Raw genomic sequence first — 121,896 nt, forward strand, 5'->3', positions numbered from 1 at the left:
CTGCGCTACAGCCTCCCTTCAGGTAGTTGTAGACTGCAACTGTGGCAGAGAATGTGGCAGAGCCCCCGTGCCCCCTCGCAGCCCCCCGCTCCTTGCCTGCGACACAGCCATCCAAGTGACTGAACATCCCCTACACGCTTCAGGCACAGCGAGGCTGGTGTCCGAGTACGCGGAGGCCAAGCACAGATCTCAGGATACCTGCACGCCTGCTCACCGCTCGCCCTTAGGATGGTGTTTCTGAGCTGTGACGGGAGGGAAACTGGGTACTGTGAGGGAAGAGCAACAAGCCGCTGAGCATTGCATCCTTCCCCGACAGAGATGGGTGCTGTCGGCTTCATCATAGAATCACAGACTGGTTTGGGTTGGAAGGAACCTTAAAGACCATCCAGTTCCAACCCCCCTGCCACGGGCAGGGACACCTTCCACCAGACCAGGTTGCCCCAAGCCCCATCCAACCTGGCCTTGAACACTGCCAGGGAGGGGGCAGCCACAGCTTCTCTAGGCAACCTGGGCCAGGGTCTCACCACCCTCACAGCAAAGAATTTCTTCCCAATATCTCATCTAAATCTCCCCTCTTTCAGTTTAAAACTGTTCCCCCTCGTCCCATCACTCCTTGCCCTTGTAAAAAGCCCCTCTCCAGCTTTCCTGTAGCCCCTTCAGGTACTGGAAAGTGCTAGAAGGTCTCCCCGGAGCCTTCTCTCCTCCAGGCTGAACAGCCCCAACTCTCTCAGCCTGTCTCCATAGCAGAGGTGCTCCAGCCCTCGGATCATCTTCGTGGCCTCCTCTGGACTCGCTCCAACAGCTCCGTGTCCTTCTTACATCGGGGCCCCCAGAGCTGGACGCAGCACTGCAGGGGGTGTCTTCATCCCCCACTGCACACCCGTGGCCACACAGGCTGGGCTTGCCCGCAGACCCAGCCCAGCCAGGAGAGCTCTGCTGCCTGCGGGGCTTTTGGATCCCACCCAGCCAGGCTGAAGTCAAAACACAGTGCAAGTTAAGTGCCACACATACCCTGTGACACAAGACCTCCACCCCAGGAGCCCAGAGCCCCTAGAAAAGGCAACAGAGGGGCAGCTCTTAGCGCAGGCAGCACAACACCTACCACGGTGCCCATCAGCTCTACCAGCATCACAAGTGATGTCCCACACCAGTGCGGGATGCTGTGGGTGCTGGCGGGGTGCCGTGGATCAAGCACAGGGACAGTGAGGAGCGTCACCCTCCACAGGGACCCCACAGGCTGCAACTCACCACGGCAAAGGCATCCGAGCGCAGGAGAGGCGGCAGCACTGCCAGACGGGGCGAAGAGCCTGAAGGATCTCCAGGATGAGCTGGTGCCTCCCCTTGACCCTTTAAAAAATAAATTAAAGAAATCACTCCGTTAAACCAACCAAAAAACATAAAACCCCCTGAATTGATACCATTTAAAACCAGCAGCCCCCTCTCCTAAGCACAGTCCTCATTGCAGGGAGGGAGAAGTGCCAGAAATCAACTCGAAATTGCAGTCGATTCTCCGTGGAAGGAATTCAGCTGCTCTGCTGATAAGCAGCAGTATAAATCTCTAAGCTGGAGAGGTAGATCATTAAGGGGAAATGTTTAGAGAAATTAAATCCTTTTTTCCTGCTTCTTATGCTAACAGGGAAAAGCAAGCTGATTTGCAGAAGGACAACATTTAGCAATATCTAATTCATCAAAGCCCCCATCTGTTCTCATCCTCATGCTGCGTTTGTCAAAAATCAGCTTTCCTTCAACCGACACCTGCGCCACTTTGAAACCATAAGAGGCCAGTTCTGGAGAGGTTTGGAAATAAACCACTTCTGCAACTCCAGCCAGAAAAAAAAACAGACAAGGGAAGGGCCTGATTAATAGAAATACAAGTTGGGATTGAAGGGAGGGGCGGCGAAGCAAATCACAGAATCAATGAGGTTGGAAGAGCCCTCTGGGATCATCGAGTCCAACCATTGCCCTGACACCACCATGGCAACTAGACCAGGGCACTAAGTGCCATGTCCAGTCTTTTCTTAAACACCTCCAGAGATGGTGACTCCACCACCTCCCTGGGCAGCCCCTTCCAATGGCTAATGACCCTTGCTGAGAAGAAATGCTTCCTAATGTCCTACCTGAACCTCCCCTGGCGAAGCTTGAGGCTGTGTCCTCTTGTCCTATCGCTAGTTGCCTGGGAGAAGAGGCCAACTCCCAGTGTGCTACAACCTCCCTTCAGGTAGTTGTAGACTGCACTAAGGTCACCTCGGAGCCTCCTCTTCTCCAGGCTAAACACCCCCAGCTCCCTCAGCCGTTCCTCGTAGGTCAGACCCTCCAGACCCTTCCCCAGCTTGGTCGCCCTCCTCTGGACTTGCTCCAACACCTCAACATCTTTCTTGAAATACGGGGACAGGGGACTGACCAATGAGTGCAGCTGGCAAAACGACCCGGAGCAGAGGCCAGTGGAGGGTTAACGATGCCAGAATGGGGAAAGCTCCAAACCAGGATCGTGCATCAGTGCCTCTGCTGCAGTTGTTGCTCCTGGATGAAGCAGGATCTGGAAAGAGTTCCATGCCGGAGCCACCCTGGTTGCAAGGAGCAGCAAGATCCTCCTGCAGCCCGTGAGGCTCTAGAAAAGTCTCCCAAAAAAGGTCTTTCCGGTCCTTATGGGAAGTGATGCTGAACTGGTTTGTTACACTGTTCTACCTGTTCACAGTTATCGAAGCAAACAGATCATCAATGTATTTAATTCAAGCAAAATACACCATGGAGCAGATCTTATCTCAAAACTTGGAAATTAGGGATTGAAGTAACAAGGCTACGTTCCCATATTCTTCTTTAGGGGCAGCACTAAGAAGAAATTAGGAAGCATTTCTTCTCAGCAAGGGTCATTAGCCATTGGAAGGGGCTGCCCAGGGAGGTGGTGGAGTCACCATCTCTGGAGGTATTTAAGAAAAGCCTGGACATGGCACTTAGTGTCATGGTCTAGTTGACATGGTGGTGTCAGGGCAATGGTTGGACTCGCTGATCCCAGAGGGCTCTTCCAACCTGATTGATTCTGTGATTCTTCTCCATGCTCCTGTATTCAATCTACACAGCCCCATGGCTCGTACCTGGCGTTTGGCACCAGCCAGGCCAGGCGTGACGAAGTTGCTGAGTTCCCCAGGACCTCTGGCAGCAGAACCCTGCCTTGCCGGGACACGCACACCACGTGTAGCCACAGAGCCCATTTGGCTTACGGCATCGCAGCAAGCAGAGGGGAAAAAACCCTGACATTTGCTGCCCTGAAGACAAAACATTTTCTTTTTTTTTTTATCCTCTTTTATCTTCCCCTCCGAGCCCTGCGCAGCCCCGGCGAGGAGCACGCACAGACGAGCCCAGCTCTCAGAATCACACAGAATCAACCAGGTTGGAAGAGACCTCAGGGATCATCTCAGCAGCAGTGGAGTGTTTAAGGTGTTTAAATACCTGCGCTGGAGCAGAGTCGCAGGCTCAACAGTTAATATAGTCTTACCTAAATGATAAAATACAGTTAATTCAAGACTAAAAAGCTGCCACTCAGCAGCGTGCTAATGTTTCAATTGCTTCGTGGCCCAAAGGGACTTGGGAACTTCTTGCATTGGGGAGGACCACGGTGGGGCTTTGCAGGCAGCCCCTTGCTCTGGCAAGCACCCGAGGCACAGATGCTCCATCACGTCCAGAGCGCCTTTCTTCCAACACCAACAGGCACGAAACGCTGCTCCTGCCCTGCAGTTCCCCCTTCCCTGCCTCGTGGAGCCAGCAGGCAGCTGTGGCACCAGCCGCCTTCGCTGATCCCAGCTGCCTTCCCAGGCTCCCTTCTCCACCTCCCTGCACTCCTTCTTCTTGGCCAAGCATGATACGCAGCGGAGAAGGGAGCGAGGACCACAGGAAAGCTGGAAAGGGCAAACGGCAACAGCTTTTGAGGACACGCTTGCTTATGTACCACCTGCTAATGAAGATGGTGTGCTCTGGCCAGCTGAGACGTGTCGCAGCGCTGGGGACGTGTTCCCAAGGGTGCTGTGACCCATCTGCCTATGGAGATGGGAGGAGATGATCTCCTAATGTCCTTTCATTCAGAAAGCTCTCACTGATCCATAACCTGCTTTTTCCATTTGTTTGGTCCATGCCATGTAGCTGCACTACAGGCACCCCCAGCGTAAGGTGACACAGCTTACTCACAGGTACATATTGCTCCCACACCTATTGCCTCCTTCAGAACAACCCAAAATATTTCCACTTCATGCTTTTACCATCCTCTTTTAAGCTATGAAATTACTTCAGGTCCCTCTGTAGAAGTAACATTTCCTCCAGGGCAACACAGGTCCAAGCAATCTTTCTGTAGCATCCCCGTGTTGCCACCACGTGGTCAGCTGGCTCCTTCTGCTTGCTCTCCTTTTGGCCACACAACTTCTTCCACAATTTTCTGGAGTAAAGTTAGAGCAACCCTTTGGGAGACGTGCTCCAAAGACCTTTAAAAAACATAATAAAAAAATATATATACTTACCCAGAATAGAGCAGATCTCTTTTTGGAGCCTTCGAGGTTCTTAGAGCAGCATGAGGAGCATTAGGTCTTGGTCAACTACATAATTAGAGATGACAAAGCAAAGAGCGATGCCCTTGAGCTCCTCCCGAGGCAGGGGAACCCCACCTGCACACTCCCCATACAGCCAGGTCAGGCCCTGATCTCACCAGGAGCCAAAACCCCTGGAGCAGGTTACAGCCGGTTCTCGATTTCCTGGGCATGGAGGAGACAAAGTGTTTTCAAAAGTGACCATAGGACATCAGGATACCACAGAGAAGCTGAGGGACTTCAGTCAGCATGTCTTGCAAAAGTAATAATTAAAAAAAGAGCTCTTTATTCTGCCTCTGAGGGGTGCTGCGCTGGCAGCCTCCTCCAGCCCAGCGAGGTCTCGCTACACCACCCCATGGTGGTTTGAGTTTTAGTCATCGCTGCAGAACTTCAGCAGAGCATCAAGACAAGTAACTCTTCCCCCAGAGGAGGCCGACAGCTCCTGGCAGGGTTTGTTCTTGCTGTCTCTCATGCTTAAGAAAACATACAGAAACTTCCCCAAAAAAACTTAGATCCCACTTGGAGGGAGTGGGGGGGACCTGGCCAGCTTCAGGGATCACTGCCCGCTCCCGGCTGGGCAGACAACTGGCTGCAGCCTCAACAGATCTGGAAGGGGCTGGATCATCCTTGTCTAGGGCTCTGACAACTGATGCATCAAGCCAGACAGTTCCTTTAGAAACCTGTCACGACGATGCCTACCACGCACATCAAACTGACTACAAACTACTGCGTTTAAAAATAACCCACAGCAGAGACTACACACAGATTATTCTCCCTGAACAAGAGACATTTCGGAAACATTTTGCTTTTATTCATCTTCACACGGGATTTCATTGATCAGCTCTTGTGTTCTTGTGCCACCTCTCACAACAGATCCTTCAGCAACTCAAAACCTTTGGGGAGTCGGGCACAAGCTCTAGCCTAAGGGGGACACATCAGATGTAACTGCTATTTCTGATCAGCATATGCAGAGCCACATCAAACCCTGCTCAATACTATTTAATCTCAAGTTATTGTTAACAAAGTCCTGTTGAAATAAAATAATAATAATTTTAAAAGCTCTGTGTAAGACCACACTTCGTGTGCTTTCCAAACACTTGACAAGGGGATGGAGAGAGGAGGAGGATATGGCTACTTACCCTTGGAGAACCACTTTCTAGTCATCTAAGAAATCAGCTCTGCAGCCCAGTGAACAGCCAGGAAGATTCAATAGGGTAAATGTGTGATATTTTCCTGGGAGTCCCAAGGACTGAGACAGCCTACATGAAGAAAGCAGCCAGGCTCAGCAGGCACAATGGCTTTGCTCATTGTTCATCATCAGGAGTAACAGCGTCACACCCCCCAAGAGCCAAACAGGTCCTCGCACCCCTCTGACTCCATCAGCACAGCTGTGGATCACATCTTGCCCATTTCTTGGTGCCCAACATCTCTGGCGGCTCCAGGCTCTCCAGATTGATTCAACACAGAACACGGAGGGAATTAAGACATCCAAAACCAGCACTTGGCCTCTTGGAGTTCTTTTTTTGACAGATCAAACTGCAATTCCAAGACAAATCCATGCTGTGGTCTGTCAGTGAAAAAGATCTTGGCTAATCCGAGGAGTCAGGTGGGAGAGATGACAGCAACAGTGCTAATAGAAGGTCTGAGCTTCACTCAAACAGAACAAACCTTGTGTGGTGACACTAACAGGGCAAGCAGCCGTTCCTTGTCACTGGGGTGCCTACTCTTGTGCAGGGAACACCGCGGGGAAGGGACACACCAACTGAATCTGACCAGTGGAAATGGCATCTTGTATCCCTGTGATTTCAGTCACAGGCAAGAAGAAATCTGTACTTTGGACACCCCTTTCCCTTCAGTCAAGTCTTGGTACAGCAAGCATTGAGGGGAGTAACCACCCCACATGCCAAGGAGTTTAAAGGAAGATTCAGAGCCATGATCCTTCTGAGAAATTACCAGTCACATGAGGGGGGAAAAAGGACATCGAGGTCCAGGCTTAAAGCATAAAGATTCTGGAAGGAAAAGCACAGCTAACAAAAGTATTATCTTTAATGATGATCTTGCATTAATGTTTTCTCATCTAGCATTTTTAAAACTTCTTGATAGAGGAAACATCATTTAACTTATAAATTAACCTTTTAAAAAAAGACACCCAGATTTAACTGGTGTCTTTCCCCCTCTGATGTTCCCAGGTATTTTAGAATCTGCTGTCACTTCAAGGACATTTTTGCTCTTTTTTCCTTTGGACCAGCTATTATTTTCTGTTACATATATTGAGTGGAAGAGTTGGGAAGTTAGGCTCACACGAGCATCCACTTAACTCCTCAGATAATCCATATTCCTTATTCCTCTTGGGAAGGAACTGCAAGAGTATTACTGCACCTTCCTGGAAAACTCCACGTGTTCAGACTGAGAGCTAACACACTAGAGCTACCACCTACTCATTACTCACTCCTAAGAGAAGAGATGGAGGAAAGAGCAAGGGAACAGGCAAGAGAGACTCTCCAATGGCAAGTCTGGTTACTCAGTAGTGCTTTGAGCATACCTTGTCTGGGTGCTTTTCCTCCTCAAGAAGCCTCTTTCACTTCAGAACTCATACAATGCTGAATTAAGCTGCCCACTCCAAGATAAACTCACCAATGTTGACCCCTTCAGCTGTTAAGATGTGATATACAGTGTGTAGGTAGAAGAGGGGAGGAGTCCATCTGTAGCTGAAATATGATTTGCATGTGTTTTACACAAATACAGAAAAAAAGGTACAAAGAACCGAATTTTAAACATCATTTGTCAACTCCAGCCTACATTTTTTTTTCAACACAAGAACCCACTTTATTACCAGCGCTGTCTAAGCCTGGTATGTGTGAAAGCTCCTTCCCAAACCACACCAACCATCTAACCAAACCATAAGTGATCAGCTCACACTACCAGGAGACACCTAAGCCAGTCTCAACTGAAAAACACAAGTACCTCAGTGCAGCTTTAGGTTGAAGGATTACTTGAACTTGTCTTTTCAAAGACACTTACCACAAATGGTTTGTTAGCTATGGTGTTACGACAATTTTTTTCCATGGAAATAGTTTTGTTTCATTGCTAAACAGCAAGATAAAGTCTAAAAAAAAAGAGACACAAACACAGGAATCCAAAGCTGATGGTTATTTTTTACTTGAAGACTCTCTGAAATAGTAAAAAAAAAAAAGTATTGTAACAATTAATTCCTTCTGGAATGAAACTGGACATGTTCAGTCAAGGTGATGACACGGAAAGGGCAGTCTGACTTTTACAAAACTGATATTCAAGCATCAATACACACGAAGGACAGGCTCTTACACACGTTTGCAACCTTCACTCAGCCCCAGTAAACATCTTTGGAATATAGATTTAAAAAACAAATCAAGAAACTTAAATATTCACAGGACAAAACCATAACATTATTAAAACTATGAACAGTAACACTTACAGAGCTCAGCAAACACAGGCTGCCTATGGATAATCTAAACAGAACTGGCTGAAGATCTGCTAAGCACAAGCACAGGTCTGTCACAGAGGCTGGATTCCAGCAACTCTAAGGACTAAGAGGCAGGTTTGGAATTTGGTTACTTGCCTAAGGCAGGTAAGAGAAGGTAGGAGTGCAGAAGGCAAAGGCAAGGTAAATTAGTGCTAGAAGTTCTTGTTAAACCAGGAGGCTGGAAGTACAGCAAGAAAAAAAAAAAAAAAAAAGGTTGTTCGTTCTTTTAAAATTAAGTTAGCCCAAAGTTATCAGTATATACTTCCTATATTGCACAAACAGTTTTAAAGTAACTGAAAAATTAGAAAACCCTGCATTTATAACAGCTACATTTAAATATATTCCAAGGGGAGTTAGCCCACATAGTTCAGCTTTGAAAACAATTCAACAGGTTCCCCTAACAACAGCATTTGTGTCCCCTGTCTTCTCAAGTCCTCCCCAAACTAATGAAATACACCATTTATCAAAGGCAGCGCTACTACTTCTCCTTAGTACATCACGGATTTATTGCTTTATTTTACTAGTGACAAAGGCTAAGATCTAAACTTTTGAGAATTTAAGGCAATCCCACAAGACCAACACCTTAAGGGCATTTAGGGCGCACAGTGGTCTTCATTCAAACACCAGGAGACGTCTGATATTTAAAAATGACAAGAACACTCAGATTTCAACTAAAAGAACCCTTTCAAGCATCAGTTATTCTCTTCCTAACACATAACCCAGCACTGAAGTCACAAGTCATTCCAGAGCACCAATGTTCAGAAAAAGAAAAAAAGAAAGAAAAAGTCAAAGGAGGAAGTTCCAGGACATCTTACATAATTCATTCCTACTCAGCTAAGAACTTGGTGGAAGATTCAGTCCAATATTTGGAGAGCTGAATCATTTTTCGCAGTCATAACATGGAGGATGAAGTACGATCTATCAGATACACCTAAAACACAGCCTGACAAAAAACATGGCATATTCTCAACAGCTTTACAAGCTGGTTCACCTGCACAAACTCTGAACACTGTTTTTCCCAGTATTTGTTTCAGAGTTCATCACAAGCTCCTTGTCTGATGCTCTGTCTTCTTCATAATCACTCAGAGAGTGATTCACTGCAGTGAAAATTATCAAGAGCATTTCCACATTTGCAGTCTTAATTATTCACGGCCAAGTTTACTACTGACACAGATCTATCAGCTGTCAGTCCTGCAAACCCACTCAGAAAAAAAAAAACCACAACAACAAAAAAACGAAACCTTTTGAATGTTTTAACAGCAAACATTTGCCTTCCTAATGTTCCCTAATGCAACAAGTACACTGGTTTACATTCTGTTAAAAAAAAAAATTCCTATGGAACAAGTCATTCAAGAAGCCCCATAAACTATTTCTTGGCACTCCTCTGCTGAGCTGGTGACTCAAACGCTAATCCTGCATGTAAATAAGCCTAAGATTTATCCACTGCAGCAGCAGGGTTCACTGGGCGCTGCCTTAGAGCATTTGGTGACGGGTTGCTGCTGGCCACCTCTTCACCCTCCATTTCATCATCTGAGATATCTTCCTCGTCTGCTTCTTGCTCTTCATCCAGCTTCTTCAGTAGCTGAGCTGACTCTGGAGCTAGCTTTCCTTAAGGAGAAAACATGCATAAACCAAGAAATACCATTACTATGCAAAATACACTTTAACATCACAGGCTAGCACAGAATTTTAGTGAATTTAATCCAGGTAGCACTTCCCAGTATCAGTCTCAAGTTGCTACCTTAGGTAGAATTGTTGCTAGCATGAACTTGAACCACAGCTCAGGTATTAACAGATCACAGACTACCTGAACAAGTTAACATAAAACTTCCTCCAGCTTTGAAAAAATGAGTCAGATTCCTACAACCACAAACCAGCATTCAAATGTTCTTCCATGACTTTTTAAGATTACCTTGAAAAATTCCACAGACTAACCCCAAACTGAATCACTTGCTATCCACAGAAATGCAAATTCACTTTTAATCCTCGTTTTACCCGTAAAACTTATGCAGACCCCCAACTTAGCAACACCAAGAGCTCCGCTCAAAACTTGTACATATCTCCCTGCACACATGGAGTTTCATATCTTGCAGGTATGAAAATGCTGTAAAAACATTTTTCTATCTCCTAAAAAAAAGAATTTTAAAATAGTTTAGCTTTAGCTAAATACAAATCCACTCTGAACCCTAAGGGCAAACAGCTGCAGGTAAAGCACAGCATCAATCACAAGTGTAAACTCCTACACTACATCTCATGTCCTGCAGACACAAGTTACATACAGATATTTATTAAATAAGATTCACCAAACAGCTTCACAGAATTAGAAGCAAACAGTGGGCTTACTTGAATGTGGGTACTGCGGCGGTCTGTGCCTTTTCCACGGACAGATACAGTCTGCTAAGAACACCATGATCTGAAACCAAAGACAGACAAGTTTAAACCTCCAAACATCCTGCACGTTAGAACCAGAGAATCTTTTGGGTTGGAAAAGACCTTTAAGATTGAGTCCAACCATTAACCCAGCACTGCCAAGGCCACCACTAACCCATGTCCCTCAGCACCACATCTACACGGCTTCTAAATCACCCCAGGGATGGGGACTCCACCACTGCCCTGGGCAGCCTGTTCCAACGCTTGACAACCCTTTCAGGGAAGAAATTTTCCCTGATCTCCAGCCTAAACCTCCCCTGGTGCAAATTGAGGCTGTTTCCTCTCATCCCATCACTTGTTACTTGGAAGAAGAGACCGACCCCCACCTTGCTACACCCTCCTTTCAGGCAGTTGTAGAGAGTGATCAGGTCTCCCCTCAGCCTCCTGTTCTCCAGACTAAACACCCCCAGGTCCCTCAGCCGCTCCTCATCACACTTGTGCTCCAGACCCTTCACCAGCTCCGTTGCCCTTCTCTGGACTCACTCCAGCACCTGAGTGTCTTTCTTGTAGTGAGGGACCCAAAAGTGAACACAGGACTCCAGGTGCAGCCTCACCAGTGCCGAGTACAGGGGGACGATCCCTGCCCTAGACCTGCTGGCCAGACTGTTGCTGGTACAAGCCAGGATGCTGGTGGCATTCTTGGCCACCTGGGCACACTGCTGGCTCATATTCAGCCGGCCATCGACCAACACCCCCAGGTCTTTTTCCACCACGCAGCTTTCCAGCCACTCTTCCCCAAACCTGTAGCGGTGCGTGGGGTTGTTGTACCCCAAGTGCAGGACCCAACACTTGGCCTTGTTGAACCTCATACAGTGGCCTCGGCCCATTGATCCAGCCTCTTCAGATCCCTCTCCAGATCAACACTCCCACCCAACTTGCTGTCGTCTGTGAACTTACTGACGGTGCACTTGATCCCCTCGTCCAGACTGTTGATAAAGATATTAAAGAGAACTGACCCCAATACTGAGCCCAGGGGAACACCACTTGTACCCAGTATGCTTGGGTGGATCCCATCTGGCCCCAGAGACTTGTGTGTGTCTCAGTGGTGTAGCAGGTCACTAACCATTTCCCCTTGGATTATGGGGGCTCCACTCTGCTCCCGTCCCTGTCTTCCAGCTCAGGGGGCTGCGTACTCAAAGAACAACTGGTCTTACTACTAAAGACTGAGGCAAAGAAGGCATTAGTATAATACACAGTAGCCACAAGCCAATCTGTTTGAAGTGCTTCACTTACTAGTCCCAGTATCAGTCCCATGAAGAGAGTTGCCAACGCAAAAAGAGCATATGAGCCCCAGACTGGTATTCCAACATTTTCTGTTAAATAACTGTGGCAGTGCTGGGAAAAAAAAAGAAGAGAATCATTTCAAGAACAGCTGACTATCACATCTGTTAAGATAAAATAGAGATCTAAGCACATACCCTGATCCACATTGACAACTGAAACAAAGCTGACATACTGCTCATCCTGAAACAAAGCAGAAAAAAGTAACTGAAAACATCTTTTAAGCCAGTACCTGTATCTTCTGATCTGCCTGACTGGTCATTTAGTCCCATGTTGAACAACTTTCTGCTCATGTCTCGTCTCCCTTCTAACTACTTTGATTTTTATCTTCTGGTTTGTCTTTTACTTCAATAACCACTCGCTCCCATGAAGCTCCCTTCAGTACCAGCATCAGCTTCTATAATGTTCCACATATGGATAACTACAAATTCACAAACTTCCTTGACTTGCACCTGCTGACATAGGAATTGCAGTTACTTTTGTTTATGTTCTAAGTTATATTTGCACCAACAGTCTATGAGAAGCCAGCTGGAACTCTATTCAAGATATTAACAATTAAGCATCAGGACATTGTATTAAAACAAAAAAAATCAACCTATTAAAAAAAAAAATCAGGTTATACAAGAACTGAGAGATCTTCAGACACTTTTAGCCGTATTTTACACACAAGTGAAAAAGACCAGGCTATCTGCCATGTATGTCCTGCTGATTCCCTGTTACTGTGAGATGTCAGCATTAAACTGAATACTGCTACAGCACTGTTGGCACAGAGGTGTTTCAGCCATCATTGCTCTAACAGAAAAAAGGACATGAATTGGGCTCATTTGCCTCAACCAACAGTGTCCCCAACACACTTTATCACTCACAGTTACTCAGCTACTCTGAAACCACCACACAGCACACGCAGCAACAACTAAAAGCACTTCAAAGCCACAAAACTACAAAGTATTCCAAGACTACAGTCTCCCCACTTCTCCTTCAGTGAAGGAACCTTCACCCTTCCACTCTGCTTTTAACTTTGCTACAGATACGTCTTCTTAAACAGCCAGTCCCTATCTTACAACTATGTTGCCACATTATTTTCCGGTTTTTATTGCTAATTTCCTAGAATTTAGCCAGGCAAAACATCTTTCTCCTGTATAATCAAAAGAACTTCAAGCATCAGTTACCTACAAGAGTTTAGTAAAACAATACACCCACCTATAACTGTTTGAAGCCTTAAAGTAAGCCTTGCTGAGGACATCTTTGCTATGCTTGTGCACACAATCCTCCCACAGCAGGTGAAGGTGTGACTGACCACCCACCCAGCACCTTCACATGCTTCTTACCAGCACAGAGCTGCTGCATGAGCTGTTAACCAGGAGGACACACCTAAGGACCTGTCCCAGCACGTCCTTAAGGTGTGCATGTTGGACCACAAACTATTATAAAACCCATACCAAAACTTACAGGAAAGAGGAAGGACCAAACCATGATGAAACTGGTTCAATAGATTTCCATTCCTGGTCACTGATGAAATTTATGAAATCAGTTTTAGTTCTTGCACCCTGGTATCTCCTGAACTCTCCATCTTTACAGCTGTAAAACAAACAAAAATAAAGTATTTTATTAGACAGTCCGACCACGCAACATTTGCTTTCACTCAACATCTTTCCTCCCATCACCTTGCCTAACTTTTTTTAGCTTTACTTTAGATTATATTGGCTCTAAAATGTTTTCCAAGAATCTTGACTACAAGTATTTCTAGAATCTTGACTCCACATGTATCTTGGCTAGCTTTAGGCTGCCATTCCTTAAAAAGATAATGATCTTCCTAATGCACTTGCCACACAACTGCATTAAGCTCAACCTATGGAGAAAAGATTGCAACACAGAAACACCCATGAAAAGATACAATAAATAAGGCCTGAAGGGAAAAGAAAAAAATCAACTGGCAGTACTGTAAGGTCACAGCAGGTAAGATAGTGGTTGTCTCTGTGTAAAGTAACTCACGTTCTTGAAGAGCATAGTAAATCTCATTCATTTGCTCCCCAAAAAAGGAAAAAAAAAAGTCCTCTCCTCCAAAAAATCCTGCTCCATTGCATACTTACTGATAGATGGTAGGAAGAGCTGTTATAATAAATCGTCCACTTAATCCTGTAAGAAAACACTTATTTTCAGAACAGTAGAGCACTCTTATGGAAGAAAAGGCAAGACATGCTATTATAAGCCGAAATAAAAACACTTGCTTCCAGCTATCAATCTTTAATAGTGATCAAACACAAACCCGTGCACATCAAAATATTGTAAACAGTCTAAAACAAGAGTTCCTAGACAAAGGGCAAGAAAATTTCTCCGTGGGGTAAAAAATAGATGGCTGGGGACAACTGTTCTACTTGACTATTTTGGCTGTAGCTCTTCCGAGAGAGAGACACTCTCCTCTTCCCACATGATCTGCAACCTCCAGTGCTTGCAGAAAACAACCCAAGTGAGGCAAGTCTCAAAAGTTCTTATGTGACTGCAGAGAAGTACTAGCGTGGGGAAGGTCATTTTTACAAACCCCACGCAGACCTGAGGGCAATTCAGTGAGCTCCAGCTGAGGGACACCAGACTGCTTGCACTCCCTTTTGCCAACAACGGGAGGTACTACTACAGGGAAGGCTGAAACCACATTTTTTTGCTCTATATGATGCTTAAGTATAACCAAAAGCCTCCTTGAAATCCTCCAAATCACCCTCTAGAGAAGCCCTCTTGTTCCCTTTATCTATTAAGACTATTTAGCCTACATATAGCAATCTGCCTTTGGCAGAGATCAGTAAAAGATGTTTATCACTCCCTATTAATTCTGTTTATTTTCTAAAAGCTCGCACCGGGCCCTCCCCCGCCGCGCTGAGAAGCCCGAGGCCGCGGGGAGGGCCGGGCCCACCCCACCGCACTCTCACCCGGCTGCTCCGTCACGTCCACTTTGGCAATGCTCACTTCCAGGTCCTCGCCCCACTCGGCGAACTTCTCCCACTCGGGCTGCAGGTCCCGGCAGGCGGGGCACCACGGGGCGTAGCTGCGGGCGGCACGAGCCTGTCACTGACGGGCACCGCTCGCTGCCCCGCGGCCTCGGAGCGGGCCGCTGAGACACCCGCCCCCGGCAGCCCGAGCAACCCCCCTCCCGACTCACAACTCCACCATCCACTCGCCCTGCAGCAGCTCCCGCCACATGCCGTCCGACAGCACCTTCACGGGGCTCCGCTTCCCCAGCGCGGCCGCGCCGGCCGGCAGCGACAAGAAGAGCAGGACCCGCAGCAGGGCCCGCGGCCGCCCGCCCGCCGCCATCTTGACGCGCGCGCTTCCGCCTCCCCACGGCGCCGGGGCGAGGCCGCGCGTCCCCGCGTACGTCACCGCTGGCACCGCCCCACCGCCCTCGCGCATGCGCCGCTCGCGCCTCCCGCCACACCAGAAAGGAGGGTTCGGCGGCCGCTTGTTTGGGCGGGGCTCCACCTGGGGGCGGGCCCAGGGTGCGCGGCAGCCTATAGAGTCGAGTTGTGGGGGTTGTGGACAGCGGGCTCGGCCAATGGGAGGCGCCAGCCGCTGCCTCACAGGGCGCTGCGCCGCCGCCATGTCCCTCAGGACCGTGAGGGGCGGCCGGGCGCTGCCCGGGGGCGGAGGGTCCTTTCTGTGGCGGGCCCGCTTCCAGCGTCACCTGGGAACATGGAGGGGAGCCGCTGCTTCACAGAATCACACAGAATCACGGAATCACAGAATGTTAGGGATTCGAAGGGACCTCGAAAGATCATCTAGTCCAACCCCCTGCTGGAGCAGGATTACCCAGATCATGTCACACAGGAACGCGTCCAGGCGGGTTTTGAACGTCTCCAGAGAAGGAGACTCCACACCCTCTCTGGGCAGCCTGTTCCAGTGTTCGGTCACCCTCACTGTAAAGAAGTTTTTCCTCATATTTATGTGGAACCTCCTGTGTTCCAGCTTGCACCCGTTGCCCCTTGTCTTGTCAAGGGATGTCACTGAGAAGAGCCTGGCTCCATCCTCATGACACTTGCCCTTTACATATTTACATATTTCACTGCAGTCTGTCAACACCTCAAGCTTTCCAAGAGAAGGAACCTCTTCTTTCCGTATGCACGTAGTTTCTCTGCCACAAAGTTTTCTCCAGCTCTTGGTCAGGAGCGGCAATGATAATGTCACCTTTCCACTTCTGCCTGGATCATTTCTTTCCCTGCATCTTTCAAAGGGGCCTTTACCATAATTTCATATCCCACAATTTAGGGCCTTGGCAGGTGGAGCAGCCATTAGAGCAGTGCAGGAAAACGAATAAATCAGCGTTTGGTGTTTTTTTTTTCAATTTTGGCAGCTTTTCTATAGTACAATGTATGTTCCTTTCTGTAGAAGAACACTAGGGCATTACTAAGGACTTGATGAAGCTTATTATGCATTGATTCAGGGTTCAGTAATAAATCACTGCTCGCAGCACTCTCCCTGCTCACTGCCACTCCACTTTAGTCATAATTAAGTTTTTGAAATTTGTTATTGATAATCCAAGAATACCTCCGTTCTGCATCAGTAATGAGACGAGATGCGAAGAGCTGTCTTCGGTTCTTCAGGGCAGCAGACACATCGTGATAATTTAAGATGCGTTGAAGAATAAATGCATAAACAAATGTGTTGCATTACCATGTGGAGCGGAGGTTGGGTGACTACTTGCTTTGATCCACATCCTGGGGAAAGCAGCTAGAAGCGTGATCCCACCTTTTATTCATGCTGAATAAAAGGATAATTAAACTTTCCTTTCTTTGGTGCGTCCAAACAGATGCCTGCATGGAGGTTGAATTTGATTTAATCCATGTGCATGTTAACAAAAGAGGAAAAACATGAGGGTGTACAGGCAACAACAGAAGCAATTGCAACGCAGCCTTTTGATGACACCACAGGAGAGCTCTCCTGGGACCGAGTCCCACCTGGAAGGGCACATGTGGAACTGTGAGGCAGGAAGAATGGTTTTGCCATTGAATGCTCCCAGGCTCAAGGAGAAAGAAGCTGACAGGAATTCACTGCAAATAAAGAGTAGCTTCAAAGGAACACCAAGCTCCCTGTGGAAACAGCTTGAAAGACCTTGAAAAATATGACTTCATTCCTCCTTCGCTTGGTTCCAGTAATTATTTTAAGGGTAATAACTGCTGTGAATTACTTTTTGTCTCCATTATTATTATGTTGACATTGTCTTGTTTCTTTGTAAATTTTGAGGCATGTAAGAACAAGAAAGCCTTGACCGTATCTTATGCATTCTTCCTCTAGCCTATTCACCTCAGCCCTCCCAAGCTGAATGGAGACGTGTCTGCCACATCTTTCAAGCTTCACAGTAGAATAAAGAGATTTAATAACCAAACAAACTCAAGATGGCTCTGAGTGACCTTAAGAAATGAACACAGCTCCTGATCATAGAATCATAGAATGGTTTGGGTTGGAAGAGACCTTTGAAGATCATCTGGTCCACCCCTCCTGCAATGACCAGGGACATCTTCAACCAGATCAGGTTGCTCAGAGTCCCGTCCAACCTGACCCTGAATGTTTCCAGGGATGGGGCATCTACCACCTCTCTGCGCAACCTGTGCCAATGATGCTACCCCTTTTCACTTCCTTTGTGCTTGCTCTGTTATTGTTGACATGAGATTTGCAAAAAAATGTTGCTTTATGACTTACTTTCAGAAATGTGCAGAGGGTGGAGGGGCAGCACTGGCTTAATCCATTAGTCACCACAGCCCAATCCCCTTCTTACCCTGTCCTGGTTTTGCAGGGATAAAATTTATAGAAGCAATTTTCTGTTACATTTTGTTTCAGTTTGTGGCTAGCTGTGGGCTGGTGATCAAGGCCATGAGCAGTTAAATCCAAGGCAGCTGCCCCAGGCTGGCCCACAGGTGTGTTCTATAACATTAATGTCAAGTTCACTATAAATGGGAAAGCTGGTGGGGATGGGAGGGGATGGATCTTTCTCCAACCTGGCTGCTCTCCCTAGAGGGACTTGCTATCACTCTATGAGCTAAGTATAATTTTGTGTCTTTTGTATTAGCACTGATATTGGTTTTCTTATTTTATTCCATCTGTTTAAATTTCAGCCCATGAGTCTCCCTCGTTTTCCCAATTCCCTTTCTCAGTTGGGGAGGGGAGACTGAGTGATAGAACAACTGGTTATTGTTTAGCCCTGGGTGTGGGCTAAATGGAGGCATACCCTTATGTTTCTTTAGAGATTTGATACTCCTCCACCACTCAATGCCAGATACTTTTATGTTCATGAGTATGCAGAGCCCTGTGACTTTGATCTTGACCAACTTGAGGTGTCTCCAAGACCATCCTGCCCTCCTCTGTTTAGTCCGGAATCTAAAGAGGGATCCTCAGGCTTCTAGGCATGGCTCTTTTGCTGTGCAGGTGACAGGAGTTAAATTGTGGGCTGACACACATTTAAATAAGTTTTACTACAGGTCCTTAACATTCTCTCTTGTTGCAGAGTTTGTCCACACCTCCTTGTGTACAGAAGTGAGAACAATGCATGGTCCTGCCTGATGGAGGTGCTGTGCTAGTGCTAAAATTCAGTGCTGGTGTTTGCAGGAAGGAAGAAGCTTGCTGAGAGCAGTGTATCTTGCCTTTGCAACCAAGGCTGGCCTCCAATTGCACCACTGCTCAAAGGGGACAGGAGGATCACTGGTGAAAACCCTACCAAGCCCCAGGGACTGCTGTCAGACTGCCCAGAGCCTGCCTTTTGCAAACCCTAATAACTGTCCACATTCTCTGAGAAAGGTGCTGGAGTGAGTCCAGAGAAGGGCAATGAAGCTGGTTAAGGGTCTGGAGAACAAGTCTGATGAGGAGCAGCTGAGGGAGCTGGGGGTGTTTAGGTTGGAGAAAAGGAGGCTGAGAGGAGACCTTCTTGCTTTCTACAACTACCTGAAAGGAGGGTGTAGCGAGGTGGCTGTTGGTCTCTTCTCCCAAGTAACAAGTGATGGGATGAGAGGAAACGGCCTCAAGTTGTGCCAGGGGAGGTTTAGATTGGATATCAGGGGAAATTTCTTCACTGAAAGGGTTGTCAAGCGTTGGAACAGGCTGCCCAGGGCAGTAGTGGAGTCACCATCCCTGGAGGGATTTAAAAGCCGTGTAGATGTGGTGCTGAGGGACATGGGTTAGTGGTGGGCTTGGCAGTGCTGGGTTAACGGTAGGACTCAATGATCTTAAAAGTCCTTTCCAGCCAAAATGATTCTATAAATCTATGATTCTAAAGCCCCAAGCAGTTCTGCAAAACACCATCTCCCCTGGTGGGACGAAGTTCTGGTGATGGAGGTTAGAAGGGGCAAATGCCTGTTTGTAAAACTGACCTCCCAGTGTGGAGCAGGGCCTTTCCAACGCGGTGGAGTGAGCTCCGCACTGAGGAGTTGATTTTTTTCAATGATTAGTGATTTTTTTTTTTCATGTTCTTTTTCAGCGCTGCCACACAGAGGCAGAGTTGAGGTTGCTTCTAAATGGGAAGAGACTGAAGGTTCAGAAGAAAATCTCCTTCAGTTAGAAATTCCCTGGCTCTAGGGACACCCTGTCATCTTTCAAGGTTCTTTCCTTGTCCAGTAATACTGTAACTTGTGTCTTTTGGTGTTTTTTCTAAGGAGCTGAGGTAAATGGGATTTTGTGGTCAGTCTACAGTCCTTCCCCTCAGCACACAACCGCGATGCTGCTCATTGTTTTGACCAAGGTTGGGGTTACAAGAATATCAAGTCTTGATAAATCTCATGAAAAGAGCTGTCTGGTTAGGGAGAGTGAGTACTACTGACGCACAGAAAGAGGCTGAAGCGCAAGCCCAGGTTATTGCTTGACAGAGGGAGAAGGAATTATGAGTATCTTAACCACAGGGAAAGCTTCAGTAGGCAAGAACACTAGTCAGACAAGGGGATGTCCAGCATAGAGCCCAGAAAACAAGGCTGATACATTCTCCTGCCCACAGAGCTGTTTGGTTTTGATACAGGATGAAAGGTGATAAAGCAGAAAATGCCTGTGTGATCAAGAAATCACCCTTTCTTGATGACATCTGTACCTCGGAAAATAAAATCCCACAGGTAGGAGTGAGAGTAGAAAGACTCTGCTTCCTTTGGGTTTTTTTTTTTCCTGGTGAGGCCACATCTGGAGTAACTGTGTGTAGTTCTGGGCCCCCCAGTTCAAGAAAGATAAGCAATTACTGGAAAGAGTACAGTGAAGGGCTACAAAAATGGTCAGACAACTGGAGCATCTCTCTTATGAGGAGAGGCTGAGGGAGCTGGAGAAGAGAAGACTGAGAGGGGATCTTATCAACAGTTACAAATACCTCAGGGGTGGGTGTCAAGAGGAGGGGGCCAGACTCTTCTCAGTGGTGCCCAGTGACAGGACAAGGGGCAATGGGCACAAGCTGAAACATGGGAAGTTCCATCTGAATGAGGAGGAACTTCTTTACTTTGAGGGTGCCAGAGCCCTGGCACAGGCTGCCCAGGGAGGGTGGGGAGTCTCCTTCTCTGGAGATATTCAAAACCCACCTGGATGTGACCCTGTGCAACGTGCTCTGGGTGACCCTGCTGTGGCAGGGGGTTGGACTGGATGATCTCCAGAGGTCCCTTCCAAGCCTTAACCATTCTGTGATTCTTTTGAGCTGAAAACAAAACAAAAAGACCAAAATGCTTGAATGTCTCAACATTTTCCCCAAAGTTAAAGCCACAGAGATGAACAAACTTTCCGAATTCAGCCAGTTCTGTAAGTGGTCAAATTATTCTACACAAACTTACTCACTCCTTTCCTTTTTTCAGAATGTTAATTCATCCACATTTGACATGTGGACAAATTGAACCAGGTCTATTTTTACTTTTTTTTTTTAAGTACCCTTACGTGTCCTGCTGATGAGCTGAACACTAAACCAGACGAACAAGCAGTAGGAGCGCAGAGGCTGCCCACCCCGGGCTGACCTTCTGAAGGACCACTTGGAGACAGCAGAGTGCTGGCCAGGTAATTATTCCCAAACACGGACCGAGCTCTGCAGTCCCTGGATGAGGTACAGCATCAGAGCCCTGACCTCGTTTCCAGAACCTGCATTTATGAAATGCCAAGAGATTATGCAGAGAGCTTCCCTGCATGTAATCGTATGAGGCAGGAGACATGAAGTCATTGTCCTAAAGCCCAAGGTGAAATCAGGCTGACCCTGAACATCCCAGGCAGGCTGTGGGCTGCATTTTGTACTGCTGTAGGAAGAAAAACTCATCCTGCCTAATTTATTTGGTTGGTTTCTTACTTTGGTCTTTTGGGAAAGTTGGCATTTAGAATGCCCCTCAGAACAGTTTTCTGGGCTTCAGCGTTACAAGAATTGAAGTCAAGAGCTAATTATTTTTCTGTAGCTCTGGATTTCATTCCAGGAAGACAATCCATGCGTCAATGCTTCCTCCTACAGAAAAATCCTCCACATCAGGAGAATTAATTCAACCCTACCTGCCTAAACTGAAGCCCACAGGAGGTTCCACTCACTTCCCAGAAGCCAGACTGGCCTTGGTGCCTGTGATTACGGCTTTCACACTGACCACAGTTGGGGAGGATTAGCAGAACCACCCCTCCATGGGGGACTGTGCTCAGAGAAGCCCCATTGGAAAGCACGTTCCCATCTGACAGCCTAGTCCTTCTGCTCCCCAGTACCAGAGCTGACCCAGCGCAGTCTCACAGGGTCCAGAAGATGCTGCGTTAGGGATTCGGGTTCTGGAGAGCTTCAGAGTGAGCAAAGAGTTTCACAGACTCGGCTTCTGCTGTTACACAATCCGTGCCTGACTGCAGTTTGTGTCAGCTGGTGAAAACGCTACGTGCAGCAAGGTTTGCTGCTTCTTGCTCTGGAAAACTACTTGGAAGACCTCAGTATTACCACAGTCCTTCTCACCACCGCTATCCATCAGCCTTTCTTCTATGTGCTAAGAAACTCCAGTAACTGCTAATTATTCAGTAATTAAGTGTCTCTCTAGGGTCATAATTGTAAATCTGGCCTCTCCCAGTCACTGTTTGCTCCTTAGGTAGCAGTTTTCTCAATGCAAAACCAAATTATCTTCTTTACATCTGATTGGATTACAAAATTGCTTTAAACACAGGAAAACTGTGGTTTTGCGCAATAGTTACCATGGGAACTAAAGTGAGGAGATCTTTATAAACCAAAAGTCAAACAGATTGTGTTTCAGACAATTAATATTGTCTCACTTGTTTATTCATTTGCTTTAACTCTTCCGTGCACTATTCTGAAATAGTTTTTATCTCTTTTTTTTGGTATCAAATGCTGTGTCAAAGAGATTCCGCTCCCTTGAGGCCACCTTGCAGTCCTGGTTAGCTTCATCTTCCTCTTCTGCTTCCTCTCTTTGGTCTGGGACATCTCTGGGGCCTTCCAGGTGGGATTTGGTTTGGGATTGGGACACACCTGTGTGGAGAAGTGTCGAAGCTCCTGTCCTGTTTGTGGAGCCCAGAGAGCTCTGGCAGACCAGGGTGCACTGATGGGTGAGCTGAGCTGCTCTCATTGCTTCTCCTGTGCAAACATCTCTGCTGTCTTTCTAACACCCAGGACTCCTCAAACCTTAATTTCTTCTAGTTCCATGTTTGACACTGTAGGGAAGAGCAGCTGATAAACTGACCAAGTGCCAGTAGCTGTCCCTCTGTCCTCCTCTCTTTCCAAACCCTCCTCTTTCTCCAGCAACCTGACCCCATCCCATCTCTTGATTTCTCTCTCACCTGCCCCTGGCTGTCTCCCCAGCATCTTGCCATCCTCTGGCTCTCCCTTCACAGCACAGTCTATCACATCTTGAAAATAATTAGCATTATGCCAGAGACCCGTTTCCCACTCCAGCAGTTTCCATTTATCTTTCTCCACATCCAAGATGTCAAGAGGCCGTCACTATACTCAGCTGCCACCACACTAACAGCATTGCCCTTCGCTCTCTCTGCCGTTGCCTTTGTGCTCCTGTCCCTTGTCCTGTGTTAGTACGTGCCTCCAAGAATTAATAAGCAGGAAAACAATGTCCTTGTTTCTTCCAGACCCTGACTGTGTGCAGGAGGAATTCCCCTACCAAGGGAAGTCAATATTCCTGTGTTTAAAAACCAGGCGCTCCTCAGCACCCCTCCCCTGTGTACTGCTGACCTCCTTCCCCTGCTCTGGGTACGGGATTACTCATTTCCTCAGGGGCTGATCTATCACACTCTTGGTTCTGTTCCTCACAAACAAATAGTCTTTCTGTCACCTGTCAGAGGTACAGCAAGGAAAGCTGCGTTCAGCATAGAAGCCAGTTCCTTTTCAGACTGTTCAGATCACCGGGCTGTGCTGTAACAGCTGGATTAGATCCTGCTTCTTCCACCATCAGACCTATTTTCAGAAGAGCATCATGCAGCCACAGTTTGGCAAGCTTTGACAGGACCAGCAAAAGGCATATTCCCGAGGCAAGGGTGGCTAAAATACCAAATTTCCAGTTTCTGATCAAAATGAGAGAACCTCAGAGAAACATGGGTGAGAATTAACGTTGCGGGAGGCAAGCCTTCTGTTTTCCCTAGCTTCAGTCTCAGGCTGCTGAACTGATTTTAGCAGAAACCTTCCAGAATATTTGTTCCAAGGCAGCTAGGTGGCCTGGAATACGTCAGCGGGCAAGATTTCAGCTCGGGAAAATGAGAAGAGACTGAAAGCAGGGGCTTGCAATAGGGAAATAGGCAGTGCAGGAGTGTGCCTAAGGGGGTCTAAAGACATACAGGGGAAAATATTAAAACCATTTTCTTGTAAAATGTCACTTTTGCAAGAGGAGGGTCTGTGCAAGTGTTCTTGTACTGAGTTGGGAGCTCCAGCAGATGCTACGTGCACAGGGCTGGTTCAGGCAAGACAGAAAACAAGCCATATTTAACTCGTTGCGCTCAGTCAATGAAAACATTCCAGTTGGGGCCCAGTTTCTCTATTTAAAACTTTGTGAGGCAGGGGAGATGTCAGTATAGTGTCCATTTTCCCTGTCACTGTGGGAAATGAAGCCTGTGTAATGTGAGAAGCTGGAACCAGGCAACAAGAACCAGAAAGTGTTTATTGTGGCCAGTGCTGCACGTGGACCTGTTCCCATTCACCAGCCCGCGCGGCAGAGCAGACCAGTCCCACCCTTGTGCAGGCTGGGAAGGTCCAACCTCTATTTTCACTGCAGTCTCTGAGGCTAGAAGAGTTTTCCTGCGTAGCTGGTGTGGAAGTAATGTTGCTTTTGAAATGAGTCTTTCAGGTAGACAACATACACAGAATCACAGAATCAACCAGGTTGGAAGAGACCTCTGGGATCATCGAGTCCAACCATTGCCCTGACACCACCATGGCAACTAGACCAGGGCACTAAGTGCCATGTCCAGTCTTGTCTTAAACCCCTCCAGAGGTGGTGACTCCACCATCTCCCTGGGCAGCCCCTTCCAATGTCTAATGACCCTTGCTGAGAAGAAATGCTTCCTAATGTCCAACCTGACCCTCCCCTGGCCAAGCTTGAGGCTGTGTCCTCTTGTCCTATCGCTAGTTGCCTGGGAGAAGAGGCCGACTCCCACTGCGCTACAACCTCCCTTCAGGTAGTTGTAGACTGCACTAAGGTCACCTCGGAGCCTCCTCTTCTCCAGGCTAAACACCCCCAGCTCCCTCAGCCGTTCCTCATAGGTCAGACCCTCCAGACCCTTCACCAGCTTGGTCGCCCTCCTCTGCACTCGCTCCAACACCTCAACATCTTTCTTGAAGTGCAGGGCCCAGAACTGGACACAGGATTCAACATAATCTGTAAGAGGCCCAGCACTTCACTGCTATCAGATAATGCTGGCGAGATGCAGTTCATGACACTCTAGAAGATTATGTTGGATTATTAGATCAGATTATATTAGATTATCTTCCTGGATATTGAGGTCAGAAGGGCCATAGGGAGAGGGGGAGATGATAGTCTGATTTCCTGCATATCCCCAGGCATGCAGGTATTCTTCACATGGGATCACACCACACCTCCTTCTCATTACATCCCTTTTTCATTTACTTCAGCCTGCCCTGCGAGGGTGTTGATGCCAACCTCTTTCTAGTGATGTCCTTGCTATTGAGATCAAACCACACTCTGCCAGACAGTGCCACAAGTAGCATTGTAGCATCTTGAAAGTGGGACACATTTCTGTGTTCAGAAGGAGAGAGGCTGGCTGGCTGTTGGCAGAAAGCCCGCTGCTGCTTAATTGGAAAAAGAGTTTTAAACCAAGTTGGTATTTTTTCTTTAAACAAGACATCTCAAATGGAGTGCTTAGCATCAAAGAATCAAGCAGGACGGCACAGAGAGAGCAGCAAGAGCATCTAACGAGGCAGAGAACAAGACTCCTGACCCTGGGGAGGCTAGCAAGGGAGACAGCACTTCCAAAGTCGTTGTCTTTGAGCACAGGGGAACATTTCTTCATACAACTTTTCTATTTTCCAGCAAAAGGAGAAGCACAGTGGTAGTATGGTAACAGAACAAAAACTGTTCTTCCAGAAGGAACCATCCTTATCTAGCCAAATATCTTCTCGTTGGCACTGATGGGCTCTGAATCAGGCTCACAAGAGTATGAACAGCACATCACGATTTTGCATTTAACACCACCTCTCCTCCACTTCTCTCCCTGGAAAGCCCTTCTGCGAGTGCCCCGTTGCTGGCTGGTGCTGATGGGTATTTGCTCTCCTGGGGTGGGATTACGATGGCAGGAACTTGCATGGAGCCCAAAACCACAGAATCAATCAGGTTGGAAGAGCCCTCTGGGATCATCGAGTCCAACCATTGCCCTGACACCACCATGGCAACTAGACCATGGCACTAAGTGCCATGTCCAGGCTTTTCTTAAACACCTCCACAGATGGGGACTCCACCACCTCCCTGGGCAGCCCCTTCCAATGGCTAATGACCCCTTTCTGAGAAGAAATGCTTCCTAATGTCCAACCTGAACCTCCCCTGGCGAAGCTTGAGGCTGTGTCCTCTTGTCCTATTGCTAGTTGCCTGGGAGAAGAGGCCGACTCCCACTCCACCACAACCTCCCTTCAGGTAGTTGTAGACTGCAATAAGGTCACCTCTGAGCCTCCTCTTCTCCAGGCTAAACACCCCCAGCTCCCTCAGCCGTTCCTCGTAGGTCAGACCCTCCAGACCCTTCACCATCTTGGTCACTCAAAATAAAGTTCGAGATGCAAAATCCCTGATATTGGAAGAGTTTGGATCTCACTCTGGGCTTTATTATTTACACTGTCTTTTCAGGGCCACAAGAAGCCCAGATTTAGCATACAGAGTCAGTCTCTGATTGCAAACTCAATCAACAAGGACCCTCTCTGACTTGTCCTCCTTTCCAGCTGACCATGGCAGTACAAATTCTTCTCTCCTCTGCTGACATCAAGAATCCCAATGTTGAGCTACTGAGCAGTTGTAGGTGGCGGTGAGGGACGTGGTGGTAGCAATGTAATTCATGCCCTACACTTACCCTGTAGGTTGTGTAAATATTACAATCATATTTGTGCTTGCTGATGATGCCTTTACACAGCGGATATGCACTTGCCACACTCGTTCTAATGTATCTTGCAAGGTTTTCTGAAAACTTCTCATACTATTTTTATAATTCTTTTACCTTTTGCTCTGGGGATTGCAATCCCAGATGCAGGGCTCCCAACATAATCACCAGGTACGTGCACAGCCAAGCTGTGATGGACAGGCTATGATAAGGATGGACCTGCTGGGTCCCTCTCAGGATGTCTTTTTTTGTCACATTATACTTTCCTCCACTGATGGCCTGAGGGGTGACGCTGAGCTACCCGCAGAGCAAGAGCTGGCTGATCTAGCATGCCCGCTGTAAATTCAAATGGAAACCTATTTGCACTAACAAAATATAGATTTATTCCTCCCTTTGTGATAAAAAAACAGAGTCATTTTAATATGCTTTCAGGGAATAACTGTGTCAACGATTCTGTAATAAAAGCTCTGCCCTGTTCCTCGGAGGGTGTTCTCTCTGGCACATATATCTGCACTTCTGTTGTGAAGAGCCCTGTACGACGTGCCCACACACTGCTTACCGAGGGTGCTGTAACTGCTGTGTAGGCTGCTGCAAAATGTTCCTTCACCCACAGATCCCTGCCTGCCTCTGCCTTAAAATGTCATTGAGAAACCAACCGAGAAACAGTGCTTATTAGGGAAGCTTCTCTCCCAGGACTCCACTCCAGCATGTACCCGCTCACCTGCAGGTAGCAAAGGTAGTGCTGGGCCAAAAATAAAGTATCCTAGAGCAAAGCATGCTCCTCTGATAGAGCTCAGCCTACTAAATCAGGGAAGATATCTAAGTGGGCATGAGGAAGCTTTCACTGCAACCATCACAGATGCTTTCTTCAGCCAGAATATGCTGAATAAAACTAAATGTTGCAGGCTGAATCAGAAACCCTGCAGCGAGGTGGTGGTTATCACGCTTAAACATTTTCTCGAGCACTTCTGGAGAGCACTATCAGAGTCATTTTTTGGTTATCCCGGTGCAGGATGGGCTAGGAAGCAACATGCAGGTCTCTGATACCCACAGACCCAAGATAGCTTCTTGTGCAGGCCCAAAACGGAGATGAACAGCCACAGGAGTTGAACTGGGAGCTGAGAAGGCTACTGCACAATCCCATCTCTGCTGCAGAATTAGTCTGAAAAGTGATGGGGTATTTGTTTGCCATTCAAAGGAAAAGCATGGGGACATTTTGTTATATGCAATAAATCAGCGTGCTTCTGCTGCTGAGCATAGGACCCCTGTCCTGCAAGAGCAGAATGAGAATCACAGAATCAATCAGGTTGGAAGAGCCCTCTGGGATCATCGAGTCCAACCATTGCCCTGACACCACCATGGCAACTAGACCATGGCACTAAGGGCCATGTCCAGGCTTTTCTTAAACACCTCCAGAGATGGTGACTCCACCACCTCCCTGGGCAGCCCCTTCCAATGGCTAATGACCCTTGCTGAGAAGAAATGCTTCCTAATGTCCAACCTGAACCTCCCCTGGCGAAGCTTGAGGCTGTGTCCTCTTGTCCTATCGCTAGTTGCCTGGGAGATGAGGCCGACTCCCACTACGCTACAACCTCCCTTCAGGTAGTTGTAGACTGCAATAAGGTCACCTCTGAGCCTCCTCTTCTCCAGGCTAAACACCCCCAACTCCCTCAGCCGTTCCTCGTAGGTCAGACCCTCCAGACCCTTCACCAGCAAGTGATTGGGGACAGTCTGAAGGTTGAACATCAAGCATGGGAAAAGTGGGACCCAGGGGTTTCTAGCAAAGCATCTAACTCAGAGGCCAAAGAGACAAGAGGGATTTTGATCAAATGGGTCCATAAAGGAGCAGTCTTCCCCATCACCCAGTCTTGCCTCTCATTTTCATGTATTTATGCTTTTCTCCCATGTCAACAACAGCCCAGTCTGCTCCACGCTGTTAGAATCAAAACTGAATCTTCAAACACGCAAATAAATGGACAAGAAAATACTCCCCAAGAGAAACTGTTTCATTTTCTTGGTAACCTAACGCAGTGCAGCGATAGCAGGGAGGCCATCTGTCATTGCCACCAAGGTGAGCTCCGCTCTTTAGCACAATCTATCATAACTGCCTTCCCTTCCCTCGCCGTGCCGGAGCCCAGTCCCGTGAATCCACCTCCTGCACAGACGTGTCTCATGCCGCTCACAGCAGCGTCTCCTCCTCGCCTTGCTTGTTTGCCAGCTGCATCGTGGTAGTGTCAGGCTTGATCATTTCCATCCTTATTCAAAATAGGCATGAGCTGGCAGCAAACTCTGAGCAGATAATGTGCATAATAAGGGGAACAATTCAAGGATGTTTTACTAGAGAACCAAACCACCACAAGTTCGCTGTGGGGAGGGCAGGCCAGGCTTGCTTTAACCAGCCAGATTTACAGGGGCTGGGAAAATTAGAGCCATGAAGATGATTAAGGGAGTGGAACATCTCCCTTATGAGGAGAGGCTGAGGGAGCTGGGTCTCTTTAGCTTAGAGAAGAGGAGACTGAGGGGTGACCTCATTAATGTTTATAAATATGTAAAGGGCAAGTGTCATGAGGATGGAGCCAGGCTCTTCTCAGTGACATCCATTGCCAGGACAAGGGGCAACGGGTGCAAGCTGGAACACAGGAGGTTCCACATAAATATGAGGAAAAACTTCTTTACAGTGAGGGTGACTGAACACTGTCACAGGCTGCCCAGAGAGGGTGTGGAGTCTCCTTCTCTGGAGACATTCAAAACCCACCTGGACACATTCTTGTGTGACATGGTCTAGGCAATCCTGCTCCGACAGGGGATTGGACTAGATGATCTTTCGAGGTCTCTTCCAATCCCGAACATTCTGTGATTCTGTGAAAGAACGGGCAGGCACTGTTGGCAGCCAGTCAGCCTCCCCTCCGGAGGGGCTGCTGCACAGGAGGGGTGAACTGTGTCCCCAGGGTGGTGGGGATGTTGTTCAAGGGTTTCTGAGCAGAGCTGCTGTGCTTCCCTGCTCTCATCTCCCCTGCAGGGCCTGGGGCTGCCATGGGAACATGCAAGCCCGGACAGAGGGGGCTCGAGGTGGGCAGTGCCTGCTGGATTGTAGCTGGAGACCACAGGAATGAGAAGGGGAGAGGAGACAGGTGGCCTTATTGCAGTCTACAACTACCTGAAGGGAGGTTGTAGCACAGTGGGAGTCGGCCTCTTCTCCCGGGCAACTAGCGATAGGACAAGAGGACACAGCCTCAAGCTTCGCCAGGGGACGTTCAGGTTGGACATGAGGAAGTATTTCTTCTCAGCAAGGGTCATTAGGCATTGGAAGGGGCTGCCCAGGGAGGTCATGGAGTCACCATCTCTCGAGGAGTTTAAGAAAAGCCTGGCCATGGCACTTAGTGCCCTGGTCTAGTTGACATGGTGGTGTCAGGGCAATGGTTGGACTAGATGATCCCAGAGGGCTCTTCCAACCTCATTGATTCTGTGATTCTCATTCTGTGACAGCTGGGACACACTGTGGGAATGGCACAGGTCACAGAAGAGCAGAGCCCAGGGCTCTGGCCCAGGTGTGACATCCCACTTCGCACACCTTGTCACTGCCACATGTGCCCAGGCACATGGAGCTGGTCCCCTGTGCTGACACCAGCGTCAGCGAGCCCGTGGTTCTGCAGGCAAGCTCCCCACGTGTGGCAGCCGCAGAGAAAATCCGCCCTAATGAAATGCTTCCCTGCAGTAATTGGATTTCCACTGTAAACAAACTCATTATGCTGATTGTCCTTGCGCTTTTGAAGACAAGACAATGCCAGCGAGCCGCAGCTCTGGCTGATGGACCCATTTACATATCTCTGTGTCAGGGAGCCAAGCAGGGGCATTTCCCTGCGCAGGAGAGCAGGGGCCAGCATGTGCGAGGTCGAGGTGGCCACTTGGCTCCAAATCCTTGTGGCTCTGCTCCAAGAAATGGGCAGGGGAGAGGCTGTAAAGTGATTTGTGCAGTGGCCAGAGGACTTCCCAGGAGCGTGTCTCAGCTGTGGTGGCATTCCTGGGCACAGTGTGCCCTCCCTGTCCAGGCTGAGTATCAGGCACTCCCCAGCCTGTGGCTGGAAAGCTGCTCGGTGAAGGGCAGGCCATGTCCAGCATCGGGAACGCAGAAGTCTCCAGTCTACAGGGATGAAACATGGGAGAAGAAGCAGGAGAAGGCTATGTACCAAAGATGTGTGTCAGCAGCAGAGGTGGGATCAGACCTGAGCTCCTCTCAGAGGTCTCCATGGAGCTTTCTGGCTTTGGAGACGTGGGCTGACCTGGTGCCATCAAGGGAAAAGAGGTGAAGACAATTTCAGGATGCTCTGGGAACACCCACAATTCCAGCTGGGGCTTGAGCAGGGCTTTGTCATCGTGGTTCCATCAACAGCACGTCTCAGCCTGTGCCATCTCCTCCCCCTTCTGTTTTTAAGGTTCTTTAGTCACATTGGAAAATGTCACGCTATAAAAAACTCACAGAACAAAACCAAAAGCCCAAATGAGAAGAAAAATACAGTTGCAGTTCTGAGGTTACTTTTCAGGTTGTCTGTGACCAAGATCCTTTGAGGAGGTCTCGGGAGCCAGGGCTCACTTAGCAGTGCTGCTAGGGCAGAGAAAGGTGCACAACTGGGAGCAGGAAAAACACCATTTGAGACCAAGATGCCTGGCTGGCTTGGGGACAGATGAAATAAATCTAAATTAGTGATTTGAATCATCTGTGAAAGGTAGAGGTTTAAACAATGGAGACATCTCGGTTTGCATTTGTACCTCATTCCTTTCTAGGGAGGATTTATTGTGATCAGCTGAGGAGGACACTGCCCAGGAGCCACGCCAAGGCTCTGCTCCCTGCGTGCTGCCTTTTGCTGATGGGGACAATGTGTTGATGGGGACAATGTGCCCCATTGAATGGCTGCAGGGTGCGGCTGAGGCCAAACACAGAAATGAGTCCGAGAAGGGATTAGAAAGACGGGCTCCTCGATGGCTACTGAACGTAATGGTCCACAAGCCACCGCCAGCTCCGCAGGTCCCTGCCGCCGGGGCACGGCCAGGGAAGGATCAGATCAGAGCTGCCTCCTCACTTCCATCCTTTGCCCACAGCCCAGACCCCTGCCCGTGGTGGGAGACGAGGCAGCGGGGAGGTTGGTCTCTGCTCCGAGCCCTGCAGCCATCCTTATGCCCCCGGGCTAAGCTGGCACCCTCTCCTCCTTGCCGAGCCCTTATGCCCGAGCCCCTTTCCCTCCCAGAGCCGCTCCCAGTTCCCAGGAAGGCAGCAGAGAGCCCGGTGCTGGCACAGCCAGGTTCCCACCCCATCTCTCTCGCCTTCTCCCCCGCCTGCCGGGGAGTCCCCTTGCGTCCCCGTGGCCGGAGGCCAGCGGGCAGAGCAGCAACCCCGTGCACGGCCAGCTGGCAGCTGGCAGGAGCTTCACAAACCCTGTGGCGCCGGAGGAGACAGACAATTTCATCTCCAACCCAGTGCTGCGAAGGACCGCGTCCCTGCAGAACTGGTGCAGAGCCAGGGCTCGCTCCTGTGAAAGCAGCTCGTGCGGAGGGAAGCAGAGCCAGCCCTGGGAAGGTGCCGCCTGGGAGATTTTAGTGGTTTAGACGGGGTTTGGGGCTGCCAAAGCCCAGTTTTGACACTGGGCAGGAGCAACCTGGAGACATGGAGCTGCCCACCTCCCCACCACGAGGCAGATGGGATGGGGAACTGGGGCTGGGTTCAAGTTGCCAAGAGGCAACGCATCGATGCCAGGAGGAGTCTTTGAAGAAATCTGGGCTCCAAGCCACTGCTGGAGCAGCGTGCCTGGGTCACAGCGTGTCACGTGGAGCTCCTGCATTAGGAGAGGTGATGGCTGGGTGAGGAAACAGGCAGATGCTGTGGGAACACCGAGGGAACAAATCGTATTTATTTCCCTGCTGTGACAGCATCCTCCTAAGCCCACAGCTGGAGACATGGACCACGTGGACCACAGGTTGAACAGCACGGCTGTTTCTCTGATCTTTGGTCGTATTTGGCAGCGGAGATCTTCCAAATGGGGCTCCTAGAAGAGAACTGCTGGAAAACTCAGAGGCAAACAGAAAGCTTAATCCACACGCCATGGGACAACGCAGAGGCAACGCAACCCCGCTGTGCCGCTCCCAGGGGGAAGAGGGATGTCTAATAAAACCAGTGCACAGTGATATCTGACGGCTAGAAGCTCGAGTCTGAATGATTCACGCTGGAAATAATATGCACATTTTTAACGGAAGGTAACGAATCACTGCAACAGCCTGCCAGGGGATGGGATAAACTCTCCATCACGCGGAGCCTCGTGGTCACGCCTGGCTCTCGGAGGGCGACATTCCTCCATCGCAGCATCAAAGCTACTGCACAGCGTGGTGCCTCTGCCTTAAAATCTGGGATATGCGTTTTCCAACGGAAAATGGGCCTACATCTGAGGGAGATGGCTACAAAGCCACTGCTTTTTTCATACTCTACTTGTGGAGCAGCTTCCCTAACGCTTCTCCTGGCTCCCCACAACACGGAGCAGATACCAGCGTGTTACCCCACACTCTGAGACCTACAGATTTGAAATGAAGGGGCTGCTTGTATCTGGCATTGGTTCAGTTCAGCGCTGAGACACGTCTCTATTCGCTCAGTGACCTGAGATGCAAAATCGTCACATCTTAATATAGCAGAACACGGGCCCAGGGAGCACAATGCTCACACTCTTGTTTAATTTATTCACAACAATCAGGTTAGTAAATTAATCTATGCCGAGCCCTGTCACTGTTCCAGTCCGTGGGTATTTCTCCATGCCTGCATCTGGATGTCTGACAGTTTGTTTACATGATCGCCGAGATGAAAAACTCAAATTGTTTGGCTTGGCATCAAGAGCAGCCTCTATTTTAGCAGCCTGCAGCGGCAGCTCCCAAGGAATTTTAATAAGCTGTTAACAACACGTGCATGTTTTGTTGTTGTCACTGGAAGCGTGCGAAAGGACGAGGTGACACGTACTTCTTGTGGGATGCAAAAGGATTAATAACCTGTTTGCTGTGTATCCTGTGTGGTTGAGCCGCCTACCAAGTTCTCCTCCATCCTTCTGGCAGGTTCCTCTCCAGTGCTGGCTCGTGTTGCCCACAAGCAATGGGTGCAGAGTCCCCTGCTTGGTAGCTCAAGCATCTGAGCTGTCAGATGGGTGTCACAGGGGCTCTGCTAGCAGCTGGGGTGGGTTTCCAGCTGCTCGGGGGCTCCACAGGGCCTGGCTGCAGCCTTGGGAAGCAGCTCTGCTCCAAGCCCAGCCGTGCGGGAGGGCGTGCATGACACGGGGAGCCACGTGTCATGGCTGTGTGCCGCGATAGTTACCTGCTGGAAGAAGCAGAGAGTGGGTTCACACAACATGGGTGAGAAACAGGCACGTGCCCAGGGATGGGTGACATGGTAGACCCCCAGCAGCACTGTTGGGGTGCTCAGGTGACAGCCTACCTCTGCTCCGGGGGGTCCATCTGTCTGTCCAGTCAGGAAAGCTCCTCCAGATGCTCCTCAAGCCTTCGGCTGGGACCACGTTTGTGCCATTACTGAATGAGGGAGAGGCCCCAAGAAACTTGGAGGCATCAGGCACAGCATCCCTGTCCTTTGGATGGAGATGGAGTCCCCTTCCCCAGCTGATGCCCGCAGCCCTGTCCCCCAGCCTCATCCCCTGTGCAGGCGTCTCCTCCCAGGAGCACAAGCAGAGATGCTGCGAGGGGACATGGGAAACCTCCGCAGCCTGCAGAGCCCAGGACACCCAGCAGCTCTGGGGGGTGAACTGGAGCTCAGCGCCAATGACAGGCATGTTAGCACCCCCCAGCTCCCTTCTTCATCCCATCTGATGGGCTCCAGAGGAGGCCACAAAGATGCTCAGAGGGCTGGAGCCCCTCTGCTATGGAGACAGGCTGAGAGAGTTGGGGCTGTTCAGCCTGGAGGAGAGAAGGCTCCGGGGAGACCTTCTAGCACCTTCCAGTACCTGAAGGGGCTACAGGAAAGCTGGAGAGGGGCTTTTTACAAGGGCATGGAGTGACAGAATGAGGGGGAACGGTTTTAAACTGAAAGAGGGGAGATTTAGATTAGATCTGAGGAAGAAATTCTTTGCTGTGAGGGTGGTGAGACCCTGGCCCAGGTTGCCCAGAGGTGGGAGATGCCCCATCCCTGGGAACATTCAAGGCCAGGTTGGATGGGGCTTGGAGCAACCTGGTCTGGTGGAAGATGTCCCTGCCTGTGGCAGGGGGGTTGGACTAGATGGCCTTGAAAGGTCCCCTCCAACCCAAACCATCCTGTGATTCTATTCTACGTGCAGGGATGGCAGAATTTGTCTAATGGCCGGGTCAGACAGCAGCAGACCTGGAGGACTGGATTTCAAACAGAAAGGCATCGAAAAAAATGGGAATTCACTTTAACATCCTACAAGGGAAGATTTCACAGTGTAGATATTGCAGCTCTGCACCAGAGCCAGGGGACCGTAACCAGAATGTGGGGAAATGGCACATCCAGAGTTTGCCCCAAGCCGAGGAGCTTCTAATCTATTAACTCGAGCAAAGTGATATCACAGAATCACAGAATCAATGAGGTTGGAAGAGACCTCTGGGATCATCGAGTCCAACCATTGCCCTGACACCACCATGGCAACTAGACCAGGGCACTAAGTGCCATGTCCAGTCTTTTCTTAAACCCCTCCAGAGACGGTGACTCCACCACCTCCCTGGGCAGTCCGTATCTTAACCTCACTCTTTATGCCCACTCCTGTGAGTGCAAATCAACATCCCAGCAAGAAAACCGCCCACCTGGATGCTGGTCCCCGGCGAGAGGGGGTGATGAGGGCTGTGGGCCATCAGCCCCCCGGGCTCTGCGGGTGGGAGGCAGCAGGAGCAACGGCCGGAGGCTGGGAAGGAGCAGCTAAAAAGGGATTTGCACGCTCTTCTATTTTGGCAGTGCTTTAGTCAGAGCAACACGTATTCCCTGGGTATTTTTATCTGTCGCCGTTCGGGAACGCATCTTTGGTATCTGCCCGGCTTACGCAACGCCAGCCTCCCACCACGGCTTCCGCCTGGCTCCAGCTTTCCCAGCTGTGTAGGAATTGAGACCAGCACCGGTGGGGTCTCTGCCAGATTTCTTTGCCTGTGGATTAAAGCTTCCTATGGCTGCTGGAAATTTTCCCATGAAAAGTGATTATTTCTCCTATAAATGTAATGACTCAGTGATGCTTGGGAAGAGTTTTCTTATTTCTAGAGTCATCCTCTTTCTAAAAGGCAAATGTCTTATTTATTCTTTACTTGGACAAAGATTTCTTTAGCATCTATTATTTCCTGCTACTGCTCTGTGAGTCAGGGCGCCGGGTTAAGACACTGTGAGGTTGTGTCATGCTACAGCTGGTTATTTATGTAAGGGTAGATAATTACAGGCATTAATTGGGAATTAATGAATTGTGTGGGCCCCACACTTCAAGAGAGATGTTGAGGTGTTGGAGCGAGTCCAGAGGAGGGCGACCAAGCTGGTGAAGGGTCTGGAGGGTCTGACCTACGAGGAACGGCTGAGGGAGCTGGGGGTGTTTAGCCTGGAGAGGAGGAGGCTCAGAGGTGACCTTATTGCAGTCTACAACTACCTGAAGGGAGGTTGTAGCGCAGTGGGAGTTGGCCTCTTCTCCCAGGCAACTAGCGATAGGACAAGAGGACACAGCCTCAAGCTTCACCAGGGGAGGTTCAGGTTGGACATTAGGAAGCATTTCTTCTCAGCAAGGGTCATTAGCCATTGGAAGGGGCTGCCCAGGGAGGTGGTGGAGTCCCCATCTCTGGAGGTGTTTAAGAAAAGCCTGGACATGGCACTTAGTGCCATGGTCTAGTTGCCATGGTGGTGTCAGGGCAATGGTTGGACTCGATGATCCCAGAGGGCTCTTCCAGCCTCATTGATTCTGTGTGCCATCCTCAAGCAGCTTTCTTGCGGCACAAAGGCGGAACCAGAGGTGCAGTGAGCACCCGGAGAGAAGGTCCTCACCAGGGCTACTCAGGGCTAAAGGACCACTCTAAAAATTGCATTTTAAGGGCCTGTTTTGCAAGGCAGCGTAAGGGCGCTTGGGGCCATTTGATGCAGAGCTTGGCTTCCCACGGAGCCTCGCCAGACCCTGGAAAACCTTTTCAAAACATGGACTAAATGAGGGCAACTTGAAAAGCTGCCCATAAAACCCCATAAATCCACTACATGAAGCACCAGGTAGGGGTGACACAGAGCATCCCGCAGCCAAACGGCCCAGCCTGGCCGCCAGCTGCGAGCTTTGGTGCCCCGACAGCACCTTGTCCCCGCCAAAGGGCTGGCGTGGGTGCCCTTAGAAGGCTGCCATGGGTCCCTCGGGCAAACCGGACGGTGGGACAGGCACCCCGGGAGGCGGCGTTGGCAGGGAAGGGCAGCAGGATTGCGTTTGCATCGCAGAGGTGCAGTATTCACTGCTCCCGCTCTCGAGTTCGCTCTTTGGGGATGCTTTTTGGATGCATCTGCAGTAGCTCCTCTCTTTGCTGCCATGGGATAGAATCTCAGAATCACAGGATGGTTTGGGTTGGAAGGGACCTTAAAGATCATTCAGTTCCAACCCCCCTGCCACGGGCAGGGACACCTTCCACCAGACCAGGTTGCTCCAAGCCCCATCCAGCCTGGCCTTGAACACTGCCAGGGAGGGGGCAGCCACAGCTTCTCTGGGCAACCTGGGCCAGGGTCTCACCACCCTCACAGCAAAGAAATTCTTCCTCAGATCTCATCTCAATCTCCCCTTGTTCAGTTTAAACCATTCCCCCTCGTCCTGTCACTCCATGCCCTTGTAAAAAGCCCCTCTCCAGCTTTCCTGTAGCCCCTTCAGGTACTGGAAGGTGCTAGAAGGTCTCCCCGGAGCCTTCTCTTCTCCAGGCTGAACAGCCCCAGCTCTCTCAGCCTGTCTCCATAGCAGAGGTGCTCCAGCCCTCTGAGCATCTTCGTGGCCTCCTCTGGACTCGCTCCAACAGCTCCGTGTCCTTCTTATATTGGGGGCCCCAGAGCTGGACGCAGCACTGCAGGGGGGTCTCATGAGAGCGGAGCAGAGGGGCAGAATCCCCTCCCTCGCCCTGCTGGCCACGCTGCTGGGGATGCAGCCCAGGACACGGTTGGCTTTCTGGGCTGCCAGCGCACATTGCCGGCTCATTGTGAGCTTCTCGTCACCCATCACCCCCCACGGGATGTAACAAATCTTTTCCATTTTCCCTCTGTTACAACTCTGGACAAGCAGTGGGGCTCCCCTTAGCTCACATGAAGTTTTTCCCCAGCCGGGCGGTGTTTGCAGTGTGGGGACATCTCCCATAAATGACTCATTCATTCCCCTCCTCTCTCCTCTCATATTTTCCTCCTAGCCACAATAATATTCATTTTTCCCCGTTAATGTTCCTCACACTTCTGTGTTTGGGGTATTTCGTGCCCCAGGAGGGGGCTGGCGAGGGCAGAGGTGGGTTCCCCCTCGCAGGAAGGTGCGACCCAGACCCCAACACAGACCTCTTCCATCAGAACCACCCGGAGATATTTCAATCCCCTCAGATCAGCTTTGGAAACCACAGCCAAGACTCCCCAGCGTGCCCATCACCCCGCGTCGGTGCGAAGGTTCAGCTGCTATAAATAGGGAGCTCGGGGAGCCTGTTTCCAACTGCGAATGGCAGAGCTGCAGAGGTGGCTTTGCTCCACTTGGATGGTGCTAAATTTTCCTGAGCTCACCAGCAGAGAAGACAATGAAGATCTCAGACGCTCGGATCCTATTCTCTGACTGCCTTCGCCTCGGTAATTTTCTCTGCCCACCTCCCGCTCCTCCTCCGGCAAACCTCCACCCCCGGGCACAGACGTAGCTGCAGCATCCCCTAAAGAGGATGACGTGAGAAAGGGAGCTGGGAAGTCGCTTCTCCTGCCTTTGGCTCAGCATCCCTCCTGGGCCTCATCCTGCAAAGCTGGCTGCTCTGATGGAAGCCGTTTGCACCAAGCCTTGCAGCACAACAGGACATTGCCAACACTCCTGCGCTCCCCGCTGCCCCATAGGGCCTTTCTGCTCCATCCCATTCCTTCCCCGGCCCTCACCGCATCCCACCCGAGCCCACAGCCTCCGTGGGATCTTCAAGAACACATCTCAATTCAGATCCGAGGCCCTGAACCACCAGAGGAGGTCACTTGGAGAAGGGTCACTCTGTGCTCAACCCAATACTTTTCGCTCTTGGCCACTGGTGGAGAAGCTCCCAGCCCAGGGTCCAGCACGTATGGCCAGTCTTATGTTCTTAAAAACACACACCTTTCCTTCAAGAGCATCCTTTCAGGAAAGCCGTTGTGAGGTCCCAGCATAAACTGCTCGGTTTTGATGTCCATTGCAGATGGAATCATTTGATCTTCAGATTTCTCCATAAAGTCAAGTCACAGCCTGCAATTTCCTTTCCGATGAGTTAAGTTCCTGCATAATTTTCAATTCACTCTTCTTTTGTGGGTGATGAATAGAGAAGGGTGTTCTCCATCAAAGATGGTTTATTAAAATGCAAATAAACTTCAGACTGAAGGTCCATTTGAGCTCTGAAAATCACGTACATCAGCAGAGAATATTAAGTTTGGTCCCAAGAAGAACTGAGGGGCAGAATTTTTTTTCTGGGGGGAGCCAACATCATCCCCCATCACAGACACTGCCCACCTCCTCCCACTGAGAGACCTTTATCGGTGACTTATGGCATCACCCCGAACTCCGGACAGCCAAAGCTGACACTTCCCATGCCAGGTCTCTTGTCCATCTCTTTGGAAAAGTTCAGCCAGGGCAGGCCAGCTGCTTTTCACATAACCACAGAATGGTTTTGGTTGGAAAGGACCTTTAAGATCGTCAGGTCCAACCGTTAACCCAGCACTGCCAAGCCCACCACTATCCCATGTCCCTCAGCACCACATCTACACGGCTTTTAAATCCCTCCAGAGATGGTGACTCCACCACCTCCCTGGGCAGCCCCTTCCAATGCCTAATGACCCTTTCAGTGAAGACATTTTTCCTAATGTCCAACCTGAACCTCCCCAGGCGAAGCTTGAGGCTGTGTCCTCTTGTCCTGTTGCTAGTTGCCTGGGAGAAGAGGCCGACTCCCACCTCACTACACCCTCCTTTCAGGTAGTTGTAGAGAGCGAGAAAGTCTCCCCTCAGCCTCCTCTTCTCCAGACTAAACACCCCCAGCTCCCTCAGCTGCTCCTCATCACACTTGTTCTCCAGACCCTTCCCCAGCTCCATTGCCCTTCTCTGGACTCGCTCCAGCACCTCAATGTCTTTCTTGTAGTGAGAGGCCCAAAACTGAACACAGGATTCGAGGTGCGGCCTTGCCAGTGCCGAGTACAGGGGGACGATCTCTGCCCTAGTCCTGCTGGCCACACTAGTGCTGATACAAGCCAGGATGCTGGTGGCCTTCTTGGCCACCTTTTGAGGCAGAATGAAAAGCTAAAATATTAAATAAAATACCAGGATAATGAGAGTTCAGCAGTAAAAACTGTCAGTGAAAGTAAAATGTTGCAAAGTTCACAACGACCTTTTATTTAATGTCCCAAAAGATTTGGGAGCCCCCACCCCTGCCTGCGGGCTCTGTGCTGAGGAGACCTGGAGTCAGGGCTGCGCTTCTCATCCTGCTTGACCACATCTGAACCACCACTGGCCTGACGGGCTGAGCAGGGACCTCTCCAGCCCAGTGAGGAGACTCCAAAATCCCCCAGGCTTCACACAGCGTCTGGCTACAAAACATTTCCAAGGGCTGCAGGAGAGGGTGGACAAGTCCATGGAAGAAGACTCTCCGGTGACTTGCTAAATTCATAGCAATGGCACTTGCTTGTGCTGAGCATGGGTGGTGCCTGGGAAGGTCTACTGGAAGACCTCGAGTCTACCTGGGGCTCCCCACACACCAAATTCCATGGAGCCTGGAGCTGTTCCTTGGCAGGATGCTCTGGGGGATTTTCCCTGATCTCAGCAGCCCTCCACTGAAGACACCATGGAGCACCCATCCTGGGTGAATGGTGGTCACCAAGACTGGTCCTTGCTGCTGTAGTTCATCTTCATGGAAAAGGCTTCAGGGCAAGCATGCCAAGTGACATGCCCTTGGAGTCCCAGACCCCTCAGGTGTCACCCAGTTCCACCGAAACACAATCCCTCTGCTGGGGCTTAGGCAGAGGAGACCCACCATTTCCTTGTCACTCAGGCAAGGCAGCGCTCAGCACCCACAGCCCTGGGTGATCCAAATATTGAAGGAGCTGTGGTGTTGCGTGGGGACCACCAGCGACGCTCTCGGAGCAGCACCCATCTCCCACCCCTCAGCGGGGTGCAACAGGAGGTAGGATTTCCATCCCTGCAACCTTAAAGTATCCCTTGAACACCTGCCCGGGCCTTCCCCAGGGGGTGGTTTGGTCCCAGAGGGGAGCTGAGAGAGGAGCTGAGGGGAGAAGCAGCGACAGGAGCTGGAGCTGGGTGTGCAGGAGGCCTGGGGCAACAGCCATGGGTGCTGAGGCTGCCTGGGGAGGGACAGCGTACGGGGCAGGATCAAACCCTGTTGACCAGCTCTGGTTTTAAACCCCAAATGGAGGGCTGTGAAGTTGGATCACCGCACACAACCCCGCTCCTGCTGCCCCTCCGGGCACCGGCGAGGTAGGAGCGAGTGAGAGGGGCCATCCCGGGCAGCTGATGGCCAAAATAGCCTCCCTCAAAGCCTTCCAGCTCCTGGTCCAGGAGAAGCCAGGGGCAGAGGGAGGAGGGAGTGCGTCCTGGGTGGGATCCAGCAAGGTCCCTGCCCGCAGGGGACATCCCTGGCTATGCCAGTCCCCAGGGAGATGTGCCACTTGTTCATTGATGTTTCTGTGGCCATCTGCAGCCGGGGAGGCCAAAGCCGTGACCAGAATCTATCCAGGTTGCCATGGCAGCAGGGAAAAAGAACTAAAAAAAAAGGGAAAAAAAACAAGTAATAAGGTATGGGAGAAGGGATCTCCAGAAAAATAAAAAGCCAGCAGCATCTCAGGGCCACCACAGAGCTGGTAGGAGCTCCTGGGTCCCATGGGTCACACTAGACTGACTCATTTTAATTCTCTCCCTCTTCTTTTATAGGTTGATTTTTCCGGTCCTGTTCCCCACACCCCTCTGCTCCCAACTGCTCTGCACCAAGGCACAAACGCAAGTCCCCCAACCTTTCATTTTGCTGGTGTTTTAGCAGCCCTTTCAAATTGTGTGGTCGTAGCAGGTGGGTGGCTGAAGGCTCTGTACAAACGATGCCCTTTTTCCTTTCCTGGAAAGAGCCTTCGGTGTTTCTCTGCTAAAAATCAAAGCCAAAAGCAGGGGGGAAGCATGAGTTAGGGGCAAGAGCCTCCAGAGCTTTGCTTCTTGGCTATCTTGGCTCTTTCTGAGCCTGAAGTCACTTACCGTGGAGCAGATGTGGAGCACCGATGTCCTGGTGTCTACCCCTTCCTCTTTCCATGGTCCAGACATCTCCTTTCCCACAAGCTCCTTCAGGAGGTTCAGGCTGGAGGACATTGCCAGGACAGTCTGCAGGCCATTGCAGTCTACAACTACCTGAAGGGAGGTTGTAGCGCAGTGGGAGTCGGCCTCTTCTCCCAGGCAACTAGCGATAGGACAAGAGGACACAGCCTCAAGCTTTGCCAGGGGAGGTTCAGGCTGGACATTAGGAAGCATTTCTTCTCAGCAAGGGTCATTAGCCATTGGAAGGGGCTGCCCAGGGAGGTGGTGGAGTCACCATCTCTGAAGGTGCTTAAGAAAAGCCTGGACATGGCACTTAGTGCCCTGGTCTAGTTGCCATGGTGGTGTCAGGGCAATGGTTGGACTCGATGATCCCAGAGGTCTCTTCCAACCTGATTGATTCTGTGATTCTGTGAGAGCAAGGACCCTCCAGGAGTGAGGTGTCAGCCCATCCCAGAGAAGGTGCCGTGAGGACAGTTCAGCTTCCAGTGAGGGGGTGTATAACAAATCACATGTCCCATGAGATGTTTCCTTTCCACATCCTCTCCTGCACAGATCAACCGTTCGTCTGTGCCAGCATCTGCTCTCACCACGTCTGAACCAGATGGGATGGATGCACGTCTTCTTCCAGCCATGAGGCTGGGCTGGATGCCTGGGTGCTGGATCCCCTCAATGCACAAGGACTGGATGGGTGTTGGAAGGAACACTGTAAAAGAAAGATTTGTGATTTTTTTGAAGTTAACCTTGGCAGCAGAATAGCAGGAGGTAGCGATGGTGTGCAAGAGCAACAGTGCTGGACACACATGGACACACATTGGTCTTCTGGATGTTGCCCTGGGTGAGCGGCAGCCCAGCATCCTCCCTGAGCCCAGCTGCCACCTGGGAGGAGACGCTGGTTTCTCTCTGTGTCCTCCCACCATGTTACTCGTTTATTGAGATTAAAAACGTGACTTTGACAGCCAGAGGTGAGTCTTCATGAGGAGTGGGCTGTCCAGGCTGGGAACATGCCTAGTTTGCTTCCCTCACATCTCCTCAGCGTTTCCACCACCTCCTTGATTCATCTGAGTGTGTCACTGCATGGCAACAGGCTTGTGGGAACACCCACGCCGTGTTACCCGTGGTGGGAAGAGAGGGAGACTTGCTGAGGAGCTGGAAGCAGCAATTCCTCTCTGGAGTGTGAGCGTGGGATCAACACCATCAATCCCACCCAGTGCTGGAGCTCAACCACTGCCATAGCCACCACCCCAGCCCAACGGGGCAGCTGTGGGAGGAATGAAGGGTCTACCTGCCGCTGTCCTTCCCACAACCTTCAGTTTAGGGCCTCTTGGCTCAGCCACCAAGCCCATATGGCTGCGGAAAAGGCAACAGCTCTGAGACAAACAGGTCTCCCAAGCCTATTCGAGCCTCCCCCAAACCTGAGCAAGCTCTCCTGCCTGCCCCATTTGCGTGGGAGGTACATGGGGGGTCAGACACAGCACCAGGACAGCAGCAATGCCAGGGTAGGTACCATCACACCACCACGAGGTGGATGTTTGATCCCATCATTGCTTCTGCCAGGGTCTGGCCACCACCATGCCTTCAGGTCAGGTCAGATTCTGTCTGCCAGGGTTTGGCATCTGGCTGGCAGGACTCAGGGTCTGAGGCTGGACAGCCCAGGGGAAAGTGCTGCCTCTCACAGCACCTGCCCAGGACACCCTGCCTCTTTGCCATTGTCTTCCATCTGGTGAGAACCCACCTCCCATGTCAGCTGTTCTGGAAGGGAAAACGCACAGCGGCACGAGCATCAGCAAACCCCCATGGCGAGGCACGGTGGCACCTTCTGTTGACCTTGGCAGAGACAACCCCAGCCTCTTGTGCAGTCTCTGAAGCAGGATGAGTGTCCTGGAGCCATGGGCTTCATCTGAAGGCCACTTAGAGCAACGGAAAAACTCAGCACGTGGGTATCAGCCCATCTATCTCATCCCACCTAACATTAGATGTCCTCCGTGAAGACATCCACACCTGAGCAAGTCTCCCCGGGCTCCCTTTCCAAGCCACTGCCTTATTTCAGATGTCTGATTTAGGAGGAGATGAATCAAGTCAAGAATTTTTCACAAGCCCAGACGTTGCCAAGCCCCAGACAGTGGATTATTTAGTGGTTATTTAGAGAAGACGGACAATGGCAGCGATCTCATGAGTGCAACGTCTCCCTTCGCATGGAACACATCACAGCAGATGTTAAACAGCTACGCAGAGCATCTAATTATCCCATTAACAACATAAATAACAAAGAATACGGGGAAGCAGATCGACTACCAAAGTTATGCAAAACATCGAACCTGGAGACAATTTTCCCATGTAATTACCGTAAGGTTAAACATCGTTACATAACGATGACAGATTCCAGGTCAGATAGTCCGTACGTCAGGGAAGCACGGTGTGTTTTGACATTTATGGGAATACTTTTTATTTTTAGTTAGTTTGGTTGCCATGGCAGCGACAAGAAATCTGCACTAGACTCAGCTATACGTTAGATTTTGGCTTCCCACTTGCTATATCCAGAAACTTTTCCACTGATTTCCCCCAAGTTGTCAGCCATAAGCTGCGATGGGTAGAATAAGGCTTCAAAAGAAAATAGCCCCCAGGCTGCTCTTCATTGGGGAAGCTATTCCTGAAGCCCTTCTCTGACGCCTGGGTGAATGCAGGCACTCATTAGCATATCGAGTTTTACTTATGTAGATATCTCAACAAATCAGGCTGTACTGCAGAGGTTAGTAGAGGTTGAACGGGTTTAGATCATGATGAATATCTAAACTCAAGTCCTGTGTTCAGTTGTGGGCCCCTCACTACAAGAAAGACCTTGAGGTGCTGGAGCGAGTCCAGAGAAGGGCAACGAAGGTGGTGAAGGGTCTGGAGCACAAGTGTGATGAGGAGCGGCTGAGGGACCTGGGGGTGTTTAGTCTGGAGAACAGGAGGCTGAGGGGAGACCTGATCGCTCTCTACAACTGTCTGAAAGGAGGGTGTAGCGAGGTGGGGGTCGGTCTCTTCTCCCAGGTAACAAGTGATGGGACGAGAGGAAACAGCCTCAAGTTGTGCCAGGGAAGGTTTAGGTTGGATATCAGGGAAAATTTCTTCCCCAAAAGGGTTGTCAAGCCCTGGAACAGGCTGCCCAGGGCAGTGGTGGAGTCCCCATCCCTGGGGGGATTTAAAAGCCGTGTAGATGTGGTGCTGAGGGGCATGGGTTAGTGGTGGGCTTGGCAGTGCTGGGTTAAGGGTTGGACTCAATGATCTTAAAGGTCCTTTCCAACCAAAATGACTCTGTGATTCCATGATTCCATGATTCTATGAATGAGCCATGTTCTGCACAAAACAAGCAGGAATTGTCTGAAAACAGGAATATCTCACAAATACCTCAGGTCCCGTGTCTGAGCTGCACCCCGGGCACTGCGGGAGCCACGGGCAGAGCTGCTGGAGTTTGCCGGCGGGGATGTGACCCTGGTGCACCGTGAAAGGGTGGCTTTTACAGCCCTCCTAGTTGTGAAGCAAGAAGCAAAATGCCTTCGCTGCCCTCCCGAGCCTCTCAGCCATTAGCACACCGAGAAACGACGAGGGGCGGCTGTGATAAATAACCGCCCGTCGGCACCGCGTCGCTCCCACGCTGCGCTGGATGACACACCGAGCTCGCCGCCGCTCGGCTGCAGCTGGGGTCGGCTTCTCCAACTGCGATTTAATTCCTGGGGAGTGTCCGGAGCTGCAGCACTGCAGAGGCAAAGGAAGGACACCGGGTTGCATCCACACGGGTTAGGACTAGCACGCTTAACCCCTTCCTCTGGTAGGGGACAGCCCGCTCTATGGCGGTGGGAGGCGATGCAGAAAGACGGGGGTGTAAAGCACCCCATCAGCCATCGCAGGGGGACAGTGTTGGGACAGACCTAGCCCTGCCATCAGCATCTCCAGAGATGTGGGTTTTCACAGAATCACAGAAGAAAGAGTCATTAGAGGGTCATTTCTGAGAAGAAGGGTCATGTTCTTCGCTGCAACCCAGAAGAAAGCAGCCAGGCACTTGGGTACACTTGGAGAAGAGACATAGATGTCACCATAGACAAGCCAGTGGGGATCTAAGGGGGTTTGGGGGTATCACAAGAGACATGCTGAGGGAAGGAGGAGCCCGTGGCCATGCACAGGGAGCCTGGGGCACTGAGGGAATGGATCCCCTCGAAATGTGGGTGGATGTATGCAGCCAGGCAGGCTGAGCAGCCCTGGGAGCCCAGTCAGCCCGTTTGCTCCTGACCCAAATCAGCACCTGGGGAATAACGAACTAAACCTGCCCCTTTCTGAACACGCACAGCAAAGCACGGGTGAGGGGAGGCACGCGGGAGCTGGCTGAAGGGGCCGGGTGGGAGCCAGCACGGGCTGCTCCGCTCCACCAGCAATTTCCATCTCACTGGGGTCCTGGCTGGGCACCAGGGAGGTTTCTGTGCCTCCAGACCATCAGCTCAGGTCAGTCAGCACGCAGAAGCCTTTCTCTCTCATCCCCAAGGTCCTGCCGGTGATCGCTTGTTTCCCGGTTGCTTCCCTGGGTCTCTCGGGGGGATCTGGCAGGTGCCACGTGTGAGCCGGACCCAGGGTGCATCGAGGCGGAGGAGGCTCAGGGCAACCCTGGATTTCCCGAGCTGTCGAGCGGTGATGGATTCTGGGATGTCTGCAGTGAAATGCCACATTTAATTGGAAAATAACTGGCAGGTGTATGGGATCGTTTTCTCCCCCAGTAGAGATTCAGCGCACACACACACCAGACCGGCTTCCCATTAAGTTTCATCCTTGCTTCTCACCGGGGAGCTTATCCTCAGCAACACCCCAACCCAAGAGGGCTGGGGAGAAGAGGAGGCTCAGGGGTGACCTTATTGCAGTCTACAACTACCTGAAGGGAGGTTGTAGCACAGTGGGAGTCGGCCTCTTCTCCCAGGCAACCAGCGATAGGACAAGAGGACACAGCCTCAAGCTTCGCCAGGGGAGGTTCAGGTTGGACATGAGGAAGCATTTCTTCTCAGCAAGGGTCATTAGCCATTGGAAGGGGCTGCCCAGGGAGGTGGTGGAGTCCCCATCTCTGGAGGTGTTTAAGAAAAGCCTGGACGTGGCACTTAGTGCCATGGTCTAGTTGCCATGGTGGTGTCAGGGCAATGGTTGGCCTCGATGATCCCAGAGGGCTCTTCCAACCTCATTGATTCTGTGACACAGAAGAGACAGGAGGCGAGGTTAGATTTGTGGAACATCCCCCAAACCAGCCTCCTGGGGGCAAATCCTATGCTTACACTTTCTCCTCCCTTTTCCCAGTGGTGGCTCACCTGCGGTGCCGGTGTCGGATGGGGTGACGGATGGGGTAAGGTATGGATTGGCACGAACGCCTTGCTCGGGCTCTGCACGTGTTAACAATCCCTACGGCAGGACCCTGCTATGGTTAAAAAATCTTTGGATTGTTTGTGAAACCAATAAATTTTGGTGGGAGAGAGTTTCCTTTTCAAGGCTGAAGACGCAGGTGGCATCATACCTTCAGGACATCTTCTGAACCACTAAATGTTCCCCAGCTGAGCTTTTGGGCAGCAGGGAAGGGAGGAAGAAGACAAACCCAGGCTGTGGGAGGAAGGACAGATTTCTCTGGTGGGATGAGTTTCATATTGCTGTTCTCCAAAATGAGTCACGGGTCGGAGGAGTGGGGCATTAATCTTGGGGGAGATGAGTAAGTGGGCAGCATGCGAAGGCAACGGTCAAAGGAGCAACGCAATTTATACGTGCAGCTTAGGTCTTCCCGTGTATTAGCAACGGCTTCTGCTCTCTCTTGGTTAAAATAAGAAATTTTCCACTAGCTTCCCAGAGTAAAAAAAAATAAAAATAAATGATGGCACCTTTGAAAGTATTCAGCAAATTTAGATTTGCAGATTTTTCGATCCATCTCACTCTGAGGCATCATTTAAGCATTTAGCTCCTCGTTCGCAGTCCTGCAGCAGCCAGATACCTCCAGGTCCTGGCGTATCGCCAGCCTGGGAGTTACTTGGCGGAGCAATTTTGCCGTCTGATTTTCAGAAGTCATTTTCAGAAGATGTTTTCAGGAGGTGACAGAAAGGCAGTGTCACCCCGGGGCTCAGCCACCCGCTGATGCCCACGGTCACAGCTGATGAAAAGTCCTCGGAGAGGAGCAGCAGGTCTTCAACATTTGGGGTTTTATCCTCACACTGTGCTTAAGTGCTGGTTTTAATAAGGAAAGTGTGTGCTCAGCGATCGTAATTAAAGTCTGTGAAAGGAAAGAAAATAATTAAATATTTTAAATGGTTACACTGTTAATGTTCTCATTAGCGTTTCTCAGGACCCAGCCTCCCCACCCAAGAGGCTGAGCTGCCCAGACCAAGCCCTGGCTGCCTCCACAGGTTCTTCAGAGGGGTTTAAGCAGATCTGAACCAGGGGTTTATTTAACACCCACCCTGTGCACACTAGAGTTGCTGCAGAGAGAAAACCTCTCTGGAGTGACAATGAATAACTTCCTTGGTGTGTTGGGTACATGAGTCTAGAGATGTTGCCCATCAGCTGAAGAAGGCCTGAGTGCCATCATTTGGGGAGCAAGGGGGAGAGGGAAGCAGTGAGATGCTGACTCCGACTGTGATTCAAGTCGCTCCCGACTCAGAGCCCGCTGAGGTCGGTAGAAAGTCTCCTTCCAATGCTGGTTCAGCCCCAGGCTCAAAAACTCAAACTCCAGTCACAGGAGTCACCTCCTGTGACTCCATGAGTGCTGGCTGTCCGAAACAGGTTTTACGGTCCTGCGATTTGATGGTGCTCATGCCATCACCGTGGTAAGGAGGACTTCCCGCTTGCCACTTCTCAGCAGCTTTGCCTGTCTCCTACACAAAAGGAAAAAGTTCTGACTTGGAGTGTTTTGCTGTTGGGAAGCTCTTCTCTAGCTTCCAAAATCCATCCGGCCCCAGGAAACCTCATCACTATATCAAGAAGCTGCTGTTCATTGCCAGAAGTGAGGCAACAGAGCTGGCTCTGAGCGATGGAAGGCAACCTGTCCTGGGCAAGGGAAGATGGGTTCTGAGAAATGGGCATCAAAACTATTCAAAACTGGAAGGTTTGGCTACAGGCACAAAGTATTTCTTGGATCCCTCATGTTCAGACACATTGGTGACAGTGAGATAAAATGGGCAAAGATGCCACCTGGGTTCAATGAAGGTTGATCATCCGCAATAATTTGGCACTTTTTCTTGAAAAGAAGAGAGCTCAGAAACAAATGGGAGGTGGCTTCAACCTTCCGAGCTTCTTCAGAGCACCTGAAATGGTGCTTGGAGCAAATGATGTAACTAGTAAGAAGCTCTGAAAACTGTGCTGGGAGGCAGTTACTGCTGGAGCCCTGGGAGCTTCAGACCTGAGACCCTGTTGGACATCTCGCCAGCATTTCTGCTGATGATCTTGTTAGAGTGAGTCCAGAGGAGGCCACGAAGATGCTCAGAGGGCTGGAGCCCCTCTACTATGGAGACAGGCTGAGAGAGCTGGGGCTGTTCAGCCTGGAGAAGAGAAGGCTCCGGGGAGACCTTCTAGCACCTTCCAGTACCTGAAGGGGCTACAGAAGAGGGGGAGAAGAGCTTTTTACAAGGACATGGAGTGATAGGACAAGGGGGAATGGTTTTAAACTGAAAGAGGGGAGATTTAGATGAGATATGAGGAAGAAATGATTTGCTGTGAGGGTGGTGAGACCCTGGCCCAGGTTGCCCAGAGAAGCTGTGGCTGCCCCCTCCCTGACAGTGTTCAAGGGCAGGTTGGATGGGGCTTGGAGCAACCTGGTCTGGTGGAAGGTGTCCCTGCCTGTGGCAGGGGGTTGAGACTGGATGATCTTTAAGGTCCCTTCCAACCCAAACCGTCCTGTGATTCTATCATGATTCTATGATTTTATGATCTTGGTGTCAAAGATGAGAGTGAGCTCAGCGAACGTGCTAATGACACAAAGCCAGGAGGTGTCCTCAGGATGGAGAAGCAGCGGGATATGCTAAAAAATCTGAATGACCTGGGGGAGTGGAATGACAGCAGGGATGTGGATTTCAAGGTCATGCATGCTTGCAGGGATTAATAAACAAGGATTTCTGCTGTCAGCCAAGAGCTCATCCGTTCAAAATGACTGAGGAGGAGGAGGATCAGGGTGTATTAGTTGACCGCAGGATGAATTATGAGCTGCCAATGTCTTAAAGTCATAAAAAGGCAACTCTAATCCTCGGCTGCATCCGCTGAGGTGTTTCCAGCAGACACAGGGGAACACGGGTGTTCCTGTACAAAGGGCTGGAGAGGCCCCACGTAGCTGACGAGGTACCACGCGTGGTGGTACCTCCAGGCATGAGAGGAGATCGCATCTCCAGAGTAGGTTTCCTGCGTGGTAGTGGACGATCTGCTGCTTGCATCGGACACCCGAGGCCTCTCCAGCAGCACGGGGGACACCTCTGGGAAGGCCCTGGGGCACCCCAGCCGCGTCCCAACCCCCTGCTCTCAGGAGGGGAGCCCTGCACCCTTGTCCACTCTCTCTGATTTATCTCTTCAAGGTGTTACGGGAATGCAATGAATAAAGGCGACTGCAGAGCTCTTTGTCTCGCCTCATTCCTCTCTCTTATTTATTAGCTCTAGCCCAGCTCAGGGCCTCATAAATCAACCTAAACTCACCCTCCCGGCTACCCGTTACCTGCACACACATGCCTGCCTGCTGACACGCCATCATCCGTCCAGTCCACCCCTCCCCTTGACATCCCACCCCAGACCCCAGGACCCTCTGCGGGACGGGGGAGCGAAGGTGGGAGCCACACAATCTATCACCTTCCCCAGACCCTGCCAGCAACCCACCTGCGGGGAGATTCTGGCGGGCTCCCGCTCTGCCCCGGCGGAGGGAGATCGATCGGCATCGCAGGGATGATGCTGGCAGATTAATTAGCGACAGACAGCCTTCAGCTTCGCTTCCCACTGCTCCTCGCTCCAGTCTGAGGCGTGAATGCTATTGATTTCCCGAGTCCCACCTTCCTGCTGTCCTGTAATCCTATTGCTGGTGGGGATCTCAGCAGAAAAATTTGTAGCAGACGTGTGCTGTCACTACCCCAACCCTGACCTCTGTCCTACCAGGGAACTGGGGGGATTAGGGGCTCTCATGCTCTCCGTCCCTTTTCCTCTCTCGACTCGTGGTCCCCTGTGGCCCTCGTGACATCTGCCCACCTTCTTTTTCCCCACATTCTTATTTCTCAAGGAACAACTCAGCGACACAACGCAGCTGCTGGGTGCCATGAGCTGGGACAGAGCTTGGAGGGGGATGTGGGAGCAGGTCCTGATGCCATGGGCCACCTCCGTCCCTTGTGTCACATACTGATTACTGTGGTTTTCCAACAGGTTTAACAGAACCACGGTGGTGGTGTGACCTTTTTGGGGGGTTACACACCACATACGACTCAAACAGCACTGCCCACCGCCCCATCTCGTTCCTGTTGGGATCTTCAAGGTATGATCCAAGCTGATCCTTGGGCGACCAGCTGGTGAAGGGTCTGGAGGGTCTCACCTATGAGGAACGGCTGAGGGAGCTGAGGGTATTTAGCCTGGAGAAGAGGAGGCTCCAAGGTGACCTTAGTGCAGTCTACAACTACCTGAAGGGAGGTTGTAGTGCAGTGGGAGTTGGCCTCTTCTCCCAGGCAACCAGCGACAGGACAAGAGGACACAGCCTCAAGCTTCGCCAGGGGAGGTTCAGGTTAGACATTAGGAAGCATTTCTTCTCAGCAAGGGTCGTTAGGCATTGGAAGGGGCTGCCCAGGGAGGTGGTGGAGTCACCATCTCTGGAGGTGTTTAAGAAAAGCCTGGACATGGCACTTAGTGCCATGGTCTAGTTGCCATGGTGGTGTCAGGGCAATGGTTGGACTCGATGATCCCAGAGGGCTCTTCCAACCTGATTGATTCTGTGATTCTTTGATTTCTAACCTGCATTTCCAGCAGAAACACAGCTGCAGGCTGGTGGGGCACAGAGGGGAATGGCCAGGAGGAGGCAGCTGATGTTCATGGTAACAGTCCTTCTTGTTACGAATCACCAAGGGGATGCAACAGCGCTTACACGGAGTCCCAACAACTTGAATTTATCTCAGCCCAGAGTTGTCTTCTGCATCCCCCAGAGCAGAGGCTGGTTACAACAGAAACGGAGATGCACCATTGCCACAGCAGGAGCCGGGGCCGCTTTTAAAGCTGAGGCTCCTGGCAAGAGGCACGTGAGAAAAGCAAGCGCCAGCTTAGAACGAGATGACTTCTTGATCCTTTAACTGGTAATCGCCGATCACAGCGACGTTAGACAAATGAATGCTGAAGCTGGGTCAAGTAATTATTGCAGGTTCATAGCTGCAGGCTGCACGGCTCTCGGGGCAGTGACAAGTCTGACAATTGTAAATAATATGCAGCCAGAGCACGGGGACACTTGTCTCTTGCTGAGATGAACGTGAAGGCATAAGCTGCTGTGCCGAGAAGAAAAGAGCTCAATGTTTATGACCAAGGGTTGCTTCCAAATGCACTGGCTGCAACTCCTCTTTGTAGGGCTCTTTCCTCTTTCTGCCTACTTACGTGGTCAGCATATCACAGATCACAGAATCAGAATCAATCAGGTTGGAAGAGCCCTCTGGGATCATCGAGTCCAACCATTGCCCTGACACCACCATGGCAACTAGACCATGGCACTAAGTGCCATGTCCAGGCTTTTCTTAAACACCTCCAGAGATGGTGACTCCACCACCTCCCTGGGCAGCCCCTTCCAATGGCTAATGACCCTTGCTGAGAAGAAATTCTTCCTAAAAGCATATCACTAGAGCAGAAATGGCATCATAGACCTTGCCAGAGTGAAAAACAGCCACGGGAAACATGAGGCAGAGCAAACAAGGAGCGATGGTTTTACTTCAGCAAAAGGGCAGCTAGAGGAATGAGAGCGGAGAAAAAAGTGACCAGCTCCAAGCAGACACCAAAAGGGAGCAAAGGAGGGATGCTGAGCAGAGCCCAGGGGAAGCCACCACATCGTTGGCCGATATGGAGCCAGCAGGAGCAGAAAGGAAAGTGTAAAGCACCGCTGCTCTCACGCCTGCAGGGAGCAGGAGAGAGAAACACTTGACTCTTTCAGAAAATACCCTTGATTTCTGGGGCAGCGGGATCCGTACCAGTTCCCAGCATGCTGGATGTGCACATACAAGCAGCTAGAGGAGCAGGAGAGCACCGGTGACTGTCCCGTTTTGTCCGGACATTTCACACACCAAGCAGATCACTACCTGTTCTGGATGCCACGAGATCATCCCCACCAGTGGATGATCACTGTAGCGCTGCGACAGGGCTCTGAAGGCACTTAATTGCCCTGATGAGCCTCACCGGGGGCTGCCCCACGCCTCTGCCCGGGGTCCTGGAGCTTCAGCTAAGCTCAGGTCTTGGCCTTTGGCCCCAGACCAGCCAAACCCTCAGTTGCAGGGGCCTGTCAGCATCCAGCCCTCACCCTCTTGCAGTTACTGGAGCATTGCTGTGAACCTGCCTCAGTTTCCCCACCTTTGCTACCAGTCCTGTGTCACCTCATGGCTTAGCTGTCGAGCATCAGGATCCCCAAGCCAGTCTCCCCACACCCTTAGTAATTGCCTGTGAAGGGTGGTGAGGGCTTCTCCTTTCCTTTAGGCCACCTACGGGATCAGAAGCCAACCTTCTTCAGCTCCTCACTGCCCCGACGGTGGCTTCGCAGAGGCTCTGCAGCCCGTCTGAGCTCCGATTTCAAGCCCCAGGCTGGACCCCCAAGCTCCCAAATTACTTCTCATGTCACAGCTTCTCACGTCACGTCCCCAGACACCATCACGGGAGGCACAGAGCAACTGCACTAACATGCAGCCCCAAATGTGTGCGCAGAGAGAGGGAAATAAGAGATAATACAGAGACATTCCAGGTAATTTTATTTTTTCTGTTGGCTGAAAAGGAACCACTGTGCCACACCGCACATCGCCAGGATATTTTGCGGTCAACAGCTCAATGTCCAGGTGGAGACCAGTGCCGAGTGGTGTTCCTCAGGGGTTGGACTTGGGACCAGCGCTGCTTAACATCTTTGTCAGCGACATGGACAGTGGGATTGAGTGCGCCTCAGCGAGTTTGCCGATGACACCGAGCTGTACGGTGTGGTCGACACGCTGGAGGGAAGGGATGGCATCCAGAGGGACCTGGACAGGCTTGAGAGCTGGGGCTGTGCAAACTGCATGAAGTTCAACAAGGCCAAGTGCAAGGTCCTGCATGTGGGTCGGGGCAATGCCAAGCACAAATACAGGCTGGGCGGAGAATGGATTGAGAGCAGCCCTGAGGAGAAGGACGTGGGGGTGATGGTTGATGAGAAGCTCACCATGAGCCGGCAATGTGCGCTGGCAACCCAGAGTCAACCATGTCCTGGGCTGCATCCCCAGCAGCGTGGCCAGCAGGGCAAGGGAGAGGATTCTGCCCCTCTGCTCCGCTCTCGTGAGACACCCCCTGCAGTGCTGCGTCCAGCTCTGGGGCCCCCAACATAAGAAGGACACGGAGCTGTTGGAGCGAGTCCAGAGGAGGCCACGGAGATGCTCAGAGGGCTGGAGCCCCTCTGCTATGGAGACAGGCTGAGAGAGTTGGGGCTGTTCAGCCTGGAGAAGAGAAGGCTCTGGGGAGACCTTCTAGCACCTTCCAGTACCTGAAGGGGCTACAGGAAAGCTGGAGTGGGGCTTTTGACAAGGGCATGGAGTGACAGGACAAGGGGGAATGGTTTTAAACTGAAAGAGGGGAGATTTAGATGAGATATTAGGAAGAAATTCTTTGCTGTGAGGGTGGTGAGACCCTGGCCCAGGTTGCCCAGAGAAGCTGTGGCTGCCCCCTCCCTGGCAGTGTTCAAGGCCAGGTTGGATGGGGCTTGGAGCAACCTGGTCTGGTGGAAGGTGTCCCTGCCCGTGGCAGGTGGGTTGGAACTGGATGGTCTTTAAGGTCCCTTCCAACCCAAACCATCCTGAGATTCTATGATTTTAAAGACCTTTGATGACCTTCAGAGTAAGCACAGTTGAGAAGCCGAGACCCACCAGGTCCCCTCCCCGCTCTCCAGCGGCGGAGCAGCAGCCCACGCTCAGGGACCACAGACCTGTGCCCCTCTCCGCACTTGTGCGAGGCTGTGTATGGACACAGTGATCTCACTGGTGTGGCTAACAGAAAGCTGTACGATTATTGACATACGTGGGGCTATTCTAATGAACATTACTTGCCTCCAACACTCCCAGCTCTGAAAGGCACCTTGTGCTGTCAGAGGGGAAACTGTGGGAGCCCCAGTAGCCCCCCATATTGCACACATGCCCCGTCCCCTGATCCCCAATACGGGGTCCTGACGACCACCGGGACACTCCCGGCCCCTGAAGCCCCTCGCCGGCCAGGCTGTGGGCCCGGGGACACCGCAGCGTGGGGGCCTGAGGGAGGCCGCCATCTTGGGGGGCAGCCCTGGGGCTGGGGGCAGGCTGCTGCGGGCACCGCGGGCTGCCCGCGGGGAAAGCGAGAAGACGGCGGCGGTGGGGACGCTCCCCCGGTGCGTGGGGGAGAGCCGGGACGGGGGCAGCCGGGACAGCCCGGGGGCAGCCCCGCACCCCGGCACCCGGCCCCGCAGCTCCGCACCGCAGCGCTGAGGAGAGACCCCCGCAGGGCGGGCGGGCGGACGGGCAGGGGGCAGAGCCAATCGCAGCGCGCAGCCCGCCTCCCCCGCCGGCGCCGGGCCAATGGCGAGGCGCGGGGCGGGGCGGGGCGGAGCTCGCGGCGGGCGGGCGGCAGTCGGCGCCGAGGCGCGGTGCGGTGCGGGTGGCTCCTCCGGCTGTGCCGCGGCCGCTGCCGCGCTGCCGCCCTCCCTCCCTCCGTCCCCTATGGAAGAGATGGAAGAGGAGCTGAAATGCCCGGTGTGCGGCTCCTTTTACCGGGAGCCCATCATCCTGCCCTGCTCGCACAACCTGTGCCAGGCGTGCGCCCGCAACATCCTGGTGCAGACCCCGGAGTCGGAGTCGCCGCAGAGCCGCCGCGCCTCGGGCTCGGCCGTCTCCGACTACGACTACCTGGACCTGGATAAGATGAGCCTGTACAGCGAGGCGGACAGCGGCTACGGCTCCTACGGCGGCTTCGCCAGCGCTCCCACCACCCCCTGCCAGAAATCCCCCAACGGCGTCCGCGTGTTCCCACCGGCCGCCCCGCCGCCCCCCGCCGCCCTGGCGCCGCCGCCGCCGCGCAACGCCTGCCTCACCTGCCCGCAGTGCCACCGCAGCCTGGTGCTGGACGAGCGCGGGCTGCGGGGCTTCCCCCGCAACCGCTTGCTGGAGGGCGTCATCGACCGCTACCAGCAAGGCAGGGCGGCGGCCCTGCGCTGCCAGCTCTGCGAGAAGGCGCCCAAGGAGGCGGCCGTCATGTGCGAGCAGTGCGACGTCTTCTACTGCGATCCGTGCCGCCTGCGGTGCCACCCGCCGCGGGGGCCGCTGGCCAAGCATCGCCTCGTCCCGCCGGCCCAGGGCCGCGTCAGCCGCCGCCTCAGCCCCCGCAAGATCTCCACCTGCACCGACCACGAGCTGGAGAACCACAGCATGTACTGCGTGCAGTGCAAGAGCCCCGTCTGCTACCAGTGCCTGGAGGAGGGCAAACACTCCAGCCACGAAGTCAAGGCCCTGGGCGCCATGTGGAAGCTCCACAAGGTGAGCTCCGCTCCTGGGGTGGCCTCTGCCAGCAGCCCCGCGGTCGGGGGGTGGCTGTGGAGGGCCACCTGTCCCACACACCTTGTCCTGCGCGGACCACCTTCCCCTGGCTGGCAGGGTGGGAGCATCGCCACCCACCCTCTCCCGTACCAGGGCTGTGTTTTGCACCCTTGCTTGAGAGGACGGTTGCCCCCCGGCATGGGGAGGTTGGCATCGGGCAGATGATGCTCCCCGTGGGCCCCCAAATCGTCACAGCTGGCTCTGCCGAAGGAGCCAGCAGGGCCTGGGGGTGGATCAGGGACACCTGCGCTGGGGAGCTGGAAAAGTGACGGGGAGCGATGCTTTCGCGAGGAGGGAGGCGTGAAATCTGGCACGGGGGAGGACGGGGACACAGCAGCGAGGGGCCGTGGGGTGCTGCTGAGGAAGGGCTGCTGCCTCCTCCCGCACACCGAGTCATCGGGAGGAGGAGGGAGGGCAGCGGGCAGCGCGGTAGCAGAGTCTTTCGCTGAATACTGATCAGCTCCTCTTGAGCGTACTCACTCCCACGCGTGTCCTCGCTGGAGGAGAGGGTCCCAGCGCTCGAGGCAGGGATGCAGCCGTCGTTATCTTCAGCTCAACTCCATCCACCCCCCTGCCTCCATCCCTTCTTGCACCAGTGACCCCCTCGCTGAGGGAACTGGGGCATAAGTGACAGGGATGCGGGCAGACAGGGCGCGAGGGGATGGGCGTCAATTCCTTGGATGAACATTGAAATAATTGTCCTCCACTCCAGCAAATCTGGGGTGGGGGGACCTGTGACAAGGAGTTGGGGAGAGATGGGGAGGTGCGTGACCCTCCTGTCGAAAGGGGTTCGGCTGGATCGCTTTCCAGGAACGTCCCTGCCGTGCCTTGGCAGGCTGCGTGGCGGCGCGCAGCTCCGTGGAGGTGCAGACCTCTGGGCTGCAGCTCTGCGCCCTGTGTGGGGTCAGTGGGTGCATGCAGGGACAGGCTGTCGCTTGTCATGATGCTCCCTGAGAGGGCTGGGAGAAGAGGATATGGTGGTGCCTGTTGCTGCTGGAAAGGGCTTGTCCTGACCCCCTTTTCCTGGGAGCAGGAACACCTCCTCCCCGGCTTTCCTGTGCCCTTACAAAGGTGAAGCCCATGTGCCAGAGCAGTTTTGGTGCCCTGTGCCCTTGTCCTTACACATGGGGTGCAGTCACTGCTCCCAGCTGGTGTTGGCTGCCAGGGTGCACCATGGCCCAGGTAACTGCTGACCGGCTCACAGGAGCGCGGGGGCTCCTCTTTGGTGGTGTGTTAGCGTGGCGTGAGCCATCGGATGCTGTGAGCACCTTGCTCCTCTTGCCTGTTACGACACCTCGTAAATGCTCGATGTGCGAGAGCAGCCTGTTCTCCAGAGCCAGGTCCTCCTGGCCGCGCTCTTGGGGACCTCTGACTCAGAGGTGACCTTATTGCAGTCTACAACTACCTGAAGGGAGGTTGTAGTGAAGTGGGAGTCGGCCTCTTCTCCCAGGCAACTAGCGATAGGACAAGAGGACACAGCCTCAAGCTTTGCCAGGGGAGGTTCAGGTTGGACATTAGGAAGCATTTCTTCTGAGCAAGGGTCATTAGCCATTGGAAGGGGCTGCCCAGGGAGGTGGTGGAGTCACCATCTCTGGAGGTGTTTAAGAAAAGCCTGGACATGGCCCTTAGTGCCATGGTCTAGTTGACATGGTGGTGTCAGGGCAATGGTTGGACTCGATGATCCCAGAGGTCTCTTCCAACCTCTTTGATTCTGTGATTCTGTGAACTTCATGTGCAAGTACTGAGATACTTCAGGTTCAGTCATCGTGGTTTTGATTAGGACGGTTTATTCTTCCTTGAATTCTTAGCTTGCCTTTCAGAATACCTTTTCACGGGGGAGAGCTTTAGCAATGCGGTATTTCATTGGTGTAGCTATGTGACGGTGTTTGAAAGGATGATTTTCGTGAAATTTCTCAGATATTTGGAAATCAGGAAGTGAAGTCACACCTGCCTTGAGTGAGCCTGTGTTTCTGCAGGTAGTCAGAATGGCTCTTTTGATGTGACAGTGCAGGGGTTTACTGCTATTTCCTGATGTTTGCTTGTTAGGGGAGAGAAAAGAGTCTGTTGAGTCAATGGTGGCAGTACGGTATGATGGAAGGAGTGGTTTCAGAAGCGCTCCCTGAGGTGCTGTGTAACTGAATCGAGGAGACTATTGACATTTCAGGCTTTATCCTGGCTGGGACTGGGCGTTAGGAACCAAACCCCCTGCGGATTTGAGCCGGTGAACCTCCTGCAAAAGTATCTGGGTGTCATTTTTTGAGGGGACAGAGCTTTGGCAGTAAGACAAACTTGCCAAAAGGGTGACTGTCCCCTTTTTGCCTCATCTTTTCGCTGCGAGGAGTGGTTGTAATGAGCACTTATGGCTCGTAGGAAAGGATAGAGTCGTCAGCTCGTGACTCTTCTGTGATTACAACACCTCTCAGTGCAAAATATTCTTTGGGATGCGTCTGTGCTTTTAATTTCAGACCCGAGGAGACTGCGATGACCTGCTGCAGTCATCGCTGCGGTCTGCCGTGACCCGAGAGTGCCTTGACGAGCTGTTGTTCTTGAAAGCAGCATTCACGCCTCAGTACGTGATTGCCGGGCCCGAGGCAATCGCTGCTGAGTGCAGCGTGCTTCGCTCTGGAGAGGAGACCCCAGGGCTTTGTACAGCCCTCTTTGGGAGCTGCCCCGATTTTTGCTTTCCTCTGACAGTCCTGATTGTGTGGTTCTCGCGGGTGATCGTTTCAAAATAATCTGTGCTGAGGCACAATCAGACATCACTCAGGGAGCCAGGATTTCTAAGCCGGACACAGACAGTGGGAAATCCTCGCTCTTCCTGTCTTCCTTTCAAGACAGCTGTTGGGAGAGGGGTAAATATTCAGAGAAACGTAGAGGAAAATGGGGGTTTAATCAGAATTGTCCCAGTTTTGTAAATATATTGCAGCTGTCTGGATTTTACCCTGACAAGCTGGAGTGCTGCTTGGCGTGTCAAAAGCAGAAACACAAGATGGAGCTGAATCATTTATCCTTTGCGCATTCGAGTCCCTCTTGCTTCTGCTGGGAAGTGCGTGGTGAGTGCAGGCTCAGCAGCTTGCTCATGGGTTTTGATAGATACATAGATACATACAAACGGACTGGAAGGGACCTCCAGGGTCACGCAGTCCCTTCCTCAGCTATCTCTGACAGCTCTGACATCCCATCCATCAGTTGATCAACTCTGTCTTAAAAACATTTTAGCCTTGCCCATGCATGCTGGAAAGGTCTCCAGTTCTGGGCCCCGCACTTCAAGAAAGATGTTGAGGTGTTGGAGCAAGTCCAGAGGAGGGCGACCAAGCTGGTGAAGGGTCTGGAGGGTCTGACCTCCGAGGAACGGCTGAGGGAGCTGGGGGTGTTTAGCCTGGAGAAGAGGAGGCTCCGAGGTGACCTTATTGCAGTCTACAACTACCTGAAGGGAGGTTGTAGCGCAGTGGAAGTCGGCCTCTTCTCCCAGGCAACGAGCGATAGGACAAGAGGACACAGCCTCAAGCTTGGCCAGGGGAGGTTCAGGCTGGACATTAGGAAGCATTTCTTCTCAGCAAGGGTCATTAGCCATTGGAAGGGGCTGCCCAGGGAGGTGGTGGAGTCACCATCTCTGGAGGTGTTTAAGAAAAGCCTGGACATGGCCCTTAGTGCCCTGGTCTAGTTGCCATGGTGGTGTCAGGGCAACGGTTGGACTCGGTGATCCCAGAGGGCTCTTCCAACCTGATTGATTCTGTGATTCTGTTCTGGTTGATTTGCACATCTGGGGTGAACTACAGGGTGGAAAACACTACCAGTGCCTCATAGTTTCTGCCCAGGGGACAGTGGGCATCAGAGCCAAGACAGGGATGAGCAGACAGGGTTATTCATTAGCTTCCTTGGCAGGGCCTCTGCGTTAGCTGCCAGAGGAACTTGTGTGGGGGGTGGCTTTCTTGAGGCATCATGAACATGCTGCTGTTGGGTCCGTGGGAATTCCTGCAGCCCGCAGCGCTTGGGGAGGTATCCAGGGAGCTGCTGTGTGACGAAGATCTGTTTGTATTTGCGAAGTAAAATATTTGCTGCTACAACAGAAGCGGGGAGAATCCTTAATCTTCTCCTGCTGCAAGCAACGCTCTTTCCCAAGCCTTGGTTTGGTGGCCTTCCTGAATCCCACCGCCCTTGCTCCGTCACCTGCCATCCACAGCAGCGGGGTCCCTCCTGTCCTTCTCTAGCAATGCCAAACAGCCTGCCCGATTGCTCCGTATTTCTGTGGCCAAATTCTGAGAGCAGCAAACAGGCTGAGATGTTTTGAAGCCAGAAAAAAAGCAAAGAAATGTCACTGAGGTCCATGGATTTACACCAGCTGGTGTCTGCCCGGGATCCAGAGGTGATGCTCCTTCTTCTATTAATTTATTTAGAAAACAGCTTTCTGTGAGCTGGCTCTTTCCTCTGCACGTACCTCAGTTAGCGGAGTAAGGAGCAACCACAAATATCACGTTAATCAAAGTAATGTGGTACAGCAAGTTCTACAAGGCATTCTTGGAGCCCATGTGGCACTCGATGCCAGGAGGTGTCCTCCTAGTTATTTGCAAATGGAAATGGGCCCCGGGCCATCTCAGAGCAGGTATAAGTCTCTGCAGCTTCATCAGTTCCAGTGGGAAGTCCAAAAATACACCGACCTGACAGGGCGATGCCATGTTGCACCATCTGTGCTCAGGCTCTCCAAAGGCTTTTAAGCATCTCAAGGTACAGATAGGTGTCTGGGGGGATCTATCTTCGTCCAGAAGGTTCCTGTGCTCTGTAAATATCAAACCTTTTCTATTCTCCCCACGCAGCCGTATCTGATTTTTTCTTCTTTAGGCCACTTTATGAATGAAGGATCCCACTGGCTTCATATTTCTTGCTGTGACCCCCTCACAGCCTCAAGCTTCACCAGGGGAGGTTCAGGTTGGACATTAGGAAGCATTTCTTCTTAGCAAGGGTCATTAGCCATTGGAAGGGGCTGCCCAGGGAGGTGGTGGAGTCACCATCTCTGGAGGTGTTTAAGAAAAGCCTGGACATGGCACTTAGTGCCATGGTCTAGTTGCCATGGTGGTGTCAGGGCAATGGTTGGACTCGATGATCCCAGAGGTCTCTTCCAACCTGATTGATTCTGTGATTCTGTGATTCTCCTGTCACCGCATCCCCAGCCTGAAAAAACAGGAGAATTACCAAGCAGAGCAAACACTGCAGCGAGTGTTGAGTAAATGCCAGGAGAGTGAGAAAAAGGCATTGCTGTTTATTTACCAGGTTTCACAAGATGCACTTGGATTGCTGATAGCGGTGTAGGGTGGATCTTGGTCAGCAACACGTTCTCAAGAGGCTTATGGGGCCCTCTGGAGATCATCTAGTCCAACCCCCTGCCACAGCAGGGTCACCCAGAGCATGTTGCACAGGATCGCATCCAGATGGGTTTTGAATATCTCCAGAGAAGGAGCCTCCCCACCCTCCCTGGGCAGCCTGTGCCAGGGCTCTGGCACCCTCAAAGTCAAGAAGTTCCTCCTCATATTCAGATGGAACTTCCCATGTTCCAGCTTGTGCCCGTTGCCCCTTGTCCTGTCACTGGACACCACTGAGAAGAGTCTGGCCCCCTCCTCTTGACACCCGCCCCTGAGGGATTTCCCATCAGTGTTCATCACCTCTTCCCCTTTGCTAACCTTAGATTAGTTGATGGATTTAAAAAAAGGATGGGGACAGGACGTCAATGAGGCTCGCACGTTTGTGGCCTGAAGTGCCGTGAGCTGGAGCCACGGTTGCTGGGTGATGCCTGAACACCTGGGCAAATAACAATTAAATTATTTGCATGACCCGTGGCACATCTTCCCACCAGGGAGCCCTTTTTATTTTCTTTTTTTGGGGGTCGGACCCTTGCCTTTAGTTCCATTTTTTTCCCTTTGCCCTGGCTGGCCCTCCTGGATCTGCGCCAGCCGTTCCCTTCCCTCGTCGCGGTGCCCTGCGGCAGGATTGTTCTGTGCGTGTGAATTAGTGACGGGTTACGGTGGTTGTTGCAGCTCGAGGGTGCGTAACGCATCCGTAGCATCGCTTGCTTGAGCCTTTGCTGTGGAACTGCAGCTGCTTCCCACCTGCAGCTCTTGGGGTCTTCTCTGACAAGATCCCTCTGTCTTCCCAGACAACCAATGCCCCTTGATTCGAGAGGCATTAATGCACTAATTCTTTTAACTTCACCGCTTTCCTCCTCCCTGCTCTTTACCTCTTGACCTTGGTGGGATCTGCTGTAGGTGATGGGAAGTCCTGCTGCTCCCAGCGCGGTGCACGGGGTGCCGGGGATCTTGGTCCCTTCTCCACGCTGTGCCGCCGGGCTCTCTGCTTGGGAAGGATCTGGCTGGGCTCCAGAGGCAGGCTCAGAGGTGTGGGTTTGACTCCAGGGTGTCGTTAGGGAAGTGTCCCTTTCCAAACGTGTTTCTCTGATTTTCTGCTGTGGTCTCTCCCTCGGAGGATGTAAAGCTGGGAGGAGGGAGGGTTGTGTCAAGCTTTGCAACAGATCGTTTCTTACAAGGTGTGTTTATTGATTTTAAGACACAGACATACTGCTTTGGGGTCAGAGCCACCCTTCCCTTGCTCCCCTTCCCGGCAGAGCGGGGCTGTGTTACCCAAAGCACCCGGTGATTCAGCCTGGAGCAGGGGAGGAGTGGGAGGGTGCTGGCAAGCGTGGCTCCGGCTGTTTGTATTGCAGCGAGGAGGGGAACTGGGGCAGCATTTCCCTGGGGATGCTGGAGAAAGAAGGGGTGGGCTCCTGGCTGTGGCTGAAGGTCAGTTCTCCCTGCTTTGTGCAAATAATTGTACAGCCTCCCTGTCTGTCCTTTCCCCCGCCTCGGACTGCCCCAGCTTGTCCAAAGCTGCCTCTTAGAGATGTGTGTTCAGCACAGCTCCCTTCCTCCAGCCCAGCAACCTGATCGTGGTGTGGTGCAAACTGATAACGAAGCATCGCTTGCTACACGTGGAGAACGTACTGAGAGCTCCCAACGACGCAGAGGGCATCGTAGCTGTCAGGGCTGGGCGACATCCCACCGAGGACATAACGAGAGCGTCAGCCTCCCGCCCTGGGAAAGCGCTTCCAGACATGCTCGGGCTTAAATTGAAGTCACAGCGATTTAAGGGCATGACTTAAATGCTTTCTTGAGTTGAGGCGTATGAAACGGTGAACTGGGGAGAGCCCTTGATGTGCAAACAGCGTCGGATTAACGGCGGGCTGGGCGAGGGCTGGCGTCGTCCCTCGGCTCGGTGACAGTTGCCACTGTTCCCTGGGAATACAGCGCTCTTTCTTTGGCAGGGTGCAAGGCAGGAGTGTAAAACAAGCCTCGACTTTCATGGCAAAGCCAGCAAGGTCTTGGTCTTGCTGTCTGAGGGGGCGGTCCAAATGCCTCTCCGATTGTCCCGACGTATATTTTATTGATGCTCCTTTGTCGTTCAGCCGCTTTTAATCTACAGCCAGCTCTTTGTGAGGGGCTCTTCTAGGAGGAGCAGCAGCAGCGGCTCAAGTCATGCTGTTGCATAAAACCCCCTCAGCTCAAACGTGTCTGAGTTTATCCCGTATCCACCCCACAGCAACACTTCTTCCATTTTGACATTGAATTCCCTGGAAACAAGGACCTGAAAGGGTGTTTGCTGAGGTCTGTGCCGCCATCAGCCCACGGCTCGGTGAATCAGAGCAAGTGCGTAGACCCATTTCTCACCTGTGAGATTATTTCTCACTTCCCCCAGAGCAAAGCAGTTAAAATTTGTTATTGGCTGAAAAAAGAAAAATAAATCCTATACCTACAGGGAGTTGTGGCTTGTGTCATTTTCAATCTTGCCCTCTGGCTGCTCGGCAGGACGGAGGGGAGCCGAGCGCTGTACCTTCCCCTCTGCTCTACTAATCATAGAATCGTTTTGGTTGGAAAGGACCCTCAAGATCATCGAGCCCAACCCTTAACCCAGACTGCCAAGCCCACCACTAACCCATGTCCCTCAGCACCACATCTACTCATCTTTCATACCCCCCCAGGGATGGTGACTCCACCACTGTCCTGGGCAGCCTGCTCCAATGCCCGACAACCCTTTCGGCGAAGACATTTTTCCTGATATCCAACCTAACGACAGGTGACAGCCCAGATCGAGGGGCAAGAAGGTTGTTTGATTGTATCGACTGCGTGTGTCGTGCTGTGCTTCTGGAGCTGTGAACCAGCTGACCCATCAGTCGATCCATCGGTGACCTGGGCAGTGGGTAGGCTCTCTGTTGAGTTCCTACTGCGGCGCCGGGTTGTCAGATGGGGAAGGGCACGCCGCAAGCAGCTCCGAGGAGGAGCCTTCCTCCCTTCCTGGCTGGCAGGTGACTTGCCCACGTCTCCGCTGAGCAGACCCTGCCAAGTTTCAAGCTGACCAGCAGCCTGTTGCCGCGGGTTGCCCAGGGAGGTGGTGGAGTCACCATCTCTGGAGGCCTTTAAGAAAAGACAGGACATGGCACTTAGTGCCATGGTCTAGTTGACATGGTGGTGTCAGGGCAATGGTTGGACTCATCTCGATGATCCCTAAGGTCTCTTCCAACCTGGTTGATTCTGTGATTCTGTGGGTTTCTGGCTCGTGTTGCCAAGCCCCAGATATTTGCTTTTGGCAGATGTGCCAGATGTGGCTGATGGGCCTGATGTGTGATCCCTTGATGAGCTGTGAGAGGTAGATAGGTGCCAGAGGCAGGCCACCACGCTGCTCTGCTGCTGGGATGTCTTCCCTTACGTGAAGCCTGGAGGAATGCATCTGTTGCAGGGGAGAAAGGTGAGAGGAGGGAAGGGAAAGGAGGCAGTATCCTACCCCATGGTCTCAGCTCCTTTCTCCGTCCCCACCTTGCCAGCTTCAGGGCTTCAGCAGCTGAGGAGGATCCAGGGAACACTGAGTGCTCTTTATTTAGAAGGGCCACGTTTGAATCCTTTCCAAACTGCTCTCAGGAGAAATATGCCTCTTTCCCCGAGCAATGGAGCGAGTGTAAGGAGCTCTACCCGAGGAGACTGAAACCTCATTTGAACCCTCTGTGTGATTGAACTAGAGCTATTTTATGATTCGAGCGAGTCAGCTGGCTCCAGGATGCTGTGAGAACTGATGCAGCTGGATTTTGATTTGAAACAACCCCATTTCTGCTGGGGCAGAAGGTATTTTCTTCATTTATAGCACAGTTCTTAGTGCATAGCGAGTGAGAGCTTGGTACAGTGCAGCAGAAGGAGGAACAAACAAGCCACGTCTCCTCAGTGGTATCCTGAGCCTTGCATGAGTAGGTTATCACGGGGAAAAATGTCAAAGCTGGTGGAGCTGTTTGTGTAGTGCTTTTAGCTCATGCCTCATGGGTCATACTCTGGAGGGTCTGACCTATGAGGAACAGCTGAGGGAGCTGGGGTTGTTTAGCCTGGAGAAGAGGAGGCTCCGAGGTGACCTTATTGCAGTCTACAACTACCTGAAGGGAGGTTGTAGCGCAGTGGGGGTCGGCCTCTTCTCCCGGGCAACTAGCGATAGGACAAGAGGACACAGCCTCAAGCTGCGCCACAGAGGTTCAGGTTGGACATTAGGAAGCATTTCTTCTCAGCAAGGGTCATTAGGCATTGGAAGGGGCTGCCCAGGGAGGTGGTGGAGTCACCATCTCTGGAGGTGTTTAAAAAAAGCCTGGCCATGGCACTTAGTGCCCAGGTCTAGTTGCCGTGGTGGTGTCAGGGCAATGGTTGGACTCGATGATCCCAGAGGGCTCTTCCAACCTCATTGATTCTGTGATTCTGTGATTTTTCTGGTTTCATTTCCAGGGTTGTGTAGCTGTCTAGGTGCTGGTAGCTGCATGGTCTTCCCCTGAGGGTGGGCACTGTTGGGAAGCGAAGTCTGGCTGTGCTCAGGATCTCGGAAAGCACTGGAAGTGAAGTAGTGAGATCAGATTTATAAGCACGTGCTCTTTACCCCAGGCTCCTTCCCTATTTCTCAGCTGGAGTAAATCTACGTAGATTCATCGACTTCAGTGTCTTCCTCCCTGAGCACGATCCTTTCCCTGTGACTCCTCTAGAAACGAGGGGAGGACACAACCGGCTTCAAACACGAGCTGCGTGTGACCTGGGGGAATACCCCCTGCAATTAGGTGATGTTTCTTCTGCTGAGTGGGAGAAACGGGACACTTTTGTGGGCCTGTTTCAGTTCCTGGGATCGTTTGCAGCTTGGCAGAGGCGATGTCAGGCCGATGACGCTGCGCAAGGTCGTTTGTGGCAATTAGCACGGGTCGTCTTTCTGCAGGAGCACACGCACTCAGCGTTTGGCACCTCGGCTCATCTTGCGATGCATCAAAAGGAAAGTTGGTGGGAATAATTTATGTCCTGACTGCGGCAGAGTGTGTGTGGTAGGATAAAAGCCCTTCCTGCCATATGCCACGGATTTGGCTTCAGTAAAGCTGTAAATTGTTACAGTTGTCATGAGTCATGTCGGGTCCGAGAGCCTCGGGTTTTACAAACCAGCCTGTGGCCCTGGTGGGATCTGGGAGGGAGGGACAGACTTTTTAGCAGGGCCTGTTGTGATAGGACAAGGGGTGATGGCTTTAAACTAAAAGAGGATCGATTCAGACTAGATAGAAGGAATAAATTGTTTACACTGAGGGTGGTGAAACACGGGCACAGGTTGCCCAGAGATGGTAGATGTCCCATCCCTGGAGACATTCAAGACCAGGTTGGATGGGGCTCTGAGCAACCTGATCTGGTTGAAGATGTCCCTGCTCACTGCAGGGGGGTTGGACTAGGTGGCCTTTAAAGGTCCCTTCCAACACAAACCAGTCTGTGGTTCTATGACAGTTGAGCAGTTTGATGCCAGATGGGTCTGGAATGGCAACATGCGCAGAACTCGATAGTCGTAAGGTACGGCTGAGGCCTTGTGCAGGTCGTGCCATCGAATGCCATTGACTGCAGTGATTTGTCCCATCTCCATTCTGTGCGCGTGATGGGAGTTGACAGAAACCCAATGACCGACCCACATACTCCTGCAAAGCTGGAGGTTGCTTATAGTTGCCCAGCTCCAGCATATGGCACCTGGCTGGCCCTCGGCGTGTGACCTGAACCTCCCGCAGTGGTCCCCGCCAGCACCCAGCAAAGGCTGTGTGGCAGGAGCACGCATCTCCTACAGGAAAGCAGGAGAGGGGCTTTTTACAAGGGCAAGTAGTGACAGGATGAGGGGGAACAGTTTTAAACTGAAAGAGGGGAGATTGAGATGAGATATGAGGAAGAAATTCTTTGCTGTGAGGGTGGTGAGACCCTGGCCCAGGTTGCCCAGAGAAGCTGTGGCTGCCCCCTCCCTGGCAGTGTTCAAGGCCAGGTTGGATGGGGCTTGGAGCAACCTGGTCTGCGGGAAGGTGTCCCTGCCTGTGGCAGGGGGTTGGAACTGGATGATCTTTAAGGTCCCTTCCAACCCAAACCATCCTGTGATTCTATGATTCTATGATATGATCTGAGGGCTTCATCATCCCCCACTCCTGCACGGGCTCCTTGGGGTTTTGTCATCAAATTGGTGGTGATTCCCTACTGCAGAGAGCAATCATATTGTCAAAGGAGGGGAAAGCTGCTAGTCAGAAAATAAGTGAGTTGAGCTCATATGTAATCAGGGGGCTGGGACTGGAAGGGTGGGATGCTGGAGCTTTTCCTCATCCAGTGGGTGGACTGGTGGTTTCCAGCAGAGATCTGAAGGGTACCAGGCAGCGTGATGTATTCAGAGTGGTCTTCAGGTGGGTCATGGAACAGTTCCCTTCTAGTCAATGTGGTTTTCATCACCTTGTATTTTATAAACAGTAAAATGAGTGTAATTTAAAACAAAAACATACAAGCAGAGTTTGTATTTATCCAGTCACCAGGTGTTACAGAATCAGTCAGGTTGGAAGAGACCGCTGGGATCATCGAGTCCCATCATTGCCCTGACACCACCATGGCAACTAGACCGTGGCACTAAGGGCCATGTCCAGGCTTTTCTTAAACACCTCCAGAGATGGTGACTCCACCACCTCCCTGGGCAGCCCCTTCCAATGGCTAATGACCCTTGCTGAGAAGAAATGCTTCCTAATGTCCAACCTGAACCTCCCCTGGTGAAGCTTGAGGCTGTGTCCTCTTGTCCTATCGCTACTTGCCTGGGAGAAGAGGCCGACTCCCACTGCGCTACAACCTCCCTTCAGGTAGTTGTAGACTGCACTAAGGTCACCTCTGAGCCTCCTCTTCTCCAGGCTAAACACCCCCAGCTCCCTCAGCCGTTCCTCGTAGGTCAGACCCTCCAGACCCTTCACCAGCTTGGTCGCCCTCCTCTGGACTCGCTCCAACACCTCAACATCTTTCTTGAAGTGCGGGGCCCAGAACTGGACACATGTGTTAAGCCATTCCAGAAGAGTTTACATCACAGCAGGGTTCCAGAAGGGTTTACATTACAGCAGGGTTCCCGAACCCAAGAAAACATCCACTTTACTTGTACGTGCCCCAAAATACATTTGGTTTAAATTAAATATAATGAAGCTTACAGGACCAACATCATCACCTGGCAGGAGCGTGTGCTGCAGTGTCGAGTTCAGGGGAGCTGTGCTGATTTAAGCCGCTATAATATATGACCTATTAATAAATGTGCTTACCAGGGATCCAGAGCGGAGTTATGCACCTAATGACCATCTCTGTGAAAAGCTTTTAACCTCAGCAAAATGTTTACAAAATCAATATTTATTATATTGCAGTCGTTTTGTTTAAATAGACGGTTTACTTGGTTTGGGGTCTCTAAGTTGATTTGCAGTTAGAGGCTGAAGGAGCCAAGAGATCTCTGAGTACAAGGAATATCACAAGTGTGTGATTTAAGGCCAGATTCTGCCTCCTTCGTTTGTGCCGAGTGGTCCCTGCCGTCAGGAATAACCGTGGTAACTCGAGGTGATTTACTCTTTCAGCGTGAGGCTGGTGGAATTTAACTCTGAAAATTTATATGCAATTGGTAGGTAATTTATATAACAGTTTATGTAACAACTTAACTACGTTCACAGTTTTGCATGCGCATAAATACATTAATCTACCTCTTCGTTACTGGGAATATTTTAAAAGCAGGTAACCTCAGCGGCTGCAGAGCTCTACAATAGTGAAGTGGGAGTCGGCCTCTTCTCCCAGGCAACTAGCAACAGGACAAGAGGACACAGCCTCAAGCTTTGCCAGGGGAGGTTCAGGTTGGACATTAGGAAGCATTTCTTCTCAGCAAGGGTCATTAGCCATTGGAAGGGGCTGCCCAGGGAGGTGGTGGAGTCACCATCTCTGGAGGGGTTTAAGAAAAGCCTGGACATGGCCCTTAGTGCCATGGTCTAGTTGCCATGGTGGTGTCAGGGCAACGGTTGGACTCGATGATCCCAGAGGTCTCTTCCAACCTCATTGATTCTGTGATTCTGTAGTAAAGCATCGGTGTTTGTTCTGAGACAGAGTTGATGTGTAGATGATTATTTTTAATGTATGTGTTCAGAGTGGCAGATAATATAGTCCATAATTAAATACCAGTAACATCCCTGTCCCTAGACAAGGGATGTGGAGATGATAGGATGCGAATGGGATATGGAGATGATGGCCTGTGGCTAGTGGTGTTCCCCAGGGGTCAGTACTGGGTCTGGTCCTGTTCAACTTATTCATCAGTGACCTGGAAGAAGGAACAGAGTGTACACTCAGCAAATTTGCTGATGACACCAAACTGGGAGGGGTGGCCGATACACCAGAAGGCCGTGCTGCCATTCAGCGAGACCTGGACAGGCTGGAGAGCTGGTTGGAGAGAAACCTCAGCGGGCACGTTGTTAGACACTTCTTTTCCCCATAAGTTAAACCAGTGAGTTAAAACAAACCCCTCAACTCGGTGGGAAAAGTGGGGCTTTTGCTGACTGTGCAAAACGAGAGGGGTCTCTGACTGCATGTGGAATACAGATTGCACAAGGTCTCCGGAGACACCTTTTTTAAAGGAAGAAAAAAGATTTTCTGTAAGAGAGATCAAATTTATCACTTCCAACTGTGTTCGTACTTTTGTGGCATAAAAGGGCTTTTGTGTGTAACGATAAATACTCCGCAGCCTTGTCTGAGGTTTGAGATACCACCTACTAATCCTGTACGCGGCCCTTTACACGGCAGCTTATGACTTAAGACCACCATTTGATGTGCCTTCTGTGGACTAAACCTACCTTTCATTTCCCCCCTTCCCTGCTCATGTGTTTGAACTAGAGTTTCTCCAGTTTTTTTCCTTTACCTTGATTGCTCTCCAGTTAAAAATCACAGGTTCCCATTGGGTTGTCTCGTTACCGTAGGTAGGGACAGCAGCAAGTCAGAGACCAAGGTGATGGGCTGCTTTTATTATGATGGTTGTTACTCATTAGGAGCGGTGGTGGAGTCACCATCTCTGGAGGTGTTTAAGAAAAGCCTGGACATGGCACTTAGTGCCATGGTCTAGTTGCCATGGTGGTGTCAGGGCAATGGTTGGACTCGATGATCCCAGAGGGCTCTTCCAACCTCATTGATTCTGTGATTCTGAGATGCAGGTCAGCTCTCAACCGGGAGAGGCAGCCTGCTGCCCAGTGACTCCAAGAGGCTCAGATTGGAGATGTCACAGTGTCTTCTGTACCACATCCTTCCTGCCCTGCCCCTGACTTGGATGCCAGCTTGGAACTGGCCTTTCCCCTTGGATCTTGTGGCCTCCTTTGGCTGTCTCATCCCAAGGAGAGATCTCCATCACTTCTGTGTCACCCCCTGACTGTCCTTTCACTGTCACAGAATCACAGAATCAACTAGGTTGCAAGAGACCTCTGGGATCATCAAGTCCAACCTTTGACCTGACACCACCATGTCAACTAGACCACGGCACTAAGTGCCACATCTAGCCTGTTCTTAAACACTTTCAGGGATGGTGACTCCACCACCTTCCTGGGCAGCCCCTTCCAATGGCTAATGACCCTTGCTGAGAAGAAATTCTTCCTAATGTCTAACCTGAACCTCCCCTGGTGAAGCTTGAGGCTGTGTCCTCTTGTCCTGTCGCTAGTTGCCTGGGAGAAGAGGCCAACCCCCACCTCACAAGCTGCGTGATCTTCTCAAGCCCTTCTTCATCTCCTACATCACTTCCCTGGCCTCCTGGAAGCTCCTTTCCCATGAAGTGGGTGGTGGAGGAGAGAGGCAGCTCTTGTGCTTGGGGCCCCACTCCTCAGCACCATTCTCTCCCTTCTCTGCTGCTTCTCATTTGGTCTTTGGCTTCTCAGCATGTTGGGTACCTCATTCCCATGTTTATTGATAAGGGTTTAAATGATTTCTCATCCCACATTAGACGTCTTCATGTTTTAGTAGGAGAATGAGGGAGCAGCGACTCCTGTTAGGTGGTTGCAGCCACGGCTTGAGAGAAAGGAGAACTGACTTCTATTCCCTCCCCTGATCGGGCAGAGCCAGCACAGAAGCAAGTGTTGGGTGTATCTAGATTTTTAAAGGTGCCATCATCAGCTGGAGGAAACCCTGCGCATGGTGAGCACATAACCAGAGTCTCGTGCAGGACTTCGGAGTGGGATGCAATATGTTTGCTAGTCCTCTCCAGGACATCACCTCCCTCTCTTGCTGTCGCCCTCTTTCTCCTGTGCTTTCCAGATTCCTCCGCTCCTCCGTCCTGCTTCTGCTTCTCCATCTCTCCCAGTTTCTCTGGTGGTCATTGCCCCTTCTCAGCCCAGCTGAGAGGTAACTGTCCTTGCACAGAGGAGCTGGAGCCACGCTGCGAAGGCGTAGAAGACTCTTGCACACCTCGTTTTTTTTCCCATTTTGCTATTTCCCAGGCATCCTTTTCCATTTCACACTGGTTGGAGGTGATTGCTATGTGAATCTTCTGATGTTCTCCCTGGCTGGAGTTCACATCTATTTCTCATGCATGTTTATGGCCAGAAAGATGGACAGGATTTTATTCTCTAGAGACTTTAGAAGTGTTTACTGCATTTGTGGCTCCTTTTCTCCTTAGGCCGGTTTTTCTTTAAGGTCTTGGGAGCACTCCTTTCTTTCTTCTAAAAAAACAACCCTATTACTGAAGTAAATGTGAATTATTCCCCCCTCCCATCCCTTGGTGCTTCCTGGATTCTTCACTTCTTCATAAATAATCATGAATGATTCAGTGAGGCCATTAACTGCTTTCCTCGTGACACTGAGATGTATTGCTGAGCTCCAGTGGTTCGGATATCCTTCACTTCTGGGTACGGAGCCCCCTCACCTCCCCGCTCTCTGTAGATACACCGACAAGTTCTTCATTACTTCCTAATTAGCCATACGTCCTTTCTTATTAAAGAATAATTTTTTTAAAGGCACTCATCGTCTCAGCTCTTCCAGAATTATTGATTTATTCTTCCTCCTTTTTTATTAATGGGTCTACAATCTCCTCCTAATCCATCCAGTTCCTTTGGTTAGCCTTTCCAGTAACGACTCTCATCCTCCCCTGCCTACACCCTTCCTCGTCTCACACTGCCTTCAAGTGCTTTTGTAAACTCTGTGCCTCTCTCTGTGCTTTATTTTCCTTGAAAATCTGTGTGGGCTTTCAAGAGGCCACTTCAAAGACGTCTTCTGAGCTCGAGGGAGTGGGGTTTCCAAAGAGCTCGTTCCTGGATTGCGTTAGGAGAGCTGGAAGCTGAAATCCTCAAAGGTTTTAAATCTCTGCTGATTTCACACCTTCCTGCACTGCCCCGTGTCTCCACTCTGGGCACCTTCCTGGCTTTGGTAGGCTCCTTCCTGGAGGACCTGGTGTTAGACCACTTCCACCGGCTGCTTGTTCCTTCCTCGCTTGCCCTGTGTCACGTTGCCCTGCTTCCAATAGGCCTGCAAGCCAGCAAGCGAGGAGACCAGAGAGCTGGGTCTTCTGCCTCTCATGCCCGTTCTGTGCTCCTGAGCCAGCGGGACACTCGCAGAGTTGCTCCCTTGGTTTCACCATGGTGTCCCCTGCGCAGCCAGGGAGGCCTGGGGACCTCGGGGTGATGCCTGTGTCTTGGTGCCAGGGCTGCTTTCTGCTCAGCATCCCTAGAGGAAAGCATGGCGTGTCCCAAGGGATTGATGTGGTGGACTCGGGAGCAAAGTGCTGCAGCCACTGGAGCATGTCCTGAGCTTACTGGAGAACTGCCAACCAGCCTGGCCTCGCTGCTGGGAGCAAAGGGCTACTAGGGAGCTTGGGGTTTGCAGTACCACTGAGCTTGGTAGCCTGAGGCCACCTCCAGCACTCAGTCAGAGGAAGACAAGGGGCCTGCAAAATGCCCCCACGCACACCCAACATGGGGACAGAGCATCTAGCGCACACAGTCTGCTCCCTGCCTGAACCAGGACTCTTGGTTATTCTTAGTCTGGGAATGAGACGCTTTCCCATCTCTGCCCTTCCCCATAAGCCCTGTTCCCTCCTCGTTTTGAAGCCTCTCTGACCCAGACTGGCTTTTTGGGTATCTACAGCACCAAATGCAATCTGGTTGCTATCACATTTTGGGTGTAATCCCAAATCCAACCCTTTCCAGCTTGGGAAGCCTGCATCCAGATGGGGGGGCTCAGACTCCAGTGCCTGGAGGAAGGAGTTAACAGAGGAGAAAGGCTGGGTTTGCTGTGTTTTTCCTGCACTTGAGGTGAGCTCTGAGCTTCCTCCCTGTGCTGTAAGTGCTTTCCTGGCAGCAGCCACCCCAGCATCTCTGCCGCTGCTGTGGCAAGTGTTGCCTTCCCAGTGCTCCAGTATCCATGGTGATGGGAAGGATTTCTAAAGCGATTCTTTAAAGGAAATATGAAATTCTGGTCCTCGGACCTGCCCTTTGATCCCTGTGGCATCTGCCCTTGGTTTTCTCCTCGGAGAGCAGACAGAACCCTTCCCGATGCACAGCAGTGGCAACACTCGTTGGTATAAATGAGCAGGAGCTCAGTGCGTGGCTGCAGAGCCTCCCCTCTGTCCAGAGGGAAAAGGGGAGCTGCTCTTGGAGAAATTGCATACATAGAGGTAGGACTGCATGAAGCCCAAGGGGTTTGGCAGTGGCCTTGCTCTGCTGAAGAGCCTGAAGCAATGTTACCCCCACACTGAAACCCCAGTGGGTGACTAGGTGGGGGTGACTCGCAGGGACACCTTCCACCAGACCAGGTTGCTCCAAGCCCCATCCAACCTGGCCTTGAGCACTGCCAGGGAGGGGGCAGCCACAGCTTCTCTGGGCAAGTCAGATGGGCTCTTTGGCTGTGCCCTCAGCGTGTCCCCGCGAGAGCTGCCCTGCTGCACAGGGGCTCAGTGTGACGGCGAAACGGCCCCTGAGCAGTCACGCCTTGCAGCCAAGTGTCTCGAGGTGATGTCTGCTCTAGCTCACTTCAATATCCTGAAATCCTTTGCTGTGAGGGTGGTGAGACCCTGGCCCAGGCTGCCCAGAGAAGCTGTGGCTGCCCCCTCCCTGGCAGTGTTCAAGGGCAGGTTGGATGGGGCTTGGAGCAACCTGGTCTGGTGGAAGGTGTCCCTGCCCGTGGCAGGGGGGTTGGAACTAGATGGTCTTGAAGGTCCCTTCCAACCCAAACCAGTCTGTAATTCTATGAAATGAGAGGACACAGCTCTTTCAGGTGGTCCTTGCCTGTGGTTCAGCCGTCGCACGGGGGTTTGTGGCAGAGCCAGAGCTCGCTGCTGTTTCCCAGAGATGGGAAGGAGAGCCCAGGACAGCTGCTGGAAACGCTCAGGTCCCCGAAGCGTGTTTCACTGATGGCTCTGGGCATCCTCATTACACAGAATATCTCGGGAGATTTAATGTTTCGCTTTCATGCTCATCAGGCGCTCACCATTAAACATGAGCTTTGAAGCACCAGCCAAGCGCAACATTTAGAAAAAAAAAAACAGGAACAAAGAACGTTCTCTTAAAAATATGTCAGAGAAGCAGAGAGAGGGGGGTTTGCTGTGTACTCCATTGGCCAATATCCCATTAGGGAATATCAAAGTGGGAAAGATGGCCTAAGGCTGAGATGGCCTAAGGCTGCCCAGGGCAGTGGTGGAGTCACCACCCCTGGAGGGATTTAAAAGCCGTGTAGATGTGGTGCTGAGGGACATGGGTTAGTGGTGGGCTTGGCCGTGCTGGGTTAACGGTTGGACTCGATGATCTTGAGGGTCTTTTCCAACCTAAATGATTCTATGGTTCCCACATTTAGATTTGAGACAGTGATGGAAAGGACCAACTGTGGGCTGTAGTCCTTCGGTGCTGTTTCACTTAAGCACATGCCAGACTGCTTTCTGCAGGGGCAGATGGTCAAGAGTGAATAGCCAGAAGGAATACACACAGAAGAGCAATAATCTTGTAGTTTTGTAGGACTTTGGATGTGCCTAAGGTAAGATTTGAGTGGGAGAGGAGATACCGTTTGTTACACTATTTTATTTGGGAAAGGCAGACAAGCTTTTGGGTACACCAGCCCATCCTCAGAGGCTGCAGCATCAAGGATTCATTAGGAAATGCCAGCAGATGGGTTGTCTGCAAGGCCATGATGCAACCCCAGTTTGTGGAGATGCTGGGGGGATATATGTGCTTCCTCCCGTTGAAGGGAAGGCCCGTGTGTTGATAGCCAAAGGGCATGAGATGCCATCTCCCATCTGTGCCTTTGAAAACCTCCCTTCAGCTAAGTCCACGAGTGCTTGCTGATGTTCTGCAAAATCCCAGTTTTGGTCAGGAGCCAAAGAGGCAAAGGACTGTGAAATGAGAAGCTGCTGATAAGGCACCAGGCCAAGATCTCTGAAAGCCACGATGCATTGCGGGCTCGGTTCAGATGACCGGTGAGATACTGCCCTGGACTGACAGCACACAGAGCCACGAGGACGCAAAGGCTGCGTGACCTGTTTGGTGTCCCTCTGCACGCTGCTGTTGTTTGCCAGTTGTGCTTTTACCTTTGTGTGAGGCACATGAGACCTCCTTAGACAGGTTGCCCACCCACCCAACTGCCACAGAGCTCTCTGGTCTACACTGGTAGAAGGTGGGAGAAGTGGACTTGCCCAGCTGATCACCTGTGGTAGAGCAAGGCTTGGACTCCAGGCCTCCTGGATGCCGTATCAGGACCACATTCAGTAGGAAGGCAGTTTCATTGAGTTACCTTCTGTGTTGGGACTTCATGGTCATCAGTGGTGGTGCCGATGAGTTGCTGCTGTTCTCCCACCAGCCCCAGTGAGGGCACTGAATGCTGGCTGATCGCAGCGATGGGGTTTGTTCCCTTACCTCAGTGAGTACGGCTCCGAGCTGAAGAGCGCATTACAATTTGCATTTCTAGGCAATTAAATGTCAAAGCAAAGTCAAGACGTTGGCTAGCTGTCAAGCCTGTTTATGACCAGACCAGACTACAGCACACAGATGGTTATTAAAGGCTGTAGGACAAGACAAAAGGGTGGTCAACACACTCACTGCAGGAAGAGGAATTGCCCCGTGGGGCTTTCAACCTGCTTTCTCCTGTGTTTGGGCCAGGACTGGTAAAAATCATTGTTTATGCAGTTAATCGGGTTTAAATTTAACTCCAAACGAAGTAATCAGATTTAAAGACTTAATGCAATAGCGGGATGGAAGAGCTGAAGTGTGAGGAACGGCGGGGGCAGGCTGAGTGGGAGGGCGGTAATTGGATCGAAGGCAGACGGAGCTTAATTTTAAGGCAGAAAGCATAAGGTCTGGATGTTGGGCAGTGCCAGGCATCTGTGTGCTCTTGTGTGACTGTACCCCAAAAAGGGGGTGCGCTGATCCCCCGGCAGGTCCGTCTGCAGGCTGATGGTCTCGTTTTGTTTGCACGCTTGGGCATCCATCGTGCCTTAACTCTGTACAGAACACAGATCTTGGCCCAGGAGATCACGACCTGAGTCTTTGCTTACATGTTTTTCCATGCACCATGGAGAGGAACGGGGTCTAAGGAGGCAGGGTTTGCCTGGTGGGACTTCCCTCACCATTGGAAGACCAATGGTATCCTGGGGTGCATTAGGAAGAGTGTGGCCAACAGGTCAAGGGAGGTTATCCTGCCCCTCTGCACGGCCCTGGTGAGGCCACATCTGGAGTAACTGTGTCCAGTTCTGGGCCCCCCAGTTCAAGAAAGACCAGGAATTACTGGAGGGAGTCCAGCGAAGGGGTACGGAGACGGTCAGAGGACTGGAGCATCTCTCTTACGAGGAGAGGCTGAGGGAGCTGGGTCTGTTCAGCTGTAGAAGAGCAGTCTGAGGGGGGATCTTATCATCACTTACAAATACCTTAGGGGCGGGTATCAAGAGGATGGGGCCAGACTCTTCTCAGTGGTGCCCAGTGACAGGACAAGGGGCAATGGGCACAAGCTGAAACATGGGAAGTTCCATCTGAATATGAGGAGGAACTTCTTTACTTTGAGGGTGCCAGAGCCCTGGCACAGGCTGCCCAGGGAGGGTGGGGAGTCTCCTTCTCTGGAGATATTCAAAACCCGCCTGGATGCGACCCTGTGCAACGTGCTCTGGGTGACCCTGCTGTGGCAGGGGGTTGGACTGGATGATCTCCAGAGGTCCCTTCCAACCCTTAACCAGTCTGTGATTCTGTGATTTACAGGAATGTCCCCCAGATGTTTTGAATAAAAGGATGCAGCAGTAGTTTGTGCTGTTCCAACCTAGCCAGACCCAGGCCTTTCCCTATTGCTGACCTGACTGGAAGTGGTTTAAAGCTCCTTGACCTCTTTTGACACTCCTTCCCCTAGGGCTCATTGTTCTGCCTAAGTAAGAGCATTTCATAGCAATCCCTGGGGAGCTCATTTTCTTCTGGATGGACTCAAGCCCTCTGGCACTCCTTGAGCCTGAAGGAGAAGGGAGGTCAAGTGGAGCACTGGCCTGGGGGTGTTTGCTAGGTAGATGGCAGCAGGTTGCTTTTCCTTCGTTGTGAGAGACACCGAACCTCTATCCTGATCGCTCTGCCAATAAACCTGAGCCTGACCCGTAGGAAATGGGCTGTTTGCTGGGTATTTTCAGAATGCACAGGTGGATTTAAGGAATTCTGCAAGGAAAATAATAAGAGGAACAAGAGGACACAGCCTCAAGCTTCACCAGGGGAGGGTCAGGTTAGACATTAGGAAAAATTTCTTCTCAGCAAGGGTCATTAGCCATTGGAAGGGGCTGCCCAGGGAGGTGGTGGAGTCACCATCTCGGGAGGTGTTTAAGAAAAGCCTGGACATGGCACTTAGTGCCCTGGTCTAGTTGACATGGTGGTGTCAGGGCAACGGTTGTACTCGATGATCCCAGAGGGCTCTTCCAACCTGGTTGATTCTGTGACCAGAGAGGCTGCTTCTCTGTCTCTAAAACTGTGGTGGGAATTCATAGCACCTCACAACCAGCAGTGCATTTGCTGCATGGCTAGAATGAGCCCGTTCCCTCCTCCACATGGTTGCATGGTCAACTAGGTGATGGGGCCTTGCCTGGACGTGTACCTGACATACAGTTGTCAGAGGTGGCCAGACATGCCATGCTCACAGGACAGCAACAGTGGCATCTTGGTCATATGGTGACTATACCTCCAGTGCTATGATGGATGTATGGCCTTCCACCTCCCTAAGAGGCTCTGTTGCCTCTCCTGAGGTCTCCCACTAGCTTGCGGGAGGGATGGTGCAGAAGAACCTTCTCTTGGAGGGTGTTATTGGTGCAGTCCTTTACATGCCAAAGTAGTTGTCCCAGAGAACAGAGGCTGCTCTTGGTCACAGCAGTGTTGTGGGTCAGAAGGTGGCCTGATATCCAGGCTTTTACCTTGCAGCAACTTCTACTCCTGTAAATTCATTTTTAGGCAAGTTAAAGAACGTATCTTGGGTTCTGTCTGTGCTGGACAATGGGGATTTTCTTTGGTGAGAGAAATAGCAACAGCCAAAGGATTTGTTTTATCTGAATGGAGAAAGTAAGTGATGTTTGGCCCAGTTCTCCTGCCTACGTGAGGCCAAGTGAGAGCACTTCTGTTGAGGGTAACACCATGTGTCAGCACACTGTTGCCTGGGGAGTGCCATGACCCACTCTTCCCTGTGCACAGCAGGGCATGGGGGGCTGGATGGATGCACCACATGTGGATGGATATCACCCACAAAAATGCTGGTTTTGAGTCCATTTCTCCAGCTTCTCCTACTTTCTCAGCAAGCCTGAAAGCTCCTAAAAAGAGTCTCTGCTCCTACCAGTGCATTCCCGCTGAGCTGCTTGTCTTTTTATCTTGTCCCAACCTCCTCCGCTGCCACTTCTTTAATTCCAGACCCCCTGTAGAGGCAGCTCCATCTCCGACGTGCCCTGGGATGGTCCCTGGAGCTGGCTGCTTGGGGTTTCTTGTGTGTGGACACTGGGCCGTGGCGGGCTGCTGCTGCTGGGAGGGTGACCTAGAGACATGACCACTGCATCTCAGAGGGCTGCTCTTGGGCTAACAGGCCAGTGTCAAGGGGAGACAACACTTGGAGCTGGCCCAGGAGCTCAGGACACAAGTTGAGTGCTGAATACCTGTTCCCGTACATCTGCTGCAGCGTGGGAAGGGAGAAGAGGAGGCTCAGAGGTGACCTTATTGCAGTCTACAACTACCTGAAGGGAGGTTGTAGCGCAGTGGGAGTCGGCCTCTTCTCCCAGGCAACCAGCGATAGGACAAGAGGACACATCCTCAAGCTTCGCCAAGGGAGGTTCAGGCTGGACATTAGGAAGCATTTTTTCTCAGAAAGAGTCATTAGATATTGGAAGGGGCTGCCCAGGGAGGTGGTGGAGTCACCATCTCTGGAGGTGTTTAAGAAAAGCCTGGACATGGCACTTAGTGCCATGGTCTAGTTGCCATGGTGGTGTCAGGGCAATGGTTGGACTCGATGATCCCAGAGGGCTCTTCCAACCTGGTTGATTCTGTGATTCTGTGAAGGGGAATCCAGGGCTTGGAGGCTTGTTCAGAGTGAAGGGAAAATGCAGCAAGGAGCAGGGATCTAAGGAGGGATCAGCTGCCGTAGAGGTGAGCTGCTAAGCAGCCTTCTCAGGATATGCAGTGCCTGGTTCTATTAACTGCCTTTTCTCTCTAATTAAGGCTGCGCAATGAATTATTACTTTTTAAAACAATAGTAACGCTGTTTCAGTGGTTGCCTGAGATGTGGAAGATCTTGTTTGATGAGCCAGTTCCTTCGGAGCTGCAGAGTACTCCTCCAGAAGCTGAACTCTGTGCTTGCTGAGGCTGATTATAACTCGATCAGTTGCCTTGATTACTGCCGAACGTTGTTACTCTCAATATTTGCTGTGCACTGACTTCCTCAGCAGCTGTGCAGCAGAGCGGTGGGTAACTCTATGTCAATTCTGGCCTCTATTAGGAATAGTGTAGCCAGCCGGTCTGGGGAAGTGATCGCCCCTCTGTACTCGGCACTGGTGAGGCCGCACTTTGAATCCTGTGTCCAGTTCTGGGCCCCGCACTTCAAGAGAGATGTTGAGGTGTTGGAGCAAGTCCAGAGGAGGGCGACCAAGCTGGTGAAGGGTCTGCACGGTCTGAGCTACGAGGAACGGCTGAGGGAGCTGGGGGTGTTTAGCCTGGAGAAGAGGAGGCTCAGAGGTGACCTTAGTGCAGTCTACAGCTACCTGAAGGGAGGTTGTAGCACAGTGGGAGTCAGCCTCTTCTCCCGGGCAACTAGTGATAGGACAAGAGGACACAGCCTCAAGCTTCACCAGGGGAGGTTCAGGTTGGACATTAGGAAGCATTTCTTCTCAGCAAGGGTCATTAGCCATTGGAAGGGGCTGCCCAGGGAGGTGGTGGAGTCACCATCTCGAGAGGTGCTTAAGAAAAGACTGGACTGGTCTAGTTGACATGGTGGTGTCAGGGCAATGGTTGGACTTGATGATCCCAGAGGTCTCTTCCAGCCTGATTGATTCTGTGATTCTGTAATAAGCCATCTCTCTCTCTTTCCCTCCTTGGTGCTCCTTCAGGGCTGGTTCTACGTTGCTAAGGGTAGCAAAGGAGAGCAGCATTACCAGCAGCTCTCAGTAACATGCATCTCACTTTCCAGGGCACCAGGAAGCCAAATTTCTGCAGTTTCCCTTCAGCACAGACTCATTTTCTGGGTCTTTATCCCTAGTAGTCCGTCTGCAGCGTGTCCTGCCCTTTGTCATCCCTAGGGGAGGGACATCTGTTGATCAGGCCGGAATGTGCCTGATTTCAGCAGGCAGCCCCAGTGACGTTAGGACGTCGACAGCTGTGCTCCTATACTCTCCCCTGACTGATTCCCATCCAAGGAAGACCTTTGCCAGATGGGCTCGACCCCAATCTGCTCATCTCAAGCAGGAGGCCTCAGTGCAGCTCCATGGTGCCCTTTGAGAGCTTCTCCAGATGCACCCAGGCCACTCAGCCCAAGGCATGCTAACGGGGCTGCGGGGTGATGCTCAGCCCTGCTGCTTGGTGTCCTGCTCAGCTCTCGCCTGGAGATTTCTGACACCATCGCCTGGCCGAAGGATCCCTGAGCAGGACTGGGCACGCTGTCCTCCTCGTCTGTGATTCTCCTCTCTTGGCACGAGGACACACGTAGCTCTCAGCAACCTGGACACGTTCCCATCTCCTCTCTCGTTTCCGGAGCTCTCTAATTAGATTCAACTCTGCTCATTTCATCTCCCTGCCCCTGCGCTAGCAGCAGCTGCGGTCGGAAGCGGGGGAGCCTGGCAGAAGCCATGCCCGGTGGGAATGTCCCTCTGCAGACGAGGAGAGGAGGCACCACGGGGCAGAGGGCCCTCTGAGGGCTGGGGAACAGCAAAGGGTGCTTGAACCTCCTTTTTCCACAAATATAAGAGCGTGTGCAAGATGGTGTGTTACCAGCAACTCCATAAGTAGTTGTGTGCTTATTCTGCCCGTGCGACCAAGCTGGTGAAGGGTCTGGAGGGTCTGACCTCCGAGGAACGGCTGAGGGAGCTGGGGGTGTTTAGCCTGGAGAGGAGGAGGCTCAGAGGTGACCTTAGTGCAGTCTACAACTACCTGAAGGGAGGTTGTAGCGCAGTGGGAGTCGGCCTCTTCTCCCGGGCAACCAGCGCTAGGACAAGAGGACACAGCCTCAAGCTTGGCCAGGGGAAGTTCAGGTTGGACATTAGGAAGCATTTCTTCTCAGCAAGGGTCATTAGGCATTGGAAGGGGCTGCCCAGGGAGGTGGTGGAGTCACCATCTCTGGAGGTGTTTAAGAAAAGCCTGGCCATGGCACTTAGTGCCATGGTCTAGTTGCCATGGTGGTGTCAGGGCAATGGTTGGACTCGATGATCCCATAGGTCTCTTCCAACCTCATTGATTCTGTGATCTATGTTTTTAAAAATAGACAGCCTGACAAATAATATTTTTTGAAAAGTAAACCAGAAGTAAAACCAGAATTTTGGTACAATGAATGGAGGCCATCTGCAAATGTGGGATACATTCACACTTGAAATTTTTTTTGTGAAAGTTCATGTGATTGAAAAAGATAACGAATAAATCAAAATGCTGAATAAACAAAATGGAATATTTCTGGTTGGATTTCAAGAGTTTGTCTTAAAGTGAAAATTTTTCCTCTCATTTTGTGCAAAGTTCTGTTCCAAGCAAAACTGAATTGTATTTCAGAGAAATATAATTCTGCCCAGAGAAGCTGTGGCTGCCCCCTCCCTGGCAGTGTTCAAGGCCAGGTTGGATGGGGCTTGGAGCAACCTGGTCTGGGGGAAGGTGTCCCTGCCCATGGCAGGGGGTTGGAACTGGATGGGCTTTAAGGTCCCTTCCAACCCAAACCATCCTGTGGTTCTATGATTGATTCTGTGTGCAGGGCAAGGGGCTCTGGGCAGCCAGAGCAGGGCTAGGCAAGTCACTGTGCTGGTACAGATGGACTGATGGACATCATTGCCACTGCTGCTGCAGGTTTATTTAGCCTGGGCTAAATAAAACATGCAAGAAACTCAGCATGAATTCAGTGTTGCCCACAGCCAGGCTGGGAGGAGGCAGAGCAGCGTGCCTGCCTGGGGCCAGGGAATCCCGGAGCCACCCAGGAGGCAAGGAAAGGGTTTTAGCAAGGTCATGCTTGAAAAGAATATATCCTTGTTTTATTTCCAGGCTGGAGCTTTTGAATCAGTTCTGCCTGCTGAGGAAATACACTGCCCCAGTGTCTGCGTGAACAAAGGCAGCGCTGGGGCCATCTGTGCGCCCAAGTGACAGCACGTCGGTACCGGGGGCTTCGGCTTCTGGCCGGTTATTGCCATCAGCATCTCCCAGGGAGCACAGGGGAGATGGTGTGGTGGGATGGGGATCCCCAGGAAGGGAGCAAGCCCACAAACGTGGGGCATGGGCCCAGAAACGGGGCGGACACAGGCTTAGCCACGTACCGGAGGGGTCGGTCCGGCTGGCACGGTGCCGTAGTGGGCAGGGATCCTGGTGACATCCCGACGTCCAACCTGAGCTCTCGGGACTTGTCCTTCACAGGGACATCCCAAGAGCTGCTCCTGGGGACCCTGCCTTGCCCTGCCCTCCCCACAGCCAGCAAACACCCGTAACCCTGCAGCAGCTCCTTATTGCAGGTGAGGGCAGATGATGTGTGTCCACGTGCAAGATTTCAGCTTGATATGTAGGGAGTGGGAATAAATAAAAACAAGCTGGGCTGAGCTGATAAGGCCTCCAACTCTGACACTACCAGGATCAGCAGTGATTTCTGCTCTGTGCTGCAGCACCCAGAATGGCTTTGCTGTTCTGTTATCAATGCTATCAAAAAATAAACGACTTTTTAACAAAATCCTGCCAGCTGGCAGGCAGCATCCCAACTTTGGGACTTGGCATGGGGCAAAACGCACTGCATGGCCACCCCCAGCTCGTGGGAGGGCTGCAGACAGCTTGTCTGCCTGGCAGAGGGGACACGAGGTTTTTTTTCCCAGCTGAATTCTCCACTGCCTCCATCCTGGCCTGGTCCCCAGTCCCTTCTGGGGTGATGCTTCCCCCTGCCAGCTTTGGGTGGCACGCGTGAGTCTGCTGCGTTGCTGCACAGGGGAAAATGGTAGAAGATGAGAGAAAGGAGAAGGCTTGCAGGAGGACAATGCCCTGTGCACGAAACACAGTCTGTGTCCCCAAGGGTGCTGAGCACCCTCGGCATCTCCTGCTGTCTGTGGGCACCGGGTGCCCTCAGAGCTTCGGAGGGATCGAGGGCTGCGTGCTGTGCTGCTCCACGCAGATCCATCCAGCCGTGCCGGGCTGGACCCTTGGGCATCCCAAACCCACCACATCCCTCCCAGTGTGCACTGGCTGTAACTCCCCCGTGCTCCTGCCAGCGCTGGGGATCCCTCCCTCGCTTCCCCCCTTGTCTGCGAGCGGGAGCTGTTCCTGGGGGGTCATTTCTAGCCTGCAGCCCGCACCCAGGAGCTTTGCTCACAAACCTGGCCCTGTGTGCGTGCGTAGGCTCTTCCATCTGTTCCTTTATTTGCGGCTTTATGTCAGGCTGAGAGCACAGCCTTCTCGTGGGAAGCCAGCAAAGCTGAGCTGGGCCGATGTCAAACGCGCAGCGGCAGGATGGCACCGGGTCACTCAGACCCACGCTCGGTTCCTGCCTCCTGCCTTGCCTCAAAGTTAGTTATTGGCGACTAAGATGGTCCGGATTTGCTCGACCTGCAGACACGGAGCATCAGTCACCTTATCTACTCGGCGTCCCTGGTGGGCCTGGGGGTGAGCGCGGGTCTCCAGCGTCAAGGCTGTTTGCTGCCTGATCGCTCTCCGAAGGTGCCGAGGAGTTCATCAGGCAGAGACCGAGTATACTAACAAATACCTCAGGGGTGGGTGTCAAGAGGATGGGGCCAGACTCTTCTCAGTGGTGCCCAGTGACAGGACAAGGGGCAACGGGCACAAGCTGAAACATGGGAAGTTCCATCTGAATATTGCAGTCTACAACTACCTGAAGGGAGGTTGTAGTGCAGTGGGAGTCGGCCTCTTCTCCCGGGCAACTAGCGATAGGACAAGAGGACACAGCCTCAAGCTTCACCAGGGGAGGTTCAGGTTGGACATTAGGAAGCATTTCTTCTCAGCAAGGGTCATTAGCCATTGGAAGGGGCTGCCCAGGGAGGTGGTGGAGTCACCATCTCTGGAGGTGTTTAAGAAAAGCCTGGACATGGCACTTAGTGCCATGGTCTAGTTGCCATGGTGGTGTCAGGGCAATGGTTGGACTCGATGATCCCAGAGGGCTCTTCCAACCTCATTGATTCTGTGATTCTGTGATTCTGTAACAGAGCTGTTTCAGAGTAGGTTTCAGGCTTGTTTACTTGTCTTCGTCAAAGTACGCAGGGATCACTGATCCAGTCTGGGGGTGCAGAGGCAGCATGGCCGGGGCATGGGGGTGTTGCTGGCGAGCAGCCGGGGTTTTCACAGTCGGCACGTAGCAGTGATGCTAAGCCAGCCCCAGAGCTGAGTGAAGAGTGATTGTCAGGTGGGCAAAGGAGGAGGAAGAGGAGGGTGAGGGTGTGATTTCGTTATGGCATTTATCATTGCTGGGATCAGGCTGAGGAAGGATCCTGTGGGGTGGATTGGCGGGCTCCTTGGTGGCACAGGGCACAGCCAGCTCCCCACGGTCGCCTGTGTCCCATGAGGGACACCCCGGGACATGGTGCTGCTCGGTCTGGTCTCCCCTCACCCCACAGGCTCCCAGCTCGAGGAGCAGGTTCAGCCCAGGCTGCAGCTCTGGGCAGAGCTTCTGGGTTCTCCTCTTAGGCGGTGTTGAATCCAAAAGTCAGGCGCTCGTGACTGGAGCCGAAAGCCAATTAGCAGCAGTTTAACTTCATCAGCTTCCTGACTGAATGCAAGTTTTAATTAAATATTTATTTAGTCAGGCATCCCGTGCAGTAAGCGTACCTCAAGATCTGAAGGCTGTAGGTCCTGTGCTTTAATTAAAAGAAAGAAACACATGACTTCAACTCCAGCATCTGTGACAGCTCCTCATCCTTTCGAGGGTACAAGCAGAACAGCTGGGAACAGCATCTTTTCTTGCCGTGGCTTGGTCGTCTTCTCTTTTGCCTCCTATGCTCCAGCATAAGAACTGGCTGTGAGATGACTTGGTTGGGAGGAGAGAAGAAACAGGGTCTGGTTGCAACTCATGGGATGTCAGAGCAGGTACTAGGCTCTCAGTGTAATGCAGAGAGCTCTTTTGGGGACAGTGTTCTGTCCTGGGGTGACAGGGAGCACTTTGCCCATCTGTGGCTGGTGAGGAAGTGCGATCGTCCAAAATCTTAGGTGCAAATGGCCTTTAAAGCAGGCATGGTCTGCAGCAGCCCAAGGAGGTGGCCTTCACAGGCCATGCACTTAGAATCATGGAATCATTTAGGTTGGAAAAGACCTTTAAGATCATTGAGTCCAACCGTAAACCTAACCTTAAGCTGTGAACTCCTTCCTACAGGACCTTGTGGATGATAAAGACTGGAAATTTTAGATTGTGTTTAAACTGGATATCAGGAGAAATTTCTTCACCGAAAGGGTTGTCAAGCATTGGAACAGGCTGCCCAGGGCAGTGGTGAAGTCACCATCCCTGGAGGGGTTTAAAAGCCGTGTAGATGTGGTGCTGAGGGACATGGGTTAGTGGTGGGCTTGGCAGTGCTGGGTTAACGGTTGGACTCGATGATCTTAAAGGTCCTTTCCAACCAAAACGATTCTGTGATTCTATAAAAGCTTGTGTTGGTCCACAAGGAGACAGGACAGTTCTGTGGAAGAGAACTGTCTCTCCATGGAGCAGAGGAGGACACTGGCGTCTCTCCTGAGCGCTCCAGGCCCTTTCTCTAGTGTCAGAGCCTGACACTAGAGAGAGTGACTGTTCTTCTCTCCTTGGTGGCCAATGCTAGCTGACTCCAGGCTTCTCTCAGTGTGCCAGATGGAGCTGACACACAAGAGCTGGCTCCGTGAATCCAGCATCCCATGCTGAGCGGGTCCCAGCACCTCCTAAAATAACAGGCCCAGCTCCCTCCCCGCCTCAAGGTCAACCTGGAGGAGCTCCATCACTGGCAACTGGGTTGTACAGGAGGAGAACCAGACCAGCTCCATCTGAGAGATGATGCAGCGTTCAAAATGGGGCTTTTCTCTGGTTCCTGGAGCCTGCTCAGCCCAGCCCTCTGCACCAACTGCACTCATCCGCGCCGTGGGACAAGGGAGAATCAGAGAGTGACAGAAATCCCTTTGTCAGCCGTGCCTGGGAAGGAGGGTTACAGAGCTATTAGTGAGCACAAAGAGGGGACGGATTCTCTCCTAAGTGCTCCGGGGACAGAGATTTAAATGCTGAGCTCCCGATAATGCTAATGGGAATTACAGAGGTCTCTTCTTACTGCCTTGAAACAAGAGCATTGAAAAAGAGGCCAGCTTTCTGCAAGGAACAAATTCACTTGGTTTTAAGATGGTGCTAAATGGGATTTTTATTCATTTCACACTCATTAATTCCCCTGCCTGCACTAGCTCGGGGTGGGAATTTGCTCCAGTCCAGTGCATGTGAGTTGGCTGGCTCACTGCACACTGGAGGACTCTGGGTCTCCATCCACCATCCCCTGCTCTGTGGGGGACAGCGGTCCCCAGAGCGGGGTTCCCAGCCTCGAGAAGCTCCAGAGGTTTTGTTTCCACATGGACATGCAAAATGCTGGAGGGGAAATCCCTCCATCCCATTCACAGCACCTTGTTTCCTGCGGTCTGGTACAGCACCCACAGGAGACAAGGTGCGAGGTCGTCTGACCCTCTGCCCTCCAGAGGAGGGCGACCAAGCTGGTGAAGGGTCTGGAGGGTCTGACCTATGAGCAACGGCTGAGGGAGCTGGGGGTGTTTAGCCTGGAGAAGAGGAGGCTCAGAGGTGACCTTAGTGCAGTCTACAACTACCTGAAGGGAGGTTGTAGCAGAGTGGGAGTCGGCCTCTTCTCCCAGGCAACCAGCGATAGGACAAGAGGACACAGCCTCAAGCTTCACCAGGGGAGGTTCAGGTTGGACATTAGGAAGCATTTCTTCTCAGCAAGGGTCATTAGCCATTGGAAGGGGCTGCCCAGGGAGCTGGTAGAGTCACCATCTCTGGAGGTGTTTAAGAAAAGGCTGGACATGGCACTTAGTGCCCTGGTCTAGTTGCCGTGGAGGTGTCAGGGCAATGGTTGGACTCGATGATCCCAGAGGGCTCTTCCAACCTGGTTGATTCTGTGATTCTGTGGTTCTTCATCTCCTGCTCCCTCCGTGTAAATCACATGCTTGTGGGAGACCTGTGAGTCTGCTGCCCGTGTCCAGTGATTAAATCCTTCTCCGAAGCGACAGGCTGCGTTAAAGCTTGGGCTTGCTCCAGGGGTCACGGACGGTACCTGTAGGATTTACGGACCCAATCAGTCATTTCATTTCTCTCCGCAGCCTCTGACTTATTAACACAATAACAGAAACCAGAAGGACTTTGTTTTCCTGTGGCGGATGGTTATGAATCACGTTGGCACTGCACCTGCAGCACTGCCCTTAATGAATCCACTCAGGCGTGCCCGCGAGCCCCTGCGCACATTCCCACACGCGCTCCGTTGTCGTATAGCATTAATTAACCTTGTTTAATGGGCTTGCAGCTCTGAGTCCCCCGCGGGGTGACTCTTGCCATGAGCAGCAGGGATGCAGCGGGAGAGCTGGGCAGATGTTTGTTTGAAAGGAGACGTGTCAAGGAACGTATCTCCGCTCCGGGAGAGCCTCGGCGTGATGGGGTCCCTTCCTGGAGATCGGCACGATGCTCATGCTGGTGAAAGACCAAACCTTAGAGCTCCCGTGTCCCGTGAGGAGCCTGTGGCCACTCATACGTAGGAACTGGCATCACCAGCTTTGTACAGGCTCTTACTGCACGTTGCTGTGAGCTGGGCACGCTGGTGTTGGCACCGCATTCTCCATGCCGGGGATGAGGGATGGGGCAGGGTGTCCACCGTGCACCTCACCAACCTTATGGTTATGGAAAAAATACAGTTTCCTCACTAGTTCATGCCCCTCGTGTGCAGGCACTGGTGGCGTGGAGAACATCTCAAGCAGAGGGGAGGGCTGAGCTGAGAAGGGGGATGCAGTGTCAGAGTGTGAGGAAGGATGCTCTGAAGGTGACGGACCCAGGCAACTAGCGGTAGGACAAGAGGACACAGCCTCAAGCTGCGCCAGGGGAGGTTCAGGTTGGACATTAGGAAGCATTTCTTCTCAGCAAGGGTCATTAGCCATTGGAAGGGGCTGCCCAGGGAGGTGGTGGAGTCACCATCTCTGGAGGTGTTTAGGAAAAGCCTGGCCATGGCACTTAGTGCCATGGTCTAGTTGACGTGGTGGTGTCAGGGCCATGGTTGGACTCGATGATCCCAGAGGGCTCTTCCAACCTCATTGATTCTGTGATTCTGTGATTCTGTGGCCATGTTTTTCTTTTTATGGCCAGGATCCAAGCTTGCTGCGCCGTGGAAGCCGTTGTGCTGTGAGTCTGGGGGTGTCCAGGGTGAAGGAGCTGCACGTGGACGGTGCACACGGGCGTCGCAGAGCTCTTATTAAATTATAAGAGCACATTTAAAACGCTTTCCCATTAGGAAAGCCTCAGAGTTATGTTGATATAAAGATGTTGATAGAAAAAAAAACCTTCCAAAGACTTTATTAAAGGAAAAAACCCACCATGCTGCAATTTTAATGAGGAGCTTGTAAATATAACAAACTCCTGCTGATTTTCTCTATTCATTGCCTGCGTTGTCAAACCACCTCGCCGGGCTTGAGACGACCTGGGAGGGCTGGAGCCATGCGTGGGCTGTGAAGGGCGAGCGTGGGGTGCAGTGGAGAGGACAAGGTAGGGCTGCCAGCTCCATGGGGAGCAGCTTGGCCTCCAGCCTTGGCTCTCCTCCAGCCTTTGCTCGAGGAGGGAAGGGAGGAGAGATGGGGAGACCTGCTGAGCTGACTTAGCAATCCCATTTTTATTAGAGATGCAGTTGCTGATTAGCTCCACATCCTGATGACTCGGGCAGGATAAATTACAAAGGAAATGCAGAAATCACTGGGGTTATATTAACATCTCCCGGGGAAGCAGCAGCAAGATCTTTTTCTGGGCCATTAAGTGGTCACCATTCGTTTGCTACCTCGTCTCTTCGATAGCAATTCTTTTTTCTCTCTCTATTTCAGCCCGCTGCGTGCCAGTGACCTCGCGTCCCTTCTTTGCCATCGCTCCCCCTGCTCCCCTTTTGCTGATTGTCCTCACCAGACACGGGTCAGATCCTACAGGATTTCTGGTGTCTGGCTCCCTGGAGAGCAAAGACCCAGGGGAGGTAGCCACTGGCTCACTTTGAGAGCCAGGATGGATGTGGCTTGTCTCAGATCACCAAGAGAAGCCTGTGGAGGAGGTGGACACTGAATGTCTGCTTCCCAAAGCCAGTGCTGATGGCTAACCCTCCTTCTCCTCTCCTTGCACTCAGGACAGAGGCCACCTCGGTGGGTTGCTGAAGGCTGCACACCCCGGGAAGGCAGCGCTGGGCTGCAGTCCATCCCCAGCCCAACTCGCACACACGTCAGCTCCTCCAGCACAAGGATGAGTCCAGCAAATGACCCTGCTCTTTCTTTCCCCTGCAGAGCCAGCTTTCCCAGGCCCTGAACGGGTTGTCAGACAGAGCCAAGGAAGCAAAAGAGTTCCTGGTCCAACTCCGCAACATGGTGCAGCAAATCCAGGTACTGTGTCTCCTGGCCGAGGAGCAGCCCCTTCCCACCAAGATGAGCTGCTCTCTGCCAATCAGAGAATCACAGGATGGTGTGGGTTGGAAGGGACCTTAAAGACCATCCAGTTCCAACCCCCCTGCCACGGGCAGGGACATCTTCCACCAGACCAGGTTGCTCCAAGCCCCATCCAGCCTGGCCTTGAACACTGCCAGGGAGGGGGCAGCCACAGCTTCTCTGGGCAACCTGGGCCAGTGTCTCACCACCCTCACAGCAAAGAATTTCTTCCTCAGATCTCATCTAAATCTCCCCTCTTTCAGTTTAAAACTGTTCCCCCTCGTCCTGTCACTCCATGCCCTTGTAAAAGTCCCTCTCCAGCTTTCCTGTAGCCCCTTCAGGTACTGGAAGGTGCTAGAAGGTCTCCCCGGAGCCTTCTCTTCTCCAGGCTGAACAGCCCCAGCTCTCTCAGCCTGTCTCCATAGCAGAGGGGCTCCAACCCTCGGATCATCTCCGTGGCCTCCTCTGGACTCGCTCCAACAGCTCCGTGTCCTTCTTCTGTTGGGGGCCCCAGAGCTGGACGCAGCACTGCAGGGGGGGTCTCACGAGGGCGGAGCAGAGGGGCAGAATCAATCCTCTGCCCCATCTCCCCAGCTTGGTTTGGTGGGTGCTGTCCCAAGGGGGCCCACACCTGGCTTTTCATAGTACCCTCCTGCAGCCCTCCCAAAAACTGCTCCTCCCAAAGCTGCCTGTGTCATGGAGGGAGCAGCAGAGACCCCAGCTCTTCCCAGCTCTGCTATAGGCAGATCCAAGGATGCGGCAGGAGGGACCAAGCCTGTCCCTCACCTGCCACCGCCAGGTGTAAGCACCCCCCATGCTGATGCTGTAGATTTGTGTGTTGCAGTGGTGCAGCTGCACGTATCAAAATGGCCCATGTGGTATCATAAAAAAAAAAAAATCAGGTTTTTCAACTGAAATGGGGACATGCCCCAGGCTGTGACGCTCTGCTCTGACTCGCAGGAGAACAGCGTGGAGTTCGAGGCCTGCCTGGTGGCCCAGTGTGACGCCCTCATCGACGCCCTCAACAGAAGGAAAGCCCAGCTGCTGTCCCGGGTCAACAAGGAGCACGAGCACAAGCTGAAGGTGAGCCCCTGTGCACCGGCTCGGGTGGTCAGAGAGCTTCCTGCAGGGTTGGCACCGGACGGGGATGGGGAGTGTGATGCTGTTCGTTGGGGTGAAGCGCTGCAGGAGGAACGGGGAGGTCACTGGGAAGCTGCTTTTCTTGCTTTTCATGTTAGGGGAGTTCCATTTTGCTACAGAATCCCAGCCCGCTCCCAGGGTGACAGGCCCTGAGCAAAGGTGGTGGTTCCCACTGAATTACTCCATTACAGGGCCAGTTACTCGTCATTAGGTCAGCAGAGCCATGCGTACAGCATCCACAGGCTGCAAAATGACCTTCAGAATCAGAATCAGTGAGGTTGGAAGAGACCTGGGGGATCATCGAGTCCAACCTGACACCACCCTGTCAACTAGACCAGGGCACTAAGTGCCATGTCCAGGCTTTTCTTAAACCCCTCCAGAGATGGTGACTCCACCACCTCCCTGGGCAGCCCCTTCCAATGTCCAATGACCCTTGCTGAGAAGAAATGCTTCCTAATGTCCAACCTGAACCTCCCCTGGCGAAGCTTAAGACTGTGTCCTCTTGTCCTATCGCTAGTTGCCTGGGAGAAGAGGCCGACTCCCACTGCGCTACAACCTCCCTTCAGGTAGTTGTAGACTGCACTAAGGTCACCTCTAAGCCTCCTCTTCTCCAGGCTAAACACCCCCAGCTCCCTCAGCCGTTCCTCATAGGTGTCTTCATAGGACACCTTGTTCATGTCCCATGTTGCTTCCAACCTGCTAGCATGATCCTGCACGTTGCTGGGTGCCTGTAACTTCTGCTGGCTTCAGCTGAAGTCCTGGGGCACTTGGTGTCATGAAATGCCAGTTTTGTCATCAGGCAGGAGCAGGAATTGCTCTGTTTTCTGTTTGGTGCTTGGTGAGCACCTCATGGCTTCAGGTTTCACAGGGAGGTGAGTTGTTGGCACTGGGGGAGCTGAGATGCAGCTCTCAAAGTGAGCGCTGAGGTCAGCTGTGAAAACGGGCTCCTGGCTTGGGTCGTTCCTGCAGTCACTGCACCGCATCTTTTCAGCTGGTTCAGGGCTGAGAAGAGAAGCAAAGGGCCAAATCCCACCTGGGAGCAGCGGAGCGGGTATAACAGTGCCCAGTATCTGTTGGACAAGGTAGCTGCACCCTGGCCATCCCTGAGGCACTTCACACCGACATCGCTTTGCACTTCTAGGCTCTCTCTTCCAAGGCCATTTCAGTGTTCTGGCTAGAAACATCCGTGTCTCTTCTCTGGCTCCACTTGCATCCCCTCCTGGCCTTGCTTTGGGCCACCCAGGAGGCTCCCAGAGGGATTCCTGGTCCTGCCTAAAATGACAGAGGAGGCCTTCAGCCTCTGCCCTGCCCGCAGACGCTGGGCACCTCAACACGAGGGCTCGGGAGCGTTTCCATTGGGAGATGGACAATAGCAGCTTTGTGGGACCAGGCCCAGCATCAGCGCTCGGGGTCTGACAATAAATCCCAACCCCAACCAGGCCCGCCACGCCGCCGGCCCGTCTTCTCGGTGCAGAGAGGACCCCCACTGCCTGGTGGGCTCTCTGTCCCTCTTCCCCTTCAGGGCACGGTTAATTAAACCCTCACAAAGCCGGGCAGCACAAAGCAATCTCCCTGCTCAGCACAACCCACAGAGGCCTTTCGCTTTTTGGCCAGAGGAAGGGATCTGCATCCCACTGCTTGCTCTTTACCCCAACACATGCACGTGTACATCCCACCCCATCCACCCTCGGTACCAGCTGGGCTTTGTCTTTAGGCAGGCCTGGCCCTTAAAAGAAGAAACAGCCCCTGGGTTTCGGGCTGGACTCTGTTACAATCAGCCCTCGAGCCTCCCTCCCTGAAGGACCGAGCTCTCCCCACGCTGTGGGGAGATTTTTAGCCTGAAATGATTTGATTTTCCCTTTTAATTCTTGGCGGGGGGTGGGCGAGTAATAAATGCAGCTGGCCTTGGCCTTAGCCTTGCGTGGGGAGGGGCCTGCAGCAGTGACCCACCCCAGTGCCAGGCACGCTGAGATTTGCCTCCTGTGGCTTCAGCATTGTCCAGCTGGGCCACGCAGCCTTGGCACTCAGCCCGAGTGGGCACACATCTGTCCCCTCTGGCTCGGGGATGGGGACAGAGAGGGTCTTGCCTGCTTTCACAAGCTGCAGATGGGACAGGGGGTGCGGGAGAGTCTCAGCCCTGGTGTGCACCTCCCTCCCTGCTGTCCTCACTGTGCGTGCACAGGGTCCTCCAGCCACACTGGGCCACCGAGGCGAGCGTTCGCCACCAACCCCGCAGCCTGGTGGCACTGCCACTGTCCCCACCATGCTCCATCGCACAGGGGAAGGGGCTGCCCGGGTCATCGCCACATAGGGCAGTGTCCCTTTTGTCCCCTCCGAGGAACCCCCTGGACAAAAGCAGCACCTGCAGCTCCAGCTGGGCACAGGCTGAGCTGGCCTCGCTCAAAGGGTCAGGGGAAGGCGACGAGCCGTGAAAGGGGAGCAGCATTGTGCCTGGAGCAGCTGCCTCCCGACGGGACGTCCCCCAGCTGCCCCGGGCTGGGGCTGGCTGGGGGGAGGATAACAAAGCCCCCAGCTCTTGCTCCGAGGCTCTGGAGCACTGGAGGCATTGCAGAGGGAGCAGGAATTAGGACATTAGGAAGCATTTCTTCTCAGAAAGAGTCATTAGACGTTGGAAGGGGCTGCCCAGGGAGGTGGTGGAGTCACCATCTCTGGAGGGGCTTAAGAAAAGACTTGACATGGCACTTAGTGCCATGGTCTAGTTGCCATGGTGGTGTCAGGGCAATGGTTGGACTCGATGATCCCAGAGGGCTCTTCCAACCTGATTGATTCTGGGATTCTGAATCCATCCAGGGTGTCAGGAAGGACGATGTGCAGCCGAGGGGCCACCTCCCCACCTTCGCTGGCCCTGTCCGTAGCAGCCTGCTGCATGCTCGGCGCCGTCTCTGCCTGTACGTGCCCCGGGATGCACCTCGCGCTGGATTTGGACCTGTGGTGGGTCCTGCTGCAGGACCATGGAGCTTGTCCTGGTTCGTGTTCACATTAGGACAGGACATTGGCTGCTGCCTTGCAGTGACAGCTTCACCCCTTCCCATAGGAGACCAGTCCAACGCATCCTAGCCTGGCCTGCGTGTCCGCTTGCCACCGCAGTGTCCCCAGAACGTCTCAGCTGAGGAGGAGATGAGCAGATAGACTGACCAGTGAGACTTAGCTGAGCCACCCAGGAGGTCTTTCAGATCCAAACTAGCCCTGGCTGCAGCCAATCTCTCCTGGCACGGCATGGCACTGGGTGAGCGGGGAGGGGAGGCACAGAGGGACGGAGCCTGCCACTGGCGCGGGGCCACAGGCGCCTGTCACCGGAGAGCCCAGCAGCACCCAGAGTTGGGGTCAGCTCAGCTTCAGGACTGACCTACTTTGGCTTGACCCGTGTTTCATGGAGGCAGTTGTCCGCAGGCCAGCACTAATTGCTACAGAGCAGGGAGAGGTTTGGGAAGCAGTGAACTTGGAAGGGACATTTCTCTGCCTTTCCCCAACCTCCCCCTGCACTTGGATTCAGATTAAGAACCCGGGCTTTAAAAAATAACATCTGGAGGAGCAGTGGGGCCAGGTGCCTGCTCCACCACCAGGACAGACCTCATTGCTGTCCTGCTCCTCATTGCTGGCCCTGGTTTTCAAAGGACTAGGATGGTCTTCCCCAAGGGAGGATGCCCTCAGAACAGGCTGGTTTGTGCAGGAGGGACAGAGGTTGTTGTCCCAGGAAAATTTCTCTCCTCAGTCCACAGCACACGCAGACTGAGCTCTGCGTGCACCCCCTTTAAGCTCTTGGCAGTGTGGTGGACCATTCTGGCCTTCTTCTGGCCTTCAGGTCATAGGATGTCTTTGCTGTGTGATTTCAGCACAGGAAATGCTCACGAAGGGCTCCTGTTCATAGCGCTGGATCTCCAGAGATGAAATGCTGCTCCATGACCCTTCTTTAGGGGTTACAGTCAGGATTTTCCAGGAAGCCCAAGGGAACTTGGTGTCCCCTGTTGGATTAGGTCACTAGTGATCAGGACTGGTGTGAAAGGATGAGAAACAGGACAGAAGCACAGGTTTAGTTTCCTATACTGCACCATTTCCGTATGGAAACACCAGGCAGGACACACGGGTCAGATAAGCTCATCACAAGGTGCATTCTTTCCTGAAGATGCAGATACCAGACCGCTGCTTTCTCTTACAAACCCCTCCACACTCTGCACTGTTTTCCCCCAGTGATGATATCTGAGCACCGAGAGAAGGGCATTGGCACCACGAGCTGGGCACTGAGGAGCTCTGCAGAGGTTTGTGCAGGGGATGCCTCTGGTTTGCTGATGTCCCTCAAGCTTTCCACTTGTTTTGTTGAAGAGCTAGATCAAGTCATAGAATCATAGAATCACAGGATGGTTTGGGTTGGAAGGGACCTTAAAGACCATCCAGTTCCAACCCCCCTGCCATGAGCAGGGACACCTTCCACCAGACCAGGGTGCTCCAAGCCCCATCCACCCTGGCCTTGAACACTGCCAGGGAGAGGGCAGCCACAGCTTCTCTGGGCAACCTGGGCCAGGGTCTCACAACCCTCACAGCAAAGAATTTCTTCCTGATATCTCATCTAAATCTCCCCTCTTTCAGTGTGCCTGTCCTCCGTAGCATCTGACCCTGTGCCATGTTCTCCAGTGGTTCTCTCTGCACTGGAGGCCAGGTCTCCATATCACACCTTCCCACCCTTGCTTGTGCCTTTGATCCAAAGGGGCTTGTGCAAGCCCCCCAGGACGTGCCGCCGCCAGCATCGCACGGGGTTGCTAACGCAGCAGCTCTGCTTTTTCTGGCTCCAGCCTGCGCCTTCTCTCCCAATAGCAAGAGGCAAGTCACCATGGAAACATCCACCTGGAAATGCTCTGCTCAGAGGACGTGTGGTTGTGGGATTCAGCGCAATCAGACCATCAGGATCAGTCCTGGGGATTTTTCCGGTGAAGCACAGTGGCACTGCTCCTCATAGCATCACCCTCTGTCCCCACGGCCGTGCAGGTGACCGTACCCCAGCCACAGCATGCCCAGGGTGAGGATGCTCCATGATCTCCACGTGACATCCCCAGCAGGACTCATCCCAGGCACTGTGGAGCTGGGGTTCAAGTGAGGTTGAGTGCCTTGAAACCCGGTAATCTAGCCAAGTACTGAAAAGAAGAGGAAGGTGAGGAAGACATTTAAGTAGCGATGAGTGCAGATGTTATTGCCTTCTAGGAGCTGTATTAAAATGTAAATTATAGTTAATGTCATCTTGCAGGGAAGAAAAGCTCTTGAAATAAATTTCCTATTTTAAGGTAGTAGTGAGCTGCTGTGAGTGCGCAGCAAAAGTCCTTTTTATAGGCTGTAATTAGCAACTGGGTTCTGGCTGTTGCTTCCTTTGGCTCCTAAAGGGAAAAAAAAAGCATTTGATAAGAACGACCCCAAGCAAAATGCCTGGAGCTGCCCAAATCCCAGAATCACAGAATCACAGAACCAATGAGGTTGGAAGAGCCCTCTGGGATCATCGAGTCCAGCCATTGCCCTGACACCACCATGTCAACTAGACCATGGCACTAAGTGCCATGTCTAGTCTTTTCTTAAACCCCTCCAGAGATGGTGACTCCACCACCTCCCTGGGCAGCCCCTTCCAATGGCTAATGACCCTTGCTGAGAAGAAATGCTTCCTAATGTCCAACCTGAACCTCCCCTGGCGAAGCTTGAGGCTGTGCCCTCTTGTCCTATTGCTGGTTGCCTGGGAGAAGAGGCCGCCTCCCACTGCGCTACAACCTCCCTTCAGGTAGTTGTAGACTGCACTAAGGTCACCTCTGAGCCTCCTCTTCTCCAGGCTAAACACCCCCAGCTCCCTCAGCCGTTCCTCGTAGCTCAGACCCTCCAGACCCTTCACCAGCTTGGTCGCCCTCCTCTGCACTCGCTCCAACACCTCAGTCCCCTTGCCAGCCAAGCCAGGGTGCTGTCCCGTTAGCCCTGTCCCAGAAGATGCCACCACCCAGTGAGGTGTGCTACCTGTGTGGTTTCAGGAGAGGTTTGTAAACTATCTACCTCTGTGCAGAATTCATGGCAGACTGGTTTTCCTGGTGATCTGGTGAACACTGCAAGCCCTTTGAGGCCTCCCAAGGCTGCCCCTCAGCCCAACACAGCCTCATCTGCTTGTACAAGTTAAAAGCTTGAGGAACTTCCAAATTTTGCTTTCAGCTTTGAAATACTCTTCATTACTGGGGTAACCGGGAGCTGAGGTAGCCATGGGAGTGGGAATCCCCCATGCACGAGGAGAACCACAGGATGCTGAAGGCCATATGGAGAACTTTTCAGCTTCACTGGCCCCACTGGGTTTAGGCCGTGCTGTCAGAGGTGTCGGGGATGCTTATGTCTTATCTTTAAAACCTTTCATTCCCCTAATCAAAGCGATTCACGGAGTCTCGCTGTTCCCATCTGCATCCTGCTGCTCTTGTGTGGAGCGCAGAAGCTTTACAGCCATGAAGCCACACTAGGTCCCAGCTGAAGATCCCTCCTCTTGCCTTGGGAACAGTCTGTTGGTGGCAAAGGGAAACGTGGGTTTCTGCTGGCGGCTTGCCTGCTGTGTAGATGCTGCCATGAAACTGCTGTTTCATGCTCTAGTTCTCTGGATGAATAGGGGCTTGGTCCCCGAGGGGGATCACAGAGTCAATCAGCCTGGAGCTGCCTGGCACTGGCCTCACCTCACCCTGCTGCTGGGGAGCGGGCAGGGTAGAGGGGCAGAGCCGGGACTGGCATCTCCATGCCCCAGCTCCCTCCTTCCAGACAGTGCCTGAAAACCACAGAGGTCTCACGCTGACACCGCAGCAGTGGTGGCAGGTCCCCTTGCCTCACCGGTAACCCTGGCCCTTGGCCAAGAGGGTGATGGGTGCCGGGGGAGGCAGCCGCGTGTCCAGGGCTGTCCTGCGACACCGTGCCTGTCTTCACCGAGCAAACTCTGGTTCTTGGAGGCTCATGTCTGGCTGGCGGTAGCAGATGGAAATTCTGCTGGTGGTACTTCGAAAGCATGTCCTCAGGCAGGGAGAGGCTCACAAATTCATTATCCTGGGCAAACCAGACAGAGATTTAAGCTGCAAAGAAGATAAGAAGATTGTTTTACCAATCCCATCCTTGCTGTCTTCCTGGTGGCATGTGCGTTTCCCTGGAGAGGGGTCTGACCTGAAAGAAGGAGGCTGATTTCTGGGCATTCAGGGTGGGATCCCCACTTGCCCGTCTGCAGCCCAGCAGGGAATGTAAAACCTTTCTCTGGCTCAGTCGGTGCGATCAGGACATGCTCTAACAGCAAGGTTGGAGCCTGCAGGCTGGGCTCACCTCACACTCAGTGGTAACACCATGGTCTACAGCTGAGAGACCCAACATCTATACGGCCGACAACCCTTGCAAGAGCAGAATCACAGAATCACAGAATCAGCCAGGTTGGAAGAGCCCTCTGGGATCATCGAGTCCAACCATTGCCCTGACACCACCATGGCAACTAGACCATGGCACTAAGTGCCATGTCCAGGCTTTTCTTAAATCCCTCCAGAGATGGTGACTCCACCACCTCCCTGGGCAGCCCCTTCCAATGGCTAATGACCCTTGCTGAGAAGAAATGCTTCCTAATGTCCAACCTGAACCTCCCCTGGCGAAGCTTGAGGCTGTGTCCTCTTGTCCTATCGCTAATTGCCTGGGAGAAGAGGCCGACTCCCACTGCGCTACAACCTCCCTTCAGGTAGTTGTAGACTGCAACAAGGTCACCTCTGAGCCTCCTCTTCTCCAGGCTAAACACCCCCAGCTCCCTCAGCCATTCCTCGTAGGTCAGACCCTCCAGACCCTTCACCAGCTTGGTCGCCCTCCTCTGGACTCGCTCCAACACCTCAACATCTTTCTTGAAGTGTGGGGCCCACAACTGGACACAGTATTCAAGGTGTGGCCTCACCAACCCCCCAGCACCCTCTCTCTGGGCAGAAGAGATCAAATTAATGCCAGGGGCTGCTTTGTGTTGCATGGCAGGGGCTGCAGGCTGCTGCAAGGCTTTGCACCCTCTCTGCTCCTTCTGGATCCCGCCCCAAAGGACTGACCATCCCCATGGAGAAGGGAAGTCCGGGGGCTTGCCCACGCTTTCAGAAGAGGTCAGTGTAGGAGTCCAGGTCTCCAGGACTAGCTGTTGCCTCCGCTCCAGCCTCCCTCTGCCACAGGCTGGAAACATGGGGCTGGGATTGCTAAAAGCAGCCAGGAGTGGCTGCTCCCTAAACATCAGGAGCTGGTTGGAGAGTGCTTTGTGGAGAAGCAGATGGGTTGTTCCAGGCTGCAAGACTGGTAATTCTTTTCTTCCTGTTAGGTGATTAAGTAGAGGTGATTAAATTATAATTAAGCAACACATCATGTGGTCGATTGCCCTGCAGGAGTCGTCACCCACCTTGAAACCCAGGTTGGGGCTGACACGCGCTTCGTTTCCCCTCCCCATCCCTGGGACCAGCGGGGATGCTCACGGGAGGAGATGTTCCTCAGCCCAAGGTGGGCACGCAGGCGCTGGGGTTCACTGCCTGCGGCGCTGAGGACACAACTGTGCATTCAGAAATGTTAATTGCTGCTTATTGCAGCTTTTTCCATCACGCTGCAGCTGCAGATGCTGAGGAGAAGCTCATCTTTGCTGTCTTTAACAGCCTGAATAGCTGCGGTCTCAAGAGCTGCGTGGCTTTGTGCAGTCCTAGTGCGGAGCTTGACAGGGCTTTAAAGCTCTTCCAGGAGAAAAAAAAAATTATCTGCCATGAGCACGTTCCTCTAAAGCATAAAATCTCTCTTTCTGAGCTGCTCTGCCAATCAGCCACCCACCGCCAGGTCTGTCTGCCTGTTCTGCTGAAAAAGGCTGAGAGAGTTGGGGCTGTTCAGCCTGGAGAAGAGAAGGCTCCGGGGAGACCTTCTAGCACCTTCTGGTACCTGAAGGGGCTACAGGAAAGCGGGAGAGGGACTTTTTACAAGGGCATGGAGTGACAGGATGAGGGGGAACGGTTTTAAACTGAAAGAGGGGAGATTTAAATGAGATATTGGGAAGAAATTCTTTGCTGTGAGCGTGGTGAGACCCTGGCCCAGGTTGCCCAGAGAAGCTGTGGCTGCCCCCTCCCTGGCAGTGTTCAAGGCCAGGTTGGATGGGGCTTGGAGCAACCATGTCTGGTGGAAGGTGTCCCTGCTCATGGCAGGGGGGTGGAACTGGATGATCTTTAAAGTCCCTTCCAACCCAAACCATCCTGTGATTCTATGAAATCCCACTGACACTGGCTGCAGACCTGGTCTATCTCCTTCTGCGGGGACTGAGCATGAGGGAGCCCCTTGCCCTTGCTCTTAGGAACCAGCCAGCCTTCAAACACCCTCGCGGTATCGGAGCGTGCCCCCCGTCCTCCCCGCTGTGCTTCAGGGAAGGTCAGCAGAGCCTGCAGGCACCGGCCAAACCTCACGCTTGTGCCCCGCTGCTGGGGTGCTGAAACACGTTCCCCTGGGGGAACCAGCAGTGGGTGCAACCAAGAGGTGCTTTAGCGTGCAGCCTGGGCAGCCCCAGGCAGAGCTCGGCATGCTCTGGGAGCCCTGCCACGAGGCATGAAGGATTTATCTCCTCTCATGGGCACACCTCTCCCTCTGAGCTCATCCCAGCCTCTGACTGCTGCAGCCAGTGGAGAAAATGAGGCAATTCTGCAGCGTGGTCCGTCTCAGCTGACGGGCAGATGAGCATCTCAAACAGATCGTGAGTCAGAGCTGAAGCTGGGGGAGGTGGTGCGTTCGTTCCTCTTAGAAATACCAAAATACCAGGCTCGTTCCTGTTGGGTGCCGCTGCCCCGGAGCCAACCCTGCGGCCCGGCTCTGCGCCGAGGATGGGTAGGGCAGCCCCAGGGAGGCTGCAGCAGCAGGGGGGTGTGTATGGAGGTAGGCGTTTGCTTTGCGTGGAGTTCGTAAGCTGTCACGTGGAAGCTGTCTTAATTAAAGACAGAGCAAGGAGCTGCCCTACTGCTTTGAATAATTACATGGGTTAATGATTTTGAGCTAAACAAGGCTTGTTGTTTGTTGTTCACCAGGTTTTCAAGGATCTGGAATTCGGTGGATGAGTCTTGGCCAGTTCTGCCTTCTTCTCTTCTCTTCTTTGTCTCCCTTCATGCTGCCCTGACCCTGTCCCCGTGCCCATGCAGCACCCAAGCCCATTTGCTCCCTGTCTCCCCAAACCCGGCAGCTCCGAGCAACGCTGCTCTCCTTGTCCCGTTGCAGGTGGTGCGAGACCAGATTTCTCACTGCACGGTCAAGCTGCGCCAGACCACGGGCCTGATGGAGTACTGCCTGGAGGTCATCAAGGAGAACGACCCCAGCGGCTTCCTGCAGGTGGGTGTGGAGCTGCTCGTGTCTGGGCTGCGAGGGGAGCGGGAACAGCATTGCACAGCCCAGGGGTAACAGAGCAGAACTGGGGGAGTTACACCAAGGGTGATGGAAAGCTGCCCGGTGGAAAAGGACCTGGGGGTGTTGGTCGAGAGTGGCTGAATATGAGCCAGCAGTGTGCCCAGGTGGCCAAGAAGGCCACCAGCATCCTGGCTTGTACCAGCAATAGTGTGGCCAGCAGGACTAGGGCAGGGATCGTCCCCCTGTACTCAGCACTGGTGAGGCTGCACCCTGAATCCTGTGTCCAGTTGTGGGCCCCTCACTACAAGAAAGATGTTGAGGTGCTGGAGCGAGTCCAGAGAGGGGCAGCGAAGCTGGTGAAGGGTCTGGAGCACAAGTGTGATGAGGAGCAGCTGAGGGACCTGGGGGTGTTTAGCCTGGAGAACAGGAGGCTGAGGGGAGACCTGATCGCTCTCTACAACTGCCTGAAAGGAGGGTGTAGTGAGGTGGGTGTTGGTCTCTTCTCCCAGATAACAAGTGATGGGATGAGAGGAAACGGCCTCAAGTTGCACCAGGGGAGGTTTAGATTGGAGATCAGGGACAATTTCTTCACCGAAAGGGTTGTCAAGCCTTGGAACAGGCTGCCCAGGGCAGTGGTGGAGTCACCACCCCTGGGGGAATTTAAAAGCCGCGTAGATGTGGTGCTGAGGGACATGGGTTAGTGGTGGGCTTGGCAGTGCTGGGTTAATGGTTGGGCTCGATGATCTTAAAGGTCCTTTCCAACCAAAACAATTTGATTCTGTGACATCCCCAGCTTTTCCAGCTGTAAAATCAAAGGCCAGCTTCTCCTCGCATCCAGGTTCACAGCAGGGCAGAAGCAGAACCAAGCCAGGGACATTTCTCACTCTGACCAGAGGGCTGCAGCAGACAGTGGTGTATCTCCAGAGCAGTGATCATAACGTGCTGTCTCGTGGTTCTCCAGTGAGAGATGGGCATACAGCACTTGAGAACTGCATCCCACCATTCATTCCTGGGCTGGTCCCTTTGGTGCTAGACCCTGCCTTTAAAATAGTCCCCAAAGCTCCTGAGGTCCCTCTGCCAATCTGAGCCTGCAGCGAAGGGCGATGCTAGATCACACCACGTGTGATGTCCCAGCCTGTGGCAGTCAGGGGCAGAAGTGGCAGCCTGGGAGGCACAGGGAAGGAGGAGAGCAGGGTAGGGACAGGGCACAGCGTGCAGCCCTGGTGGCCCTCGGTAGCTGAGGCTGCTCCTTGCCACCAGATCTCCGACGCTCTCATCAGGAGAGTGCACTTAACCGAGGACCAGTGGGGAAAGGGGACGCTCACACCCCGGATGACCACGGACTTCGACCTGAACCTTGACAACGCCCCTCTGCTACAGTCCATCCATCAGCTCGACTTCGTGCAGATGAAAGGTAAGAATATTTCCAGTGCCTTCCAAAAGCAAACGGGCTGTGATGCAAGGAAGCTCAGGAGGACTGTGTGCCCAGGTGGCCAAGAAGGCCAATGTCATCCTGGCCTCTATTAGGAACAGTGTAGCCAGCCGGTCTGGGGAAGTGATCGTCCCTCTGTACTCGGCACTGGTGAGGCCGCACCTTGAATCCTGTGTCCAGTTCTGGGCCCCGCACTTCAAGAGAGATGTTGAGGTGTTGGAGCGAGTCCAGAGGAGGGCGACCAAGCTGGTGAAGGGTCTGGAGGGTCTGACCTCCGAGGAACGGCTGAGGGAGCTGGGGGTGTTTAGCCTGGAGAAGAGGAGGCTCAGAGGTGACCTTGTTGCAGTCTACAACTACCTGAAGGGAGGTTGTAGTGCAGTGGGAGTCGGCCTCATCTCCCAGGCAACTAGCGATAGGACAAGAGGACACAGCCTCAAGCTTGGCCAGGGGAGGTTCAGGTTGGACATTAGGAAGCATTTCTTCTCAGCAAGGGTCATTAGGCATTGGAAGGGGCTGCCCAGGGAGATGGTGGAGTCACCATCTCTGGAGGGGTTTAAGAAAAGCCTGGACATGGCACTTAGTGCCATGGTCTAGTTGCCATGGTGGTGTCAGGGCAATGGTTGGACTCGATGAACCCAGAGGGCTTTTCCAACCTCATTGATTCTGTGATTCTGTGACATTGAGCGTAGGCCTGTACCTTTGGCTGGTGCAAATGAGCTGCCTGGAGGAAAGGCTACCAGCCGCGGGGCTGGCCTGGCCCCTCACTGCCATCGCCGCTGGATTTTCTGCCTCGGAGCCATTTGCACACAGCAGCGTTTCTCAGCGGTCAGGCACAGGAAGGCTGTTGACCACACGCTTCCTCTGTAACGATAACGAGCACCCTCAAACTACGGCCCCGCTGGTCGTTGCTGCAGTGAGAAGGGTGCGTTGGGCACAGCTGCTGGGAGCGCTTGTAGCTGCTCATCATTAGCCAGGCCGTTAATTGGAAGTGTCAGTAGCGTTTTTTGATAGCGAGGGGAGCCAAACCCAGGGAGGGCTGGCTTGCTGTTTTGCTTACGCACCAGTCATGGAGACGTTGGTGTGTTCCTGCCCTCCCTCCTTTCAATTTAGCCCAGAGGGTTATTTTTAATTAATAAGAGCAAATCTACTGCTAGTTTAGCCGCCCTCACTCCTCTGTGGAGGCAGGGCAGAGCTGGCAGAGGCTGTCCTCTCCGCTGCTGGGTCAAGAAGCCGTCGTGTCAGCTTGTGTCAAGCTGGGTCAAGAAGTCGTTGTGTTTTGTAGACTTTGCAGAAGGTTGGGTTTGGATCCCAAACACGTGTCGCGGCACTAGGGGAGGCAGGGCAATGCCAGAGGTCTCGATAAAGAGCAGAGGTGAGCAGTAGGTACAGGGCATCCCACGTCTGTTGCCAGCACATGCTGGGCACGAGCAGCATCCCTTCTGCTGTGTTAGCTGTAACACGAGGGCTTTCTCCACTCGCTTCCTCCAGGCCCTCAGCCTGGTGGTTCCTGCTGAGGATCCAACCCAGAAGGTGGAGGAGTCACAGAGGGAGGTGGTGAATGGTGAACCTTGGCCAGTGAGTCCATCTTTTCTCTCCCGGGCATCTGTGGCTCATCCACATCTTGTTTGGCTTCTCCATGTCTTTTTTTTGCTGGCTCCTGTCAGACTTTGGACGGTGAAGATGAGGATGGAGGACAAGCCGCTCTGTTGAGAGGAGGTTTAGGAGGGCTGTCCCTGCCCAGGGGATGGGATGTCTCAGTGGACATCCTCTCATCTCCTCACCAAGTCTCGCCGTTCATGCAGTTGCCTCCCCTTTTGGGACAGACTCGTTGCTGCTGCTCCGGCATCGCGGGATTTGTTGCAGTGGATTTGTTTGATGGAAGAGCAGAGCAGTGCTTGCTCCTGGGTTGTAGGTAAGGCCAGGCCCATGGCTGCAGCCATCTCTGCAGAATGTGTGGGAGAGTGTCCCAGGTTTGGGCCCAGCTTACCAGGTGTAGTGTTGCACTGCTGTATTGTTGTTGGAGCGAGTGCAGAGGAGGGCGATCAAGCTGGTGAAGGGTCTGGAGGGTCTGACCTACGAGGAACGGCTGAGGGAGCTGGGGGTGTTTAGCCTGGAGAAGAGGAGGCTCAGAGGTGACCTTATTGCAGTCTACAACTACCTGAAGGGAGGTTGTAGCACAGTGGGAGTCGGCCTCTTCTCCCAGGCAACTAGCGATAGGACAAGAGGACACAGCCTCAAGCTGCGCCAGGGGAGGTTCAGGTTGGACATTAGGAAGCATTTCTTCTCAGCAAGGGTCATTAGCCATTGGAAGGGGCTGCCCAGGGAGGTGGTGGAGTCACCATCTCTGGAGGGGTTTAAGAAAAGCCTGGACATGGCACTTAGTGCCCTGGTCTAGTTGCCATGGTGGTGTCAAGGCAATGGTTGGACTCGATGATCCCAGAGGGCTCTTCCAACCTCATTGATCCTGTGATTTCACCAAAGTGCATTAGAAAACAGGAAGAAAGCAGAAAAGCTCTGGGGAAATCTCAGCTTCACCGGGCTGCAGGGTGGAGGATTTTGGTGCTACCAGCCGGGGTTACACTAACTGGTGTGTAGTTTCCTCCCCAGTGCCGGCCCCGCCGATCCTGCAGCTAGAGGAGTGTTGCACCCACAACAACAGTGCCACCCTGTCCTGGAAGCAGCCGCCCTTGTCGATGGTGCAGGTGGAAGGCTACATCCTGGAGCTCGATGATGGCAACGGCGGCCAGTTCAGGGTAGGTGCTCGGAGCACGAAGCCGGTCCCGGTGGCAAGGTGTTGCTCCTGGCTCCAGGGATTGCTCTTGCATGAAGCGACCACAGAGTTCCCCAAACTTTTTGCAAGTCCCCTTCTTCCCTGGAAACGTGAGGCTTGCTGCTGGGGTGCCCAGGGAAGTACCCAGGGGTGCTGCGGGCTGTTTTGGGGGGCAAGGTTATTTGAGGGGTTGGAAATAACCTTTCCAGTGACCAAAGTGTGAAGAACACACTTGAAGCTCCAGTCTTTTTAGGTTGCTAAATATTTCATGCAAGGTATGCTAATTGCCATGAAAGACTCAGGGTTTGCCAGCTGCCAGCAAGCAGAGGTGTTTAAGGCCTGAAGGCTTTTAAATTGCTGTAATTACACAATTAAAATATGATTTTTCTCTGATCCGACACGCTGATAATTATCCTGGCGTGTTCACATCCACCGAGAGCAGGCGCGGGGACCAGCCCGTCGCGTTTTCTGAGTTCACCCACAAGAAACTCAGCCAGGCAGGAGCCAGAGCAGGATCAAGGCAGAGGAGAGGTGGTGTGAGTGGGGTCTGGGGAGAGAAGGGAGCAGGAGGCTGGGTGTGGGGAGACCAAGGCTCAGCACAGCCACCCCAGCAAGGTGAGGGCAGTTCCCCAGCACACCCATCTTCTCCCATCGTCAGTGGGAAGGAGCTTGGATGTGCGTGGTGTTAGTTAGTTAGCTCATGGGAAGTTCCATCTGAATATGAGGAGGAACTTCTTTACTTTGAGGGTGCCAGAGCACTGACACAGGCTGCCCAGGGAGGGTGGGGAGTCTCCTTCTCTGGAGATATTCAAAACCCACCTGGACGCGACCCTGTGCAACGAGTTCTGGGTGACCCTGCTGTGGCAGGGGGTTGGACTGGATGATCTCCAGAGGTCCCTTCCAACCCTTAACCATTCTGTGATTCTGTGACACCTACATTGTGCTCCTTGACCCCGAGCACTGACTGTCACTGCTGCCAGGTCCGCTGTGGGTCAGGCTGCTCCCAGCCCCAATCAGCGTAGGAGGGGTGGAAGCTTGGTCCCAGTATGAACAGCACCTCCTTCGCCTGCAGTATTACAGATCACAGCATCACAGAATGTCAGGGATTGGAAGGGACCTCGAAAGATCATCTAGTCCAATCCCCCTGCCAGAGCAGGATTACCCAGATCATGTCACACAGGAACGCGTCCAGGCGGGTTTTGAATGTCTCCAGAGAAGGAGACTCCACAGCCTCTCTGGGCAGCCTGTGCCAGTGTTCAGTCACCCTCACTGTAAAGAAGTTCCTCCTCATATTTATGTGGAACCTCCTGTGTTCCAGCTTGCACCCGTTGCCCCTTGTCCTGTCAAGGGATGTCACTGAGAAGAGCCTGGCTCCATCCTCATGACACTTGCCCTTTACATATTTATAAACATTAATGAGGTCCCCCCTCAGTCTCCTCTTCTCCAAGCTAAAGAGACCCAGCTCCCTCAGCCTCTCCTCATAAGGGAGATGTTCCACCCCCTTAATCATCTTCGTGGCTCTGCGCTGGACTCTCTCTAGCAGTTCCCTGTCCTTCTTGAACTGAGGGGCCCAGAACTGGACACAATACTCCAGATGCGGCCTCACCAGGGCAGAGTAGAGGGGGAGGAGAACCTCTCTTGACCTGCTAACCACCCCCCTTCTAATACACCCCAGGATGCCACTGGCCTTCTTGGCCACAAGGGCACACTGCTGGCTGATGGCCATCCTGCTGTCCACTAGGACCCCCAGGTCCCTTTCCCCTCCGCTGCTCTCCAACAGGTCTGCCCCCAACTTGTACTGGTACATGGGGTTGTTCTTGCCCAGATGCAGGACTCTACACTTGCCCTTGTTATATTTCATTAAATTTCTCCCCGCCCAACTCTCCAGCCTGTCCAGGTCTCTCTGAATGGCTGCGCAGCCTTCTGGTGTGTCAGCCACTCCTCCCAGTTTGGTGTCATCAGCGAACTTGCTGCCAGTGCACTCTATTCCCTCATCCAAGTCATTAATGAGTATATTGAATAGAACTGGTCCCAGTACTGACCCTTGAGGGACTCTGCTAGATACAAGCCTCCATCTGGACTCTGTCCCAGTATTGTCAAGGAGCAAATCACAGGACCCTTTTGCTCTGCTTTAGCCATACCCAGTGCTCATAAATCTGCCCTGGGCAGCAGAGCACGGCAGACCCCTGTGCAGTACAACTGCCAGGAGCTGTTCTCCCACCCCTGGGACTCCGTGGTTAGGGCACTAACCCCTCCCTGTGCTTGCTTTGCAGGAGGTGTACGTGGGCAAGGAGACCATGTGCACAGTGGACGGGCTTCACTTCAACAGCACGTACAGCGCCCGGGTCAAAGCCTTCAACAAATCAGGAGTCAGCCCGTACAGCAAGACCCTGGTCCTCCAGACGTCTGAGGGTAAGGCATTGCGGCAGCTCCAGCCCCACGCGCTCGGACACCGCTCACACGCACGCCTGGGGCCCATCCAGCACTCCTGAGCTTAGCACTGCAACACAGGGAACCGCTCCACGGGTCCTCCGGGACCTCAGCAGGACAAAGCCAGCGCTGATGGGAGGAGGAAGGGTTGTGTCAGGAGCTTGAACAGTGCCAGAATTTCTCTCCCACCCCTTTTCCTTTGCAGAGATGTTCTTTGGGGAGGTGCAGCGAGAGGCATCCCACGGAGAGGTGTTTAGGATGTGGTTGCAGCAGGGTTTGTGTTACATGAAGAGAAGCTCAGATGTTTTCATTAATTCCCTTTAAAACACAACAGTTCTGTCGATGAGCTGAGATGCTCAGGACCGACAGGCTCATCTAGAATATTAAACACCCTCTTGCAGGTTGTGGAGGAGTCTCCCCGCCTGATTTTAAGCACATTTGTCACACCAGGCACTTAATCCATCGTGGAAAATCGGCTTGCTTCTGACACGCAGGTGGAGAGTCGTAAGGCTAGCGCCGAGACACGAGGTGGGAGCCAGGAGCAGCGGGTGGTGCAGCCGTGGAGGAAGGAATCATGTCTGCACACCGTAGCCTTGCTGCCAGGCAAGAAACCCCTCCTTGGGAGTTTTCCACGCTTGGTGGAATCCTTTTTCCTGACTCCCAGACTAAAATCTCTCTTTGCCAAGCCATGTGAAGATGTGTTTCGCAGCAGCACTGCCAGACCTGCCTGGCAGCTGGCTCTGGAGGCCCCAGCAGCCACCAGCAGACACAGCCCAGGGTCAGGAGGGAACAAACACAGAAGGAGGGTGAGATCCTTCTTGTCACAGAGCACCTCTGGTGGCTTTGAGCAAGGAGAAAAAAGGGGTTTCTGCTGAAAACTGGTTTACAGATAGATGCAGAGCAAGGCTGTGCAGAGCATTTTCACTTGCTTGCCTGCACTCATCTGCAGGAGATAACTGGTCCAGCTCAGAAAGAGCATGTGCCAGGTTTAGAGGCATGGGCAGGACAGGTCAGCGAGGAATGGGACTCACGTGTGACAAAGGTAGAGTGGAGAGCAAACCTGTGACAAACCCTTCTCGTACGAGAGGCAGAAAACTCAAGTCAGAGGCCACAAAGGCCTCGGCACGTCTGTCTGAGAGCTGGGTGTGTGTTTGCAAAGTTGGGCACCAGCGTCAAGGAAGCTGCAGCATTCCTCTGGAGATCCAGGGACAGGACAACCCGTGTCCAGCCCTGCGCTGGGGTGGCCAGGACCTCTCCCAAAGCCTGAAGGTCACCAGTTCTCACCCACTTCACCACCCGGCTTCAGCAGCTTTTGCAGGAGATAGCAGAGCTTTGGCTTCTCATAAGACCCATTTGAGACCCAGTTTCCTAACCAAAACCAGGTGGGCTTTAAGTCATCCCAGCCAGGAGTTTGCAGGGGGACCCTATGATCTTTCCAGCTCCAAAATAGGAAGGAACCTGGGAGAAAATAGCTGTTCATGGTCCCAGCAGGCCAGGCTGTGCTCGGGGCTTGGTGCCAGCAAACAGATATTTCACTCTTCTGGGCATCAGATGAAAGTGCTGCATTCAGCCCTGTCACTAAATGGGCTTTTGCATTTGTTATTCCAGCCTGAAAGAAAGAAGGAGAAGAAGTCAAATGGGCCTGGAGCATTTTCTGCTCTTCTATCTGAGCTCTTTGGACTCAAAGTGAAATAAATTACATCCGTGGGCAGCTCCCGGATATCTGAGTGACTTGTTGAGTGGAGCTGTCTTGCCAAGCTCTCCGCTTGGGCTTTTATTTCTGGCCTTTCCAGCTGCATCAGGCCTTTAAGTGCTATTTAGTGTGAAGTAGGGTGAGCTGTTGCCTTCGGCCGTGCTCTGCGGCTCGCTGCAAGGTGTTCGTGCATGAAGAGGGGACAAAAGAAGAGCCTGGCTCGATAGGAAGGGGCCATCTCTCTGAACACGGCTGTCCTGCTGTGAGTGGTGAGGAGAAATTCTGCTCAGAGGGTGTTATTTAGAAGCTGGCTGCTGGTCCCAGCACACCAGATCCTTATCCACAGCCTGTGGACATCAACTGGAGTCTTTCTTCTGCCTTCGGTGAGCAGTGAAGTGGGCTGTAGAGGCTAGCAGGGAGTGAAACGTCTTGCAGGGTCTCAGTGTCTGAAGAGAACAAGGATGAGAAGAGGGTAAAATTGTGTCTGGGGCGCTGCAGCCGTGCCTCTGTGGTCCTGCCCAGCCAGCCGGGAATGTCCCACGGGAAGTCAGCACATGTGCAAGCCTACAGCAGGCTGCAGAGCACCTTCCCAGCCTGTGGTGTGGCACATCTCCTGCTCATCCCAAAGGAAACTACGTTTTCCAGCTGAGGAAGCTGCAGTTCACTCTTCAGAGCTGGTGCTTGGTGCCACCAGCAGGACAAGGTGGCTCCTGGCTGGGAGAAGGTCTGTGCCCCAGAGCCCTTCCCGTGTGCTGGGCCCTCTGGGGCTTCCCAGGGATGAAGATCCTCATCATCAGCACAGCCAAGTGGCAGCAAGGGCTGCTGTGGTCCTTACCTTGAGCTGTGTCCTCTCCATACCCCATGTCAGGCTGGTTCACAGCAGTCCTAGGAGTATCTCTTGCCCTGTCACATCTCAGCCAGTGCCTCCCAGGACCGTCACTGCAGGCTCCAAGGCATTGCAATGTGGGGCCTGGCTTTAACCTCTCTGTTTCTTCAGCACCTGAATGAAGTTCAGCTGTAGGCTTGGCAGTCAGGCTGGAACAAAGTTTGCAAGGTGACCCTGTCCCAAAGCACAGCCAGCTTAAAAAGCTTGGCTGGTGACAGCACTGCTTGGCTGCCCTCACCCCTGGGAGACCTCGCCTCTCCCCCCAGCCTCCTCCTCCCTGGGCTGGGCTTCTCCTGGTCTTCCCTCATCCAGCAGATTTTCCAGCCTCTGCAGTCTCCTGCTGACTTTTAGACCCAGACTTTTAGTCTGTTTTCCTCCTGGCATGTTCCCATTTTCACCCTACCCATGGCAGATAGTTCCCTGGTGCATTCATGGCTGAGGCAAGAGCAGCCTCCAAGAGGCTTTGTCATGGTGGGATGTAAACGTCTGGACAAGGGGACACGGGGGACAAGCCGTGTCACCGCTCCACCTTCTCTTGGCTGCTCCGAGTCTCCAGCTTTAGGCATGGCTGCAGAGTTTCAAGGCGAGCCTGGTTTTGACTTCTATCTTTGGTGAGACACAAGCCTAGGAGCCGAGGATCAGGGAGGAACCCCTGGCTTGTCACACCTTGTGCCCTGCTGTCCCCTCTCCCAGCTTCCCAAACTTGGCTGACTGTCAACATCACGAGCAGCCACTCCCAACTGCCTCTGCCACCCACCTGAGCTGGGGATGTGGCAACGGGGCTTGGGCACCACTCGAGAGAGCCCTTCCCCAGCCTAGGCAAGCACCAGAAGCTTTCCTCTTCTTCCAAGCCCAGTTCCTCAGCTGGGGCCCAACTTCTGAGTTCCTTACCAGGCATGGAGTGACCCTCAGCAGCATCCAGGGCTGGGTGATCAGCTCAAGGGGAGATACGCTGCAAGGAGCTATGGGAGCATAAGATGCTAGTTAGGGAGAGCCAGGAGCCCGGCTACTCTTGGTAGTAGCTCCTCTCACTCTTGGTAGACGTTAGAGAGCACGTCCCTCCCACACCTTGAGCTCTGCTGACCCGTTGTGCCATAATTTATCATCTAACCCATGTCTGAACCCACTGACGCTCTTTGCTTCCACAGCAGCAGCAAGTTGCAGAAGTTACAACCCACTGCGCAAAGAAACGCTTCCTTTTCCCTGTTTGATGACTTTATCTGATTTGAATGTGCAGGGGATGGTGGCTTCTACATTTTCGTGTTACCATATGCCCTGACAAGGCTAGGGAAGAAATCTTAGGAGGTGGCCACTTGTGGTAGCGGGGAACAGAGACCAGTGACCCGAGAGGTTCCCCCTACTCTGACATTTTGCTGTGAACCACATGAGTTAAATTCCTCCTGTAAGGCTCAGATGTGTTTTGACAGGTACAAAGGGATGCCAAGAACACAACATCCCGAACAACCTTTGAGTCAGGTGGGTGCTTGGTGGTGTTTAGGGTAACACAGCTTAGTGCAGCCCTGCAAAGTGCCTTTTCAGCGTTACCAACCGACTCGTTTTCATGCCACTAATTACTGTGCACGAAAAGGTGTGAGGTTGATTAAAGGACGTGTGTGGTAACGTGGGGGTTTTTTTAGGTGCACTTAAAGGGGAGCGTGTTGAGTTTGTCACGATGACATGGGGACGTTTGGGAAGATGAAAATATGTTTATTGCTGGTTCTATCAGAGGCCAGGCTTTCCCCAGGGGTCTCGCTGGCTCGCACAGCACCAGACGTTCCTGCCCCACGTGCCCAGCAAAGCAGGGTCTGTGCGTGCCGAAGCGTCTGTGCTCTGCCCCGAGCTCTGCGCTCAGGCGATGGAGTGACACTGCCCAGCAGACCCCGTTTCTGATCTCGAGTTTGCCTTGATCTTACGTTTAGACACGCAGGCAGAAGAACAGACCCTCCCTTTCCCAGTGCCTTTGGAAAGATCGCAGCTGCGTAGAATGAGTCCTTTCTCCTCCACCCTTAACCTACAACCCAGCTTTCCGGGGAGATCCTACTTTGAGCTAAGATCTTCGGCCCACCAGCTCAGCTTGCATTCTTCTTTGCAGTCCCTGAATTCAGCCGGTGAGCTGAGTGCCTCTGGCATTCCCTCTTGCTCTGTGCTTCTGGGCATCTCCAAAGTATCTGTTTGTTTTGTTCCGCTGTGTTTGTTTTTCCCATGACATGCGGATGGCAGGGGGAACTCCTTCCGTGGTGCCTGGTTCTCGGCGTGTGTTCGTCTCTACGTACCAGCACGGGCAGTTTCAGGCGTGGGGTGACAGAGCAGCCCAGTACCTTCATACGTGGGTGCTGTCCTTGGCAGGGCCGGCGTGGCTGAACCGTTTTGCCCAGCCAGCCGGCAGAGCAGATCCCTCAGCTCTAGTTTGCATTGATCCCGTGTCTAGGGACAGGCAGAACAGACCCTCCCTGGGAGAGACCTGTGGGCACATCTCGATGGTTTGCTTTCCCTGTACAGCCAGAAAACGCAGCCTCTGCTGTGAGATTTGTTCTCTGAAATCAGTTTGCTCGATTAAATCTAGACCTTTCTTAAGAAAGAAGCAGGTCTAGATGCAAGCAAGGCCTGGCTAAGCCCAGCTCACAGACCCCTTGCAGTCTGGCTTCTTAAGAGCCTGAAGATGTGGGCTCTTGGCCGCTCAGCTTTGAGCGCCGGGCTCGGCTTCTGCAAAACCAGACGTGGTTGTATCGAAGCCTTGTTTTCTGCAGAGCAGAGGCGCCCGCTCCCGTGACACCCCGCTCGTCTGGCAGCACCCACCAGCCCTTCACTTGCCTCCTTGCGCCCGGTCCTTGCGGGCTGTGGTGGGACGTAGGCGGGACAGGCAGAAGGGGTGACGGTGTGGGGCAGCCAGCCGAGGAGCCCCGGGCACAGTGCATCTCTCAGAGCTGTTTTCTAACCAGTCTTTGCGCATCTGCCGTTGCTAAAGATCCTGGGCCCTGATTCTTCCTCCACTCCGGATTTACACCCCTCCAATGGAGTAAGGCACAGCTTCCTCTGGAAGAATGGGGGCCCTCGATCGTTTGATTTCCATCCCATAACCCGGAATGAGGAATGCTGCAGCATGACCCTTGCCAGAATAACCGGGGGCCCTGCAACTTGCTTTTCTTTGTGCTTTTTATGTGGTTTTATTTTGTTTTCCTCATCGTCCCGCTGCGCTCTAATGGCTTGAACTCTGTTTTGTTACGGACGTTTCTGTGTCCAGTGTCCTGAGATCCCCCGCGACGGCCGTGAGCGATACCGGTGTGTGCAGCCGCGGTCTGGGGTGGTGGGACAGGTTGAAACGGCGTTTGCAATGTGCTCGGATGAACTCGTAATCACAGCGGAGACCTTGAAAACCACTCTTTGAGTAGGGGAGAGATTCATTAAAAGAGCCTCGGGAGGTGCTGCCCAGCACTCGCCACGGACATCAGCAGGGTGAAAACCTGCTGCCTCGCCACAGGAGAGGTGAAAACCACTCGCAGAGCTAGACAGGGCTTTCCTTAAAACCCAGCACCCTTCCCCAACGCCCTCCCGCGCAGTGCCGACGTGGGGCTTCACGGTGCCACCTCCTCCTGGGTCAGGACAAGCTCCAGGGTGAAGGGCACCCCAACGCATCCTGCCCATGCAGCTGCAGGCGAAGCTACAGCCCGGTGCCCCTTGGGTGCTAGCGGGGGTCTGAGGCCAGGCGTGTGCCCCTGGGGACCCCCCGCTCCTGCCCAGAGCGCACACACATCAGGGGAGGCAGCACAGGAGAGCTTGGTGGTCGCTGGGCACACCAGCAGCTGCCCTTGTTTCAGTCCCTGCCCTCTGAAGAGTGGTTTATAAGTGATTCAACTGAGAGTCAACCTAGAGAATATTTACCAAGATATTCTGCCCAGGCTAAAATTTCCTGCCCCTTTTCTGGAGGAAAACTCCAATGATTCGGCATCCCGAGCAGGTAGCGATCAGACTTGACGCTGTGATGGGATCCAGCCACGAAAGAGCAGATACTCCCCACACCCCAGAGGTGACGCTCCCCAAAACAGTCTGCACTAACACTCACGAGTCGTATTTGCAAGCCCTCTCCGTGCTCTCTGGCTTTTAATGAATCAGGCCTCCCGTGGCTGGCGGAATGCTTAGCTCATGGTTAAATGCTCACGAGTGTTTTTCAGGTGGTCGTTGTTTCTTAGCTGTGATGTGTGAAATGTAGTATCTCTTTGTAGGATGCACTTTTGAGACACAAGGAACGCCTTACTCTCAATTAGGCAAGTATATTTATTACAATTAACTGGCACCTACTCCGTGTTGTTTCTTTTTTTTAATCTTTAACTTTTCTTTGGCGAGTGAGCGGCACATCTTGAGCACACCCTGCTTGCAGACTGCTCTTGGATGTCACGGCAAATTTGGAGGCGGGATGGCGATTGCCATATGATGTAAAGGGGTTTTAAGTTGTCCTTCATAAGGGATTTTAAGTTTTCCTTCATATGGTTTTAAAGAGCAGCCTGAAGTCAGCACTCTGGAAGCGGCCCTGTAATTAAGAACTGATCCTCCTGCTCCAAGCCAGTTCAGGAAGGGCGCTTGAGCGTGGCCCGAATGCCAAGGAGGTGATTAGCCCCTCTGCAGCTAATTGCAAATCGTTGTCGCTGGGTGCCTCTCCCGTGCAGACAGCCCCCAGAGCACCCTCCAAGGTCAGGGTGGTCCATTCCCCGGGGAGAAGGAGCCCCGTGCTGGCACACCGAGCCCCTCCTCGCTCCGTCTCTCCCCACCTTTACTGCAAAAGACTGAGAGGTCCGTGCGCTCACCAGAGGAGCAGGCAAGAAGGAATTGTTTCTCGACCCTTTCTGGAGGGTCTGACCTACGAGGAACGGCTGAGGGAGCTGGGGGTGTTTAGCCTGGAGAAGAGGAGGCTCAGAGGTGACCTTATTGCAGTCTACAACTACCTGAAGGGAGGTTGTAGTGAAGTGGGAGTCGGCCTCTTCTCCCAGGCAACTAGCGATAGGACAAGAGGACACAGCCTCAAGCTTCGCCAGAGGAGGTTCAGGTTGGACATTAGGAAGCATTTCTTCTCAGCAAGGGTCATTAGGCATTGGAAGGGGCTGCCCAGGGAGGTGGTGGAGTCACCATCTCTGGAGGTGTTTAAGGAAAGCCTGGACATGGCACTTAGTGCCATGGTCTAGTTGCCATGGTGGTGTCAGGGCAATGGTTGGACTCGATGATCCCAGAGGGCTCTTCCAACCTGGTTGATTCTGTGATTCTGATTCTGTGATTCTTTAACCCACCTTTACGTGCTGTTTTCTCTCCTGCATGCCTTTCCTTGGGAATGACCGCAGTTGACATTAAAAAAATGGTGGCAGGTACGGAATCGCCTCCGTCGAGTTGCCAAACCGGGGCACCCGCGTGCATGTGAGCTGTCTTGTGAGACGATACAATAAACGGATGAATAAATCTCACCGGAGTGTTGTGTTTTTCAAGCCGTATTTACTCCTACAGGCGTGAGAGTGTTTTGTGGATGTGTCAGTTCACGTTTCAGTGACCGCTGGAGAAAAACCACCTGGGGAACCGGGCTGGTGGCTTGTGAAACCCCGTGCCTCTGTCTTGTCGAGGACGTGACACTGTGTCTGTCAGATTGGCAGTAACCGAGTCCCGTGCATTTAACCCAGCAGCTGTAACGAGTCGCGGAGGTTTCGGGGTGTTTTCCAGCCTCCCCCTGAGCTAGCTCTTGTCTTATGTGTGGCTGGTGGCTCTGCAGGGAGGTTTCTCGGCGTGACGTAGCGTCTTTGTCAACGTAGACCTTTGTATGTGCTTTCGGTTCCCGGGACTCCTCAAATACACACACCCTGTTTATCTGCTGATCCCCAGTCCCCTCCCAGTGCTGGGCCTGACCCTGCCAACTGTTGCTTGCATGAGTAACCCACAGCTCTAAGAGTAAGTTACGTTAGCTAGAGCCTGGAGAGCCGGCCGGGATCGCACGTCTCCTGCTAGGGCCATGTTTTAGGGGATGGTGGGGATCCTGCAGGCTCACGAGACAGGCACCAGGGAGTGGCAAGAACCATAAAACCCCAACCACGCTGGCAGGCTGCAGCCACGCGAGCTCAGAGCATCCCTCCACCACCAAGGTGCAGCTCCCTGCCCGCTGCTCGCTGCCGTGCCCTCGCCTCCGCGCCGGCCCTGCATGCAGCATGCACTGGTGGAGGTCCGCTCCGCGCCGGCGGCCCCGCTCCTGCCGCGCTAACCCCGTGTCCTTTGTGTGTTCCAGTTGCTTGGTTTTCTTTCGATCCCGCCTCTGCCCACGCTGACATCATCTTTTCTAATGACAACCTGACTGTCACCTGCAACAGCTACGATGACAGGGTGGTGCTGGGGAAAACGGGCTTTTCCAAAGGGCTCCATTACTGGGAGCTGTCGATCGATCGTTACGATAACCACCCCGACCCGGCCTTTGGCGTGGCACGCATCGATGTCCTGAAGGATGCCATGCTGGGCAAGGACGACAAGGCCTGGGCCATGTACGTGGACAATAACCGGAGCTGGTTCATGCACAACAATTCGCACACCAACAGGTAGGCGGTCTGGAATGGGATCTTCCTCCCAGAGCCCACGGCCCAAGCTCAGCCCAAGAGCCCGTGGGTTTTCCAGTGGCACTTACAGGCGCCCACAGGAAGGGTGACATCGATCCTAACCACCTCTGTAAGAGGATGTGCCCTTGTCCCAGGCGAAGGACAGTCCCTGCCTCCCTGGTTCTGCCTTGCTCCAATGTTCCTTCGCTGCCTGCTGCGACAGGGAGGTGGTGGAGTCACCATCTCTGGAGGGGTTTAAGAAAAGCCTGGACATGGCACTTAGTGCCATGGTCTAGTTGACATGGTGGTGTCAGGGCAATGGTTGGACTCGATGATCCCAGAGGGCTCTTCCAACCCGATTGATTCTGTGATTCTGTGACTCTTGACGTGCTGACTCTTCTCCCAAGCATGCACAGCACTGCTCCTGGGTAGCACCCCGTTGACACCCAAAGCCTTGCAACTCGTGCAACAAGTGTTTGCCTTTATCCCTGTGCCACAGCTATTGCTCGCTTTCCCCACGGGACAGCGGGGCTGGGGGCTTTGAAGCTCATGGTAGCTTGGGGAGGGCCTGGTGGCACCTTCCTCCAGCCCCAAGGACCGTTCCTTGATGGGTCAGCAGGTTTTGAAGCGAGCCCTGCAGCTTTGCTCCCTTGTCCACTTGCTTTCCCCCATGGCTGTGTTGCTGTGGCTGCTCTGGTAGGTGGCTTTGCCCTCAGGGACATCGTGGCGAGTGGAGAGTACCTCTGTGGGAGGCTTGAGGAGGAGGTGCCCAGGGACTTGTGAGCGTGGCTGGGATGGGTGCAGGTCATGGCCTGGGTGAGCTGTGAAGTTCAGCATCATCAGCCCTTGAGGTCCATGGTCCGAACTCTGAGCTGGGAGCACAAGGGACACTAAGCCACAGAGATGCTCTGATGTTCTTCTCGCCCCCACAGAACCGAGGGTGGGATAACGAAAGGCGCCACAGTGGGAGTGCTGCTGGATTTAACCAGGAGGACCTTGACATTCTCCATCAACGAGGACCAGCAAGGGCCTGTCGCCTTCGAGAACCTGGAGGGCCTCTTCTTCCCCGCGGTCAGCCTCAACAGGAACGTGCAGGTACGTGCTTTGACCGTGCTCTCCGGAGCACCGCAGCAGCACGCCCTGTGCTGAGCTTGCTGGCAGACTCCCTCTGATGCTGCTGTCACTGCGGTGTGTGTTGATGCTCAGCAGCATGGGGACTTCGTGGAGCAGGGCGAGCTCTTAGTGCAACAGGGGTGACTTGGAAAGAGCTAAACTTACACCCTAAACCACCTGCGAGTCTCTCGGGTCAGGACAGGCCTTCCTGCAGACGCAGCTGCTGGGTCCAGCTCCCCACTCCAGGTTTCTCCATCAGGGCTGCTGAAGCACCAGGGTTCTCCAGCCCTTCCTGGTTAATGGGGTTTGACACCTCCGTTTTGTGATACTGCCCCACAAGAGCCTCACCAGCTCTTACAGCTTCCCCAGGACCCACACAGGAGCACGACCAGGGAGAAGGGCACCTTTCAAAGCCTGTTTTCCTCTGGGGAGTTTCAAACCCATCTTCTCTCCCAGTCCCTCAGCTCTCCTGAACATCACCAAGCGGAGGCTCCCTGGGCCCATCTGGTATTTTCATCTTCCATTTTTCTTCTCACTGATCTCACCCCTGCTGTCATCTCCCCCAAGGAGTCTTCCACATTCACCAAGCCTGGCTTGGTGACAGTTCCGTCACCATCCCAAACCCTGGCCACATCCCTGCCTGAGTATCCCGGTGTTTAATTAGGAAACATTAAAGAAAACACATCTTGTCTGCGCTGGTTTTAGAGGCTGCTGGACTCATTTGGTATGGTAAAAACGTCCTGCTCCGTGATAGGTGTAATTCCTACCGCAATCTTCTACGTGGCCCTAAAAAGCGAGCGCATTTCTAGAGCCCCTCTGCTTTCTTTCATCCCTGGACAATGCTGAGATGAGTGCCTAGCTCCCGTTTTCATGGAATTATAGAATGGTTTGGGTTGGAAGGGACCATTTAAGGTTGCACTTGAGCATCCTCCCACACCGTAGCATGGCCCTGCCTCAGCACCCTGCTGCTGCTCAGCCTCCCCACTGCAAAGGTCCTTCCTCCCACCGGCAATCGGCCACGTCCCCTCGGCTGTACGGCACATGCTCAGCTCAGGGGCTTCTCAGAGGTCTCCTTGTGTACTGAGCACCTTTGTTGTCCTTCAGGCCCCTCCGTACCCTTTTGTCCATCCCATCTGCAGAAGGACCCAGCTGCTGCCCTGTCCCACCTCTCCAGTGGGATTTGTCCGCAGCCAGCTGGGAATGTTTAGGGCTTGGTAGCACTGGTACCAGCAGTCTTGCTTCACCCTGGAGCTGTGTAGGGGATCCTGCAGCACAAACAAGTCATGGAGCTTTCTTCACCGAAAGGGTTGAACTACCTGAAGGGAGATTGTAGCGGAGTGGGAGTCGGCCTCTTCTCCCAGGCAACTAGCGATAGGGCAAGAGGACACAGCCTCAAGCTTCGCCAGGGGAGGTTCAGGTTGGACATTAGGAAGCATTTCTTCTCAGCAAGGGTCATTAGCCATTGAAAGGGGCTGCCCAGGGAGGTGGTGGAGTCACCATCTCTGGAGGTGTTTAAGAAAAGCCTGAACATGGCACTTAGTGCCCTGGTCTAGTTGACATGGTGGTGTCAGGGCAATGGTTGGACTCGATGATCCCAGAGGGCTCTTCCAACCTGACTGATTCTGTGATTCTGTGGTTGTCAAGCACTGGAACAGGCTGCCCAGGGCAGTGGTGGAGTCCCCATCCCTGGAGGGATTTAAAAGCCGTGTAGACGTGGTGCTGAGGGACATGGGTTAGTGGTGGCCTTGGCAGTACTGGGTTAACCGTTGGGCTTGATGGTCTTAAAGGTCCTTTCCAACCAAAACCATTCTGTGATTCTAAGCAGGAAGATGGAGCCACCCCCGTGGCCCTGCTGACGGCCTCTCCCCGGGGGCTGCTCCTGCCCTCCCTGGTGACAACGTGCTGGCTGCCCTGCCGTGGGCTGTCCCGGGGGACACGGCTGAGCCCCGTATCTCCCGTTGCAGGTGACGCTGCACACCGGCCTGCCCGTCCCCGAATTCTACGCTTCGCGCTCAGCCATGCCATGAGGACGTTCCCGGAGCCGGCTGCCTCTTCTCCAGATGAGAGGAGCCAGCCCGTTCCCTGCTGCGGGATGAGGCCGGCCACCAAGCCACCAAGCCACCGGGTCCCTGCGCGGCCACCAGCCGGAGATGGGGAGGCAAAGCAGGAAGAACCCGGCTTGGGGCCACCTCCGATCTCCCCCCTCCCGCGCTGTCCTGTGTGTGTGCGCTTTGCTGTTTAGCTCTTTTTGGCTGATGAAGTACCTAGGTAGCCCGAGATGTTCCTCTGTGTCCGCTTTTAGGTTTGATTTTCTTGATTTGAGCTGGGGTTTTGGGGCGGGGGGGGCAGTCTC

General features: G+C 52.8%; 2 protein-coding genes across 2 annotated transcripts; one reads left to right on the forward strand and one right to left on the reverse strand.

The window, feature by feature from the left end:
• Positions 1 to 7,706: 7,706 nt before the first annotated feature.
• On the reverse strand, positions 7,707 to 15,110 carry TMX1 (thioredoxin related transmembrane protein 1). The gene is made up of 8 exons (XM_068416710.1): positions 14,936 to 15,110; positions 14,706 to 14,821; positions 13,875 to 13,920; positions 13,234 to 13,362; positions 11,922 to 11,967; positions 11,737 to 11,838; positions 10,417 to 10,486; positions 7,707 to 9,681 (listed from the first exon to the last, which is right to left on the reverse strand). Exons 1-8 carry the CDS (start codon positions 15,088 to 15,090, stop codon positions 9,503 to 9,505), a joined length of 843 nt encoding a protein of 280 aa, XP_068272811.1. The 5' UTR covers positions 15,091 to 15,110; the 3' UTR covers positions 7,707 to 9,502.
• A 40,544-nt stretch (positions 15,111 to 55,654) lies between these two features.
• On the forward strand, positions 55,655 to 121,570 carry TRIM9 (tripartite motif containing 9). Its single transcript, XM_068416627.1, has 13 exons — positions 55,655 to 56,467; positions 91,017 to 91,112; positions 92,115 to 92,237; positions 102,540 to 102,650; positions 103,926 to 104,079; positions 106,693 to 106,850; positions 109,141 to 109,279; positions 113,796 to 113,984; positions 116,097 to 116,138; positions 117,204 to 117,227; positions 118,130 to 118,433; positions 119,363 to 119,525; positions 121,508 to 121,570. The coding sequence occupies exons 1-13, from the start codon at positions 55,655 to 55,657 to the stop codon at positions 121,568 to 121,570; spliced, it is 2,379 nt and encodes a 792-aa protein (XP_068272728.1).
• The last annotated feature ends 326 nt before the right edge of the window (positions 121,571 to 121,896 follow it).

The sequence above is a fragment of the Nyctibius grandis genome, chromosome 20 (assembly GCF_013368605.1).
Source record: "Nyctibius grandis isolate bNycGra1 chromosome 20, bNycGra1.pri, whole genome shotgun sequence".
Taxonomy (NCBI): domain Eukaryota; kingdom Metazoa; phylum Chordata; class Aves; order Nyctibiiformes; family Nyctibiidae; genus Nyctibius; species Nyctibius grandis.

Excerpts from the sequence above, each read along its gene's own strand:
- TRIM9 (XM_068416627.1), top strand. The coding sequence starts at position 55,655 with ATGGAAGAGATGGAAGAGGAGCTGAAATGCCCGGTGTGCGGCTCCTTT. Across the intron at positions 56,468-91,016 it reads CCATGTGGAAGCTCCACAAG|AGCCAGCTTTCCCAGGCCCT; the intron begins GTGAGCTCCGCT and ends TTTCCCCTGCAG. Across the intron at positions 106,851-109,140 it reads GCAACGGCGGCCAGTTCAGG|GAGGTGTACGTGGGCAAGGA; the intron begins GTAGGTGCTCGG and ends CTTGCTTTGCAG.
- TMX1 (XM_068416710.1), bottom strand. The coding sequence starts at position 15,090 with ATGGCGGCGGGCGGGCGGCCGCGGGCCCTGCTGCGGGTCCTGCTCTTC. Across the intron at positions 11,839-11,921 it reads AGTTGTCAATGTGGATCAGG|CACTGCCACAGTTATTTAAC; the intron begins GTATGTGCTTAG and ends TTTTTTTCCCAG. Across the intron at positions 9,682-10,416 it reads GCCGCAGTACCCACATTCAA|GAAAGCTAGCTCCAGAGTCA; the intron begins GTAAGCCCACTG and ends TTTCTCCTTAAG.